At 41.4% G+C, this 124,864-nt stretch overlaps 1 protein-coding gene and 1 non-coding gene across 3 annotated transcripts; both read right to left on the bottom strand.

Moving 5' to 3' along the window:
- Positions 1–25,137: 25,137 nt before the first annotated feature.
- AP4E1 (adaptor related protein complex 4 subunit epsilon 1) lies at positions 25,138–90,168 on the bottom strand. Of its 2 annotated transcripts, XM_040970234.1 has the most exons (21): positions 89,906–90,168; positions 85,201–85,272; positions 81,243–81,366; positions 78,447–78,520; positions 77,303–77,424; positions 74,675–74,834; positions 71,788–71,954; positions 67,435–67,508; positions 59,803–59,925; positions 59,591–59,700; positions 59,192–59,331; positions 58,329–58,441; positions 58,104–58,222; positions 55,575–55,877; positions 53,483–53,597; positions 43,444–43,567; positions 39,069–39,327; positions 35,442–35,996; positions 32,911–33,101; positions 29,170–29,327; positions 25,138–28,222 (listed from the first exon to the last, which is right to left on the bottom strand). In XM_040970234.1, the coding sequence occupies exons 1-21, from the start codon at positions 90,053–90,055 to the stop codon at positions 28,062–28,064; spliced, it is 3,414 nt and encodes a 1,137-aa protein (XP_040826168.1). In that variant the 5' UTR covers positions 90,056–90,168; the 3' UTR covers positions 25,138–28,061. The 2 variants fall into 2 exon arrangements, with proteins under 2 accessions (XP_040826168.1, XP_040826169.1); XM_040970235.1 differs by lacking the exon at positions 89,906–90,168 and having other exon boundaries at positions 78,447–78,454; positions 81,346–81,366; positions 85,201–85,365.
- LOC121149535 lies at positions 34,747–34,853 on the bottom strand. Its single transcript, XR_005882693.1, has one exon. It is a non-coding gene; the product is annotated as a U6 spliceosomal RNA (small nuclear RNA).
- Positions 90,169–124,864: the final 34,696 nt, after the last annotated feature.

Below are 124,864 nucleotides of genomic sequence, written 5' to 3'. Positions count from 1 at the left end.
CAGGTGAAACTGCCCTCCGTGTGAGATTATGAAAGTAGGATCCCAGCCAAAGACGCTGCAAGCCCTCCCCATTCCTCAGGCTGCAGCCCAGTCTGGGGTGGCAGGAGGGAGGCTGAGTTGGGCTCTCACAGTGGGCTCATCTCTAAAGAAACTGGTTCCTTTCTTCTCTGGTCTGGGAAGCTTCAGCCCCTTTACCAGCATGTCTCAGCGAGGGCCCTGGGTCAGTGTGGATGGCACTAAGGGAGCCAATGGGGCCTTTTGTACCCCTACAGAGTCAGCTGGTGGTACCTTAAGCTTATCAACACCAGCTGAAAGTATGCAACTAACCAGTAACATGTACACTTCAAATCTAGTATTGACATCAAAATGCAAATGATTCTTGAGCTTCATTAAACAGCTGGAAAGCCTACAACTCCAGTAGTTTACATAATAATATATTCATGAGCGAAAGAGTTTCATTTCACAGTCATATTGGTTTATCCTGAGGGCTCCAACCACACATCATTCAGCCCCAAATAACTGTTTTAGCTGAAATAGAAACTAGCAGGTACTTTCAAAACCCAAACTCTGTATTCGCCCGTATTTGTGGTCAACATGTCTGCACAAATTTTCCAATAGTGAAAAATCTATATTTAGGGGCTGACATGGTGCTGAGGGTTAAGCTGCTCCATGCAGAGTCAGCATCCACTATGGGGGTCCTGGTTCGAGGTTTGACTGCTTGCAATCCAGCTTATTGCTAATGTAGCTGAGAAGTTAGTGGAAAATGACCCAAATGTTTTGGCCTCTGCCACCCATGTAGGAGACTCAGAGTTCCAGGCTCTTGGCTTTGTCCTGGCCCCATATTGGCTGTTGGCAACCATTTTGGGAGTGACTCAACAGATGGAAGATCTCTCTAATTACCCAGTCACAAAGGGACAGGGATGGGATAGAAATATAACTCCCAAAGAAGCACCTGCTCCCCAATGCCTGCAGAGGACAGGAATCTGGAGTTCAATCCAGGTCTCTCATTTAGGTGGCCAAGTAGTTGAGCCATCATCTATCTGCTGCCTCCTAGAGTGTGTAACAGTGGAAGCTAAGTTGGAGGCACAGCAGCTGCAAGTCACACCAGGCACTTTCATTTGGGATGTAGGTGTCTGAGCTAAGACTTTAACTGCTATATCTCTCATCTCTATACATTTTTGTTTTAACATATTCATATGTTGAACTATTTACATTTTGTGTCTTAAGGAGATCTTTGATATATGAATATATATTTGCTAAAAATAAACTGACATTTTTGTCTTCCTATTTTAAAAAAAGAAGACACACCCCCAGTATAAAATCCTCCATCAACTAAGGCCCACCCAGACTTCACAGAGCAATGCTTGGAGAGACAGAAGGCCCTCTCTAAGGGTGGGGGCTGCAGCAGCTGCCTGTAGTAACCATCTGGAAATATCACTCAATCTTCAACATCCCTGAACATTCAGCTCTGGCCTCATGGGAAGATCCCAGGGGTTTGTGCTGAAATTCCCACCTCGTTCCTTGGTCCCTACACTTTGTTCTGTGTCTCCACCCTGCACAGCACATTGCCTGCTGACCAGCACCTGCCATCAGTCTGCTTAGCTCCTTCTTCCTGTGTTTGCATCTGTGAGTCTTGACACCCTCAGTAACTCCAGGTCTCTGCTCAGTATCAAATTAAAATGAAGAGACATTTCCATCTGTGCTTCTCCAAACTCTCATCTCCCCCATCTGCACATTTTTTTTTCAGAAGTAATTTAGTGTGTTAACTGTCTGCTCCAATGAACTTCTTGCATTCTTGTATGTAAAAGAAAGGTGTTCAAATCAGGCTTATTAATCCTCTGTTTCAAAATCTTTGGAGTTTCTTAAAATTTTTAATTCTACATGATCCCAGGGGTCAAGAATAAAATCAATCAATTAAAATTGTAAGCCAGCCAACCAGAGCTGTGTAAGCCTGGCATTAGCAGGAGCTGTTCAACAGTGGATCAGGGGCTCAACGACAGTCAAGGATCAGATCGCCATGGAGGAGACCCTAGCAAGGCCTTCTTGATTCAGAGTCATGTGGTCAAATGGATTTTCTTCGTTTACGCTGCCTCTGCCACGTAAGCCATGACCCAAGCTGGGCCCAGCCTTGTGCTCTCTCTGTATCTGGAGAACTTCCTTGTTTGGGAGAAAATACTCTACTACAAGTAAATAGCATCTATGAATCGAAAAGTTATGTTGTCGGGGCTATGGAAGAAGTGAAGTCCAGCAGCATTTTTAACTTTTTGTGTCATTCTAACAACTTTTTTTTTTTAAAGATTTATTTATTTTTATTACAAAGTCAGATATACAGAGGAGGAGAGATAGGGAGGAAGATCTTCTGATTATTCAATCCTCAAGTGATCGCAACAAGCCGGTGCTGTGCAGAACCGGAGCCAGGAGCCAGAAACTTCCTCCAGGTTTCCCACATGGGTACAGGGTCCCAAAGCTTTGGGTCATCCTTGACTACTTTCCCAGGCCACAAACAGGGAGCTGGATGGGAAGCAGAGCTGCCGGGATTAGAACCGGCGCCCATATGGGATCCCAGCGCACTCAAGGCAAGGACCTTAGCCACTAGGCCATGCCGCCGGGCTCCTGACAACTTTTTCTAAAGATAAATTAAATCATGACTGTGTTCTAAATCCTGTGGGAATGACCATATAGCCAAGGGGTGCCACTGGTTTCAGAAGCTGATTTATCTAGGTAGTAACAATGCCATTCAAGCTGCTTGAGCATCCCAAGTGAAAGGAAAGAACTGATCCCAATGTGGTTCTTTTTTTTCCAGACTAGGTCTGGAATCCCTGAGGGGCCTGTAGGCATGACCAGGGCTTCTAGGAGTGCTCTGATTTGAATAACACGGCTTTGACATGAAAAATGCAAGCCAGCTGGCAAGGAGCAGAGATGTGGGACACACGGGTCTGCACTAGGCATGCAGGTGGGTTTGTGAGTAGCTTACCTGCCATTTGGAAGCTGGGCCAGGACAGCTGTTGCCTACAAACCACAACCAAGAATTGATTAGCAATTAACCGAACCGCAACCCCAATAACTAACCTCAAAAGCACCAGAGTGTCCATCGCTGGACAAAATGAGACTACTTCAAGAAAGGGAGTCAAGGAGAAGTCACCTACACATGCCCTCTCTGTTGCAGTTTCAGCCTCATGGACTGATACGCAGACAAAAGTCCCTGACCTCAAGCTAGCCTGTGTGGTTCTGGAATCCCCAGAGCTTATTCCTAAAGAATGAGGCACGTGGCACTCTGGTCCTGGCTGCATCAGATTCCCCCTCATTAGAGAGAAAACAGTGCTGAGCATGAACACACACACACACACACCCGTGTCCCTGCAGCACCTTCGTGCTGCCGTTTGCCTTGTCTTTCCCTCGTTTGTCTGTCTTCTGTTCAACCCACAGGTCTCCATGGAGGAGGGGTCCCGGCAGCCCACCCACACAGCTGCAGACTGAGCAGCCAGGCCTCCCAGGCTGTGATAGAGAGCTCCTCTTAGCGAAGGCCATTCTGGACTAGTTCCTGGGACAAGGGAGATTAGAGTTTGGCTCCAGCCTTGAGGAGGGGCTGGGTAGGAGCCAGAGGCTGGCGCAGACTGAGTGTGCAAGCCTAGGAGTGGGGAAATAGCAATTTGGTTATGTTGCGGAGAGAAGCACTTTTCCAGGCTGCGTCACTTAGGAAGGAAGGGTTTATGGGTTGGTCCCCAGAGAGTCATTTGGGCTCCTTTCCACCTCGGAGCAGCCAGTTTCCCTATCAGCACCATCGTTCCCTTCCGCAGTGGCCTGGGGTTGCCCCTACTTGGTGATCCAGAAAGTTACAGCTTAGTGTTAGATGTCTGGATTTGCCCTTGGGGAGACTAGGGAGACAGATGTTTGGGGTTTTGTTTTCTTACCTGCACAAAGTGTGGGATATGAAATGAACGCCGAGTGGGGAGGTTTCGTCTTGGCTTGCCTGCCGATTTCCAGCGCCTTCACCTCCCTGGGCCTCTGTGTCCTCAACTCTGGGGCCATTAGAGAGTTACACACAATCTGTAGGCATCCTTCCAGATCTGTAGTTCCATGTTCTGAATGAACATCATAGGAAACAAAAGCTGGGTGTGCCTGCACCTTACACTCGTTGAAAGGAAAACAAACATATTCAGCATTTAAATGTAGCGATGGTTTCCAGATAGACTGACAATGACTCCTTGGTGGCCCTCCTCAGGATATTTGAATGTAGCAAAGTAGAATCAAGACCCCCTGAAGATCAGACAACTGCACCGCGTGGAGTCTGGCTGTCAGCTGGCTTGACAAGAGCCCGGGGAGACACATTCCAAATGGCAAGTGTGTCAAACTCCACGGGGTCATACGCAAACTCATGACTATATCATTGCTGATTTGAGTCAAACACATTAAGACACTATGGCAATTATTTCCTATTTAATTAGCATATTAATATTGTTTACATATTAAGTGCATTCAAATATATTAATAAAGTCATTACCCAACAAATGATACATTTGATTTTGTGGAGTTCCTGGTTCAATTCCTAGCTATACCTCCTGACTGTATGTTAGTACAGATCCTGGGAGGCAGTTGTGATGATTCAAGTCATTGAGTTCCTGCCACCCCATGGGGGAGGCCTGGATTATGTTCTTGGCTCCAGACTCCAGCCCTAGCCCAGCCCCAGTCGTGCAGGCTTTTGGGAAGTGAACTAGTGAGATAGATGGTTGCATTCTCTCTCTCCCTTCTTTCTTCCCTCCCTAATAGGGCAGCTCACTGCTTGCAACACTCACATTCCATAACAGAGTGCCTGTTCAAGTCCTAGCTCCTCCACTTCCAATGTAGCTTCCTACTAATGTGTCTGAAAATGCAGCAGAAGTACTTGAGACACCTGCCATCCACATGGGAGACCTAGATGTAGTTCCAGGCCAGCCCCGGCTGTTGCAGCCCTCTGGGGGAAGTGAGCCAGTGGATACATGTGTTCTTTCTTTCTCTCTCCTACTCCATACCATCTACTTCTCAAATAAATAAAAATTTTCTTTCTTTTTTTTTAAGGAATAAAAAAAGCTGCATCATGATTTTAGATGCACCAAAGCTTTGCTGACCCCATTGCAGAGGGCTCAACCTGAAACCTTTGCATTTCAAGTTCCAAGGTCCTCAGAGAAGAAGATGCTCCCTATATTGTTTTTGTCCCCTGTCTTTTCCAGCTTTGAAAATGGGTATACCCCTTCTCCCCCTGTGACCAGAGACAGCTCCTGGGGGATTTGCTTACCCCTGCACTGTCCTTACTCTCAAATTTCCATCCCTGGCCCTGCCAGCAAGGCCCATCTGCACCAGCTGCCAGTACCTGGAAGCCAGCTGCCTTTCCTGCAGTGGATATGTTCGTTACCACCAAGGCAGAACAACTTGACAGCCACAGGAAAAATAGCACCCAGGGGACCTGCACTGTCATGTAGTTTCATGAAGTGCTTCTCTCCATTCCTTAACCCCCTTTTCTCAAATCACTATTATCTTCTAAAGTAATCAGATGGAATTTTTCACCTAAGGACAATGACCTGGGGTGCTGATCAGGAAAGACAATCTCCAGAGCTCTATTTGGTCAGTGTCCCCAAGGAGAGTGTTGAACAAAGGCCCATCCTCCAGTGACTGTGGTCTGCTCATCCTCTCTTCAGCCCTTTTCTTTCAAAGCCTCCTCCTCAGCCATGTAGGAGGCAGGCTCCTCCTGGAGCCTGGATGGAATGAGAAGCTGAAGGAGCCACTTGAGTCACATGACTTCCAGCTAACAGAGAAACAGATTCTTAGAAACTGAACCTGAACTCAGATCAGCCAGCCATAAGACTCCCAAACTAGAGGGAGCAGCAGAACCAGGGACACACAGACCTGGAGGAGACCCGCAGGTACATGTATACATGTGGTTCCATGGAGTTGCCGAAGAATTAGAGCTTCTTACACAAGCCATTTGAGCAGCAGAAATAGGCTTCCTCTCAGAAAGGGACTTTACAGCAGTGAAGAAAAGAAGAAAAAGAAGACAAAAAAAAAAAGAAGGCAAAGCAGGCTCTAAGCATGCTGTGAGGGTGATTGCTCCTTGGCTTCCCCAGGCACATCACCTTGCTGCTGCAGCTCCTGCTGATAAGCAAGGCTGCCCTCAGCCAGAGTTGAATAAGGGCTTCAAAAGACACGCCCTGCCTCAGAGTTTCTATCTCCAACCTGATGACAGACAGCTCACTTCTGGAGAGGCTGACCAGCTGCTGGTTCAGCTCACCAGATCCCAGGTCACTCCCTGCACGCCAGGGACCCATCTTTAGCAGACAGAGCACTCCTCTTTATTCCAAGTGTATAAAGGCCTCACCTTGGTCATTTATTCAGGAAGGGCAAGGCATCGACTGTGCTTCTGTCCTACTGCTCCACGCCAACAGGCCCCTTCACCCTCTGCTCTCCTGCTTGCTCTAGCCCTTTCAGGGCTGTGCGTGTGTGGCCTCCAGCTTTCCTGCTTCACGTGCTCTGGATGGCTTGATTGCAGGTGTGCCCTGAAGAGGTGAAATCCACTCAGTTAGGCAGATCAGTCACATTTCTTTCAACATCTCTAACTCCTGCTCTGGAATCCTTTGCAATTACAAACCTTTGCACTTTTTTTCCCCTAATTTTTCTACCAACATGCTGAAAATCCCAAGAAAAGGGAGAGGGACTTTCAGGCTTGTCTGTATGTGCTCAGGTATCTGGATATGCAAGCAACCAGTTTTCCAGTTCCCAGCACCACAACAAAATTCTTTTCCTTTTTAAGAAACTCACTTCAACAAATCTCTCCAATCTCTGAGTAAACTGAGCAGTGTGATTGTTTGAAAGACGTTTGGCTAAACATAACATTTACAAGAACTTGAACGTGGGGAACTGGCCCCTTAGCATACATGCCTGCTGTGTGGCAGCCTGGAGTGGATCCTCCAAAACACCACCGACAGAGGGAAAAGGTGATTACAGCTCACCAGCTACTGCTTCCCTTGCTGCCTCTCTCCCACTCCTTCTGGGTCTTCATAGCGTCGTTTGCGGGTCCGTCAATGCCAGGTTCATGTATTGAAGAGATAGTGCAGATACTGGGGGGAAAAATGACTCCTTTACCCATAAGACAAACTACAGCCTGGCTAGCTGCTGGACTTGGCCACCGTAGCACCAGGTTCCCTCCATCTCTCCTCCCCCATTCTGTAACTGACCAGGGAGAAAAGGCTCACAGGGGAGCAAGTGAGCCTCCCAGTTGTAGCTGGCCAATTCTTCTCTTGCCCATGAGTTCCCAGAGGAAATGCAAACAAATCAGAGACCACACTTGGCTGCTGGCCAATGGATCTTTGAACTTCTTCAATAAAAAAGTCTTGAAAACTTTGGTTCTGACCCAACTCTTTTGCTGCAGCATAAAAACTACAGGGCTTCAAGTCTCTCTGTTTTGAGTGTGTTTGCGGCATCTGAATAAGGGCATTTCTCTCAGCAATGACCGGGCCATATTGTGTAAGCTCTCTTCCCTCACCTTCAGTCCACGGACCTTCCTCAAGCTACCTCCACTCCCTGCAGTAGCTGTTGGGGACATTTATGTGGGAATGTTCCTAAGCCTTCTTCTTCCATTGTAAGCCCCTCATTGTGCCTTATGAAAGAGCCCAGAGGTCGCTGGGTTTCCACTGAAACCAGAATGGGAGAACAAGCTGTCAGGCTAGAGGCTTTTAAAAAGGCACTCTCTTTTACATGGTCCTGGAGCTACCAGTATTTTTTTCTCCATAATGAAACATTTAAGGAACTTGTGAGATAAGGGTATAGTTTTTTCTTTTGTACTGAATGCTACATTAGAGTCCTGGCATTCATTCCCTCTCTATAACTGCTGTACTTGCAAAGCAGATCACATACATGGGAGACCTCTGCTCTCCAGAGCCACAGCTCCCATTTTCCTAACCAGCTCCCAGGAAGAGCGAGCCAGGCTCTGTAGACCAAGGCATTCCCCTTCGCCCCTCGTCACCTCCACACCTTCCTGGCTGGAACTCGGACAGAGGCCACTGCGCACTTTGGAGAGGAAGTTGGAAGGAATCAGGGTAGTTGCCAGCAAACTACTCAATAGTTTCCCTTTTGAATCTTCCCCATCACCAATTTCCAAAAACAACAGGGGCATTCAGAACCTTCTTGAGTGTGTCTCCTGTTGAAAGTGGCTTGAATTTCCTCAGTCAAATCTGCCGCCTCTCAACCCACAATGCACGTGGAAACCAAAAGCAACGGAAAAGTTCCCTGGGGAGCCCCCGAGACACTGCAAAAGCAAACTGGGCACAGGGGAATATTCCAGACCCACACAAAGAAGAATCACAGGCCATACCCAAGGCATTCTTTTTCCCTCAAACACTGGAGTGAGCAATAACTTGTCAACCCCTTTCCATAACTGGCACTTAATTAACATCTTCATGGAATTCAAACAGTTCATTTTCACCTGAATGACTTTTAGTAACAATGAATGGGAACACTCACTCTTGTTTCAGAATTAATTTTCTTCTCTGGCACACTTCCAGATACGTCATGGGGTGTTCAGTGCTGTAAATTTTGTTGTTGTTGTTATTACTCTTAAAGTGCCAGTGTAAATGTATATGTACATAAATGTGCTAGACACAGCACTTTAGCAGACCACAAAATTATTTATAGAGAGGGACATTGCTAACTGCAGAAAAATCTTAAAGAGAGCCTATAGATGTCTGCTCTGTTCCCTATTTAGGCAACAACAGCAAATCATCATCTCCCTGACCACCACCTTTCTAAAGAAAGGTTTACTTTATCAACATATAAAAATGATTTCATATTCTATCATAATATTTGTGGATATTTGGCCTATTTTGTTCTGTTTTCATTTTTCCTGCCATTAGATTCATGTATTTACATGAAAATTTCTAAAATTGGCCAGGACCATGGTGGAGCAGACAAATTATGAGAGCAGATGAAATAACATGTTCCTGGAGATTTATGATGTGGTAAGTGTTAAGGCACTATGAAGTCAACATCTCACATGAATATTGCTGGTGTTGATATTTGTGGCAAATTATAGATGGACATGTCAGATGTCTATTTTGGGTTATGGCTGCTTTTAGGGTTTTGGAAGACTCTCTCACTGTGGTTCACTCTCCTTGACATTACTCCTTCCTCCAGGGAAAAGTCTAGATGGTGTTTTAAGAGGAGGCTGACGTTAAAGGGAAGCTGTCCATGAGGTCACGGTCACCTGCCCACATGAGGAGTGCTTTCCCTTCTCTTTCCTCTGCCTCTTCCCTTGTTGGAGCTCTCCCTACAGCTTGATTGCTTTGGAGCACAAACACAACCACCCACCTCATCACTTCTCCATCTGTGCATCTGTACACTGTCCTCAAGCATGAAGGTCAAACACTTCTTTCATCTTACATTTAAACCAGACTATTCTGTTCTGTTGATCAGCACATCTTGCTTGGAAGTCCATGCTCAGAGAAATAAATGCCAAGAAACCTTGTATTTTCTGCTTCTCAAATTCTGGTCAGTTTGAAAAAAAAACAGAATTCTCCCCACAGGAAAAAAAAAAGTAAATTTTATGTAAGCATGCTTGATGGAGTTTTTGGAACTCCTAGGAACAGCCTGTAATTTGAATACTGGAAAACACTTTGAGTAAAGCATCACGTGGTTATACATCCTCAGATGTTCCTGAGGAGGATGCTCATTAATACATTATCATACCCTAACACATTGGCACAAATGAGCATCCAAGCAGCTTACCGTTTTCTTGGGAAAACATGCAATGGGACACTGAAGTGGCAAGTTGATTTTTGTATCTTTTTAACATTTAATTATTTGAGAGACAGAGATGAAGAGAGGGAGAGAGAAAAAGTGAGGTAGAGAGAGCTTCCATTTATGATTCACTCCACAAATGCCCTTGACAGCTAGGGCTGGGCCAGGTTGAAGGCAGGAACCTGGATCTCCATCCAAGTCAACATGTGAGTACAGAGACCCAAGTGTCTGAGAAACCATCTGCTTCCTTCCAGGGTCTGCATTAGGAAGCTGCACTGAAAGTAGAGCCCTGTGATGTGGATGCAGGCACCCCAAGCAGAGAGTCTTTTGTTTATTTAAGATTTATTTTGTATTTATTTTAAAGGCAAAGAAAGAAAAAGAAGAGAAAAGAAAAGAAAGGAAAGGAAAGAGAGAGATATAGGAAGTTTTGGTAGGAACCACAGGATGAAGTATATAAAATGTAGAAAATCCAGGAAGGGATGGCTCAATCCCACTAAATAATTGTTTTGATGGGGCTAGGTAGTCAACACTAAGTGCACAAAGATTATGACAAAAAAGGAAAAAGGGGAGACTTGAATCTGTCAAGGTTCAATCAGGAAAGCAGAAAGCACACCCGAAGTTCCAAGCTGAGACCTGAATGCAGTGAATTGGTCACTACTGAAGTGACCAAACAGAGAATAGAGCAGCCAGACAGGGTATGGTAATGCACCCCCTAGCAAGGCTGAGTACTGCTACCAAGCCCTGCAACTGAAGGGACTCACAGCAGACAACATTCCTTGCTCTCAAGAGACAGAGCTGTCCAAACTGAATAAAAAAATTGAAGATTTTAAGCAAGTTTCCACCCCCACTGCTGTGTGACTTCCCTTTTAAAACTCAGATTGGGAGTAAAGATTGCTTTGAGAGTCATTTAGAACATGACCAAAAAAAATCATCGTATCCTATGAAATCCAGTCTAGATTCTATTAGGCATCAAAGAAATGTCTGGGTCCCTGTCTGCTCTATTAAGTGTAAAAGAGACACATGAATCTTACCAACCCTTGCCCTGCCCTGTGCTACCCCAGCTGGCTCTCTCCTCAAGACCATCAGACAGGGAGCCCACATACACTGATTTGCCAACAGCAACCCTAATATGCATCTTTTTTCTTGGCATCCCATCTCGCTTTGCCCTTGAATTTTATCATATAATAACATATTATTATTACTAACTAATTTTTAAAAGCTGAGATAGGTTTGGAAGACTTTCATCTTCTGCCATAGTTTCAGTCAGTGGTGTATGACTAATTGTAGTGAATGGCTTTCTCGATTTTTGCATTTCCAAGATAACCATCAGGGGCTGGCATTATGGCATAGACAGTACAGCCACACTTTTCTTTTTCTGGACCCAGGGGCTTCAGCAGCTGCAGGTTATGGTGTAGACACACACGGTCAAGTCCAAGGACTATACCACATACAACCAGTCCTGAAATTGACATAGAAATGTCATCAAGAAGTCATGATCACAAAGATACGAATCTCTTAAAGGGTTGGGCCCCAAGTTTCTGAAGAATACGTGGTTTACTAAGAAGCACAACAAGAAGAGTCTGAAGAAGATGAGGACCAACAACGCTAAGGCCATGAGTACACAGGCCAAGGATATCAAGGCCATGGTCAAACGCAAGAAAGTGAAGTCCACCATCCCTAAGGGAGTCAGCTGCAAGCTAAATCAACTCAGCTACATCACCCATCCCAAGCTCAGGAAGCATGCTCATGCCTGCGTGGCCAAGGGCCTCAAGCTGACCTAGGCAAAGGCCAAGGCCAAGCCTCAGGTCAAGGCTGTGGCCAAGGTTCAAGTCAAATCCAAAGCCAACACCTAAACCAAGCCTAAGGACCCAGCCCAGGCTGCACCCACAACACCAACTCCAGCTCAGCCCTCTCTCAAAGGTGCCCAGCCCTCTATTAACGTTCCATAGTGACAGCTTTTGCCAGCCACTGCAGGGACAGGACTTGTGTGACTCCTGGACTACTGTCCTTCAGTTCCATTTGTACAAATAAACCCAATATAGGAAAGAGAGAGAAAGAGAGAGAGAGAGAGAGAGGTAAAGCCACAGCCTGTGATACCAGCATTCCACATGGGCAATGGTAAATGTCCCAGCTGCTCCACTTTTGATCCAATTCAATGATCCGGGAAAAGCAGTAGATGGCCCAATTGTTTGGGCTCCTGCATCTGTGTGGGAAGCTCAAAGGAAGTTTCTGGCTCCCAGCTTCAGTTTGGCTCAGCTTTGCAGCCATCTAGGGAGTCAATCGATGGATGGAAGATCTCCCATTCTGTCTCTTTCTCTGTGTGTGTGTGTGTCTCACTCTCTCCCTGTATTTGCAAATAGATAAATAAATCTTAAAAATGACCCCACCCTTAATTCATATTTCCTTTCCCAATCCTTTTAGATAAAACATAACAAAAATGTTTGCATGGAGTTCACTGACAAACTAAATGTACTATTGAGCTAGCGATTAGGGCAGTTCACTTCTAGGCTTGTTTGGTGTGGGAGGATTTGTCACTCTTGCCAGCTTATTATGTCATGGCCAGCCCCATTTTTTCAATGCACAAAAGCATCCAGGCCACTAATTGTCAGGAAGAGTGAGAAGCTGTTAGAGACTGGATATACATGAATATGGGGAAAAAAAAACAGAGACAAGACACACGTTTTTTGGAGTGTTGTTTTTAAAATGTTTATTTTGATTATTTGAAAGGCAGAAATACAGAATGAGAGAAGAAGGGAAGAAAGGAGAGAGACAGAGAGAGAGAGAGAGAATATGAATATCTTCTACTCACTGGCTCACTATCTAAATGCCTCCAACAGATGGGGCTAGGTCATCCTAAGACAAGCTGAGTCTACTGCTAGATATCAGTGTCACTTTAGGCAAAGTCACTTAAGCTGAGAACCAGCTTCTGCATCAATAAACTGGAAAATAACATCTGTCCCAGAGGCTTGGGAAGCCCAAGATTAAACACACAGGGCCAGGCACCATGGTGTAAGTAAGCTAATCCTCCACCTGCAGTTTGGCAGCATTTTACCATAGGACACATTTGTGCCCCTGCTGCTCCACTTCTGATCCAGCTCCCTGCTAATGCACCTGAAATAGCAGCAAAAGATAGCTCAAGTGCTTGGACTCCTGACACCTATGAAGGCAACCCAATCAGAGTTCCAGGCTCCTGGCTTCAGCCAGCCCAACCCTGGCAATCGCAGCTAATCAGAGAGCAATAACCAATGGGTGAAAAATTTTTGTGTCTCCTTCTCATCTCTTCCTCTATCTGCATAATCCTTTCAAGCAAATAAAATTAACAGTTGTTAATTATGTACTGCTACTTAACACTGAAGACAAATAGGTTTCATTTCAAGTGGCAACCCAGATTAACAAGTAATGGGTGGCTGAAGGGCTGTGGTAGTAAGGATTCTGAAGCTGAGTCTTGAATATAGGAAGAAAAGAAATGTGATGGATGGCAATGTTTGCCATGATGGCACAAAAGGAAGTGATGACATGTGCCATTCTGGATCTTCTATGTGTTGCTTCCATGCAATGAGCTCTGTAGCCAAGTATACTCAAGAAAATGCAGGAAAGTGATAATACTTCTTAAGCCAAGAACAAGTACATTGAGAATCACTTCATTTAAAACAAAATGTGTCTAACAAAGAAAATCACCAGTACTGATCTTATCCACGACATTTCAGGGGCAAGTCTTAGGGGCATCCCTCTTTACCAACTTCCACCCTTGACACTAAAGCAAAGAGCAAGGAGGTGCTGCTGGAGCACCCCAGGCTGACAATCACTAATGCTAAGAAGTTTCAGCCTACCAAGGGAATTTTTAGTTAAGAAACATCAATGCTACAACTCCCTCCATAATGCCGGTCCTGCCCCCAAACCCTACTATTACATAAACAAAGAAGTAGTTGAGAGTCCAGAATATCCTCTCACAGAATATTCCCACATACTACTTACAATGCTGGTGAGAGTTCAGTTCCGACTGGTCTACCACAGAGTACTCCTGCAAAGGACTCCCTTGTGTATTTATGACAGCAAGTGTTCAGGGATCTCAGTCTGATGGGAAGACTAAAGGATTCCTCCCCTCTTTCACCCAGCTTTGTGAACTTGACTGTCACAATAAGGGGCTTGTCCTGCTGCAACACGCTCCTCCTTCGCCCCCAGCCCCACACAACTTAGTAACCTGGCCACATCCAAAGCAGAGGACTGCATCCACAGAGTGATACAAGTCTCTTTCTTCCAAATTCTACACTGAATGTGATCAAGTTCCTGAAGAATTAAGACAATAGGATAGAAATGTCCCCTTTGAGAAACTGAAACATCATTACAGTGTTAGTTTCTAATGGTCCAAAGTAACAGGGACCGGAGTTCTCCCTGGTCTTGAACAACTGGGACATTGGAAAGATAATATGAAATTGATGCTCAATATCTGAACATCAATTGAAAAATCACCAGAACAGGAATCTGATCTCTCTGAGAGAAGGGAAATGAAAACAAAGCAAATCTTATGATTGGTCCAGCCCGGACACAGCACAGGGAAGAGAAATCCTTCTAGAATTTGTGGTGAAAATAGTGTATGGCTCCACCAGCCAGAATGCCCTCCTGACACAGAAACATCTAATAGGGTTCTTAGAAGAATGTTGCCTTAGTGAGTCTGCATTAATTCTAGCTGAAATACCGCTCTGGATCCAGCTTCATAAACCTCAAGCAGTTCTTAAAATCACAAGTTAGCACTGGGTCATGAAATCAAATGGCTTGTAATTTATCTTTTTTCTTTTTAGTAGAACAGGAAATATCAAAGCATATGGTATTGAGTATTGACCCAGCATAGTTTTATGGGACTTCTGCTTCTTTTATATATACAATGTGAGATTCAGGTCATAAAGTACAATGTATATCTTGCTGCAGGATAGTCAAAAGACTAGACATCCTTGACACTGGTCAGACTGAATATTACACATAAGCACTATAAAATTATCAAGGATGTTGATAATTTTTTGTTGTTTTTTAAAGGGTTTATTTGAAAAACAGAGTGGCAGAGAATGAAAGGGATATATTCCATTTGTTCATTCATTCCCTAAATGACCATAAAGGCAGTTTGGGCCAGACTGAAGCCAGGAACTGGGAACTCCAGGTCTCCCACGTGGGTGGCAAGGACCAAGTGCGTGGGCTCATCTTCTGCTGCCTCCCATGCACTTCAGCAAGGAGCCGGGTCAGAACTGGAGCAGCCAGCACTCCCACTGTGCCGCAACACAGGTCCATCAAAGTATTCTTTAATTCAAGTGGATTCCTATCCTTTCTGATCACAAATTCCATCTTGCATCTCCTTCTCAATTCTGGTTTCAAATCATGGTACATTCTGTAATTCAATCCTGATTGCTGGGGTTCAATGAATCCAAGCGAGACTTCAAGGCGAGTGACATGATTTTAATTCCTAGTCCAAGGGGCAACCTCTTGCATTAGAAGCACCCTGAATGAAATAATCGTGGGTTTTTATAGTAAGAGAATCAAAAGCTATGTGAAGGTGAGCAAGTACATGATTAAGGGCTAACAGTGACACAAAACAAAAAGCATGCGACAGGAATTTACAATGTATAGATTGGGGGTCCTGATCATAACACTTCAATGCAAACAGTAATAAAACAGCATGCCTTGAAGGTAGCTTTCCCATAAATCCAAAGACTCCAAGATTCTCCCTATCTCCTTTCTGCCTCCTGGTGATTCAGGAAACAGGAGCTTTGTTCGTAGCAGGATGCAGGTGTCTCTTTGGAGATTCCAGGAGTGCAGTCACCTTTACAATTAACCCTTTCGCCAGAATTTTTTTTTTTTTTTTTTGGAGTGGGGACCCACATCATTTAAGTTTGTTGTAAATGCTGGAGCTAAATTAATCTATGGAGAAAAATGTATGAACTCATCAAGGAGACACATCCCATGATAAGGGATGTGTCCCATCAGCATTACAACTGCCTGCACTTTTTCCCCTGTTCTCTGCACACTTTGCATTTCAGGTCCCCAGTCTAAGTAACTGATAAATGCATTCTAGATGAATCAGATATAACACTGACCAAAAGAGCACAAGGATCCGGCACCTGGCCTATCAACTGACATTTGGATCACCACATTCCAGGTCAGAGTGCTTGAGTTAAAGCCCCAGCTCTGCTCCCAACCCCAACTTCCTGCTGAAGCAGACCCAGAGAGGCAGCAGATGATGGCATAAGTGGTTGGGCCACACCATAAGTGGTTTTGGCTCGGCCTAGCCCTGGCTGTTGCAAGCATTTGGGGAGTGAACCACTGGACGAGATTTCACTCTTTTTCAAGGAAACTACTTTTTAAAAAGCTAGGTAGAATACATTCTGAATTATTCCATTTATGGCAAGTTTATAAAAAACAAAACTAATGTATAGTAGAAAAAATTCAAAATAGGAGGTGCCTTTGATCAGGTTGATGACAGAACATAGAAACTGATGCCTGCGAAGGGACAAGGATTTCCTAAGGTGTTAGAAATGATTCAACAGTTAGATAAGCATGTGGATTACATAACTATATTTACTTGACAAAATGAAGTGATTACATCTGCACAATCTACTGTTGGCAAATAAAAGCCACCAAAGACTTACAAAATATGTTCTGGTGGAGAGAGCAGGCGGTGGGAGAGAGTAGCACTGACTGGTCTCTTCAATCTTTCAATCAGCAAGAATAGCAGAATGCCCACAGATGATGAAGCTGGGAGTGGTATATGGAAGCTCATTGTGTGCTGCTTATTTCATACATACTTGAAATTTCCTTAATGAAAAGGTTTAAAATTATTGGACTTTAGCTACATCTTTAAAAAAAACATATTTACTTTTATAATTTGAAAGGCAGAGTTACACAGAAGGAGAGAGACAGAGAGGTCTCCCATCTGCTAGTTCACTTCCCAACTGCTACAGCTGGAGCTGGGCTGGTCTGAAGTTGGGAGCCAGGAGCTCCCTCTGGGTCTCCCATAATGACTTGAGCCATCCTCTGCTGTTTTCCAGGTCATTACAGGAAGTTGGAGTAGAAGTGGAACAGTCAGGTCATGAACTGGCATCCACGGGGGATACAGACGTCACAGGAAGAAACTCAGCTACTATATCACAGTGCCAATCCCTGCAACATGGGCATTTCTGATTAGGCCACTTTTATTCACAGTGGCAGTGACCATCAGAAATACTCATACAAGTGATATTCAGTGTCCTAATCATCTTTCACAAAATCTAAATCCATTAAAAAAATTGCCTGAGACACTCATTATAAATGATGTTTTAACCAGAAAGACCCAGTTATTTTTGGATTCTAAGACTTCTCTAACATTTAGGTTTGAATCATTTTGTCTTTCCAACAACCCACAATATTTACCGTACTTAACTCTATCAATCATTAATAAGATGAAAAATTAATTCTTATTTCTTGATATCTATCACCACCAGAAGGGACCAGTTCCAGTCACTGATGTTTTATCTGTATCTTCATTAAATTATGTGGTAGGGGCCCGGCGCGGTGGCGCAAGTGGTTAAAGGTCCTCGCCTTGCACGCCCGGGATCCCATATGGGCGCCGGTTCTAATCCCGGCAGCCCCGCTTCCCTTCCAGCTCCCTGCCTGTGGCCTGGGAAAGCAGTCGAGGACGGCCCAAGGCTTTGGGACCCTGCACCCTCATGGGAGACCCAGAAGAGTCTCCTGGCTTCGGATCGGCATAGCATCGGCCATTGCGCTCACTTGGGGAGTGAATCATTGGATGGAAGATCTTCCTCTCTGTCTCTCCTCTCTGTATATCCGCCTTTCCAATAAAAACATAATAAAAATAAATCTTTAAAAAAATTATGTGGTAGTACTTTGGATCAAATGCCTTTCTCTAAGAATATAGGGCACTGCCTCACCTCCTTTTACTTGTCACCTAATACAAGGATCCGGAAGCTATGCAACTGCTAAGCATCTCTCAATGACTGAAACACCTATCATCTCTGGACTGTTTATCCTGACAGACTTCATCAGAGAAATACCTCCTAAGGTCAGCCACTGGCATCAACACTTTAATGCTATGGGAAGGAAAAGTACTCATCCACTTACGAAAACATTTCAAATAACTGAAGAAAATAGATTCCCTCCCTTAGGAAAAAAGCTCACCATCTACCTCTAACAGCTTACACAGACTATCTTTTCAGGATTAAAAATGCTCCAGATGTTCCTATTATCTGTGCTTTCCACAGTCTGGTCCATCTTCTCCATATGATCATGGTTCACTAGGATATCTTTTGTATATCAACATACCTACAGAAAAAAAGCTGCCTGTGTGATGCATTTCAAATATGATTCCTTTTAAATTAACTCCTTCCTGCTGCTGTATCTCCAGGGGTTAGGATCTTATTAATGCATAACTGGTCCTCCTGTTACATAAGTGATGGGACTAGGTTGGTAGTATAGCATGTTAAATCACCACCTGCAAAGCCAGCATCCCATATGGATGCCAGTTTGTGTCCTCCAGCTCCCTGTTGACGAGACTGGGAAAACAGTGGAATATGGCCCAAGTATTTGAATCCCTGCAAGCACATGGGAAAACTACATCAATCTCCTGGCTCCTAGTTCTGTCCAAGTCCATCTCTAGTCATTGTGGCCATTCAGGAACTGAACCAATAGATATAATCTCTCTGTCTCTCCATCTCTGCAATTTCTTCAAATAAGGTCTGCCTTCCTGCACTCATTAGGACCTGTCAACTAACCTAATCAAATGTGTACTACTTCTATCCAAGAACAAGTTGTTTTAGATCAGTAAAAATCTATGAATCTACCATGATCCAGAACAATCCTACTCCCTCAAATCACAGTTTCTATCTATAATCACATTGTATTTGCTGAAAGATCTTGTAAATTATGTTTTATAAGAAAGCCTGCAAGTTAGTCAGGATTTCATCAAGCAGTCATACTTCCTCTTTCCCACCTTGTACAAACTGGCACTAAGGTATTTTTATTGGAACCGTTTCCACTGACTTTTATCTATAAACCAAATCAGATCACTTTACTTCTGGAAGAGCCACAGGATTATCTGTGGCTGGTGAAATAATATCCCTGGATATTATATGGTTCTCGATTACTCACTCTGAAGAGTCTCTTCAATCATTCAATAAATAACACTTACTGTTGAATATCTATTGTGTACCAGCATAAAGGCCTGTAGCAGTAACACATGACTAAGAAAAATAGAAAACACAAATTACTAATATCAGAAAAGGGGGGACATCACTACAGACCTCATAGACATTTAAGACATAAAAGGAATACTACGAAAAATTCTATGCCCAAATATGACAACTTAGACAAAATGAACCAATTGCTTAGAAGACACAATCTGCCAAAACTCCCATAAAAAGAAGTGATATAAATAGACTTGTATCAAAAGAGATTGAATCAGCACTCAATACACTTCCAAAGCAGAAAGCATCATGCTCAGATGGGTGTCCAGATGGGTTCACAGATGAATGCTGCCAAACATTAAGAAAGATATCACAGTTCTCTGAAGTCTCTTCCATAAGCTAAAGAGCAGAGGGAAGGGAAGGCTTCTTAATTCCTTCTATGGGCCAATCATGATAACAAAGTCCAAGAAAGACATTACAAGAAAAGAAAACTACACACTAATAAACACATAAGGAGTCTTCAAGAAGCTTAAGGAATACATGCATAAAATATACATATAATAATAACATGTATTATTAAAAGCCTGTCCATACATTTCAAAACTTATTGTGTACCACAATAGATGTTTTTAGTTCTATTTTCTACAAACTTTTTGAACTACCCTCACAGATGCAAAACACCCAAACAATGCTAGCAAATCAAATCCAACAATTAAAAAAAATACACACTCTGACTAAGTAGGATCTATCCCAAATATGGAAGGCTGGCTCAAACACTCAAACTCAATTATTTTAGTCAATCACACCAATAGGCTGAAGAAGGCAAATCACATGATTCTATGAACAGATGCAACAACAACAACAAAGGCATGTGATAAAATTCAGTACTCATCTGAGATAAAAACTCTCAATAAAATGGGAATATAGGTGAATTTCCTTCAGTTGGTAGAAAAAAAAGCTAGAAGTTCTCACATGAAGATCAGGAACAAGAATGTTCCTTGTTGCCAATGCTTCACTACAGATCCATGGATATTAAAAGAATAATAAATACCATGAATAACTCTACCTAAAATGCACTGAAAGAAAAAAAAAAGGGAAAACAAAACATAAACTGACTGGGCTGGTTATATAAAACTCTGGAGAAAACCTGATTTATGTAGAAAATTTAAGAATAAACAAAAAATTTCTGAACTAGTAAGTAATTAGAGCACTTTTGTAGAGAAATGTACCAACACCATCTTTCCTATGTACCAGTGATGAACAAGTAGAATTTGAAATTTAAAACAACAGCATTTAAATTAGCTCTCCAAAAGAGAAAACACAGACATACATTTAACAACATGCACATAAGTTCTATTTGAAGAAAATTAACTGATAAGAGAAATAAAAGAATAAGTAAATGGGCAGATATGTTCTTATATTAGGGTGATTCAATATCATTGAGGTCTCTTCTTCCCAATTTGATCTTTATGGTTCAGGAAATTCTACTCAAAATCCCAATAAATCATTTTTTTTTTGCCCAAGATTCATTTGTTTTTATTGGTAAGGTATATTTCCAGAGAGAAAGGGAGACAAAGAGAAAGATCTTCTGTTCACTGGTTCATTCACCAAGTGGCTTCAATGGCTGTAGCTGAGTCAATCTGAAGTCAGGAGCCAGGAGCTTCTTCCAGGACTCCCAAGCAGATGAGAGCCCCAACGCTTTGGGTTATCCTCTTCTGCTTTCTGAAGCGACAATTAGGGAGTTGGATGGGAAGAAGAGCAGCCAAGACATGCACTGGCTCCCATATAGGATCCTGGTGCATGCAAGGTAAGGACTTGGCCGCTAGGCTTTCACACTAGGCACCCCCCCATCCAAGAAATTATTTTATGGATATCAGCAAACCAATTCCAAAATTTATATGGAATGAGAAAAGATGTGATAATCAACATTACACTGAAGAACAACACTAGAGGACTAACACTATCTGACATCAAGATTCTATCAATCCATAGCAATCAAGACAGTGTGATTTGAGCAAAAGAATAGACAGACATAGAAGATCATGACAGAACAGACAGTAGTACAGAAATAAGCCCACAGAAACAATCAACTGATTTTTGACAAAGAAACAGAAATGAAAGGGAAAAGGACAGCCCTGACAACATAGTACTGAATAACTGGACATCCACATTCGAAAAAATGTTCGTAGCTATAGACCACAGAAACTTCACAAAAAGTGACAGAAAGTGTAAGAACCCAATTACCTTTCCCATCCCCACTGGCTCCCAGGGTGTGTATTAACAGGAGGCTGCAGTCAGGAGCAGGCGCCACAAATCAAATCCAGATCATTCAATACAGAATGGTGGTATCTTAACAGCCTAAACGCCCAGTTCTTACAGCAGCTTTTTTTTTTTTTCCAATAATTGCCAAAACTTGGAAGCAAAGGAAAATGTCTTTAAGTAAATGATTGAAAACAACAACAAAAAAGTGATAATTGGGAGGGGAAAAAATGATTAGCCAATTGAGTCATTGTGCTGAATCAAAAATCCTATTTTATATATTGCATACATGATTTCTAAGTTTAAAAGTTCAAGTCTTCCATTATGCATACAAAGCAATCTACACTTCTTTTTTTAAAAATTTTTTTTACATTTTATTATTATTTTATGATACAGTCCCATAGGCTCCTGGTATTTTCCTTATCCCAGCCCCAATTCCTCCCCCCCCCATCTAGTTCCTCTATATCATTACTAACAGATAGTTCTTCATACAGTCATATGTCCACCATTGCGGGCATGGACAACGGCAGAGAGTCCAGCATCCTATTGTCAAGATACAGTAAACAGTTTCATTGTAAGTCCATCTTTGTCTGGAAGTAGAAATGCATACTACACTGCATCCTCACATCTGGATGTTAGTCTCTGTTTCATAGCTGCTGTACATCCCCTTAAATGAAAAGTCATGATACAAAATCAACAATAGAAAGAAAAATAGAAATTTACAATGCCAAGAAGTTAAATAACATGTTACTAGGTATGACAATCTCTATTACACAGCTACTATACATCCCCTTAAATGAAGAGCCACCAAACAAAATCAACATCCGAGAGAAAAAGAAATTAACAATACAAAGAAGTTAAATAACATGGTACTAAATGACTAATGTGTAGCTGAAGAAATGAAAATCAAGAACCTTCTTGAAGAAAATGATGCCACTGCATTATCTACGAGTCATTGATTTAATCAGAAGAAGTATTTTGAGGAGATGAAACGAACCGAAAACATCAAATCCCATGAGATATAGTATCCGCTGATTTTTGTTGGTGAAGTGTGTCTCTTCTAGACAACAGATTGGTTTTGTTTTTAAATCCAGTCTACTAATCTATGATGGTTGATTGAGCTTAAGCCATTTACATTCAGGGTTAAAATGTATGGGTGGGGGCCCGGTGGCGTGGCCTAGTGGCTAAAGTCCTCGCTTTGAACACACTGGGATCCCATATGGGCGCCGGTTCTAATCCCGGCAGCTCCACTTCCCATCCAGCTCCCTGCTTGTGGCCTGGGAAAGCAGTTGAGGACAGCCCAAAGCTGTGGGACCCTGCACCCGTGGGGGAGACCCGGAAGAAGTTCCTGGATCCTGGCTTAGGATCAGCATAGCATCGGCCGTTGCACTCACTTGGGGAGTGAATCATCGGACGGAAGATCTTCCTCTCTGTCTCTCCTACTCTCTGTATATCTGACTTTCCAATAAATAAATAAATCTTTAAAAAAATGTATGGGTAGTATTTTGGTCCTGTCATTTTAGCAGTGGGTTGTTCATTGGTTTAGTCTTCTGTTGTCATTTGACTGGGATGTTCTTCCTGTTTGCCTTTAGTTTTGTTTGGTGCTATTCCTCTCCTCTGTCAAGAGAACATCGTGAAGTAGCATTTGAAGGACAGGTTTGAAAGAGGCAAATTCTTTTAACTTTTCTTTACTATGGAAGAATTTTATTTCATTTTCAAAGACAAAAGAAAGCTTTGCTGGATATGTTATCCTAGGCAGACAATTTTTTCTTTTAGAATCTAGAATATGTTGCTCCATTCTCTTCTGGCCTATAGAGTTCCCTGTGAGAGATCTCCTGCGAGTTTAATTGGCATTCCTTTATACGTCAGTGGATTTTTTTCACGTGCACATTTAAGGATCTTTTCCTTATGTTCAATTGAAGAGAGCTTGATGATCAGGTGTCTTGGTGAAGATCTCCTTTGGTCAAGCCTGTTGGGAGTTCTGTGCCCCTCCTGGATCTTGTTTCCCAATTCTTTCTCCAGATTAGGGAAATTTACCTTTACTATTTCATTAAATATATTTGTAGAATCAGCTTCTCTTTCTTCACCTTCTGAGACTCCCATGACTCTTATATCTGGCCTCTGAAGGGTCTCTTTCAATTCTTGAATACTTTTTTGGCCTGATCCAGCTCTGCTTCCAACTTTTTGTTTGCTTCTCCCTAATGACAGGAAATATCTTCTAATTTCAAGATTCTTTCTTCTGCTTGCTTCATTCTATTTTGGAGACTCTCCACTGTACTTGTAATTTGCTCTACTGTGCTCTTAATTTCTGATATACCAGCCTTGATTTGACACATTGCTTCCTTAAATTCCTTGAACTCCTGTATGTACGTCTCATTGTTGCTCAGAAGCTTTAAAATGAGTTTTCTGAATTCTGTGTCCCCCATTTACTTGATATCTTCCTCAGTTAACTCTGAGGTTGGCAGAGGGTTTTGCTTCTTTGCAGGAGAGTTTTCAGTAATATTCATTGTCCCTTTGACTCTTCTTTTGCTCTTAATCATTATAATTCTGGTTAGCAGAGTCTTCTCCTTGTAGTAGGTTTCTAAGCTCTGTCACTCACAGGTCTACAGTTTGATTTTACTTATTGCAGTTGGTGCACAACTCTTTGCTTGCAGCCAATTATGCCTCTCCCTCCAGCGAGTTCCAGGTCTGGGTTCTTGTGTCAGATTTCCACCGTGGTCTCCATAGCCCCAATTCCTGACTCACCACTCTCCTCCTGCTGTGATACCGTGCTGAGGTTGCACCGTTGTCTCTGCAACCTTTCTCCCACTTCCAGTTGGAGCAGGTCCCAGGATTAGGGAGACACCAGGTGTCCTATATAGCTAGGGTGTTGGTGATGCTGATCTTGCAGGAATTTGTTGAACGTTAGGTCAGGGTGCCACATGGACCTATTTTGACCCGTACGATTGCCACAGTTGACATTATTTTCCTGTGGGACCAGTGCAATCCACTGAACTCATTGAGTTCTCGCAAGCTCAGCACATGCGCAGTTCACTGTTATCCCTTGCAGTCCTAAAGCATTTGCCACAGTGTACAAAATGGCACCTGACATACCACTACTAGAACTCTTGATCTGCTGGCCATCAGATTTGAGGGTTACCCAGACCTGTCTTTGGTGGAACCTGTAGAATGCCACGTTGATTTAGTTACTGGGTCAGAAATGAGCTCACTCCCAGCTCAGCGTATGCTCAGTCCTTTCCCTTGCCTTTGCCCCCTTACACAAAATGGTGCCCAATTCGGCTCTAGGGGGTTGACTGGGCTATGAAATTCACTCTGTTCTCGCACTGCCTGAGATTTGCTGCACTGTCTCTGCTCCTGGTCAAATAAAACAGACCAGCAGGACGGATGGTTCTTTGTCTTGGTTCACCTCCCAAGCTCCCAGTGAAAGTCCCTTCCCACCTGGTTGCTGGTGGAGTTCGGCTGCTGGTGGAGTTCAGATTGCCGTCAGCTGAATGCCGTTGGATTATCAGTCACCACAACATCACACCGTTGTGTCTGTTGCCTTCCTGTGTCTGTCAGTCTCCAGGTACCCCTCTCCTGTTGTTCTGTCCTCTCCTATTTCTCGGAATGTGTCCTCTCTGCTTCATCCTGATTAAATGTTTCTCCATCTCGTTTAAATATGTCCTTACCCTATGCCACCATCTTGATTCTCCCACAATCTACAATTCTTAACTCTGATCTACCTTGATGCAAGTCCCTCTCCCTGCAACACTTCTTTTCATTTCAATGATTACAGTACATGTGATTAATTTCAATCTCCTTTTCCATCCTATCTTTGAGGTCATATGAATAAATTATTTTCATCCCATCCCACCTGCTTCCACCTGTCTTAGCTAATACCTGAATAAATTACTGGTGAAGTGCTGTTATTTTTCTGTGTTGCAGATAATAAATGACAGAGACGAAAGAAAAGTATCGATCACTTTGTATTTATTACAAGTTCAACAACTGAACTTATTCAAGTTACAGAATTCAACCTCCAATGTAGGCAATAAATGCCTATTCAATTGTTATTCATCTCATTTTTCTCCTACAACTTCAACACAGCAAAATATATTAAAGACACATGAACAGATTCAAAGCACTTTTAGTGGTTCACCATCATGAGACAAAGTACACATTTATCCATAAAAATATAAGACAGATAGCTCATATTTTAAAATATTAGTTACATGAAATAAAGAAAAAAAATAAAATACTGCACTTTCACTACAATTAAGCTTTTGGTGGACAATAATAGATTATTTTTTAAAATAATGCTCCTCTGCAGAGCATATGCTGTGCTTGGCACATGAGCACTCAGCAATTGCTTGGCTTCTATCAGTGTTTCCTCTAGCAGGACCCCAACTTGGGGCTGCTGTGCCAACTCTCAGCCTCTGATCTGCCTTCTCCATAGGAGCTATTCTGGCAGGAGCTGGTCCCGTCTTCTTTTATCTGTTCTTAAGGCTCTCCCATTTTCCCTTATTCTCCCTTAGGTCAACACTTGTTGTCAACTCACCCCTCAGCAAGATACCTGGCACAAAACTCAGAATGGCGCATCCTTCCTGCAGTTTCCATACCCTAGAAGTTGTCCCTTCACTGACTAAAACACAACACTAAAGTAAACAGAGCGAATCTCTCCACTGCAGTCATTCTCCACTTCATAGCCACCACCTCCAACAATATAACAACAAGGTGGCGATGCCTGATTTAGAACTTAAAACATTCAAAAAGTTTAGGCAAAATAGACACCACTGCTCTGAAGTTTTTTAAAATCTATTACTTTTAAAATCATAAAAATGTAAAAAAGTGTAAACATTCTACTAAACATTTCAATAGAAATCCTGTTACGACTTAAGCAGGTTCATAGAGAACAAAAGTGACACCACGTTCCCTTTGGAAGTTCCAAAATCACGCTCCCAGTCTTAAACCTGTCAACATACATTTCCTATCACCAGACAGCTACGTAGATCCAACACTACTCTTGATGACAACTACTGCTGCTATTCATGAACACACCATCAACAAAGCAGAAGAAGGCTCACTGTTATCTCTGCCCACATGCTTGCTAGGCATCCTATCCCATTGCGCCAACTCAGCCAGCCTCGGTGACCAGGCAAACACAAGGAAATAAGGCCACAAAAAACTGGAGCACCTCCTTCACCAAACATTGCAAAGCGACATCAGAATAACAGCGGGAATCATTGAGCAGTGGGGAATGCTGCTGACAAGAGATAGGAATAGAGGGCTAGATGCTAGTGTCCACGATTCCAGACCACCCTCCCATCACCAAGTTAGCATATTCCCTTCACTATGACACTGCTGGCAGTCTGAGAAGTCTGATCATCTGTTCAAAAGGAGGAGCCCATTAGGCAGGTAATTCCAGTCATTTATTGCTCTGGCAGCAAAGTTTCAATGTTCTTAAAAGAATTAAACTAACAAGATGTTTCATTTTTCAAAAAAAAAAAAAAATGAGTAACTTAAAAAATAACCAAGAAAAACATACTGTTTAAAAATGAATTCTCCTAGACACAAAAAATCAATGAAATGACATTGATCAGCTCTGGGGAATTTCTTTAACATCTTTAGCAGTCATGACGAAAGTACAACCTGAAGCCAGAACTCCTGACATGGGCAATAAACAATACCAATTAACCAGAGTATTAACTGCAATGACTTAAAATGGCATTACCTGAATCATCTCCATGGCTAAGTGTCAGAAAAAAGTGAAATAAAAAATATTTTCAACAGCACCATAAAGTTTTATAAAACACTATTTTAGTTAATCTACAACCTCAACATTTTGGTCCATCATTCATATCAGGCACAACCTCACAACCTCTTCTTTTACTGAGAATAACTCTTGACATGCCGTATAGGTAGAATCATAACAAGAAAATGATTTCATTTTGATATCACTCAAAAACCAGTACACTCAGTATACTTACTCACCTTTTCAGCTATACCTGTTAAGTACTAGAGGACTCAAAAAGCCAGGAAAGATAGTTTTAGCATTTACATTCTAATCACAAATTTTAAAAAGGACTTATATCCTAACCAAATTAAGATAACTGTCATAATGAAAAAGTTCTTTTGTTCCTGTTTGCTCTCATATAATATGCTCTCCTGGGTTTTGTTTCTATACAATAATATTTTATAAACTGCTCCGAGTTTTTAAAATTAAGCGTATTTTAAATTTTGAAATAAAGCAAGTGAAAAACAGACCAATTTTATAGCCAAATTATCTGGAATTATGCATAACAAGTGACCTATAAAAAGAAGCACATCACAGATTGGGATCTCCTCAATATCCAGCATGCTCATGGATCTCCTATAACTGTTAGCACATAATATGCTAACTCAATTCATTGATCTAAGGAAAACACATTTGGAAGTACTGACTTAGCTACAAAAACCATACTGTATTCCCAAAACCAAAAACAAATTAGGTTTAAAAGTATCAATTTCATGTCTCCCCTCGATTAATGCTGAGAACTGAAACTTGGCATTACTACAAATTAGCTAGTGTTAGAGCAAACTTGCTATAAAATTATTTATAACAAAATAAATATTTTCAGTCCTTCTACACTAAATAGTACATAAATCATTAGCAGTTTATAACATAAGCTTAGGTCACTTTTTTTGGGACCCAAACATACTGTACAATCCTGAGTAAAAGGTTAGAGATACAGTTTCTTGGGGATCTCTCTTGACCAAGAATCAAAAAAGAAAACCATAAACCATAATCTGTAATAATCCCCATTTGCATTACAAGTACCATGAATCATTTTTACTTTGGTAAGTAAGTTTATCTATGTAAACCATTTGTCTTGATAAAGTAAAATTATGCAGCTTCTGCTAGGATCCTTCTATCACCTTCTGACACTGATAGAGTAAATAGTCCGGAAGACTAGGGCAGGAAGATCTGAACCACAGGGCTAACACATCAGCATACAACCGGCAATGCACTAGGCAGGGGGTGGATGGGAGCAGCTGACAGGCCAATAGCCCTTCATTGCCTGCAATCAAACAGAAATGAAAAATTAACATAAAACAACTTCAATACACATACCTCCAAAGAAAGATACAGATGCCCGATAAAGACATGAAAAGTTACTCAATATCACTAATCACTATGGACATGTAAAAAAAAAATGCAAGTGTTGATGTAGATGTGAAAAAACTGGAATGCCTTTCTGGATTTCTAGTGGGAACAAAAACAGGTGTAGTTGCTATGAAAATGATATAACAGTTTCTCAAAAAATTAAACATAAAATTAACATGATCCAGCAATTCCACTTCAGGTATATTACCAAAAAAAAAAAGAAAAAACTGTGAAAACAGACACCTGAACAGATATTTCTATGCCTGTGTTCAAAGGAGCATCATGCACAGTAGCTAAAAGGTAGAAGTAACTTAATTGTCCAGTAACAAATGAATGAATAATCAAAATGTAGTATGTTCATAATCAGGCTTAAGAGGGAAGAAAAATACTACAATATGGAAACCATAAAGATGTTATGCTATGTGAAATAAGCCAGTCAGAAGAGGACTAATATTATAAGATATCAAAATCAAACATAAAAAGTGGAATGCTAGTTGCCAGGGGCTGGAGAGGAGGGGCGACTGGGGAGTTAGTGTTCAATAGGGAATAGAGTTCCAGATGGGAAGGATGAGAAAGTTCTGGAGGCAGATGACAGTGATGGCTGTATAGCAATGTGCATGTAGTTCATGCCACTGAACTACACAGTTAAAAATGGCTAGAAAGGTAAATTTCATGGTTTGTAAATTTCCCAATTAAAAATCCTATTTAATTAAGCACACTGGAAACCACATTCATCTGAAAGATATTCATAATAGGAAACACAGCTTTGGGAAAGCTACTACTAGGAACAGTTACTGATTTGTGTTCTGATTGTGTGACAGCTCCCACAGACACAGGGCTGCTTTTCATAACTCTACAAACCTATAATGTCAACAACATGAAGTCTTAGTTTCTGTTGCAGAGTTTTTAGGGTAGAAGGCAGACCAGCTTCAGAGTCTGTCATTTTCACGTTTTGCTTCACATCATTTGCGAAGGACAACCAGAGTTTGCCAAAGTCTTCAGTTGAGATTTTTAACGGTCTGAAAATAATTTTGAAAATTTGATTTATGTCAAAAAGAATGAAATTATTCTAAACAAATACACTTCAAATGACTCATGGAAACAAAACATAATCATTGTAAAACCAAGTCCCATAAAACTTGTGCTTTTCAGCCAAATACGATTGTAATACTTGAACTTAGTATCATCTTCCAACCTAAAAAAATACTGAAGGTAGGATAAAATACTAAATTGCAAATGTCTTTTCAATAAATCACTCAGTTTTCTTTTCCTGAGTATTAGTCATCCCAGTAAGATTTTATCAAGTAATCTCATAAATCATTCAAAGATAACACAAAACCCATGTATTCTCTGAATTAGGGAATAATGACGGACTTTACCATAGTCACTTAGAATACCACAAATATAAAAATATAGAAGCTGGAGTGGGAAAGTCAAGCTACCACCTGGGATGCGTGCATCCCATACTGGAGTGTGTCTGAATCCCAGCGACCCTGCTCCTGATGCAGCTGCCTGCTAATGTGCATGGGAAGCAGAGAATAATGGCTGAAATACTTTGAGTCCCTGCCACCTACATGGCATGTGTGGATGGAGTTCCTGGCTCCCAGCTTCAGCCTGGCCCAGTCCCAGCTATTGCAGCATATGGCCAGTGAGCCAGCAAATACAGGACCTTTCACTCTCTCTTAAATAAATACATTTTAAGAAAATAATAACATCTTAAATAAATTAGCCCAAGAGAAATTTTAACAAATATGGTTTTTAAGGAGTTCAAGAGGAGCGGATGTTTCTTCTAGCAGGTTAAGATGCCCACATCCTACACAAAAGTGCCTGGCTTCAATTTCTAGCCAGCTGCTGATGCCAGTTGCCTGGCACTGTAGACCATGGAGAAAGAGGTGATGGACCAGATAACTAAGCTTCTGTCACCCTGTGGGAGACCTTGCACTCCCAGCTTCAGCCTCTGCGCAGCCCCAGCTGTTGCAAACATTAGAGAACTAAAGCAGCAGATGGCAGTTCTATTTCTCTGATAATTTCTTAAAAGATTTATTATCACTATTATTATTTTTGAAAGGTAGAGTTACAAAGAGAAAGAGCTAAAAAGAGATCCTTGAGTTCACTCGCCAATGGCTGAAATGGATAGGACTGTGCTAGACTGAGGCAAGGAGCCCAGGGTTTCTTCTAGGTCTGCCACATGGGGTCAGGGGCCCAAGCACTTGGGACATCTTTCACTTCTCTCCCAAATACATCAGCAGGAAGTTGATTTGGAAGTGGAGCAGTCGGATCTCAAACTGGCACTCATAAATTGCTCACAAAATTACAAAGGTCAAATAGTTAACATCTGGCATATCAGGGCATGGTGTTTACATTTAAGTTATTCTATAGTATTTCAACTTTTACAATAAATATTGACTTACATAAGATACAATTTTATTAATGGACACAAAAATATATGTATAAATACATAGATAAAACTGTGTTGTACATATTACGCTACTTGAGGATTACACTCATGGGATATACCTTCATAGATACAGAATGTAAGTTTTCTGAGAGCTGTATCTTACATGGCACAGGAGACATTAACAACTCTAACAGACTGAGACACTTTTTCTTTTAAAGATTTATCTATTTAAATACCAGAATTACAAAGACAAGCAGAGAGAGAGAGAAAGAGTGAAAGACAGAGAGACAAAGAAAGAGATAGAGAGAGAGAGAGAGATCTTCCATATGCTAGTTCATTCGTTAAATGACTGCAACAGTCAGGGCTGCTGTCAGGTAGAAGCCAGGACCTAGGATGCTTTTTTTAAAAGATTAATTTACTTTTACTGCAACGCCATTTGAGAAGGGAACCAGTACATAGGAGTTCTTATTCTGTTGTAAGTCCCTTTCCATCTCTCTGATTCTCTAATAAAAAATACAAAGTTTAAATTTTTTTCAGTAAAAATAATTATATATACTATATACTATATAATATAGTATATAGTATATATATATAATGAGAGAGAGAGAGAGGAGAGGAAGGGGAGAGGCAGAGAGGAAGATCTTCCGTCCAATGATTCACTCCCCAAGTGATTACAATGACTGGTGCTGTGCTGATCTGAAGCCAGGAGCCAGGAACTTCCTCCAGGTCTTCCATGTGGGTGCAGGGTGCCAAGGCTTTGGGCCGTCCTTGACTGCTTTCCCAGACCACAAGCAGGGAGCTGGATGGGAAGCAGAGCTGGCTGGATTATAACCGGCATCCATATGGGATCGCTGCTTTGCCAGGTGTAACAGAAAATAACTGGATTGGAAGCAGAACAGCCAGGACCCAACTATGAGTCAGTAGTTTAACCCACTATGGCATAACATCGACCCCCCCAGTAAAGACACGGCAGAAATTATAGCAGTGTAATATAAATAACCAGGTGTACTGAGATTAAACCACAGGGTTGGCATTTGGCCTAACAGTTAAACCACAGTTGAGATGTCCATTCCCCATATGACAGTTCCTAGGTTCAATTCTGCCTCTGCTTCCTTCAGTTTTGAGCTAATATACATCCAGGGTGGCAGCAGATCATGGCTCAAGTGATCACATCCTCACATGGGAAATGTGGACTGAATTCTCAGCTCCTGGCTTATCTGATACAGCCACATTTGGCACAGCCATTTGAGAAGGGAACCAGTTCATAGGAATTCTTATTCTGTTGTCTCTTTCCATCTCTCTGATTCTCTAATAAGAAAAGTCTAAAATTTTCTCAATAAAAATAATTTATCAATATTCATTAGCATTCTGTATTCTTGATTCAAGCAGCTTTCATCAAAGAACATTTCAAATAGGGAATAGCACCGTGGCATAGCAAGTTAATCCTCCACCTGTGGCACCAGTATCCCATATGGGTTTTGTGATCTGGCTGCTCCACTTCTGATCCGGTTCCATGTTTATGCTGTGGGAAAGCAGTGGAGGATGGCTCAAGTCTTTCTATCCATGCATCCAGGTAGGGGACCCAGAAAAAGCTCCTGGCTCCTGCCTTCGTGTTTGGCCATTGCAACAATTTGGGGAATTAACCAACAAATGGAAGACCTTTCTCTCTCTTTCTCACTGTGTGAAATCTCTCAAATAAAAATAAATAAATTTTTTTTAAATGAGAGTTAAGGTATTATTTCAATGATTTTAGCAGCATTGTACAGTAGGTGGAATAATGCAAAACTTGCATGTTTAATAAAAGATTAATAATGACAGCAATTTTACTAGTTCTCTAAAGGATAAGATTTTATTAACAAATTAATCAAATAAATTATAAATGAAATTGAAACTCTTAAATAATTAGAGCTATGAATTTGTGAAGTTATTTTGACTTTAAAATCCCTTTCTCTCAGATTTTTCAGATGATTATTAATCAACCTCAACCTAAGTAAGTCTTCCATGATAATCTCTTATTGTACTGTTTATTTTCTCTTATGGCACAATCTGTAATTACATATGTATTTATGTGATTGTTTCATGCAAGTAGATACTCACTGAGTCTAGTTTTTTAATTGCTAGCTTCTTAGCACCTACCTACCAGTTAAACAGCCCAGAGAAACAGCCTAATGAATGTATAACTTAATATTCCAGAAACTATTTACCTAATGAAATCTAATAGTGATAAGTTCACAGAAAATTCCAACTGAACACAAACAGTGTCCATCATTTGATAATTTACAAAACCACAAAGATTTGCATCTGTGAAAGGTTTCTCCATTTGCACGTTGTATTGAAAGGTTGTGGTATTTTCTGCTTCTGTGGCAGGCAAACAGCTTCCAGGCTCTTCAGTGAGCTGTAGACAGAAGGATTAAAGAAGAGATCAATACAGTCTAGTATATGAATACTAATTTTCTATTTAACTTTATTAATGTATTAACTTGATGTAGTATAAGTTAGCAACAAGCTTCTCTATAACTTCATTTCAGAAAATTTTATAACATAGATAATTAAGAAATAATAGTACACAGGTCAAAATTATTTAACAACTGGTCATACATTTAAAACTTCTTGATTATTTTTCTTTTTAATCTGAATTTTTTTTTCTGTTTTTTTAAGAGTTTTTTTTGTTTATTGGAAAGGCAGGCTTACAGAGAGAATAGATGAAGAAATATCTCTCATCCACTGGTTTGCTCCCCAAAAGGCCACAATGGCCAGAGCTGAGCTGATCCGAAGCCAGGAACCCAGAGCTTCTTTCGGGTCTTCCATGCAAGTGCAGGATTCCAAAGCTTTGGGCCATCCTCCACTGCTGTTCCAGGTCATAGGCAAGGTACTAGATGGGAAGTGAAGAAGCCAGGACATGAACCAGGGTCCGTACAGGATCCCAGTGCTTGCAAGGTTAGGATTTAGCCATTGAACCATCGTGCTGGGTCCTTAAAACTTCTGTATGTATTTTTTAAATGATGATTAAACTCTAGCTAGTGACTCTCAAGCCTGGATGGCAACAGATTTTTGGAGCCAGAAGAGTTTTAATGACAAATGGTATCTTCTATTTGCATTCTTTACTTTTTACTCAAGTTACAGGGCTCAAGTTGAGGCAATCAGATTAGGCTTGGTTTCATTCCACTTTTTAAGTTTCAAAAGTGATTCTAAAGCATATCGGATCAAACTCCTGCCCCAATCAGTGAGCCAAACAATAATTAACACATTCTAGCTCACAGAAGAAACTGGATCAGTTTTGTGGAAGACAGGTATACTGGTAAATCTCATTATCTCCACCAAGGACATGATGATGGAATTAAACATATGCCCAGAATCACAACAGCAGTCTCTTGCAGCAAAGGGAAAAACAGAGTGGATGCCTAAGCAAGCATTAATTGGCTAGAGGAAAAAGCAGACCATCCATACATCTATCTTTCAATAGCCTGTTTTTGGTTTTTTTTTTTTTTTTGGTGCCCACTCGCAACAGCTCAAGAAGCTGTCCTGGAGCCAGTGCAATAGCATAGTGGCTAAAGTCCTCACCTTGCATGTGCCAGGATCCCATATGGATGCCGGTTCTAATCCCGGCAGTCCCACTGCCCATCCAGCTCCCTGCTTATGGCCTGGGAAAGCAGTCAAGGACGGCCCAAAGCCTTGGGACCCTGTACCCACGTGGAAGACCTGGAGGAAGTTCCTGGCTCCTGGCTTCAGATCAGCACAGCACCAGTCATTGCGCTCACTTGGGGAGTGAATCATCAGACAAAAGATCTTCCTCTCTGTCTCTTCTCTCTATATATCTGACTTTGCAATAAAAATAAATAATTTTTTTTAAAAAAAAGAAGCTGTCCTTTTTTATTTCCTCAGACACATCACAAGCTTCTACACAAACAACTAACTGTTCTATTTTTGCTTCAAGACTAAGGGGACATGCACAGACATTTGATCATTCTGTCTGTACTTCAGGGCTAAGCAGGTGCCTCTAAAGGTAATTCTGCAAAAATACTGTATTCATATTAGATAAAAAAAATATGGAATGCTTCACGAATTTGCGTGTCATCCTTGTGCAGGGGCCATGCTAATCTTGTCTGTATCACTTCAATTTTAGTATATGTGCTGCCGAGGCAAGCTCACTTTCAATAGTCTTAACTCCTCAGTGTTCCACTTCGTTCTGCTAAATAACGTGAGAACTTCGTTTCACTATTCATAACAAGAGTAAATGAGAAATTTAAGAGTATAGGAAAAAAAGATCACAAAACGCACACTGAACATAATACAGTAACATTCATAAACTGCTATAAGCTTATTATAGATATTAACTAAATTATGCCTTACAGTAACAGGTCCCTACTATTAACATTCTCATTTTGAATACGAAGAAACTGAGGCACAAAGCTAAAAGTTAAAGAATCTGACCATATAACACAGTAACTTGAAGAAACACAAACCAAAGGCAGGAAATATGAGTAAAAATGGATACGCTTTACTGCACTTTATAAAAACTCACTTTATATCTAGTCTTCTCCAACAAATCTTTATTATGTTCCCTTCTGGTTTTTTTAAAAACAAACAAACAAAAAATCTGTCACACTTTTCATTTGTTTTTATTATAGAAATAAGGAGAAAATGAAAGCAACTTATAAAATCTCAAAAGAATCAGCAACAGAAATGTTAAGAAAATCCATTTAAGGCAGAAATGACAAACCATTCACTGGCTTACCTTGAAATTTTCTGCTGGAAAAATTTCTAAATTAGCACTTTTCAATTCTGAATCACTCTTATTAGTGACTAACCAGACCATCAATAGACAGTCATCTTTCCAAATTTTGCTAGAAGACACTGATACGATTTCATTATTACAGATCTCCGTAGGATCTGAATGCAAGCATTCTGCAGTTTCCCTCAGCAAAGATGCCTCCAAAGAGATTTCCTTGGCAAATGAGGCTGTGGTAGATGGAGAAGGCTGGAAGACTTCCATGTCACTATCAGCAAACAAAGAAGGGGCAGACAGGCTACAATCTGAAAGTTTCTCAACCAAGGGCAGCTCTGTCAGTGACTCAGAAGCCAGAAGTTCTGAGCCAAGAGCAAGCTTCTCTAATTCTTTGTCTCCTCCATCCTGCAAAGTAGTCACATAATCTTCTTCATACATGGCATTTGGCAAAGGACTAAAGGAAGAACAGGTCACATTATGCGCACTGCTTGCTTCTTCACTTTTGGTTTCCTTGACTTTTGATTTCCTTCTGAACTTGTGAGAGACAGTGTCTGCTCTTCCCAACTACAAAAATAAAACACAATGATAGCATAAAAAGAAACAATCCCACTATTCATGATTCTTAAACACTCTTCTTTAATTTCAAATGAGCAACTTACTTGTTAAGGTTCTATCTATCAAGAGCAGAGCAAAATGAATAAAACGTTAAGCCCTGAAATTCTGACAGCCATATTAAGTTTGAACTATTAGCTAACTCTTACTAAAAACACATAAAATCAGGGAAAGAAACAAGGTTAAAAAGTCACTTGTGAAAACTCTAAAAACTTGATAGGTTTTAGAATATTAAAATGCATTAAAAACAGTGAGAAGTCTAGCCATTTTTTTGAGCTTCCAGTTGTGTCCTATAGATATTTAGATTATCCTCAAATACAACCATGCCCCAAACTGTTTCAGCTATCTACAACAGTTTTATTTCATGGTCTATGAATTAATAAGTAGGGAAGAAAAACTGGTTTTACTTCAAAAATTAATCAGCACAAGCTGATGGAATGTGCAGCAGGAAAGAATGCATGACTGGTAATTGTTGTCACAGACTCGGGAGACAAGAAGAGCACATTTGTGACCCTTGATCTAAATTTCTAAGAATTATCTGTGTGTCGTGTTAGAGTAGTGGCACAAGAGATCGCTTTTCCACCAAAAAATCACAAATCAAAGAATCAAGAATTACTGCACCAAATGGCACTCCCCTCGGCCCATGTCTCCATGTGCTCGGGCAACACTGCATGGCCATCCTTCACTTGACTCGACCTAACCAGAATTCTAGTTCCCTTTTCATATCCAGAATTCTAGTTCCTGTTTCACTCCCTCATGCCCACAAAACCTTCGAAAATGTAAGTTTGTTTCTTAACTACCAATTCAGAAGTCATCTAACAAGAACTAACATGTCATGAACCCAAAAACAAAAATAAGGGAAAGGCAGAGAGGAATGGATAAAGAGTTTTCTTTTTTCTGTTTTTCCAGTAGTTACAAGACTGAAATTAGGTAAGTATTAGATTACTTGATACTGTTACTCAGATGATAACTGCTTTGTTTGGGTTTTGTTTTGTTCTATTTTTGTCTTTTCTTTCTCTTTCATTTTGGATAGCTTCTTCTACTTTCTCATCAAGTTTAATAATAATCTCTTCTTTCTTTAAAATTTATTTGTAAGGCAAAGCTATAGAGAAAGAGGGACAGTTTGAGAACAGGATATTCCATCTAAGAGCTCACTCCTCAAACACCTGTAATGACTATGGCTGGGCAAGACTGAAGTCAGGAGCCAGGAACTCTATCCAGGGCTCCCATATAGGTGGTAGGTACCCAAGCAATTAAGCCATCATCCATTGCTTTGCCAGGTGCATTAGCAAGGAGCTACATCAGAAATGAAGCAGTCAGGATTCAAATTGAAGCCCATATAGGATTCTGATATCACAGGTGGTGATTTAAGCCACTTTAGCACAATAAGCTCCAACAATCTTTTCTTCTGCGCTGGCAATCTGCTGTTAACTACAAACTACACAGGCCAAAAGATGTTGCAGTGACAACACTGTTGAAATACAATAAAAGGGAAACATTTAGCCTAATACTTAGGATGCCCACATTTCACCATCATGCCTGGGTTCAAGTCCTGGCTCCAGTGACTGACTTTAGTTTCCTATTAATGCAGACCCTGGAAGGCAGTGATGCTGGCTCAAGTGACTGGATTCCTGCCTCTCTTGCAGCAGACTTCCCAGTCTTGCAGCACTGCATTCCCAGATCCTGGCTCTAAGTCTGGCACAGTCCCAGCCATTGTAGCATCTGAAGAGTGAACCAGTGGATGGGAGCACTTGTGCTCATTCATTCTCCCTCCACCCCAACCTCCTGCCCTCAAAAATAAACAACTAAAGAGCCCGGTGCGATAGCGTAGTGGTTAAGGTCCTTGCCTTAAATGTGCCAGGATCCCATTTGGGCGCCAGTTTTAATCCAGCCAGCCCTGCTTCCCATCCAGCTCCCTGCTTGTGGCCGGGGAAAGCAGTTGAGGACTGTCCCAAGTCTTTGAATCCTGCACCCACATGGGAGAACCGAAAGAAGCTCCTGGCTCCTAGTTTTGGATTGGCTCAGCTCCGGCATTGCGGCCCCTTGGGGAGATCATCGGTCGGAAGATCTTTCTGTCTCTCCTCCTCTGTGTATATCTGACTTTTCAATAAAACTAAATAAGTCTTTAAAAATAAATAAATAAATAAATAAAAAGAAACAGCCTAGCACTTCACCTAGAAAGAATACCTTTGGAAAATGAAGATGAAATATAAAGGTGGAAGATAGGGCTAGTGTTGTGGCAGGGCACATTAAGCAGCCACTAATGACAGCAGCACCCATATCACAGGACCATTTTGAGTCCCAGCTGCACAGATTCAGCTTCTTGCTAATTCACCTGGGAAGGAAGGAGAAGATGGCTCAAGAGATTGGGCCCCTCCCACTCACATGGTACACCAGGAAGGTGCTCCTGGTTCCAGGCTCTAGGCTGACCCAGACCTGATTGTTCCAGGTACTTGGTGAGTGAACCAGCAGATAGAAAATTGCTTTGTCTTTCATTCTTTGTCATTTTGCCTTTCAAAAAAAAAAAAAAAAAAAAAGAGCTAAAGGTGAGAAAAAAACTTAACTTTTACAGTGAATGATATTGCCTACAAGATTGCCTCAAATTGATCAGGGATCTAAAAGTAAAAGCTGGTTAAAATAAAATATCTCAATACAGCCTTGATTTCTGTAGCTGAGAACCTTAAACTTTAAAAATTGACAGGGCACTGAAGTGCTGGAGAAGAAAGGTCCACTGCCCAAGAAGGTGATAGCAGTCATGAACACACAGTAACTTGATCTGAACACCTTGCCCCAGTCAACTAGAACAAAGAGAACATTCTTGTTCCAAGTTGCTTGGAACTTTTTTCTAGTTCAGGAAAATAGTAAGTGTGTCATTCACTAATGTCCTGGAGCTAAGAGATGATAGAAAGTGAAAGCTGGGAAGCCATTTCTCATCAAGTAAATAGATGACAGCTAGGAGCTTTCACTCAATTTTCTGTATAAACAGTAAGAAAAATTATCAGAAGAATTAAACTGATTACTTACCAAGTTGACTGCACTTTCCGATCCTAGTCCAACAAACAAGGATGATGCTAACAGCTGCTTTTCTTTCTCCTCTTTAGACTGGGTAAGGACCTGAGAGTGATCCTTTGTCGTTAGAGTTTGATCTATAGTTTCCATTCCCATGTTCTCTTGAGGAGCAGGTGAAACTTCAGTTTCATCACCAGTTTTATGGTCCTTTTTGGGAAGGTAGCCCTCCTTTCCCCACAATTTCTTTACACCCTCCAGCTTCAAGCCATTTGTTCTAGGAGATTAATGATGAAATCAAGTCAATTTAAACAACTGCTACTTGGCCACTGTGTTGAGGCATTTTTCTAAAATACATCATTATCCTTGGCCTTTTAGAAAAGGGTTTCATGTTAAACTCTGTGTGACAGAAGTAAAGCCGACATCACTAGATTTTATTTTAGTTAAACCAAAGGAGTTAAAGGTAGCAGTTCTCCAGACTTGGGTAAAATTTTCAGGTCATTCATTTTCACTAATTGCTTAAATAGGCTGGACAAAAATAAATCAGTTACTTTCCCTTTTGGTTTTCAAAAATTCCTATCTTTAGTGCTGATGGATTAATGATCAGAAACAACTCAAGTTTTTTAGATACATGAAAAAATTATAACCTTAAACAAATCCACTAAGTAAAATCCTGCTGAAGGCAAAACATGACTCAAGCATATTATGTGTAAATAAGTTTTAATAAGTTTATATGTATATCTTACACAGAGTGAAGAATTTTGAAAAGGGGGGAAAGTTACCTAATAAACCTCTTAGAAGAAAATAGGTTGTTCCTGCTATGGGTAGATCTCAACGTAGTCATGGGTATTACTAAAAGAGCCCCTAGCATCTTTACGATGTTCTAAAGTAGTACTTATAAGGAACTTGTGAAATTCACACTAGAATTACAATGTATGTGTACTCCCTTCAAATCAAAAGTTTCATTAGTTGTAAGTCTCCAAGTTTAATTAATAAATGATTCAAATGCTAGTTTAACAAAAACAGCAATTCTGATGGACTGAGTTGCCCCACCCAGAACCCCCTAACTGAAGGACCACCCCTTTGTTGGGAATGCTGCCAGTCTAAGTCTCTGTATCCAAGCAGTCTACACCCAATGACTGATGAGTACCAAGATCCCGGTCACCTGTCGTGGCCTAACTCAGGGTAACTCCAGAGCTCCCTGTGAGGTCAGCAGAGGTTTCTTGTCGGTACTGCACTGCCTCATCTTCTTCCTCTTGGCTTGGATCCTAAGGATACCCCTTAATATTCTGTTCATTAAAGCCATTACGGAATGTACTTCCCAAGGAACTAATCTTCAACAACAAAAAATGCGGAGAAGGGAGACAGAAGGAAGCTAAAAGTAGCCTCAAACTTTCAAAATACTTCTTTCACTCTTACTGCATCTTCATATACACCTATCATCAACTGTATTATCTCCCCTGAACCATACATGTTTGGAAAAGTGGGAGAAGACATAAAAGAACAGCATAAACCCATTTCATCTCAAAATCTGTCTCTTCATAATAAACATACTGTAATTTTTTAAAAACATGATTCATATCTGGCTTTTGACAGCACTGTTATATAACACATGGTTTTATATGGTATGTCTTTGTACTATTTTTAATAAGGTCATTCAAACACAAACAAATTCTGGCAAAGTAACATTTAAAAAATGAGGAGTGCTCTTGGGGCCTGGCACAATGGGTCAGTGGCTAAATTCTTGCCTTACACACTGGAATCCCATATGGGTGCAAGGTCATGTACTGGATGCTCTACTTCTCATCCAGTTCCCTGCTTGTTGCCTGGGAAAGCACTGGTGGATGGCCCAAAGCCTTCGGACCATTCACCCATGTGGGAGACCTGAAGAAACTCCTGGCTTCAGATTGGTTCAGCTCTGGCCACATTGGCCACTTGGGGAAAGAACCAGTGGATGGAAGATATTTCTCTTTGTAAATCTGCCTTTCCAATAAAAATAAATAAATAAATAAATCTTAAAAAAAATTAGGAGTGTTTTTTAATTTACCTCTAAGAATTCCCATTTGAGGTAGAATGCTGCTCAGTAATAGAGTTTATAGGTAAGAAATCCTATATCGCACATACAACTCCTCCTTAATCCACCAGAAACTTCCTAAATTAGTTCACCTTGCCAAATGCCACAGATTGTTAATGTAAAATGATGTATGAGTTGTGGTCCTTTCTGGAAAGACATTTAAGATGTCTTCCTCACATTCCATTTTACAATACCACAGTATCTGGAATCCCTTGCATGTTGCCAAATGCCTTTTCTGAGGGTGGCACAGGATTTACTCAGTCCTGTCACATCCCCTGGATCTTAATTCAGTACTAACATAGCAGATACTGCCATCAATTGTGCAAATAAAAGGAGCAGCATAAGTTTCTCCTCAGGTTGGGAGGCTCTATCTACCCTTCCCTTGCCACTCTGTGCCCTATTTAGGGCACTTAGTTGCTGTCACTTCCACAATCACAAACCCACAAACCTATATATGCTTCCTATGCTTTCAGGAACAAAACTGAAAGTCAGGGAAATAAAACAAGAGTGTTAACAGAACACACACACAAAAGGATTTTAAAAATTGCAATTTAGGCCTTTTCATTCAGCATATCATTCCACATCGAACACAATCTGTACATGCCATTCTTGTGATAATTTCTATGATCACACCTTACTGGAAAAATGACAAATGATAAACATAAAATAGTGATAACTTCTTAATACATGAGAACTCCAAATACAAACACCAGACGTCAAAGTTGTGACCTCTGAGATTTCATGTGCTAATTCTAATAATGCTGCCATTACTTGAAACATTTTAAAGCTTTTATATAAAGCTCCTTCACAAACAAGAAGGCCTTTTTGTTTTTTAACTTTATTGTCACATTAGTACATTGACCAAAAATATTCAGGTTGATCACTAATGTCATCTGTTAAGCATAACTTTTGGATGAGGGTTGGGAGATTTTTTCCTCAAAGGGCCATTTGGGTATTTGTAACATCAACTGCCAGCTATACAAATTTGTCGACTTAGAAATTAGCCTGCTAAAGCTTAGTTGAATTTTCAGTTCCACATGTGGTTGCCTTGGTAGTGCCCAACCAAATGATTTCAAGAGCCTTATATAGCCCACAGGCCAAAGGTTCCCCATCGTTATAGATGATAATAAACGATGGCAAGGACAGCTGTTAATTATTAGCAGCTACTATTTCATAATCATTTACTATGCATTGAATTGTAATTTGCACTTGTTGTCCTTTTCTAAAATTTAATCATGCTTCTAAAATTTAATCCTGTTTCTAAAATAAAAATCAACCTTAACAAGAAATGTGGCTCCGAGAAAGATACTTAAACAAATGTACTGCTGATTTTCAAACTGGAAAGAAAAAAACTCTGAAAAAATTTTGAGCAAACTGTATATTTTCTTCAGCTGAATATATAGCCTCTTCAAGAGACCCTAAGTTTTCTCAGGTGAAGTCATTCAACTTACATTATGCTCATCTCTATCCGAAAAATCTTCCAATGAAATCATTGTAAGAAGTCTTAATAAAAAATTAATTAATAATTAATCACCACAAATACATTATGAGGAATGTATAATGCTATATCGAATTAAGTTATTTTTTAAATATATATATAGTTACTTGTTTGCTTAATAACGCAATGGAGAGAAAGAGGAAGGACAGACAAATAAATCTTCCATCCCTGATTCACTGCCCAGTGGCTACAATAGCCAGGTTTGTGCCAGGGTGAAGTCAGGAGCTTGGGAACTCCATCCATATCTCTTATATGGACGGGAGAGACCCAAGTATTTGGACCATGGTCAGCTGCCTTCTCAGGCACATTAGCAGGAAGTTAGATCAGAAATGCAGCATCTGGAACTTGAACTGGTGCTTCAAAATGGGATGTTGCTGTCCCAGATGGCAGCTTAACATACTATGCCACAACCCCAGGTCCATATCAAACATAAATTGATATGTGTCCTTAAAAGGCACACCACGCAGCAATAAAACACATATACTAATGTATGCAAGACTTGTACACCTCTTATGATGTCTTGGAAGACAGAATATAAAGAAACACTGTACAGTTTCAATGGAAAGCAATAAATAGAAACTAAAAAACAATGCATACATAACTCAGCTTTTTGAAATCCTTATGAATTATTAAACTAAAAAGTATTGCCACAAATGTTTCTAGGCCTTTGAATTATATGAAGACTACGAAACGATAAATTTCTTGCAAGCTACCCTAAGACAATCAAATAAAGATTATGCTGGTAAAAAGCAGAAGGTAAATGCGATGCTTAAAGATATTTAAATACTCGTGTATTTCCTCAACATTAAAAAGAAACTTACTCTTTCAGCCCTGTCTCAGCACTATTTGCAGACGCATCCGAACCAAGTGAAATGCCAGCAGGAGACTGTCGTCCAGTGAAACCAGATGAGGAAAATGAGAGTCCGTAGGGTTCAAAATTGAGACCTAGAATGTGAAACCAATCGCAGAGGTTCATATTCTCAAAAAGCAGGAACTATCAGTTACCCTTCCCTCCTGAAATAATCCAAGCCAGGAATCCAGGGAGGCACTTTCAGTGGTGATCTAATCCATCAGGACGATAATTTCTTATTTGTTGAAGGTCTACTGTAAGTCTTTATATTACTAGGTTATCAAAGACAAATTTTTTGAAAGATTTATTCATTTTTATGGGAAAGGCAGATTTACAGAGAGAAGAAGAGACAGAGAAAGAAAGATCTTCCAACCGCTGGTTCAGTCCTCAACTCCCCAAGTGGCCACAACAGCCAGAGCTGAGCTGATCTAAAGCCAGGAGCCAGAAGCCTCCTCTAGGTCTCCCAGGTAGGTTCAGGGTCCCAACTCTTTGGGCCACCCCTCCCAGGCCACAAGCAAGGAGCTGATGGGCAGTAGAGCAGCTGGAACATGAACTAGCCAGGTGGATTAGCCAGATAAACTAATGAGGTTGAGGATTAGCCAGCTGAGTCATCATACCAGCCCCCAAAACTTTTGTCATTTTATTCCCTTAGATGCTACTAAAAAGTTACTATTCTTACATATATAAGAACATTTAATGAGCTAGCAAAGAAATGACACAGCTTTTTATCTGTCTTAAAAAAAAGTATTTGGAAGTCACAGCTACAGAGAAGGAAAGCCAGAGTGATATTCTAGCCTATGGCTCACTTCCTAAATGGCCTCAATAGTCAGAGCTGGGCAGAACTGAGCCAGGAGTTTCTTCTGGGTCTTACATGGGTGACAGAAGCTCAAGCATTTGTACTCATGTAGAATGCTGGAGTCCCAGGAAGCGCTTAACCTAATTTGCCACAATACTGCCCCTATCCTTTCCTTTTAACTAATGCAACATTTAAGTCTTAGCTAGGTATAGGCCAGCCAGAAGAGACATTTCTTTTCTTTTTAAAAAGATTTATTTATTTTTATTGAAAAGTCAGATATACAGAGAGGAGAGACAGAGAGGAAGATCTTCTGTCCATTGATTCACTCCCCAAGTGACTGAAACAGCCAGAGATGTGCCAATCCAAAGCCAGGAGCCCGGAGCTTCCTCCAGGTCTCCCACGTGGGTGCAGGGTCCCAAAGCTTTCGGTCATTCTCAACTGCTTTCCTAGGCCACAAGCAGGGAGCTGGATGGGAGGCAGGCTGGCTGGATTAAAACTGGTGCCCATATGGGATCCCAGTGTGTGCAAGGAGAGGACTTTAGCCACTAGGCTACCATGCCGGGCCCCAGAAGAGATATTTCTAGACTTCTTTGCCACATGACCTAGATTGGGAGCTGGAAATAACGCACTATTCTATATGTGACTTCTGGAAGTGGTCCTCCTGCAGATAAGCAATCTATCTTCCTCGTCCTGCTGACTAGCTGGCACCATGATTGTTGGAATATAAGCAGCCATCTAGGTCAAGTGGAATGTCATACATGCCAGGGAGGTGAAGCATGGGCTCTTTATAAGTATGAATCTATCACCAACCTTGGGACCTTGGGCTGCCTGTATGCAGATCCCTTTAATGAGAGAGAGCAATAATGCCATTTAATTTGCAAGAGGCCCTACTTTGTTTATTTTAATATGCTAATTAGCTAAACCTAATCCTAATGGGCAGATTGATCTTGGATTGTCAAGCTTTTAACAAAAAGGACCTTCTTAAATCATATTCACACCTTGGAAAATATAAATGTTGGAGCTGGGACCATAACATGTAGGCTGAACTTCTGCCTGTGGCACCAGCGTGCTATATGAGCACATGAACACCAGTTCAAGTCCTGGATGCTCCATTTCCGAATCATCTCTCTGCTTACAGCCTGCGGAGCAAGATGGCCAAAGTGCTTGGCCCTCTGCACCCACATGGGGACCTAGACGAAGCCCGGGCACTGCAAGGCACCTGTGGAGTGAACCAGCAGATGGAAGATCTATGTCTCTCCTTTTCTCTTTAAAAAAAAAAAAAAATCTCAAAAAAATAAAAAAGGAAAAATAAAACACATATGCTAACTTTCACAATTATCCACATTTTACAAATGAGGAAGAGTTTGCCATAGGGGTCAGCACTACAGCATCACAGGTAAGCCATCACTTGAGACACTGGTGTCCTATATGGGTGCCAGTTCACGTATCCATGCTCCATTTTCACTCTAGCTCCCTGCTAATGGCCTGGGAAAAGCAGCAGAGATGGATCAAGTAGTTGAGCCACTGCCATTCACATAGGGGACCTGGATGAAGCTCCGGGTTTTGGTTTGGCTCATCCAGGGCCATTGTGACCACCTGAAGTGTGAAATAACAAATGGAAGATCTCTGTCTCTCCCTTTTTTTATATAATTCTTTCAAATAAACAATCTTAAAAATAGAAAAGGTATGTGACAAATTTACAGATTACAAATACAGGAAATGAAAGAGCCAAATACAAACTCACATATCCATCTCTTGCTAGAAATACTAGGGTATGGGTAACTAGATACAAACTCAGGAAAGTAAAATTTACTTCTGCAGAGGGGGTGGAGTGGACCACCACAAAGAGGTCTGGCAGGCAAGCACATTGGGCAGGTGGTCCACTCCGGCTTTATTCCTAACACAGCTTAACTCTTCCACCCTACACCACAGGCTCCTTGGAAGCTGGGGAGGGCTACAGCTGTGTTGGGTTGCCTAGGGCACTATACACATTATGACCGGGAGACCAAGGACAAAGGGAGATGTTTAGTTACAACATAAGCATCAGGGTCTGCATTCCTGTCCGTATATTTTTTGGTGCGTACTTTGCGGTTCAAAACAGCTGTACTTTTAGTACGTGGTTTTAAATCCAAAATGGTTTCCTCCTGATCTTGGGACATCATAAAATTTAAATCCTGGATTTCAGGGAAGATATTTTTGTCACCTATTGGAAAACTCAGATTACTGGTTTAATTTTGCCAAAAAAGAGAACATGAATCTTATATTCAAGAATTATACTCCCAACAAATGCATTCTACTGCCTCCTCCAAAGAAAACAGCGTCAAGACTATTACACAAATGCTCCTTAGCTAAACGAATGACACGACACATCAGTATGCAGAAAAAAATACTACTACTAATAATAATTATCAGGAGGATTGAGTTGTAGCCATTTATTTCTTTGCCTGCAAAATGAAAAGTTCAGGCAAGATCAACAGTTTCTAAGTGCTGACCTATCAAGATTAGGCGGACTGAATAGATTTTCCCAAAACTCTTTTCACAAGTACAAGCAAGTTCTCCGAGATTTAGATACAAAGGTAAGGGTTCAAAATTGGATCCTTTAAAAAAAAAAAAAAAAAAACACCATGATTCTAATTCACTAATAATTTGGAAGCCACATGTCTAATCTATCTCATTCTAGCTTTTCCATCTAGTTTAATCTATTCAATATTATCCTATTTTTAACAGAATCTATTATATGTACCATGTACTGTACTTCTGATGTATTATTGAAGAGCAGGAAGAAGTTCAAAATTAGATATACAGAGTTTTGAGAATACTGAGAACAAAACTAGACACAAAAGGAGCTATTTGGAGAGCAAAAAAAATTTCATTCTGAGATGAATGAAAAATCAATACTCAAGTTTGAGAATGAAGTTCAAACCATATTATTCATTCTTTAGAGAAAATTTCCCAGGGTCCACAATAATGAATGACTAAATGAGTCAAAGGCTGTGAGGTAGTAACTAGATGTGCAAGAGCTTAACTGCATGTAAAAAGAGACAGGAAAAGGGAGCTCAATTCCAAGTGAATTAATGTGTAGAAGCTAACCTGATGAAGAGTGAGGACAAAGGGTAACTCATGCCAAAGAGAAAGCCATGAGCTGGAAGTGGAAAGAATTCTTTCAGGTGAAAGTCACTGAATTAATGCAAGATGCTGAACTATAAACTTTTTATACCTTTTGTTACCTATAGAGGCCTGAACTATATATACATTCCTTTATTCTAACACAGCAATTCTTTTATATAATGGTCATTTGTCTTTACCTCTCTAACCATCTTTAGTGGTTATCATTAAATTTCTATTATTTTAATTGCAGTTTTTGAGAGATTAACAACCTCAACATGACATGGCTTTCTACAAAGCATAATTCTGCAGGCAGATTAGGCTGCTTTCTCCCTTACTACTTCCGTTGTTATTCAACATGAGTGCTAAAATACCAGAGTAATGATTTAGTACATAATCCACGCTGATTGTTAAATGTTTTTTCAGGTGGGAGCTGGTAATACAGCTCATTCCCATTACTCTGTCTTTGCCAACTGTGTATTTTATAGTACATTCCTCAAGTTTATTATTCTATTTTTCTACCCAAAAAAACTAAGTATCAATTATTAAAGTAACATTTAACCACTAATCTCTGAAAATGAAAAAACCTTAAATAACACCAGTATCAGACTGATTGATACTGAAGGCTTCCAGAATTAACAATTCTTTATAAAAAAAAAAAAAATTCTTTATGGAGAAAATGCCACATACACTCTATTTTTGTCTTACAGCTAGTTCAGCTCTGAAATGTAATTTTATACATTTTCCGCAAGTATTTATTAAATACCTGCTATGTTCTATCTCATGGTCAATTTTCTTTTCTATGACAGTCTAAGCACATGAAATTTCAGTTTTGCTTTAAAGAATTTTTGAAAAATAGATTTGAAAGGAGAGAGAAAGAGCCTAATTTGGGAACTTAATCCATTTATAATAATGGTCCTATCAGGAAAAATTGTACTTGGCAGAACACTGCATTAGCATGGGGAATTCAGAGCTATTATATTTGCATCTGCCATTTTAACTTATTTTAAGAAAGAAAACAGGCATTGTCAAGAATCAGGCACCCTATGCAACCACTCCTTTCTTCCTCCACTCCTTTCTGGCAACTGCTGGTCCCTAGATATTTGAAAATAAGGAAATTGGCAGTTGGACCATATCTCCCAGTGTGGAATTCCATGAGACTGTCACTCCATACCCTGGATGTCCAAGACTTTTATATGAAGCATAGGGACAGGAAGTTGTAATTCAAAACTTTACTTTTCTCTCTCAACATATTCTATCAATATATAATGTTAATGGAAAGAAAACTGATTAATCCTTCAAAAGAGATCTGAATTTTCAAGGTCACTAGGTATGACTATGCTAACAAATCATCCAAAGCTTTACAAGATGAGAATCATAATGAATCTGTAAGTTGCTTTGGGACGTATGGACATCTGAACAGTATGAGCCTTCCAATTCATGAACAAGGGATGTCTCTCCATTTATTTATTTGTCTCACTTGATTTCTTTCACCAGTGTTTTGTTGTTTTCAGTATATAAGTTTATTTTCTTAATTTATTTCTAAGTGTCTTCTCTTTTTGATGCTACTGTAATCAAGACTGTTTTCCTAATTTCCTCTTCCAATAGTTCACTGTTAGTGTATAGAAACACAATTTTTGTATGTTGATTTTTATATCCATAAATGACTGAATTTTTATTAGTTCTTAAGAGACTTCTACAGGTAGTATCATGCTGACTGCAAGCCAGGCCACCTTGCTTCTACTCAGGATGCTTATTCTTTGTTCTTGCTGAAATGCTCTGGCTAGCACTCACAGAATGACACATGCCTTAATTTCTGACCTGAGAAGAAAAGCTTCCAGTCCTTTACTCTGACCATTCTTATGTTAAGGTCCAAGTTTATTAAGAGTTTCCATCATGGAAAGATAAATTTTGTCAAATGCTTTTTGTGCATCAACTTAGAAACTCCAATGGTTTTATACTTTATAATGTGAATACATACGTTATTTTTCATATGCTGAATCAGCACCATATCCTAAGGATAAATCCTACATGATATAGGAGCCTTTTAATGTGCTGTTGAATTCAACTGGCTAGTATTTTGTTGAAGACTGTTGTACCTGTGTTGGCTGGAAATATTAATCTGTAGTTTTTTTTTTTTTTTAAGTGTAATCTTCTGACTTTTTAGCAAACACCAACGCTGCTCTCATAAGGTAATCTTGGAAGGCCTCTCTCCAGATTTTCCTAAGTTTAAGAAAGACTACTATTAATGCTTCTTCAAAAATTTGACAGATGTGTTCTACCTAAGAGTGACAGAGTTTGATTCTCAGCTCCACGTTCTGCTTAATACAGAGTGTGGTAGGCAATGGTGATGGTTCAAGTAACTGGTTCCTGCCATGCCTGTGGAATTCCTGGATTATAGTCTCAGTTCCTCGTTCGAGGGCCCCACTTCAGCCATGAGAGTCAATTAGTGAGTGAATCAGTCATTGGGTTCATTCATGTTCTCTCTCCTCCCTCCATCACCCCTCGTGTTCATGTGTGTGTGTGTGTCTGTGTGTATGTCTGTTTCTCTCTCAAATACATTAAAAAACAGTATTTAAAATTCCCAAGATATTTAAGACCTACTTATAAGAAATTTATAATCTAATTAAGACCTAATGCTTAGAATTTATGCTAAGGGGCCCGGCACAATAGTGTAGTGGTTGAAGTCCTCGCCTTGCATGCGCAGGGATCCCATATGGGCACTGGTTTTAATCCTGATAGCCCCGCTTCCCATCCAGCTCCCTGCTTGTGGCCTGGGAAAGCAGTCAAGGACAGCCCAAAGCCTTAGGACCCTGCACCCATGTGGGAGACCTGGAAGAGCTCTGGGCTTCTGGCTTTGGATTGGCTCAGCTCCAGCCATTGTGGCCACATGGAAAGTGAATCATCGGATGGAAGATCTTCCTCTCTCTTCCTCTCTGTATATATACCTTTCCAATAAAAATAAACAAATCTTTAAAAAAGAGAATTTATGCTAAGAACCAATGCTAAGAGCTTAAACTTTTCTCCAAAGACATACAAATGCTCAATATGACTAATCAATAAGGAAATGCAAATCAAAACCACAACGACATTACCAACTTACAACTGTCAGGACAACTGCTATCAAAAAAAAGCAATGGACAGTAAGTGTTGGCAAATATGTGAAGAATCCTTATGCATTGCTAATGGAAATGCAAATGGTACAGTCACTACAGAAAACAGTATGGAAGTTCCCCCCCAAAACAGAAATACAATATGGGGGCCAGGAGTATGGTACGGAGGCTAAGCCACCACCTGCGATGCTGCCATCCCACATGGGTGTTAGTTTGAACAATATCTACTCTCTGCTAAAGCAGAGGAAAATGGTCCAAGCCCTTGCACTTCCCACACCCACGTGGGAGACCTAAATGAAGCTTCTAGCTCCTGGCATGGCTGAGCATTAGCCTTGTGGGTATTTGAGAAGTAACCAGCAAAAGGAAGATCTCTCTCTGTCTCTCTTTCGCTCTCTTTCTCTCTCCCCTTCTAATTCTGCCTCTCAAACAAATAAGTAGATCTTTAAAAAGAGAGAGAGAAAGAAATATCACATTATTCAGCAATCCCACTTTCAGGCATTTACCAAAAAATGCTGAAATCAGGAGTACAGATTTATCAGCCCACCTTTTTTCCTTGCAGCACTATTCACACTAGCCAAGATGAACAAACAACTATCAAACAACTGATGAATGAACACTGAGCCTTAAAAAGAAATTCTGCAGTCAGTATGTGACTATATGGATGAATGTGGGGCTACCATGCTGAAATGAGCCGATCAGAGAAAGACAAACACTTCATGATTCCACTGTCATGGGACATCTAAAACTTGTCAAATTCATAGAAGCAAAGAGTGGAATGGTGGTTTACAAATTCTAAAGTCAGAGAGAAGTGAGTAAATAATCAGCAAGCACAGATTTACAATTAAAAAAAAGAAGAACAAGCATTAAAAATGTGCTGTATAGGGCCCAGCAGCGTGGCCTAAAGGCTAAAGTCCTCGCCTTGAACACGCCAGGATCCCACATGGGCGCCGGTTCTAATCCCAGCAGCTCCACTTCCCATCCAGCTCCCTGCTTGTGGCCTGAGAATGCAGTCAAGGACAGCCCAAAGCTTTGGGACCCTGCACCTGTGTGGGAGACCCGGAAGAAGTTCCTGGATCCTGGCCTCGGATCGGTACAGCACCGGCCATTGCGCGCACTTGAGGAGTGAATCATCATTGGACAGAAGATCTTCCTCTATATATCTGACTTTCCAATAAATAAATAAATCTTTAAAAAAAATGTGCTGTATAACACTGTAAATATAAATATATACAGTAAACATATTGCAACTAAGACAAAACATAAAAAAATTAAAAATAAAACCTATTTACTTCCACAAAATGATTAATATCAAACCTATTACTAGTGTTTTTTTTTTTTTTTTACCTTTTTGGTAATCATTTTTGGAACAACTGCCTAGTTGTACTCATAAATATGTCTAGCACATAGCCTAGAAAATACTAAGTGCATGGGCAGGTGTCTGGCATGCAGTGGAGACACTGCCTGGGCTGCCTGCACCTCCTATCTCAGCACCAGGGTCCGAGACTGACCTCCAGCTTCTGATCCCAAGCGAATCTGGATCCTGGGAAGCAGCAATGATGGCCCAAGCAATTGGGTTCTTGCCTCCCTTGTGGGAGACCCGGATGCAGGGGCCACTGCAGGTGTTTGAATATTGAACCCATGGATAGGACTGCTTTGTTTCTCTGCCTCTCTCAAAAAAAAATTAAAAAAAAAAGACCACTCAACAAAATCATTAAATGTCAAATCTTAAAAAGATCATTAGCATCTTACCTGTCAGCATAAACATTCTGTCCCCTTTATTCACGTGTATTTCCCTGACACTATCTGATTAATTCAGTGTTTTTAACCCTTACCAAGATCAAAAGATGTCCCTCCCTGACAAGCTAGTTTTTAAGTTATTATTTCTTAACTTCACTGATCAGATATGAAGGAAGCATCCTAATACACTTAAAAAATACAAGACTGCACAAAACAAAAATGAAATTCACTAGTTCAGAGTCATCAGGGATTTTTCCAGGAAATGTTCCACAGATATGCTCACAGGGGTAATGTCAGCCTTCCAACAGTGATCAGCATGATAATTCCACCTTCCAGTTCTTTTAAAACTCCAGGATCAGGTGGCAAGTGGTGCAGCATAGAGGATGAAGCTGCTGTCTATAACACCAGTATCCCTTATGGCCAGTTCCAGTCCTGGCCACTCCTCTTCTGATTCAGCTCCCTGCTAACAGCCTTGGAAAAGCAGTGGAAGATGGCCCAAGTGTCTGAACCCCAGCCATCAACATGTGAAATCCAGAAGAAGCTCATGACTTAGGCGTGGCCCAACATTAGCCTTGCAATCATCTGAGGTGTAAACCAGGGAACAAAAGATTCTCTCTCTCAAATAAATGAATCCTTAAAAAAAAAAAAAAAGCGCGGGTGGGGGTTGATGTGCCACAGCATAGTAGACTAAGTTTCTTTCTGCAAGCATCAGCACACCATATGGGTGCTGGTTAGAATCCCTTCTACTGCACTTGCAATCCAGTTCCCTGCTTATGGCCTGGAAAAGCAGCAAAGGATGGCTTAAGTCCTCTGGCTGCTGCATCCATGTGGCAGATCCAGAGGAGACTCCTGACTCCTGGCTTTGGGCTGGTTCAGCTCCAGTCATTGCAACCACTTGGGAAGTGAACCGATGGATGGAAAAATCTCTCTCTCTTTCCTCACTCTTTCTATTCATCTCTGCAACTCTGTCCTTCAAGAAACAACCAACAACCAACCAAAAAACAAAACTCCAGAATGGCTATCATAGCTAAAGTACCCGTGTTCCTAGAGCCTATGGCTTTAATCCTACCTCTAGGAGAGATATGCTTTCCGAGTACCTGAAAACCTAGTCATGCTCAATAAATCACAAGTAAATTTAAATAAGGGTAATAAAAAAAAAAACTTCAGCTTTTTACTTACATGACTATAAAGTCAATTGTATAAAAAAATTATGTCCCTACAATCTAGCTCACTATGAATCATTTGAAAAAAAAAATTACCTTTCTCTTGAGAAAGCTTTTCCTCCTGGCGTTGATGATGAGGTTTGTAAGGTGCTGCTCCCTGACTGAGTCCTTCAGCCACAAAACCATCCAGGAAAGATAAAGAAGCATCTACCTATATTAAAATCAAGCAATAGTCATTTATTATCAATATTCTCAATAGTAAATAGTAAATTCACACAAATAATTTCAACTCAAATGCTCTACATAATTTTTTGAGGGGAAAAACAGTAACTTCAACCCTGAAAAAGCAAAATATTATGCAACTCTGTAGCTTTCTGAAGTATCTATAGTCAGATCATTGAACTAAGAATGTAAGAATGTAACAGTAAGTTCCTGAATTATTACATACAGATAGAAATTATCAATAAATATAAACATAAATCTCTTTATAATTCACAGAGACTCTTCTGTTCATGCCTACGGAAAATCAGTACTGAATGGAAGTTCTCACTTCATTGCAGAACACATTTTGGAACATCTAATGTTAGGGTATCATATCAGCTTGTTATGATTGAGACAAAGGAAGACACAGTTCCCACCTTCAGGAATCTATGACCTACCAGAAGAAAAAGACATGTTCTATGCACCAGTTTTCTGTTGCTGGTGGCTAAAACCAAAGTGTTAGTAGAGAAAGTTTTGTTTCAGCTTCTATGACTGCTTCCTTTGTTTGTGGCCACACCATTCCAATCTCCAATGCCTCTCCTCTGTTCTCCTATCTCACTCTCACAAGAATGTTTATCATTGTCATGATGATCTAGTCAGCTAGGATAATCTCCCTCATGAAATATTTAACTTTAACCCACCTACAAAGTTCCTTATCAAAAAAAACATATGCACAGATTCCAGGGCTCGAGATGTGGACATTTCTGAGGGTTCCCAGAATGAGTTCAATCATCTTATTTCCTTCTATCTAAAAAAATTGGATAAGAAGTTGCTTAACTTCACCAGAAACGGAAATGTGTAAGATAATGCTTATGTGAAAAAAATTCTAAAGATGTAGAAAAAGTAAAGGGAAAAGGAGAAGAGAAAAATGACAATACATATGAGGATACAGCGGTCATGACCTCAGAAATCTCCTGACTTAGTCAAGCATTTGCAAACTGCTCAGATAACTTAAAACACCAGGAAATTCTCAAACACATCCTGAATTTGTAAAGGTTTTGCTTCAGTAAGATTCTTTTTGTTTTTTTCAATAAGAATTTTAAGATGGAGATAGTTCACTATTATCTTTTACTGGCTGCACAGGAAAGGGAAGCACAGTCACTCCCTAATGAAATACGGCGTATAGCAAGTGTCCTCGTTATTTCCATGAATATTTCTAAAATGCCTAGAAACACTAAAGAAAGACCACTACCTTTCAGGAGCTATTAAAAGAACTAAGAAACAAATGTTCAAAATGAATACTACACATAAAAACCTGAGTCAAACTAAAGAGGAATACTTCCATGCTCCTTTCATAGTTATGTGACATCTACCAAATAAAAATCACAACACGCCTGTCTTGTCTTCAGAAGTCTGCTCATCTATACCAACCTAAGGGAGAGGGTGATATGAATTAAGAGGATGAGTGGTAACAGAACTCCTGCTTGAAAGGATGGTGCTTAAACACAGATGGGAAAAGGAAAACTAGGAGATCAGGTTCCAAAGTATCCCTGCTTATGGCCTGGGAAATAGCAGAGGAATGCTTCAAACCCTGTACCTGTGGGAGACCTGAAAGAAAACCCTGGCTCCCAGCTTCAGTACAGCTCAGCTTTGGCCATTTAGGGAGTAAAGCAGCAGAAATAAGACCTCACTTTGCCTCTGTAAAAATTTTCAAATTAAAAGCTATTGCATCCTGAAAGAGATTGTCACCAGCTTTGTTCACAGCACTTCCCAGAGAAGACTCTTCCACTTCCGCCTGTTGAGAATCAGTACTGATATGAAGTTCTCAAATTCTCTCTTTCTCATTAGGTGAGAAAAGCTCCAACTCTTCTCCTAAATGCCACAGAAACTACATACATTTTGTGTGTAAACTAACACATCACAAATGCAAGAATTACTATGTTTAAAGACAATACAACTTTAAAAAGATGGAGCACAGATGTCTCACCATCATGTCTTCACAACTCTTATCAACTGGAAGCAGGCTCTTCATGAGTTCCATGTTCTTATGTAAATATTTTAACTCAAATGCATGTTGTCTCATACAGGTATCCAAAGATGTGGTAAATTCTTGGATTAATTTCTCAACTATATTTGAAGAATGTATCTGGGAAGTCAATTTAGTTACAGCAGCAATTAACCAGGCTTTTGTTTCCGAAGAAATGGAGTCATTCATAAGTAATTTGTAGAGTTTGGTTATAACTTCCTCCACCATTTCCTTATCTAAGAGGTAGGAATACTCGCCTAACACCTATTAGAAAAAAGGAAAGATGTTCACACACCAAATACCAAGCTATACAATAAAGTGCACTCAAAAATGCCTACTTCAAAAGTGAACTTAATCTATATCAAACATATTTTCATGTATAAGAAATTACCCATTATACACTTATATCTTAAATTGTCAAAATTATACCAAGAATATTCAATACAAAAAACAAAACTGAATACAAAAAGGTTTTCCTTACCTTGTCAGTAATAACATATAAAACAGCACACACGAATAAGCTAGTTTTCTTCTGATTTTCTAAAGGTAGTTTGTGTTATTTAAAATCTTTACAATTTGTATTAACATATTTGTACACATATATGACTACATTTTATATTCAATACATTGCACACAGCATAAGCCAATCAAGCCAGGTAACTTTTTATTTCTTTATCTTTTCTATGTGTTTGGAGTCTATACCTCCTCACTTCCAGTTCTATAGAACATTCAATTCAGTCACCCCATCATATTATGGAACATGGAGTCTGCTACTTCTAACTGCTCTGGTTCCCATTATTCTGTTTCCCTCTATTCTCCTATCCTTTATTCTTCCCAGTCTCTAGAAATCACTATTCAAAATCCAGATCTATTCTGTTTTAACTTTCACAGGTCAACACATTCCAATTCTAATATTCCACTGTGTGTGTGTGTGTGTGTGTGTGTATACCTTGGTATTCATTCATCCATTGACAGGTATATGGGCTAATTGCTTACCTTGGCTGTGGTGACATGCTGTGCTCTAAGCACAGATATCTCTTTGATAGGCTGATTTTCTTTCTCTTGGATATATCCAGAAGCAGAACTTCCGATTCATACAAGAGATCTGACTCCACATTGTTCTCCATAAAGGCTATCCTGCCTTCCATTCTCACCAACAGCACAGAAAAATTCCCTTTTGTCAACAGCTCATTGATATTTGTTACTTTTTTGATAACGATAATTCTGTTATCTATTATCATTTCTAACTGGAGATGATATTTTTCTGTGGTTTGGTTTGCACTTCTCTTTTGACTAATGATTTTTTTTTTTTGTTAGTCAACTATATTTCCTTTTTTTGAAAAATGGGTCGTTAGACCTTTTGTCAGTTTCTTCACTAAATTGTTTCCTGTGGTTTTTGAGTTGAGTTCCTCATATATTTTGGATACTTCTATGTTAGATGAATAGTTCGCAAATAGTTTCTCCCATTTTGTAAGCTGTCTCTTCACTTGACTGTTTCCTCTGTTGGGCAGAAGCTTTTTGGATTTAATCCCAGTTATCCATTTTTAGTTTTGTTGCGTATACTTTGAGGGTTTTGTCCAAAAACTATTCCTGTACATCTCTTAAAGAGTTTCCCCTGTTTTCTTTCTTTCTTTTTTTTTTTTTTTGTTTATTCTTTATTTATTTTTAACTTACTCATTGAAAGGGTAAAGAGGAAGAGAAGCAAAGTATGGGGATGGGGTCTCCCATCCACTGGTTCACTCCCTAAATGGTCTTAAATGGCCAGAGCTGAGCCAGGCTAAAGCCAGAAACTCCATCTTGGTCTCCCACATGGTGACAGAAATCCCAAGACTTGGCCATCTTCCTCTGCTTTGTCAGCAACATTAACAGGAAGATGAATCCAAAGCAGAAAAGCCAGGGCTGGGCCTACACCTGCAAGTGCCAGCATCCCATGTGGTCATCGGTCCAGTGCAAAGACCAAATTGGTTAATCCTCTGCCTGCCGATACCAGGATCTCATATAGATGCCAGTTCATGTTCTGGTTGCTCCACTTCCCATCCAGCTCCTCATTTATGGCCTGGGAAAGCAGAGAGGAGGGACCAAAGCCTTGGGACCTTTTACCCACATGGGAGACCTGGAAGAAGCTCCCAGCTTTAGATCAGCTCAGCTCAGCTCTGGCTGTTGTGGCCATTTGGGGAGTGAAACAACGGGTGGAAGATTTTTTGTTCTTCTTCACTCTGTAAATCTGCCTTTTCAATAAAAATAAAATAAAAAAAAAAAACCCTATAAATGCCAACAGATAACCAGAAGATAATCAGATGACTTTCCATACTTAAAAGGTAAGATGGCAGTGACAAAGAAAACATGTAATAGAAGGATCCACTGGGGAAGAAAATTGGTAGCTGGAGGGATTAGCCAAAAACAACTGAATGACTCCTAAAGAAAACATGTTGACACGTGGCTTTTAAAACAAAAAGAATGTTACGAAAATTTATGACCGAATATACTCACCCAGCTCATAACTTGAAGAAATCTCTGTGGGTAGAATACATTTTCTACATCTAGCAAAGTGAGGTAAGATTGAACTGCATAGAGTCTTAGCTGTTGATCTTCTGCTTCATCATCAAAACCTAAAAAGAAATTGATACATTCTATCAATTTCTACCAAACTGTCTAAGGCCTCTAAAATGAAACATTTAATCTTAACACCTTTTAAAAACATAATGGCACACTAACCTTCAGCTAACAGTCTCAGGAAGTTATTGGATATATCAGGATGCATTACGTCTCCTCCCACTGAAAATACAGCATTCATTGTCTGAATAAACCACGCATTATCAGGAGCATATGTGTCCATAGCGTTAAGAAGCAGTACACCTCCAAATGCCACTCCTAAAATTACATAAACTTCAGAGAAGCTAAACATTGTCTGTGCTCATTAGAGTAAGTTGTTCTAACGTCTTTCCTAACTTGTCCTGCATCAGTTCTAAAATTCTGTCATTCTCTTAACCAAAGATATCGCTACTCTCAGATAAAACTACATTTAGACAGTTTCCAAAATAATCTGAGCAATATTATTTACATATTCTTTCTTTGAATTAAAGAAACACCTTAGAAAGAACAGATGGAGCAGGTGTGGTAGTGCAACAGTAAAGTTCTAGTCCCTGCTACTCCACCTTCAACCCAACTCCCTTGCTAAAGCGCCTGGGAAAGTAATGAAAGGTGGCCCAAGACCTTGGGCATTCACATGCGAGACGCGGAAGCTCCTGACTCCTGGCCATTTGGCAAGTGAACCAGCAGACGGAAAATCTGTTTCTTTCTGTAATACTGACTTTCAAAAATGGATTTAAAAAAAAAAAAAAAACCTGATGAGAGCGGAGCCAATGGAATTTTCAGCATCTTCCAGCTCAAAACACTAACCAACTACATTATAGAAAACAACAAGAGCCATCCACTAAGAACTCCACACAACAACAGGCTTGAAAATCAAATTATTGCAGGTCTTCTAAAATCAATCTGCTAATGACCATGTCACCAATAATTTTAAAGTAATTTTATAAATAATGTATTTTATTAATCATAGTCCAAATAAAGGATATTTCTCAGCCAGTTCAGCTATTTTGCCAACCAAATTAACAATGATGTATTCTTCTTTGCTCTGATGTAAATACTCAAGCATTTTCTGAACAATAACTGTAACATTCTGTGCATTGGTAATTCTGTAAAGAAGTTCCAGAGTCTATTTGAAGAAAAAGAAATAAAAACAGCATTATAAAAACTACTCATGAAAACACCAATAAATAGAATTATACAAGTTCATAACATAGTCAACATTCCTACTTCTCTTGTTAATCAACTGGGCAGTTAAGAGGTAACAAGAAATACAAATTTTAATGAAAATAAAGCTTAAAAAAGGCTTATTGTCAAAAACTGAATAATGATCAATAAATTGTTTAAAAATGTTAATGCTTCCCACACTATTCACACTCTCAATTTACCTCTCTTTTAATAATGGGATCAGGATGGTCTAAGCATTCAATTATTGTCATCTGGTGTTGAAGAGCCAGAGTAGGATCCTGTTGGATAACATAGGTAAGAGCCTTCAGTCCTAGAAACAAAGACTACATTACACAAAGTGACTGGAGTCAAACACCCAACAAATTTCAAAAATTCTCTTCACAATTTCCATCAAAAGTATCAATCACCTTACCTAAATATTTGAGATTTATTTTAGGCGACAGAACAAATTTTCCAATGCACTTGGCAGCCTTCTCAAGTAATTCCGTCTTAGGATAAATAGAATAGACTGTCTGCACACATTCAAACAGAATAGCTAGTGAAAGAAAACGTTAAAATGGTGGACATCATTTAAGGCACAACAAAACAATTTATCTGTATACAGCTTATAACGAAACTTATAATGGAAGGTCAGCTTATAAACGGAGGTCAGTTTTATTCAAAAATCTTATGGAAATTTTTCACAGATACAAAATTCACTGTTTTCAAGCTTCTAGAGTTGTTATTATCTGGTTACTAGAGTACCATTTAAAAAGAAATACGTTTACTTATGGATAAAATCGGTGGATTAGTTCTAGAAAGTATTTACTGACCACCTCCTATGTGCCAGGCATGATTTCAGTACTATGGATACAGCAGTGAACAAAACAGAACAAAAAACCCTGTCCTGATGCAGCTTATATTCATCTGCACAAACAAAGAAGACATTGTTCCTATTGATATTTCTAACAATCCTTGAATATCTTCAGATAGTTCATTCTTAAGGAGTTCCTACCATTTACACAGGGGTATCGTATATGGTTTACATAATCCTTTTGGGATGACACTGCATTTATTTAAAAGATAGTACCAATATTCAAAAATCCTCTGGTTATTTCTTTAAAATTACCTTCGAATGCAAATTTCATTTTCTGATCTAATCAAAAGTCTATCTGATAACAAAATGACCAAAGTAGTCATTAAAATTTTTTCTCAATTTGTTTTAGAAAGCAAAATTTGAGGAGCTAGAGCTTTACCATGGGGAATAGAAACCCGAGACCCCAAGCAGTTCTGTGTGGCCTAGGAAATCACTGTTACCAAAAGTGAGAAAATGTGAGGCACTGACTCATCAGACCAAAGAGTTCCATCTCAAGCTGAAACACATCAATGGTCCTCAATAAAATCACTCCTTCTCTATTTCCAAATACTCAAAAGCTAACGATAAGACACATTTTTAACAAACAAGGTATAAAACTGGATATCTAATTTTTTTAAGATTTATTTTTATTGGAAAGGCAGACACACAGAGAGCAGGAGGAGAGACAAAGAGGAAGATCTTCCATCCAATGATTCACTCCCCAAGTGACCGCCAACAGCCGGTGCTGCGCCGATCCAAAGCCAGGAGCCAGGAACCTCCTCCAGGTCTCCCATGCGGGTGCAGGGTCCCAAGGCTTTGAGCTGTCCTCGACTGCCTTCCCAAGCAACAAGCAGGGAGCTGGATGGGAAGTGGAGCTGCTGGGATCAGAACCGGCGCACACATGGGATCCTGGCATACTCAAGGCAAGGACTTCAGCTGCTGGGTCACGGCGCCGGGCCCTAAATATCTAATTTCATCTGTTGCCTACCAATTAAAAAGTAATTTCAAAGAAAAAGCTTTAAGTGAGCCTCTTCCAATAGAGAAAGACAAGGGCCTGACAATGGCTCAATTACCTAATCTTCCCTTGCAAGCACTAGGATCCCATATGGACACGTTGGTTCGTGTCCCAACAGCTCCACTTCCCATTCAGCTCCCCGATTGTGGCCTGGGAAAGCAGCAGAGGACGGCCCAAAGCCTTGGGACTTTTGCACCCACGTGGGAGACCTGGAAGAAGCTCCTGGTTGATGGCTTTGGATTGGCTTAGCTCCAGCTGTTGTGGCCACTAGAGGAGTCAATCAACAGATGGAAGATCTTTATTTGCTGCTTCTCTTTGTAAATCTGCCTTTCCAATAAAAATAGATAAATCTTTAAAAAGAGAGGCAGATAAAAACAAGAAACTCAAAAACAAAATATCTGCTTAAGAGAACTGACTTTAAAGGAAAAACTGCAGAGAATGTTAATTATACTGAAAAATACTCTGTATGTTCCTATGTCCTGCTATGAAATGTCTTAATTGGTGTGCTGGCAAAAAGGCTGGCTTTTTTATTTCATTAACTAAACAAAATAAATACAGAGGATCTTGTTTAACTACGGCAAACAGACACTAAATACAGCTTTCAGTGTGTTTTCATTACCTAAGAATGGGCTTTACATTTTTTAAAGTTCATTTTAAAAAGGAAAACAAACAAAAAGCTACAAAGCCTAGAACATTTACTATCTGGCCCCCTTCACGCTAACTGTTGGGACACTTCCAATGAGGCAGCTTTGTGCGGAGCACAAGTGCCCAAGCATGCAGGGACCGGATCACAGCTGGTGCAGGGGACACACTGTCCACCCTTCGCTCCCATGAGGCTGTGAGGTACGGAGGTGGATTCATGCATTCTGATGTAGAACGGCTGTCAGGAATTTGTCTTCTGGACTCCTTGCCCTCTTGGAGAGAGCCTCCCAAGAGCATTTAAAAATGTTTTATTTTCCAACAACTCAATCGACATATTTTCATTATGGCTTCCTGCCATGCAGAATTCTCCTGCTACAAAATTTTTTTAACAAAAGCTTCTCCTTACACACTTAAAAACTAAACTTCATTATTTAGATGCTCATATAATTTCTGGGACATTAGCATAGGAAAATTAGTAGTTTCAAAATTGTATTATTCATCTCTTGATAATAATGCCCAAAACCAATTTAGCGGATTGTTAGATCTTTTCCCACCTAGAGTTAAGTCCTTTGTTCTCCAACTGTACAACAATCAGTGTCAGACCAAACAGTCTGCTGTTTCCTCTCTGCACTGATTAAGATACAAATATATCTGAGTATTTCCAAACTTCAAACTATGACATGAAAGGCTGCTTATTCATCAGCAACAGTCCAGTCCCTAGTCAAGACCACCAAGTAAAAATTACTAAATTAAAAATACAAGCAGCGGGCCTGGCACGATGGCATAGTAGTTAAAGTCCTTGCCTTACACACACAGGAATCCCATATGGGCGCCAGTTCTAGTCCCGTTGGTTCCACTTCCCATCCAGCTCCTTGCTTGTGGCCTGGGAAAGCAGCTGAGGCCAAAGCCCTGGGACCCTGTACCTGCGTGGGAGACCCGGAAGAAGCTCCTGGATCCTGGCTTCAGATAGGCTCAGCTCCAGCCCTTACACTCACTTGGGAAGTGAATCATCAGACAGAAGATCTTCCTCTCTGTCTCTCCTCCTCTCTGTATATTTGCCTTTCCAATAAAATAAATAAATAAATAAATACATCTCTCTTTAAAAAAAAAACACAAGCAGCTCCAACCCAGTGGAAATACAAGTCCTGCTGGTTAGCTTAAGAGTTGGGGTGGTGATGGGCTAAGCTAGGAACAACAATGAAACCCACAAACACTCACAGGTGCTGGAAACAGGCTGGGTAGGTACAGGCTGCAGCAGCCATACGTGCATCCTACCACCAGATGTGAGGCAGGACGGGCCGCAACATCTTCCAGCTCATACAAAGGTCAAGGTGGAATGGCAGGCTATGCTGAGCAAGGACCCAGCATCTGCTGCAACATGTGAGCTCTGGGTCAGGGAGTGGTCTGGGAACTTGGGGAACTTATTGGAGGTCACACTCCCTCTGGGAAGCATGCATTTCAGGCCTGGGTGTTGGGCAGCCTGAGCAGGGTGATTCCAACTGTTGGTAAGGATGAAAACCAGGACTGGGGCAGATGTGGATGGACAGAACAGCACCCACCAGCATGTGTGTGGGCTGGATAGTGAGGCCTGGTTGGGTCCTAACACATCAATAAATCCTGATTTGTGCCCTCAGGCCCAAAGCAATCTCTACCATCTTCAGACTCCTCTAATATTAATTTACTATAATATCCCCTCACATGCTATCTTACATTGGTATTATGATTCCATAAATAAGTCCTCTTTTCCACTATTTGTAAATTCCTTCAACAGAAATATCACATCCTTGGGCCCGGCACGGTGGCTCAGTGGTTAAGGTCCTCGCCTTGCATGCCCGGGATCCCATATGGGCGCCGGTTCTAATTACAGAGGCCCCGCTTCCCTTCCAGCTCCCTGCCTGTGGCCCGGGAAAGCAGTCGAGGATGTTCCAAGGCTTTGGGACCCTGCACCCGTGTGGGAGACCCGGAAGAGGCTCCTAGCTTCGGATCGGCATAGCATTGGCCGTTGCGCTCACTTGGGGAGTAAATCATCGGACGGAAGATCTTCCTCTCTGTCTCTCCTCTCTGTATATCTGCCTTTCCAATAAAAAAATAATAAAAATAAATCTTAAAAAAAAAAAAGAAATATCACATCCTGTATTTCTTCATATCCTCTATACCACTTTATACAATGCCTGGCACAGAGTAGATAGTCAATAAATGTTTTTGTTATAACTTATTTGCTAACTTGACACTAAGATAAGTGACAATCATGGAATGTTCATTAAAATATGAACTGGAAAGTACTAAGACAAACTCAGAAAACTGATAAAAGCAAAATAATAATCTCTGATTATTATAATAATCACTGATTAACCCAATGTTAGCAACTGGATACACAGGTCAGCAAGACGTAGTCCCTGCCCTTATGAAGCTTGTATTTAAAAAATGACATTCTTAGGTAATCAACTATTTTTATTAGGATTGTCAAAAAAAACTCTGAAATGTCAATTATACCACTGACATAACCAATGTAGTTATCATCTGTATCAATACAAATATGGGGGGAAGCACAATAATTAAAAGCTATATAGAGGAAATAAAACAGAAACTATAAGGTTTTCTATAGCAAGGCGAGACACTGGACCAATAGTCATTAAAGAAACAAACTGTTGGTGTTGGCTCAAACAATCCTTCATACAGAAGTTCTAGCTCAAAATATTGAAAAATATTTCTTCAGGTATAGAGCATTCTCTAAATCAAAAGGAAAAAGATAACAATAGTTATCTCTAAGCAGGGGAACTAGGTGGTAGGTGAAAAGGGTGAAAGGCAGACTTACTGTTCATTGTATACCCTTTTGTACCTTTTGAATTTTGAACCATGTGCATATATTTCCTATTCAAAAAAATAAAAAAATTAAAGCTGAAATGTCATTGATATTAAAATTTTTTGTCAGAAAAAAAAAGCAGATTTTTATCTGGTTTTTAAAAAAGAATGCCTTGAGAGCCTTTAAAACCTTTATCCTACACAAAAAGTATATCATAAACAAAACATTTGAATTTATGTTAGCAGCTGGAAGACTTTGATACTCCTCTGGATCTTCTCACAGCTCCACACTAAACCACCTGCCCCAGAACGGGTCATCCTCCTTTGTGGCCCTTCATTCTCTGGATCACAGGAACCTAGATAATACCGTTCGTTACAGCATACACTCATAAGGGCAGGGCCTGTGTCTACCTTATTCTCTATTCATTCCCATACTTTACAGAATAATACGTAAGCCTGTCAACTCATTCTTCTATCTCTTCTAAAACCAATACCAAGTTTTTGTTTCAGACATCCAATCCACACTGGATGCACAAATGAATAAAGGTTTAGCTTACTACTGCCTAGCTATCATTTACACATGCAAAACATACCTATCAATCTATTTACAACCACACATATTATTTTCCCTCTACTAGTTTCATGTACGCAATCCTTTCTCTTCATTTCTACTGTTTCTTTATCAAGCACTTTGTATTTTCAGTTAAACATTCAATTTCTACCCTCAGGTATACCCTATGCTTATGCAGCCAATGATTTAAAAAATCTAGGTTGCTATTGTCTAAAAACACAAATAATACTCTTTACACATGCGCACACACACACCTCTACATCCTGGTATCTACCAGATCTCACACACACACACACACACACACACACACACACACACATACACACACACCCTCTACATCCTGGTATCTACCAGATCTCACACACACACACACACACACACACCTCTACTTCCTGGTATCTACCAGATCTCACACACACTCACACACACACACCTCTACATCCTGGTATCTACCAGATCTCACACACACTCACACACACACACACACACACACCGCTATATCCTGGTATCTACCAGATCTCACACACACTCACACACACACACACACACACACACACACACCCTCTACTTCCTGGTATCTACCAGATCTCACACACACTCACACACACACACACACACACACACACACACACACCCTCTACATCCTGGTATCTACCAGATCTCACACACACACACACACACACACACACACACACACACACACACACCTCTATATCCTGGTATCTACCAGATCTCCCACACACACACACAACACACACACACACACACACCTCTACTTCCTGGTATCTACCAGATCTCACACACACACACACACACACACCTCTACATCCTGGTATCTACCAGATCTCACACACACTCACACACACACACACACACACACACCCTCTACTTCCTGGTATCTACCAGATCTCACACACACACACACACACACACACACACACACACACACACCTCTACATCCTGGTATCTACCAGATCACACACACTCACACACACACACACACACACACACACACACACACACACACACCTCTACATCCTGGTATCTACCAGATTTCACACACACACCCACACACACCCTCTACTTCCTGGTATCTACCAGATCTCACACACACTCACACACACACACACACACACACACACACACACACACCCCTCTATATCCTGGTATCTACCAGATTACACACACACACACACACACACACACACCCTCTACTTCCTGGTATCTACCAGATCTCACACACACTCACACACACACACACACACACACACACACACACACACACCCCTCTATATCCTGGTATCTACCAGATCTCACACACACACACACACACACACACACACCCTCTACATCCTGGTATCTACCAGATTAAGAAAACACTTCTCATTTGGGCTACATCTTTCAGTATCTCTTGTTTTCTCGCAAATAATTCAAAATTCAAAGTGCTTGATTTTCTGCTTTTAAATAGTTTCACAAAATTTCCAATTCTTCTCTGAGCTTTCAAAGATTTATCTAACAAGAATAAATCCTCTCTCTGGCTGCAGTTTTTTTGTTACTTTCTTGATGGTTATCCCCTCCTCTAACTTACCTTTGTCTATCACTGAGTTACTCTGAAAATTTATACATATTGTAATTTACTATCTTCACAAAATAGTGTGTTAATATCTTATATCAATTTATTATCTATAACCTACTCATTTTTTAAATGGCTTCTTAAAAGATAATACTTTTTTCAGGAAACTTTCCTTCTTCCCCTCCCCACCCCACAACTAAGACTATCTGCTACATTTTACCACATTTTGTAATGTCTGCAAAAAATCTATTCTATTCCACTTATTTACTCTGTAGGCACCATTAAAATACTGTTTTATTCACAGCTGTATTCCAAGTACCTTGCACAGGGCCCAAAAGAAATTTGGTAAAAAAAAAAAAAATTTTTTTTTGGTAAATACTTTTCCATCTTCTGACTTAGTCAAGAATTGTTTTCAAATATAGACCTTTACAAAATAGGCAATAAGTTGTCTAAGTTATAGTCACAGTCAATAATAAACTTGACAAATGCTTTCAATAGAGAGACAACTATAATAAAGATTTAGGTCAACAATTAAAAAGGTGCTATTATTTCAGAGTACTGCTATCTACTGATTATTCAATGCTCACACTGAAATATAACACTTACCATATGTGACATTGTGGTTTAATTCAGCTCTTCGTAAGGATTCATCAAGAACATCATACATTAATTCACTTGTCCTGTTTAAAAGATATTTTATTTGCAGAAGAATTACAGTATTCTAACCCAATAAAACACAGTTTTTCAAACTTCTCTCTCTTTAAAACTGAGGATCTACAGAAGAGAAGTGAAAGAAATTTATTTTATAGTGATATTGTACAAATTTCACTTCTAAAAGATTTTATTTGTTCTTTTTACAAGATTAACTTCCTGTTCTAAAAGTAGACTGGTCAGCCAGGGTCAATGAGGATATATACACAAATCCATCATTTCTTGTCTCACCTATTTCCAGTTTACAAACCAGGATGTCTGATTGAACTTTTTTTTTTTGATTGAACATATTTTTACAATTTTCTTCACAACAAAACATTTATCTAAGTTACTGCAGTAATATCGCAAATATACAGATTATTCTAAACAGTATATTATGTATATTTCTTTGTTTGGTTTTGAAAACTTACTTATTTTCATTCAAAAGTCAGGATTACAAAGAGAAAAGGAGAAGACAGAAAGATCTTCCATCTGCTGCTTCACTCCCCAAGTGGCCAAAATGGCTGGAGCTGAGCTTATCTGAAGCCAGGAGCCAGGAGCTTCTTCCAGGACTCCCACACAGGTGCAGGGTCCCAAGACCCTGGGGTCACAGGCAGGGACCTATATGGGAAGTGGAGCAGCCAGGATACGAACCAGCTTCCATGTGTGATCTCGGGTGTACAAGGCAGGGACTTTAACCATGAGGCTACCATGCCAGGCCCTATTTTATTGCTTTTATTTATTTGTTTGCAAGAGTTACAGAGGGAGACAGTGAGACAAAGAGAGATTCTCCATCTGCTGCTTTACTCCCTAGATGGCCACATGACCTGGGCTGGGCCAGGAGACAAGAGCTTTTTCTGGGACTCTCTCATGGGTGGCAAGGGCTCAAGCATCCAGTTCATCCACTCAGGTCATTAGCAGAAGCTGAATTGGTAGATCAGCTAAGATATGATCCAGTGTCCATACGGAATGCTGGCATTACAGGTGGTAGCTTCTCCCACTATGCTGTGACACTGACTCTACTAGAGTTTTTGGTTTTTTTTTTTTAATTTTTAATTCAAATATTAATCTTTTACTGAACAACCAGGTCCTTTGGTAAGAAAATTTTACCACATTAAAAACAAGTAAGAGGGGCCTGGCGTGGTGGCGCAAGTGGTTAAGGTCCTCGCCTTGCATGCCCAGGATCCCATATGGGTGGCGGCTGGGAGCCTAGGTTAGCCTGAATAAACTGCCTTTATGTGTTTGCATTGACTTCAGACTCCTGATGATTTTCTGGGGGTCGCAAAATCTGGGCACAACATTATACCTTTCAAAAAATTTTTTTCAAATAAAAAGCTAGAAAATTCATTATAAAGTACACATATTTTCATTCTGTCTTGGCTGTTCTTTCCAATTGATGGCTATTGATGGCATAAAATCTTACTACAACAACTCCTAATGCATTAGTATGATTAGTATGAAATGAATGATTTTAAAAACAGAAGTCGAGTGAACTTAAACTAGAACTTCATGTTAGCACTATGATATAAAACAGAAGGCTATTAGGATAAACATTTCCAATGTGTGTATCTGTTCCATCACCTCCAAATTTTCAGAGATCCATAAATCCAGAGTTCATGGTACCAAGAGTGATATATCTAGTTAGCACTGATCAGGAGTTTCCAGGCAGAGGGGCTTAACATGAAGCTGAAGAAGTGTGCCTTGACCAATAGCCCAAATGCCACCCCTTGTAAAGTTAGACTGAAAACAGTATCAAGCTACCATACTACACTCACAACATTAAGCAGTAGTGGGCAGGCACTAAGCCTCCCCTAGCAACACCAGCATCGCATATGAATACCAGTTGAAGTCCTAGCTACTTCATTTCCAATCCAAATCTCTGCAAACGTGATAGAAAAACAGCAAGAGACAGCCCAAGTATTTATGCCCCTGACACCCAAGTTGAAGAACAAGATGGAGTTCCAGGCTCCTGGCACTAGCATAGTCCAGTCCAGCTGTTGCGGCAATTTGGGGAATAAACCAGCAGGTGGTAGCTCTCTCTGTCTCTCTCTAAATGAGTGGATGAAGATAATTATATAAATCTCTGTCTGCCATTTAAATAAATTAATTGGTTTTTAAAATACATTAAATAAATTCTTTAGAAACATCAGAGACTCAAACCAGGGTCCCTGCTATTAAAAAAACTAAAATCTAGGCAGACTTGCACTTGAACAAGTCAGAAATATTTTTGGAAACAAAAATAGGGGTACCAGTTCAAGTCTTGGCTGCTCCACTTCTGATCCAGTTCCCTACTGTTTCTGAGAAAGATCAAGTACTTGGCCCCTGCACCCACATGGAAGACTCAGAAAAAGCTTCTGGCTCAGGACCAGTCCAGCTCTGGCCTTTGCGGCATTTATGAGGAATAAGCCAGTGGATGAAAGATCTCTCCCTTCCTCTGTTCATAAATATACCTTTCAAATAAAAATAAATAAATATTAAATAATAATAATAATATATGGGGCGTGGTGCTATAGCATAGCAGATAGGGCCACCACCTGTGAAGCCAGTATTCCATGGATTTGTGTCCCAGCTGCTTGGGTCCCTACACCCACATGTGAGAACCACATGAAGCTCCTGGCTTCTGACTTCAACTAAGCTGAGCCATGGCTATTGTAGCCTTCTGGTGATTTCACCCACAGGCTAAAGATCTCTCTCCCTCTTTCTCCAAAACTCAAATAAATAAGTCTTCAAAAATAATAATCCTAAGCATGTACATGTGCACACAGAGAGACAACGGCAAAGCATCTGATAACTCCAGATACTAGCGGTTACGGATTTTCTTTATACAAACTACAGCAAGTACTATCTTAGAACTTTGAAAGCTTACGGCTTAAAAGAGTATAGCAGGGCCTGGCGCCGTGGCCTAGCAGATAAAGTCCTCGCCTTGAACGCCCCGGGATCCCATATGGGTGCCAGTTCTAATCCTGGCAGCCCACTTCCCATCCAGTTCCTTGCTTGTGGCCTGGGAAAGCAGTCGAGGACAGCCCAAAGCTTTGGGACCCTGCACCCGCATGGGAGACCTGGAAGAGGTTCCTGGTTCCCGGCTTCAGACTGGCACAGCACCAGCCATTGTGGCCCCTTGGGGAGTGAATCATCGGACGGAAGATCTTCTTCTCTGTCTCTCCTCCTCTCTGTATATCTGACTTTGTAATAAAATAAATAAATCTTTTTTAAAAAAGAGTATAGCAAAATATAAAGTTACAAAAAACACATACGCGCAATAGCACGCACAGGGATCCCATATGGGCGCCGGTTCTAATTACAGAGGCCCCGCTTCCCATCCAGCTCCCTGCTTGTGGCCTGGGAAAGCAGTAAAGGATGGCCCAAGTCTTGGGACCCCGCACCCGTGTGGGAGACCCAGAAGAGCTCCGGACTCCTGGCTCAGACCGGCTCAGCTCCAACCGTTGCAGCCACTTGGGGAGTGAACCATCAGATGGAAGATCTTCCTCTCTGTCTCACCTCCTCTCTGAATATCCGCCTTTCCAGTAGAAATAAATATTTTTAAAAAACACATACAGTTGGGAAAATAGTTTACAATAAATGTAAAAATGTAAAAGATTAATTTAAGTTATTGGCTAAAAGAATACTCCAAAAAAATGAGTGAAGAAGCTGAAGCACCTGCATCCAAGCAGACTTAACTGCCGGCAAACTACAGCCCATAGGCCTAATCTGACCAGTTCCTGTTTTAGTACAACTGGAAAGCTAACAATTGTTTTTATATTTTTAAATGGTTAGAAAAAACATTAAACATTTCATGATTATTATTATCATAACAAAACTCAAGTCTGAAAGTTGGTAAAAAGCTTCTTTGCAGCATTTCAGCTTCTTCATTTTTGGATTGCCCATGCCTGCTCTCATACTATAACAGCAGACATGAACAACTGTTAAGAGACAACCCTGGGCTTGCAAAGCCAAAAACACTTACCTGGTCCTTGGCAGAAAAACTTTGCTAATCGCTCGGCACACTTACCCCTCACCCCAGCTAACGGACTCAGAAACAGAGGAGATGGCCCTTCAAAACACCTTTCTCATTGGGTAGGATTTAGATAAGCAGAGAGCCAAGATTATCCCAGCAACCCAGGAAGGTTTATGTACTTCTTTCATTGATTTATTTAAGGCAAGTAAACAATAGGATAATCTATCTTATCTCAAAAGCTCAAGTGACAAAAAGCCTGAAAGCTGTATCACACAGGATGAGGCCATTCAGTAGACTTACTTAGAATAGTTTACCTTTGATCATCTTTTCCTAGAAGTCCAAGAATTCTCAAGAGCTGAATTTGTAACCATGGTGCTGGCACACTGTGGTAATTGAAATCTACTGGGAGCTTTCCTCCCACCACTTGCTTCAAAATTGTTACAAAACTCCCAGTCAAGTCTTTATATCCAGATGAATTCTCCTACATTCTCCGGAAAAAACAACCTTCTGTTAATGTCTTATCAACCACATAATAGACCTTGCTGAAATGCACAGAGAGCCTAACTTAATTAAATATGTCTATGTTTACATTTAATCAAACAGTGCTCTAATACACATAATATCTTCCATGACGAAATTCCTTTGGCTACCTAATGCTAATGTGAATCATCTCCAGAAAAACTTCGACCACTCCCTACTTTTCTCCCAACACAGTTTAATCACATTTTTTAATTTTTAGAAACACATCTTAGAATCGTTAATGGCCAATACCAGAAATTAAGACAAAATGTAGAAACTGGCATGCAAAAAAGGGACAATAAAATCACTGCTTTGGATAAAAACCAAGGTCTGTTCACAATCTCTGAACTGTATCCAGTAATTTCTCATAAATGTGTTACACCTGTTGTAGGTAGAAAGGCAAAGACAACACTACTTATACATTCAAAACCCCCAAAACTCAGTGGGTTTGTCAATTAAAAATTAATTAACATACAGAATTTAAACATATTTCTGGTTCTAGGTAAGTGTGCCTTGATTCTCTAATTATGTAACAAATTTCTTGTATTGGGAAATTAAATATATGCTTCTCAAAATGAACATCAGCTTCTTCAATGCAATTTTCACTACGTATCAAGGTTAAATTTTCAGGAGGGACATTATAGGTCTTTCAAATTTTGGCAGATACTAGAGGAAAAATCATTTTCGGTATCAAATATCTTTACCATACTATTTTGGACATAATGTGTTAAGTGAAAGGATTGCTTCTAAATTGTAAAATGAATTCAACAGTCCACTATTTATTTTAGCAAATACTGAAAAAATCTGTCACCTCAGGGACTCACTGCTGGGCTGCTGCTTCTACTGGTAAGTGTGACAGTAGGGACTGGGAGTGAGCTGGTCTGGGGGCAGACCAGGTTAGGCTACGTCATAGCACACCCACTGGCAAGTGCCAGGACTAGATGTAGATCCTGTCAGGCCAGACCACAGGACCCCCTGGCAAGTGCGAGATCCGGGGATGGATGCCAGCCTGGTAGGAAACTGGGCACTTCACTGCTAGGCTGCAGCTCCTGGTGGTGAGCACAAGAGCCAGGGCTGGTGGCAAACCAGGCTGGACAGGTTGGCGGAACTCACTGGCATACATGCGGGCCAGGTTTGAGGGGTGAATCAGGCTGAGCTAGGCTGAAGCACCCATGGGTGAACATGAAAATCAGCTGGGCTGCAGTACAGACCAGGCTAGGCTATAGCACATACAAACATTGGGGTTGGGGGGTGGACCTGATGGGGGCTAGTTAGGGTTGATCCTACTAAGCCAAGCCCCCTGCTACGGTCTTCAACATGCCTGTAGCAGGCTGGGCTGGGCTGCAGCACCCATTAGGTAACATGAGAGATAGCACTGGGGGCAGAACTGATCAGGCAGCAGCATCCAAATGGTGCAGATGACAGACTGAACCTGGCCCTGCACTGGCTATCACACACAAGGAGTCAGGTCTGAGGCCACCCCAGGTAAGGTTTCTTAGGGAACTCACCAACTAAACTGCTAGACTCAAACTCTGGCCACGGGAAAACCCTCAATATATGCGCTCCAACCTTGGAGTGCATGTTCTGGGACTGGATCTCCTCAGTTGCTGATGCCTGTGCAGTGGATAGCATGCACATATGTGCACAAGGGATAGCCAGCTCATCTAAACCAGCAGAGGATGTCATGTGCCTCATCAAACGATGGAAAGCAAAACACATCGGACCGCTCTCCAGGCCAACCTTTGTAACATGTTCCTGGGTCTGTAGATGCACTAAGGTGGACTTGATCAGCCAATGGACCTTGGAAAGATTTTCTCAACCCTGGAGCAAAGAAGCCAAGGACACCTCAAAACTATCAAAACCACTCAAGTGACAGCCTCAAAACACTCTTCCCCACATTGGATCAGGTCTCTAAGGCATCATCATCCTCATCCCCTAGTGCTGATGTAGTTTGACAGCAAAGAGTGGTCCCCTCCCCTCCCCTACCCTGCAGACTCAGGTGAAAAAAAAAATTAAAACATGTATCCCACCCCCCTTCCTCCACACCTCAATGTTCCCCACCCTAACCAGACATTCACATGGTGAGCATCCCTCTCAACTATGTAATCAACGCTAAAAATAATTTTTTTAAAAAAAGCAAAAGAAATCTCACATTTATAATCCAAAAAAAGAAAAAAAAAATTTGATGATGTAGGAAAATCAAACATAGTAGTAAATAATCTAAAATACTAAGAATTGGATTAAGACCACAACTTTGTTTTTTAAATATAAAGTTGCATAGAGAAAAAGTTTTAATGTGTATTCCTAAATAATAAAAAATATGCACAATATGCACATTTTAATCACCTTTCATAACTACCATTTTACCACACCTCTTTCTCTTTCTCTCTCTCTCTCTCTCTCTCTCACACACACACACACACACACAAATTTAGGCACAAAAATACCAATTCTGACATAATTAAAAAGCCAGCACCAAAGCATAAAATGTTAATTAAACATTTTAATGCAACATCTGAGTTTTCCTTTAATTCCGTAACTATATTTTTCTGAGAGAGCTTCCTCAAGTACTTGGATGGCTCCCATACATTTATTCTAGCCTCCTATAGATTCAGCCTGGCTCAGCCTTTCAAATAAAATTTAAAAAATAAACATACACACTACCTGAAATTTCTAACTCACCTTAATCATCCTAAAGTATATGTGCAAGGAAGCAGCCATGACCCCAACATCTCTGTCACAAAGTGCTTTCCGAAACTTCACGTGGATATGCTGTACTTGATTAGGGGCAATGAGATGGAATTTGTATAATGCTAGAACAGCTTTTTTTCGTATAATCTCCCTGAGGATTAAAAACAAAAACAAAAACAAAATCTAAACAAGAAAATCTGAATTATTAGACATTTATTTAGAAAAAAATATGGGACAGATGACTTCAAAATACTAGCTATTTCTTTCATCTAAAAAGAATGATATATTTGGTATTAACTTTATTCTAACAAATCAAAGCATAAAAAGTGGTTGTCTTTAGAAGATAAACTTCCACAGACTTTGACTATTTTACACAATTCTCTAGTTACTAAATTTTGTAATGAGAATATGCCACTTCCGAATTCAGAAAAATAAAACTGATAATTACTGATTCCCTAATTCTATTTTTTTTAAATTTTATTTATTTGAAAGGTAGGATGGCAGAAAAAAGGGAGAAAGAGAAAGACTTTAGAAGAGAGGGATTTGCCATCTGCTGCTTCACTTCCCAAACAGCCTCAACCACTGAGGCGAAGGCAAGTGGAAACCAGGACCTAGAACTCCGTCTGGGTGTCCCACATGGGTAGAAGACTCCAGTACTTGGGTCATCTTCCACTGCTTTCCCAGCCATATTGGCAGGGAGCTGCGTGGAAGCAGAGCAGCTGGGACTCAAACCAGTAATTGATCATTTCAGCTAATAATATGTAAATTTCTTTATTAATATTTAATTCTCTAAATTTAATATTCTCTAAAGTATTTCAATGTTTCTTTTTTCATACCATGGGCAAACATATTCCAAATACTTGGGGAACACACATAAAGATGCTATTCCTCTCCCAGTTCATCTGTTTCAAAAGCCTCACGATAATAAAGAGAAATATATACATATTAGTTTTGGATTTCATTTATAGCAGATAACTGAAGCAAAAATAAAAATACCACCTTATATTCATGATACAGTTTTCAAAGAAGTATGTTTTTGTCATTCTGTCTCATGCCTATTTCCAAATACATCTAATTTAAGACTATGCTGATAGTACTCAAACAACACAGGAATGAAATATTTACTTGGACTACAAAAACCAGTGACTGGAGAAAATGTATATTACTTATACTCAAAAGTGAAGTTTTAGAATTCCTTACTATCAATTTATGTCAAATATGAGATGACAGAGCAGTGCAAGGTTGATCAGAAAGCTACAGATTCACAAGCACTACCAAAAACAAAGCTACCTGCAATCTGTTTTGGTTCTAAGGAATAGAATTTAGCTTCAAAAACTGAGGCTAATTTCATAGGAAGAATCTAAATAACTGACTATGCTAAAGAAATTGCCAACTTAGTCACAGAATCTCAACATTCAGACCTAATGCATCCTTTTGTGTTCTATTCAGTATCACTTTTATAAGATTCCTAACAACTGGTCATCCAGCTAATGCTAATTCCATTTAAAAAAAACAGTTCAATATCTTTCTAAGCAAACTAGCAAATAATGAGAAATTGTTCTCACATTAAAAAAAAATACAGACTTGGGCTGCTCCATGGTGTGTAGGTTAAGCTACCACCTATGGTGCCAGCATTTCATACAGATCCTAGTTCAAGACCCAGCTGGTTCACTTCTGAGCCATCTCCCTGCCAATGCTCCCAGGAAAGCAACAAAAGATTGCCCAAGTGCTTGGACCCCTATACCCACACTGCAGACACAGAAGCTTCAGGGTCCTGGCTTGCCCTGGCCAGCTCTAGCCATGTGGCCATCTGGGGAGTGAACCAACAAATAGAAGGTCTCTCCCTCCCTCTCTAACACCGCCTTTCAAATAAATAAAATAAATATATATTAAAAAACATTGATTTAAGGAAGCATATGTGATAAAATGTTGTATGAGTAATTTAAAAAAACACTTTACCTAGAATGTCTGTATAATCAATCGATTATAATCACAAAGGAAAAGTGACTGCAAACTTTTTCTTAACTTTAAAGATTACGAATCTAAGGAGCTTACCAAAGACAAAATAATTTCTAACGTGGTAAAAACGTAAGTGAAGCTAATAAGGAGATAATTAACGAATCTTACAAGAAAAAGGTTGCAAAATACTACAAGTTATTGCTTATTTGGATATATTCTGCTATAAATCAGAATTTGAATGCTATGACTTTGATATAAAAAGAATCCTGCCAATACACAGAAGCTTTTCATGCAGAACATCTGAGCTGTTTTCAAATGTTTTCCAATATTTCATTTTATCCTCAAAACAACTTTGTGAGAATTAAGGAGCTTTACCCAAGCCCACATAGCCAAGGAAAAAAACAGAACCATTGCCTATTAGTGGTGGAATTGGGAAGAAAGTCAAGGATTCCTGATTCTAAGCTTTACTGTCTGTGAGTATAATATTAGAAAGCTGCCTGAAATTTTCCTAAACCCATATAAAAGTAGGATGATTGTCCTAGGGAGTTCTGTATTACGTCAAAGAACATTTTCTACCCTGGTAGCATTAAGTAAAAGTTATGACAAAACTTTGCTATGAAATATACCACACAAGCATCGATCTGAAAAGAATTTACTTACTTAGAATGTTGAAGTTTATCTTCGATTAACGGAAGAACAGCTGGAATCATTTCTCGAGGGAAAATCTGGCTGACAATAGTGAGCGCCATGCATACTTCTAACAGGTTGGTACTCTGCAGGTCCTAGCACAATCACCAAGCAAAGAAAAAAAAACATTGAGTGGAACTTGGGAAAGCAGGGATGGCAAATCCAGTATTGTAATGACCCAACATACTAGTCATTTTCTCCCAACTTCATATTAATTTGAACATTCAGATTTATATTTTAAAGAAATATCACTATGTGTTTCACTGCCAAAACAAAGCTAATAGACAAACATAGCATCAAAACAACAGGTATAAAAGGAAATTATATTTCTATTCTGACATTGGCCAAAATAGTCTTCTTTATTTTCTAAACTAATAACAAAACAACTCAAGGAACTTTTTTTTAATTGATCAACAGTAGTAACAAGAGTGAAAGTTTTTTAAAAATTGTATATAAAACACATATATACATACGTAATTTATAAATTAACAGAGTTTTAACACATGTTTTTGGAAAGTCTAGAAAATATTTAAGTTACTAATAACTTTAACAGTTAATGACTTAAAATTCAGGAAATACAACATACACTCTCGCATATCAAATTCCTAAGTGAAAAATGGAAAAGCTCATCAATTCACCTGTATCTTTCATTTTAATTAAAATTTAACAGGAGAAAACCTCATGAGTGTGGATTATGCTTTTATCACCTATTCAGTTATCCAACTACATTTTCCTATTAAATGTTATTTTAGATTTTTAAGATTTTAATTTTTTGGTCTATATCTATATTCTTTCAGAATATAGAGGAAAAAGCAGCATGAAAAGTGTCCTTAAGAACTTACAGATCTGTGTCATAATCTAACTGTGAACTTCAAAATGAAATAACAACAAAAGCACTAAGTTACTACTTCACGTGGCTTTTTAGTTAGCCCTCAACACTCTGAAAATTCTATTTTATATCCCTACTGTAAAAATACAGAAACTGATCTAAGAGATTTTTCTAAGCCTATTTTATAAACCCATCCCCTTCCAAAATTATCTAACTCAGTATGACTGATGACCATGTCAGATGAGAGCCGGAATAATTTAAGACTTCATATTAATCAGCAGACAATACCTTTACAACTGTATTCACAAGAAGCAGCAGCAGCTCATGACTTTCATGTAGAAATAAAGAAACAGCCAAGTAACCTTTAAAAGATGGGTGGAAAAAAGTCTCATTACTACTTACCAAAAATAAATGTTCCCCAATAAGTTTAACAAAACAATAATATATTTCTTAACTTCTTAGGTCAAAATCACCAGTTACACACAAGCATAAAAATTATTACAGCTAACAGTGAGTTAGTGACTATTTGTATTACTTGAGTAAGCCAGCACCAACCCACACGATACAAATCATATACTAAGGCACACACACTCTTACTTTCCTCAATCTGAAAACACTACTAAATGAGCAACAGTTACTGAGGAAAAAAGCACTCTACCACATTAAATGTACTCATTGGCTTAAACAAGCATTTTTACTTAGATAATATTTACACTTTTTAGAAGTACAGAGGAGTGAGGAAACCCATGACTACACAGCAAACGCCACGCAGCTGTAATCTAGATGTTCCATGCCTCTCTCCGTCAGTCCTCACATTGTCAACTAGCATTTGTTAGACAGTGACTATGGTCAAGTACATTACAAGCTTTACCTCACCTAAACTCACAAAAACTCTAGGAAGTAAATACTATCCTTTTCATAAAGTAATGATGAGGCCCGCAGTCAACAGCTAACACATAGTAGAATCATGACTCAAACCCAGGCAAGCCACATCTTAAAATCCTTTGCTATACAGCTTCTTTACATAATCTTTCTTTAGTACTGAAGTTGCCTGACTTCTACACTTGTTGGTTTCTCAATTCTTCTGGCCGTTTTATTAGCAATTCCAATACTAACTATCATCATTACCCACACTATATGCATTTATCGTCCAACATGGGAAAACAGAGAGTTTTGATTCTCACAACTAAGCAGCAGCAGCCTGTCTGACAGAATTCTCTTCAGGGAAAGCCTGAGGAGCAGCATTATTACTTACACAATCAGGAAAGAGATGAAAAAGAAAATCCGACCAGAACTAAGAAGGGGATAAGGAGAATCCCAGAGAACACTCAAGGCATGGATTAAATCTTAGAAGACTGCTGACAAATCACCTGTCCAATGATGGTATCACCTTCACTCAACTTACCAATAATATCTGTATCAGCAAATTAATCCAAAGATATCTGTTAAACAAATCCTATTTTGACAATAGACAGGAAGAGTGTGACTCAAAAAACTTCTCAGGTAAACAAACAAACAAATAAAAACCCATTTATGATTATACAGTAGATTTGATATGACTAAGTGGAACATAGGATAAATGTTTAGACTAACAGAAATTCAATTTTACAGGCTAGCTACACCATTTATTAGCTCTATGACCTTGGACAAACAACAAGACTTTTCTATTTTCTCACCTTTAAAATAAAGACAAATACTATCTCATTAAATAAGACACTTTACAAAACGGGTACTAATCCAGCCACTGACTTAACGGGGCCTGAAATTTATTTATTCAGTAAGATTTATACAGAAAATAAGGTGGCATTCTCTACCAGGGAAAGCACCAAAGGTGAGCCTTAGACCTCTCAGAGGAGTAGAGTGTGAACAGGAGTCGAGGGAAGACACAGAGAAGGTTGAAACGTTATCTTTCAAAAACTTGCTTTCACTCCATAGCAGAGACTAAGAATATCTGATACCTAAAAGGTTATACTTAGAATGTCTTTATTTTCTTTCTTTAGAGTAAAGTTCAAAAAAGCAACTTTGGACCACTGTTGCATATTTTGGGAAAAGGGAAAAGCTTTTCAGTTGTGAACAGAAGCATGTTAGTTGTGACCCATTTGGAAATACCCCAAAAATCACCCATGAGAAGACACAGTGGTGACAGACTCAAGGCAACAGCCTGCTATTTCTTCGCCTACTACTCAACATTTCTGCTCATTTCCCTGATTTCTCCACTGCTGGGCCTATTTTTATCTTCTCTAATGTTTCCCTTCACTTTTGAGCCATTTTTTAAAATTCCCTTATATATTAGCATAGAATGAGAAAACAGTGCTACCTCTCTTGAGGTCTCTGGAAGATATACTCAAAGAAATTAAACTCTAATAGTGAAATTTCAGCTCAAGTAGGAAAGACACTTATGAGCTGAAACTATAAAATGTATTGGGGTACAGGTATTGTGGCATGGTGAGATAGCTGCCATTGGAATGCCTGTATCCCTACAGGAGTGCCTGAGATTGAGTCCTCTGTCCACTTCCAATGCAGCTTCCTGCTCTTGTGTTGGGAGACAGCTCAGGGGGCCAGGCAGTGCCACAGTAGGCTAATCCCATATAGGCAATTCAAGCCCTAGCTTTTCCACTTCCAAATCAGCTCCTAGCTGATGGCCTGGAAAGCCACAGAGGATGGCATGAGAGCTGTCTGGGTTGGCTCAGCTCTGTCGGCCACTGATGCAATTTGGGGAGTGAGCCAATGGATGGAAGACACCTCTCCCTCTCTTTCGGTAAATCTGCCTTTCAAATAAAAATAAATGAATTAAAAAAAAAAAAACTTACTGAAGTTTAATTCACATACAAGAAAATTAACCAGTGTAGGCATCTAAGTACCATAACAAGCCCAAACAATTTTTACTCTTTTCTACAACTATAGGTGGTATAGGTCATGAAATTGACTTCATTTATAGACTGACTTTCTGAAGTGTTTGCTCTTTTAAATCTTCGGAAATTATGATGCAGTGCTCTAAAAACATTCCATTTACCTGTCATCTTTTACTTTCTATAATTGTGAGAACAACATTACAATATGAAAGTTTTTTTAACACATACATACCCACTCTTTTTTCTAGTAAGTTTCCTTGTTGGGCCAATTTGATTGCGTGTATGTAGCCAAAGGAAGCATCATATCCAAGCATTTCACAATATATAAGTCTTACCATGCATTCTTTCATCATTTCCTGGAAAGCAAGAAAATCAGTAACTATATAAATAAACAGAATGTCTTGATTTTTTAAAATTATGTTATAATCATTTAACAGAGGCATACCTCAAGCCTGACACTGTTACAGAGATATAACATGTATACTATAAATTAATCACCCAATATCAGACTGCATAAATAAAAGTTGTTCCCAGAGTTAATTACCAAAGTATCGATTTTAGCAAAATTACTGCGAACATTTTATTAATGACAACACTATAAAATAGACAAACTCTGTTTCTAAATCTATGGGTTCCTATTGTAAAATTTAGCTTTAATATGACATATGTGATGCTCAGACAAACTCTTATCCATGGTAACTAGATTTGGCTTCCGAAATGCAGGATATCATTTTACCATACTTTGTCAAATGAAAACATTTATAAAATTCCTACATATGATAAAAAATTTCTTTTAAATTTTTTTCACATTTAAAATCAGATTGTACCTAGACTTTTTTCATAAATATTCTACTATATGTAATATTTTGTTTCATAGGTACTTTTTGATAATTCACAATTACTATTTGAAGGGTGTGACTCCATTAGTAATTACATATTACTAATAACCTTTCCAAGAATTAATTTTTAATAGGATTTTCCAATATTTGCAGTATAATTTAAAAATTCTTCAAAGAGCCTTTAAGTTTATTTATAATACAATTTTTGCATCATATAGCTGCGTGCTGTGACATACGGGGTAAAGCTGTTGCCTGCAGCTCCAGGATCCCATACAGACATTGGTTCATGTCCTGGATGCTCCACTTCCCATTCAGCTGCTTACTTGAGGTTTGGGAAAGCAGTGGAAGATGGCCTTGTGTCCTTGGGTACCTGTACCCACATGAGAGACCTGAAGAAGTTCCTGGCTCCTGGCTTCTAACCTCTGACTGTTGCAGCCATTTGGGGAATTAACCAATGGACGGAATATCTTTGCCTCTCCTTCTTTCTCTCTCTGTAATTCTGCCTTTTCAATAAATAAATCTGTTTAAAAATTTTTTAGCAATATTTGCATCCTCAATATTTATAGCAAATTTTAATCAGAAATAAAAATACAAGTGTGCTTCAAAAAAGTCACAAACTATTTTAATATCTAAAATTGACTAAAGTTTGCACATTACATCACAAGATTATTAAGTGACAAAATGCTTACAAAAAAGTAAAATAAAATGAAGTCAGTAAAATGTTTGCAACTTTTTATGTGGGAATATGTGTGTGTCTGTGAATAAGAAGGGCTTAAAGTAAACCATCAGAAAATTTTAGGGGAGCAAGATTTAATTTGGGCCAGTAGTGCTAACAGCAATAAGATTAACTCATTAAGATGTTAATTAAGACTATTAAATACTGAGAAACCAAAACACTGGGAGTTCTTCATCAAAAATTTTTACATCAATTAGCAGTGAAAATGTCATTAAATGTCAACTCTGGATTTGTAGCATTTTACTTCAGGTTTTCAAAAATCATTATGAACTTAATTTAAGCAAAACTGTACAGCCTACACTATTATTTTCTTATTGTAAGAGTAGAAATTGTATTCCCCAATCACGAATCCTCTTTACAAATTCTCTGTTAACTATTATCCAACTTCTACATCAGAGGTGCGGAACGCTTCTTCTGTCAAGGGTCATTTGGATATTTATAAGATCATTCATGGTCCATATAAATGATCAACTTAGGGGCTGCAATGATGGCTCAATTGTCTGCAAGCACTGGCATTCCCTATGGGCACCAGTCCATGTCCTATTTGCTCCACTTCCCATCCAGCTCCCTGCTTGTGGCCTGGGAAAGCAGCATAGGATGGGCCAAAGCCTTGGGACCCTGCACTCGTGTGTGCGGGAGACCTGGAAGAGGCTCTTACCTCCTGGCTCTGGATTGGCTCAGTTGTAGCCATTGCAGCCCCTTGGGGAGTAAATGAGAGAATGGAAAATCTTTCTCCTCTTTGTAAACCTGCCTTCCCAATAAAAATAAAGATTAATCTTAAAAAAAAAATTTACCAACTTAAAAATCAGCCTGCTACTGATGCAATGAATTTCAAGTCCCTCCTGTGGCTTTCTCAGAAGAGCCAGATGAAATGAATCTGGGTTTTACATGGCCTGAAGTATAGAAGATCCCCATCCTTGCTCTATGTGATTAGCTCAGCAACAGACTATTTAGTAAGTTGTGTCCATGTTCGATGGATCTACCAGCTATCTTAATTCTGCCCAGCACCAGGTTTATTCCCTGTAGCAAGGCAAAGAGTGATGCCAATCACTCTACACATCAGATTAACAAGGCTTTGAGCTTTATTTGTCCACACATTATCACAGCCATAAAACACAGTGTATACATTCCCTCGGAATTTACAACTGCTATTCACATTCATGATCATGTACTCATCATGCAAAGCGATCGCCCACACATTTCCAAGGGGGCAAAAAGGGAAAACATATAAACACAAAACATCTGCTGAACAAATGTTGCTTGGAAACATTCTCATTTAAAAACAAAAACAAAAACAAAAAACACCTCGGGACAGACATTTAGCCTGGCAGTTAAGGTACCATGTGGGAAGCTCGCATCCCATATGAGAATCTTCAGCTTTAAGCGCCAGCTCTGCTTGCAATCCTGCTTCCTGGTAGCCGCAGGTGGAGACCCACACAGAATGCCTGACTCCAAACTTTCATCTACCCCAGCCTTCGCATGTACAGGTACTCAGGCAGTGACCCAGCAGATGGAAGAGACCTTTGTCTCTTTGAAATAAATTGAAACAAATAAAACAAAACTAGATTTTCATCTGCACTGGGACAACCCCACCATGATCTGCACGAGTCTACTCACTAAATACTCACAAGCAGGGAGTTGCTGGGGTGGTCATTCAGTCAAATGATTAAGTCTCTGGTTAGTATACCTACCTACATACCCAGAGGGCCTAGATTCAACTTCTGCTAGTGCAGACCCTGTGAGCCAGCAAGGATGTTCATGTACCTGGGTTCTTGCCACTCACCTGGGAGACATGGATTGAATTCCTGGCTCTCAGCTTTGTCCTGGGCCAGAGCCAGTCAAAGGCACTTGGGAGTGAACCAAGATATTGGCATTCTTTGTTTTTTTTTTTTTTTAGATTTATTTTTACTTTAATTGCAAAGTCAGATATACAGAGAAGAGGAGAGAAAGAGAGGAAGATCTTCTGTATATTGATTCACTCCCAAGTGGCCACAATAGCTGGAGCTGCAATGATCCGAAGCCAGGAGTGGGAGCCTTCTCGGGGTCTCCCATGCGGGTGCAGGGTCACAAAGCTTTGGGCCGTCCTCTACTGCTTTCCCAGGCCACAGGCAGGGAGCTGGATAGGAAGCGGGGCAGCCACGACACGAACCAGCGCCCATATGGGATTCCAGTATGTTCAAGGCGAAGACTCCAGGCAACAGGCTACCGCGCTGGGCACATAGGTATTATTTGTCTCTCTCCCTTTCAGATAATTTTTCTTCTAAGTTATTCCAAAAAATCAAATTATACACAGCCAAGTTTAAAAACTGGGTCTTTGTCTAGCTGTGTGCAGTAAACTGAGTTCCACAGTTAAAAAAAATAAAAACCTACCTTGTTAGCAAACCCATGCCCCAAAACACGTAACAGTAAAATTATAGATGAATATTTGTATATTCAACCCAGGTCACAAAATACAATTTTAAATAATACAGCCTAACTTTTCAAGTATACCATCCATAACTGACTTCAACTATGATAAAATAAATCTTAGCAACTGAGAAGTTGGACATCCCTATTAAAGTCCACAGTGGAACAATTTCAAACTCAAGTACATAGAAATGACTACATAAACTTACCAGTGTTGTAGAAGGAGCAGAAACAGTTGCTTTCAAACTATTTAATTCCTGCTGGATTAATTTCTCTTCTTCCTGAAACAATATTTAAACGTTTGAATATCTACTATTTTCAATATTAATTTTATTTTTTAATTTCTGAAATATTCATTTTATTTTTATTTGCAAGGCAGAGCTACAGAGAGGAGAGACAGAGAGAAAGATTTTTTATCCACTGGTTCACTCCATAAGGGCCACAATGGCCAAAGCTGAGCTGATCCAAAACCAGAAGCCAGGAGCCTCTTCTGAGTCTCCTATGTGGGTGCAGTGGCCCAAAGACCTGAGCCATTTCCCACTGCTTTCCCAGGCCATAAACAGAGAGCTGGATGGCAAGCGGAACAACTGAGACATGAACCAGTTCCAATATGGGATGTCACTGTGCCAAGTGCAGGCTTGACCTACTATGCCCTGATGCCAGCCCCCAGCAATACTTTTATTTTTAAAGAGAAAAATTAATTTTTATTGTTTCATAAAAAACTAATTTTACATACCTTCAACTAAAAATAAACATTTTTTTTAGATTTATTTTTATTGGAAAGTCAGATATACAAAGAGGAGAAGAGACAGAAAGATCTTCTGTCTGATGATTCACTCCCCAAGTGAGCACAATGGCCAATGCTATGCCGGTCAAAAGCCAGGATCCAGGAACTTCTTCCAGGTCTCCCACACAGGTGCAGGGTCCCAAGGCTTTGGGCTGTCCTCAACTGCTTTCCCAAGCCACAAGCAGGGACCTGGATGGGAAGTAAAACTGTCGGGATTAGAACCGGCGCCCAAATGGGATCCCGGCGCATTCAAGGCGAGGACTTTAGCCGCTAGGCCATCACGCTGGGCCCATAAACATTATATTTAAAGAAGAGATACAAATATAACATTGCTAAGATCTGCCTGAAGGCTTTGGCCAGCCTTTAGCATCATCCCTGGAAAGCAATCACCTCTAAACTACCATTTCTCTTCACTCAGTTACTATCCCTTTAAGGGGTTGTTTAGGAAACAGTCTTTAAAAACTGAAGAGGGACTAGAGCTAGAATGTCCCATACAGGTGCTGGTTTGTGTCCTGGCTGCTGCACTTCCAATCCAGCACCCTGCTAAAGGCCAGGGAAAGCAGAGGAAGCTAGCCCAAAGGCCTGGGTCCCTGCCCCCCACATAGGAGCACTGTGGAACCTCCTGGCCGCTGGGCTCCTGGTTTTGACCTGGCTCAGCCCTAACCTGGATGGCCACTCAGAAAATAAACCAGTGGATGTATGTTCTCCCTCTAACTCTTTCAAATAAGTACGTAAATCTCCATTTAAAGTTGGAGAGAAATTCTCCATGTCCTGCTAGTTTCTGCCTTATTCCCGCACGCTTTTCCCCATTTCGCATCTCCCACTTACTCTCCTATGTTACACAATCCACGCTGTAATTTTACCTCCATAAGCACTTACAAATTGGCCTCATAAACGCAAAGGACAGGCATGAATGCAGTCGTTTGGACACTGCTTAAATGCCTGCATCCCATACCACAAAGCTTGGTTCAACTCCTGTCTTCCCCTCTGGATTCTTGCAATGTGCATCCTAAAAGGCAACAGGTAATGAAAGACTCAAAGTCTTGGATTCTCCCGAACCAAGGTATGACCTGGACTGAGTTCTAAGCTTCCAATTTCAACCTGGCACAGACCTGGCTACTGCCAGCAGTAGGGAAGTAAACAAACCAAGATGGATCTCCATTCATCTGTCTGTCTCCCCATCTTTCAAACAAAAATGAAAATTAAAAACTTAAAAAGAAATAGCAAACAAATTATACACTGAGTTAGCAGGTGTACCTTAGGTGGGTAAGCAAAAACAAACTAGCAAAGTTAGCACCGCATTTGGATACCATGCACAGTTTCAAATTGTGATTTGAGAGTAAAGATATTCAAGTTATTTTTAAAATATATTTAAAATTTTAATATTTAAATTTTTAAATTAATATTTAAAATTTTTATTTATTTATTTATTTATTTAGATTTATTTTTATTATTTTTTTTATTGGAAAGGCAGATATACAGAGAGGAGAGACAGAGAGGAAGATCTTCCATCTGATGATTCACTCCCCAAGTGAGCGCAACGGCCGATGCCATGCCGATCCGAAGCCAGGAGCCTCTTCCGTGTCTTCCACGCAGGTGCAGGTTCCCAAAGCTTTGGGCCGTCCTCGACTGCTTTCCTGGGCCACAGGCAGGGAGCTGGAAGGGAAGCGGGGCAGCCGGGATAGAACCGGCGCCCATATAGGATCCCGGGCATGCAAGGCGAGGACCTTAACCACTGAGCCACCGTGCCGGGCCCTAAAATTTTTATTTTTAAATATTTCATTTCTAAATTTAAAAGTGAAGTGCTTAAATTAAAAATAGTAAACATTTATTTTTGAAAATTTACTATTTTATAATATTTTTTAAATTTTTTAAGATTTATTTTATTTTCATTGCAAGTCAGATATACAGACAGGAAGAGAGACAGAGAGGAAGATCTTCTGTCCGATGATTCACTCCCCAAGTGACCACAACAGCCAGTGCTGCGCCGATCCAAAGCCAGGAGCCAGGAACCTCCCCAGGTCTCCCACTCAGGTGCAGGGTCCCAAGGCTTTGGGCCGTCCTCGACTGCTTTCCCAGGCCACAAGCAGGGAGCTAGATGAGAAGTGGAGCTACCGGGATCAGAACCAGTGCCCACATGGGATCCCAGCACACTCAAGGCAAGGACTTCAGCCACTAGGCCATGGCGCTGGGCCCTTAAATTATTTTTAAAAGTTTGGAGCCAGCATTTTAACACAGCTGATGCCTGCGGCACCCACATCCCATAGGAGCGGCCGCTCCACTTCCAACCCAGCTCCCTGCAAATAAGCCAGGGAAAACAACAGGCCCTGGCCACCCACCTCCGAGAGCCAGATAGTTTCAGACTCCCTCTTCAGCCTGGCCAAGCCAGGACCAATGCAGTTACTTAGTGAGTAAACCAACAGATGCAAGCTTGTACTCTCTGTCTTATGAAAAGGTAAAGAAGTGTTTATGATTTATTTGAAAGGTAGTTATACAGAGAAAGAGAGACACAGAAACCGATCCTCCATCTCCTGGCCCTCACTAAATGACCACAAGAGCTGAGCTGATCAGGAGCGAGGAGCCAATGGCCAGGAGCCTCTTCCGGATCGCCCATGTGGGTACAGGGGGCCCAAAGACTTGGGCGATCTTCTCGCTGCTTTCCCAGGACATAAACAGGGAGCTGGATAGGAAGCAGAGAAGCTGGGACTCAAACCAGCACCCACAGGGAATACAAGTGCTTGCAGGCAGAGGCTTAGCCCACTACACCTGATGCCAGCCCCATAAACAAATCTTTAAATTTATTTTTCATTTAGGGCCCGGCGCGATAGCATAGCGGCTAAAGTCCTCTCCTTGAACGCGCTTCGATCCCATGTGGGTGTTGGTTCTACTCCTAGCAGCCCCACTTCCCATCCAGCTCCCTGCTTGTGGCCTGGGAAAGCAGTCGAGGACGGCTCAAGGCCTTGGGACCCTGCACCCGTGTGGGAGACCTGGGGGAATAGCTCCTGGCTTTGGATTGGCTCTGCTTGGGCCTTTGTGGCTGCTTGGAGAGTGAACCATGGGCCGGAAGATCTTCCTCTCTGTCTCTCCTCCTCTCTGTATATCTGCCTTTCCAATAAAAATAAAATAAATCTTTCTTAAAAATTATTTTTCATTTCAAATCCCACAAAAATCAGTAAAAATCAGGAACATCAAGTAAACCAATATTGAATGGCATATTGATTATGGAAAATCTAAAGCAGAACGTCTTCAGCACAGCATGATTTTATTCCAGCTCCTCTCTCCCATCCTCCTTTCCCCACCTCCCAGAAAAAACTTCTTTTAACTTTCAGAGAAGTTCATTTTTCCTTTTTCCTCTCCTGGTAGTTACACAACATTGTTACCGTTATCACCACTCACGCACAAAAGGAATGGCCAAATCCTTGGAAGAAGGGAATGTGTCTCACTCCATTTTCTTCAAGAACTACTAGGTAAATAGTTGCTCAGTAAACACGTCTTGGGCAGTTCATGGCAGCATGCGTTCTCAACTCCCGAAGCCCTGAATCAGAATCTCACACAACCCGGGCAACTCCCCCCAAAACCTGTGGGACTTCACAAAGCTCGCCGGAGGCCGAGACTTACTCAGCAAATCTGACATTTACGGTCTAACTTGAGAACCCAAACATACTCCAACAGCCTGCTCAGGTGGCCGATTTGCCCGTGTACGGAGTGACAGCGAGCAGCTGACAGGCCTGGGGAAGACTGAGAACTCGGGCAATCAACTTGGCAACTTGGCGGAATCAGTGCCCGACAGCCCCGTCGCACCGGGACATCTCCCCTGATTAATCCTCAACCCTAGGGGAAGATGCGCCAGCACGCGACTCCTTCATCACTGAGAAAACACAAACGTTCGGAGGTTATAGAGACATTTGTGCCCCATCACCACGAGTCGGTATCGGAGCAAACTGAGCTGTCAGTGCGGACGGGAGAAGGAAGCTTCCCGGCAGACGACACAAAGGCAGCGCCTGCTGCGCCGCTCGGGAAGGTCTGCCGGGTTAGGTTTTGGGGTCTGGCAGCCTGGCTAGGGCCTCCCGGCATGGGGACGCCTGCACCCCGGCGCTCCGAACCTCCCGGACCCGCCGGCCACTTACGTGCTTAGAAGTGAGCGCGGTGATGCTGCGGACCAGGCCGCGCAGCCGCGACGAGAAGGACGCCTTGGCAGCCGCGGGCCCGCCGCCCGCCTGGCCCTGCAGAAACAGACCCGGCAGGGCCGTCAGCGTCTTCTCCACGATGTCGCTCATCGCCGCCGCCTCTCGCGTCGCCGTCCGACTTCATGCCAGGCGGCCGCCCCCACCGCCGCCGCCGCCGCCGCCGCCGCAGCCCTCGCCGTCCGGGCCTCCGTAGGCACTTCCTGTTGTTTGAAGAAGAAATCTTTATTCGCGTCCAGCGCGAACAGACACACAGCGGCGTTCTCCAGGGAGGCCGCGGGGCGGAGCCGCTGGCCCCGGCGAGCGAGGTGACGTGTTGGCCGAGTCGCGGCCGGGACGCTCCCGGTTTCCATAGCAGCCCAGGGACGCCTCCCACCCGGCAACTGTGAGTTCTCCTGAGGAAGTGGCTCGACCCTCGCTCTGCGTCCCCTCAGCGCTCGCGTCTTCGAAAGGGGCTCCTTGCGGGTCTCGCCTTCTCAGGGACGCCCCGACCTCAGCCACCCCGCACTGGGGACGCGGGCAGCCCTCCCGCTTCTCGGCGCTGCTGCGCCCCGAGAGGCCCCTGCACCTCGGGGAGCCCTGGCCGCGGCGGGGCCAGCTCCTCTAAGGGTGACGAACGGCTTTGGGAACTCGCAGTGCCCATTTCACGCCGTGCGATTTAAAGGTCACGTTCCTGGAGCTGCGTTGCCGGTCAGGCAGGCCAGGAGCGGTCTCCGGGTCCCCCATTTGTCCACGACACCTGCGCACTGGCCCCCACGTGCCACAACACTCGGTTCTGCCCACATGGCTACTACATGCAGACCTCCCAATGGCGAGCCTGTCTCACTCATAACCGTGTCTTAGCGCCTGCCTGGAACGCGGTCTAGTATTGTGCTTCTCAAAATGAGTTCCGGTGACTTGTTGGCATCCCTGGAATCCTTTCACGTGACCCACCGAGTCCGAATGCTGTTCCTCATGTTGTTCAGTGGTATTTGCTTTTCTCGCTCTCATTTTCCCAGGGGTGTGCAGGGTTTTCTGGAGGCAGATAACCTGTGATGACCCTGCTAACTGGTGAGATGTGTGCTTGCAATTTCTTGTGTTTTAGTAAAAAACATACTTTGGTTTAAAAAAAATAAAGAAAATCAATTAAGAGAACTAATGCACTATAAAGTCACTTCAAGTCCTGCTGGTGGTAGATAAAATACTGAAAGTGCTCAGTAACTACAGGCTCGCGCTACTTGTGTTTTTAAAATATTTGTTTCATTGGCATGTAAAAGTTGTTTGTATTTAGGAGGTGTTTTGTTTTGATGCCACCCATGATGTTCAAAGCAGGGTAAACATCTTTCTCTTCACACACCTAACTAGGTGAAAACACTCAAAATCACTTTTTTCTGGATTTTTAAAGACAAGTATGTAGTATACGGTATGTCATTACCTGTAGCCCTCCCCCCACTGTGTACTAGAACCCCAGAACGGGTTCTCTTACCTATGACTGGTACCTGTTCATCAGTTTCCTCCCTCCCCAACTTTTAAGAATGGACATTCGACTCCCAATTTGCATGACATGCACCTTTTTTTTTTTTAATTCCACATATGAGTGAGATCATGCAGTCCTAGTTGTTTAGTGCCGGCTTATTTCATTTCACATGATGACGCCCCCCAGTTCCAGTCATGCTGTTGCAGCTCACAAGATCCCATCCTTTTCTATGGCTCAAGAGCATGCTATTGTGGGTTTGTACCACACTTTTCTCTGTTTGTTAATGGACATTGAGGTGGTTTGAATGTCTTGGCTGTTAAGAACAATGTTGCAGTAAGCTCGCCGGTGGCGCCTGGGCAGGCTGATTTAATGTGGTTTGGACAGATACTCTGTAGTGACTCATATTGGTGGTTCTGCTTTTAATTGGTTGAGGAACCTTTCTGTTGTTTTCCAGTGAGACTCCTGTTAACATTTCCACAAGCAGCATACATACTTGCCAGCACTTATTCTCATTTGTCTTTTTTTTTAAATGATAGCCCATCTAACTGAGATGATATGATAGCTCACTCTGATTTTGATTTGTATTCCCAGGATGAGTATCAGCTGATGAGCGTTTTCCGTGTATCTGCTGGTCCTTTTAAGGTCTTGCGTTGTTTAAACCTACTGTCCCTGTTGAAGTTGGACTATTGGAAGATTTTTGTCATTGAGTTGTTTGCCTTGCTTATGGATTTTGGTTACCAGCTCATTGTCAGCTGCGTCATTTGCAAATGTTTTCCCCTATTCTAGACTGACTCCACGGTGATGGTTGTTTCCTTTCCTGTGGAGAAGAATTTTATTTTCATGAAATTCCAGTTGTCTGTTTTTGTGTTTGTTTCTTGTGTTTTGGGATCTGCTCAAAAATTAAAAAAAAAAAAAAAAACTAAAACTCTTGCACATTTTTTAAAGGCAGACTTACAGAGAGAGTGAAAGAGAAACAAAAGATACAGGTCTTCCATCCAATAATTCACTCCCAAAATGGCCACAGCTGCCAGGGTGGGGGCTGGCTTCCAGCCCAAAGCCAAGGGCAGGAGTTTTCTCTGGATCTCACATGGGCACAGAAGCCCAATGCCTTTGGCCATTCACTGCTTTCCCAGGTGCATTAGCAGGGAGCTGTATTGGAAGTGGGGCAGCTGGGACTTGAATCAGCACCCACATGGAATGTTTGTCTGCAGGCTGCAAGTTAACCCACAGAGCCAACCCCGATGCATGCCCATTCTAATATCCTAAAGCATGCCCTGTATGCTTTCTCTAGTAATTGTCTTTATTGTTAGAGGTTCCAGGCATGAGACAGAGTAGGGGCTGCTGGATGACTCGGCAAACATGTTGCCAACATGGGTGCAGTAGAGATACTTATGCACAAAACTGACAGAAGTGGTAAGCAAAATAGGAAGATTTACTGGGGTAGGACATCTAAAATGATTGGCATGTCTCTGGACAGAATGTGAGAGAGTGCCCAGCCTCTCAGACTGGAATAAGCAAGGTTGCATAGTTAAATACAAAGAATACACCTGACAGGCCGGGCAGGCATCTCCACACTGAGAGCTGAAGACCGAAGACTGACATTCCTCTCTGGAGTAGGCAGGCAGCTCAGGAAAGAGCTGAGTGTGCTGTCTGTGGGTAGACGGGGGCTTACAAGGGAATGGGGTCCAGTTCTTTGTGCCGTCTGTCCTCCCCATTGCCTGCTTATCCTGGACCAAAAGTTTGCTGCTTGTAAAGTAGGTAAAATTCCACCCACGGTTTTGTTACCCAGCATTCTCAGTAGTAGCCCACTGGCCCTGGGCAGAGAGATGCCTTTCTTGAGGGCACTGCTGGGACCACATCTAAAGTTGTTGAGAGCTAGGCAGGGCTTTGTAGTCTGAAATTCTAGGCTGCTTCAAAGGACTGCTGCTGAAGCTGCTTTGTTTGCCTTAGGCCCCTCTCACACACAGAGGCTGCTTTCTAACTTCCTACCTAACAAGATGTTCTTGCATTTGTTTCATCAGTGTTTTTGCATTTTCATTGTAGAGATCTTTTATGCTTTAAATTTATTGTCGGAAATTTTATCTTTTTGTAGTTATTGGAAATGAGTTTACCCTATTTCTTTTTTCAGAGCATTCACTATGAATACGTAACAACGAAACTGAAATGACTTTCTCTCCTGCAACTTTGCTGAATTCGTATGTTAGATTTTTTTTGTTTGTTTGTTTTTAAAGATTTATTTTATTTTTATTGGAAAGGCAGATATACAGAGAGGAGAGACAGAGAGGAAGATCTTCCATCTGATGTTTTACTCCCCAAGTGCGCGCAATGGCCGGTGCTGTGCTGATCCGAAGCCAGGAGCCTCTTCCAGGTCTCCCACGTGGGTGCAGGGTCCCAAAGCTTTGGGCCATCCTCGACTGCTTTCCCGGGCCACAGGCAGGGAGCTGGGTGAAAGTGGAGCTGCCGGGATTAGAACCGGCGTCCATATGGGATCCCAGGGCATTCAAGGCGAGGACTTTAGCTGTTAGGCCACGCTGCCGGGCCCTAAAAATGTTTTTAACAGGATGGTGACATCAGGAGCTGAGAATTTGAGGACTCAGAGAAAGGGAGAAATGTGGGTGAAACTGCGAGGAAGAAAGGAAGCCGCGACAAAGGTCTCTTCCCTTCCCTTGTTTATAGAGATGTTCATTGTTTACCTCACTGCATCTCATTCAGCACAACATTTTCAGATACCATTACAGTGTCACTTCAGTTGAGGCATCATTTTGCGAACAGTCATGATTTAAAGGAGGGGAGAATTTAATATTTTAAAGATAAACCTGATCAGCTTTTTTTTTTAAAAGCCAAAGCTATTTTTTTTAACAATTTCCTATGTAGAAATGAAAAAACCCACTGAAAATTTTTATTGCAGGTGAGTTAAATTACTGTTATTACTTTGCCTGGAGGAGGTCATGAAATAGCTAAAAAAACTAATAAGCCATTGTACATGGCTGAACAAATACCTACTAAATGAAAAATCAGCAAAAGGGTCTGGTGCAGTAGCCTAGTGGCTAAAGTCCTACACTCACACATGCTGGGATGCCATATGGGTGCTGGTTCCAATCCTGGCAGCTCCACTTCCCATCCAGCTCCCCGATATGGCCTGGGAAGGCAGTCGAAGACAGCTCAAAGCCTTGGGACCTTGCACCCACGTGGGAGACTTGGAAGAGGTTCCTGGTTCCTGGCTTCGGATCGGTGCAGCACCAGCTGTTGCATTCACTTGGGGAGTGAATCATCAGACAAAAGATCTTCCTCTCTGTCTCTCCTCCTTTCTGTATATCTGATGTTGCAATAAAACAAACAAATAAATCTTTTTTAAAAATGCAATGGCTCACTAAAATTTACTATAAATCTACAGTAGCCAAGCAATGTAGTATTGATATAAAGATAGACATATAGTATATTCTAGTGAAACAGAATTGAAACTCTGAACTCTTACATTTATGAATTTTTAAAAATGCAGACAGAAAGAGCTTGCAAACATTAATTCATTCCCTAGTACCCACGACAGCTAGGGCTGGGCCAGAGGCCGAGAAAAAGCTGGGCATGCAATCCAGGTCACCTGTGTGCGAAGCAGAAACTCAACGAAACATCACTGTTGGCTCCCAGGGATGCACTGGCAGAAAGTCAGCAGGAGTCTGAGCCCAGAAAATGAGTTCAGGACTGTCATGTGGGACACGGGTGTCTGAACCACCAGACAGAGTAAACATCCACTCGTGGCCAGTTGGTTTTTGAAGTAGCCAAGAGACTTCAGCGAAGAAAGGGCCTTCTTTTCAACTATTAGTCATCAGATATATGCGCAGAAATAGAAGGATCTCTAATGGCATGGCCAGAGAAAAGCGGCAGGGATAACAAGAAGGTGGTCAGGGCAGTGTCCAGGCTAAGCAAGGCTGGAAAAAGGAGACACTCTTGGTGGGGTTTCTGGGAACTGCCCTGGTGGGGACTGAAGAGTACAGTTCCACTCTCAAGCACAAGGGGGCGCCGGAGCAGCACACCCCGATTGTGGTTGCAGAAGACCTAGTTCCCGACAGAGGTCCCTGTCCTGGGTTTATTCAGAATCTGACTGGGTTCCTTCAGAAACCAACACTCCCTCCACTTCCTTTTATTTTCTTTCTCAAGAGGGGAGAGAAACCAGTCTGTATGTGGCTTCCTTTTAAGTCTGAAAATGAAGCAGGAAGAAGCAAGTGAGGCCCTTGTAAGCCCTCTCGGGGGAGAGACAGACGAAGCAAGAAGCTGCCTGGAAGAGGAGCTGTTTCAGAGTGACACAGGCTATTTTCTCCCTGTCCCCTAGTGACTCAGACTTACATTTCACACAGACCTTTGCCTGTGTTTGCTTTCCTCCACCTTGACTGCTAGCCAGCGGATTGCATCCACAGTGCTTCCCCACTCCTGCTCCCCAGACTGAATCAGCCTGCTAAAAACATTAGGCGGAAGAGAGATGTGTTTACCAGCTAAGTTCCCCTACAACAAATCCCTTTGCAGTAAAAATCTGTATTTAGCCGAAAGTCCTTATGGTCCAGCTTATGGCTAACCGACTTCAAGCTGTAGTCGATGAGACAAAATTCTGATCCCACGCAGTCAGTCCGGAAGAGCTGCTTGTGAAGAGATCTGACCTTGTAGCTCGCTTCGCCTCAAGCAGCCTAAGCAACACGGAGACCACTCTCCTCACGTGGAGCGTTTTCCCATAGGCACTCGTTTTTAAAACTCCAGTTCCCAGGAGTTTATAAAGACCTTTCCCAGTAGTCTACCAGATCCAGGACAAGAAAAGGAGACAGGCTCCAGACTTGGCTAAGAAGGAAACAGTGGGAACTAAATTCTCAAGCAGGCTCTGAGCCAGAGGATTGCCAAGAAGTAACGGAGACATCAGAAATGAATTAAAGTCAGAGAAACAGAAATAACCCTCCAAAGAGACGGGGCGCTGTGGATGTCAGAGGCTGGCTCGGTGTCGGGTCAACACCGAAAACTTGGGTGCATTGAAAACTTGGGACTTAGTAGATTAATATATTAATGAGAAGCATGTCTTTAAAGGTATTAGTACTGTAGTAAGCAGTTACTCTAGTACTGGGTTCAATTCCCATCTCCAGCTCCCAAGTCAAGCTTCCTGCCAATGCAGACCCCAGGAAGCAGCTCAGGTAACTGGGTTCCTGTCATCTGGGGAATGAAGCAGAAAATGCAAGGTGTCTCTCTGTGTCTCCTCTGTCTCTGTGACTCAGCTTTTCAAATAAATAACTAAATCTTTAAACAACAAAAGTTTTAAAATGAATGAATGATGCAAAGAAATGATTCTAGCACGGGGCTTAATTCACTTAGGCAAGGGTTGAGCTCCTCTGTCAAGGGAGAGGATACATGTGGGGTAGTGTCCAAGGGGGAGACAGCTCCAGGGGACCCAGAATCACTTCCAGATGCCCTGATAGCTCACGTGCGAAGTGGTGGCAAATGATCCACACGGGATCCCAGAAAAACTCTGTGTCTGTGCACAGCCTTTACCATTTTGAGCCTCAGTTTCCCTACTTGTGTATGAGCGTTCCACCTACCCTGTAGGGTTTGTATGACAATCATTGTATAGCGTATGTGAATGTTCATGCACATTAGTGATGATCGAAATATACGGTAATACAGAAAAGAAATGGTGAGGAGAAAGTGCTTACAGAGGGGTAGACATGCTGGTCATTTCTCACTTGTTCCTCCAAATCTACTCTCCTTTTGATCTGCATCAGAAAGACTGAAATGTTGACCAGTGTCGTGGGGCTCCTGTGCCTTTAGCCTGCTGGTTGACTTCAATCAAGCAACAGGCAGCAGCAGGAGACTGGCCCCGGGAGACTCGGCTGATGGGGTTAGGCTGCCTGGCCCCTTCCCTGCTGGGTCTGCCTGTTTTGGCCGTATCTCTCCTCAGCTTCTGCATATCAACATCATTGCCATCAGCAAGGAATTTGTGGAAAATACAAGTGCTCCAGTCCTACCCTAGACCAAGTAACGCAGGAATCCCAAAGTAGGACCCAGCAGTCCGTGCGTCAGTAAGTCCTCCGGGTGAGGCGTTGAGGACCTCTCCAGCAGGTTCCCTGTGCCCTTAGTGACGCCACCGGGCTGCTGCCGGGTCCCAGGTTGCTCCCCCAGACGCTGTCTCCCTCTGTGACTGCTCCTCAGATGAGTCCTGAGTGCACCACCACTTCCTGCAGGACTCTGATGTTTACCCGAGGGCCCCCTTGGCATCTCAGAAGGACAAGTCACTGCTTTGCCCTCCACCTATGGAAAGAACAGGCCCACGGAAAGGAAAAGTCTGAAATTCCAGACTAGGAGATCCAGTAAGACATCCTCGTGGCTTGCAAAGTCTCTACCTGTTTTAGGCAAAAGCTCACAGGGAGTGTTTCAGGAAGTGCCTCCCTTTGGTAAACTAAGAAATGACACAACATCCCTCACAGACACATGACTAAAAGCTGAGGTTTTTGTGTGGTTTTGGACTGTAATGTTGATTTCTACCAAAGACTTTCATCTGAAGGAGGAAACTACTAGAAGAAGGGGCTAATTAAAAAAGGAAGCTTCTAGTATCTCCCTCCTTTGGCTAAGGAGTAAGTTATAGCAAGCTAAATCACAGCCCTTCTGTTTGCCAGCCAGTGTGAAACCGTTGAGCATTCAGTCAGGAGAACAAGCAAGTTCGAAGGGTCAGTCTACCTGATATAATGGGGGTGTAATACCCAACACAAAGGAGCGTTTTCTAGGTGCTTCCTCAGCTCTGTTCTAGGGATTCTCCTTTTTTCTTGTTCCTTGTGTACATTCGAGGCCAATATTCAGCAGACAGCAAGAAGAGAGCCTAGAGTGCAATTGGACCTGCTATGGGTCAGTTCCTTAGACAATGCAAGGCTTACGAAGTATAGACTCAGGATGGAAGGAAACTTTGGGGGAAATTTAGGCCAAAGCACCAATCAGGTTTTTTCACCTTTGTGAATTAAATGCATTGTGCCTCCCTAAAATGAAGAAACGGATTTTTTAAAAAGATGGATTTATTTTTTAAAAGATTTATTTATTTTTATTGTAAAAGTCAAATATACAGAGAGCAGGAGAGACAGAGAGGAAGATCTTCCATTTGATGATTCACTCCCCATGTTGCCGCAACGGCCGGTGCTATGCTGATCCAAAGCCAGGAGCCAGCAACTTCTTTCAGGTATTCCACGTGGGTGCAGGGTCCCAAGGCTCTGGGCCGTCCTCGACTGCTTTCCCAGGCCACAGGCAGGGAGCTGGATGGGAAGTGGGGCTGCTGGGATTAGAATTAGCGCCCATATGGGATCCTGGCACGTTCAAGGAAAGGACTTAAGCCGCTAGGCTGTCACACTGGGCTCCCAAAGAAACTGATTTTTCAAAGTAACATCTCTCTCTCTTTTTTTTTTAGGTCTGTGATTTGTTACTTTAACCCATAAGAGATGGAGGCTAAAAACTGATTCTGCAGACCAACCTTGTCTTCAAATGTTTCCTTTATCCACTTTTTAAAATATATATATATTTAAAAGGCAGAGAGACAGACAGACCTTTTTTCCATGCACTGATTCACTCCCCAGATGGCTGCACTGGCAGGTGTTGGGCCAGGCTAAAGTCAGAACTCAAGCTCCATTTCCTGAGGGGCGGGGTATCCATGCACTTGGACCATCTTGCACTGCTTTTCCAGGCACATTACTAGGGAGCAGAGCAGCTGTGACTCCAGCCAGCACTCATGTGGGATACGGGTGCACAGAAGGCACCTTAACCTAATGCACCACAACACCAGCTCCCTTGATTCTGGTTTTAAAACCTTTCCTCACTCTTGGAGCTGGCATTGTGGCAAAGCAGGTAAAGCAGCTGCCTACAATACTGGCACCTCATGTGGATGCCAGTTTGAGTCTTAGTTGCTCCACTTCTTTCCAGCTCCCTGATAATGTACCTGGGAAAGCCGTGGAGAATAGCCCGTGTGCTTGGGTTCCTGCACCCATATAGGAGACCTGGGTGAAACTCCTGGCTCCTGGCTTTTGCATGGCCCAGCCCTGGCCATTGTGGCTATTTGGGGAGTAAATCAGCAAATCTCTATCTCTGTCTTTCAAAGAAATAAAATAAACCTAAAAAAAACAAAGCACTCCTCCCCTCTTCAACATAGGCGCCTATTAGCCTCAAGCCTTTCCACTGGCCATCACTTGATTTTCCCCTCTTTGAAGCTCTCCACTCAGAATTGAAACTTCCAGGGTCCTGTCACTGCCGTGAATAATGTTGACCTATAACCCTAATGGGCAATGACTGTTGTTAGAAGCATCTTTGCCTAAAGCAAACCCATTAGAATGGAGCTATCTCGGGAACAGATGGCCATGACACTATAGTTGTGTGAAGTTGGAAAGTTAATATAAAATATGTAGTATGTATATTCACAACGTAAATTCTTATGTATATACATTATTGTGTGTATATAAAATATATATAATATGCACACACTATAAATTGTTGTTGTTGAAAAAGACAAATGCTTGAACACCTCACTGCTGTGTGATTCATCTTCTATTTCATTTCAAGATTTATTTACTTGAAAGTTAGACTTACACAAAGCAAGAGAAGGAGAGATAGAGAGATCTTTCATCCACGGGTTCACTCCCAGTTGGCCACCACAGCTGGGACTGGGCAAGGCCAAAGTCCAGTGCCAGGAATTTCTTCCAGCTCTCCCACGTGGGTGCAGAGCCCCAAATAGTTAGGCCATAATCCTCTGCTGCCTTTTCAGGTGTGTTAACAGGGAGCTGGATCCGAAGTAAAGGGCCTGAGCCGCGAACCAGCACCCACATATGATGCTGGCATTGCAGCTGATGGCGTAACTTATTATGGCACAATGCCAACCCTTCATTTTCTCCTGAAAACAATTTCTATCACTTATTTATTCATACCTGGGCATGTTGTATGCCTTACTACTAATCCTGAAAGTAACTCTGTGAGAGAGGACAAACCTATTTGACCAGGGTAGGACCTGAGACACAATATGGTGACGTAATTTGTCCAAATAAGTCCATCTGCTGGTTCACTTCTCAAATGGCCACAATGACCAGAGCTGAACCAATCTGATTCAGGAGCTTCTGGGTCTCTCATACAAATACAGGGTCCCAAGGCTTTGGGCCATCCTCTACTGCTTTCCCAGGCCATAGGCAGGGAACTTGATGGGCATTGGAGCAGCCGGGATGCAAACTGGTGGCCGTATGGGATCCCGGCCAATGCAAAGTGAGGTGTTAGCCACTAGACTATCATGCCAGGCCCTCATCTACAAAGATTTAACATTCTCTAACTATTCTAATGATTTCCCTTCAGGTTGTCTGTGTCTCGTGAAAAGGAAACAAAACCTGACACTTCATATACATACAGAAAACCACAAAAATTATAAATGCACAGGAAAATTTTCACCAAGTAAGCACTCCTTGACCAAGAAGCAGGGACATGACCAGAACCTAGAAGCCAGCTCATGCCACCTTTCCATCTCTGCCTCCCTGATTCTCAGCACCTGGATTAAGTAAGTGGCATTCCACAGTGCACACCCTTTTGTGTCTGGCTTCTTGTACTCAACCTTGTAAGAAGTGTGTTGTGTGTAACTGTTCTCATTGCTTTCTGTGTACTTCTTTTTTAAATTTTGGGAGGAGGGCCCAGCGCAGTGACCTAGTAGCTAAAGTACTTGCTTTGAATGCCCTGGGATCCCATATGAGCGCCAGTTCTAATCCCAGTGGCCCTGCTTCTCATGGAGCTCCCTGCTTGTGGCCTGGGAAAGCAGTCAAGGATGGCCCAAAGCCTTAGGACCCTGCACTCACATGGGAGACCCAGAGGAAGCTCCAGGCTCCTGGCTTCGGATTGGCTCAGCACCGGCTGTGACCGGTTGCAGTCACTTGGGGAGTGAATCATTGCACAAAAGATCTTCCTCTCTGTCTGTCCTCCTCCTCTCTGTATATCTGACTTTGCAATAAAAAATAAAATAAGTCTTAAAAAATTTTGGGAGGAAATAGACATAGCAAACATTCACTACCTTGACCATTTTAAAGTGTGCCATTCAAGGGTGTTATGCATAATCAACATGTTGTATCACCAACACCATCATTCATTTCCAGGATTCACTCATTCTCTTCAACTGGAAATTAGTACTTTACTCAATAACTTCCCATTTGTCTCTCCTCCTGGCACCTGCAAGCCACGTTCTACTTTCTTTTTCTGTGAGTTTGATTCCTAGGTACCTCCAGTTAGTGGAACCATGTGATGTTTTCCCTGCAGTGTGCTGGCTAGTTTAGCTTAGCCTACTATTCCCAAGGTTCACCCATATTGAAGCACATGCCAGACTTCCTCTGCAGAGCTGAATAATAGTCTGTTTTCCAGGTTTACCATGGTTTATTTGTTTAATGTCCTTTTTAGAGATTGTTGCCTTAAAGATGAGCCAGTAACCCCCACGTCTGGCCTGAGCAAGCCATTGGCACAGACCACGACTGTCCTGCCATTCTGTTTGTAGGTTGCGTCTGACCCTGGCTCCCCTCTGGGCAGCAAGCTTCCTTATCTATCTCTGCTTCCTCAGCACAAGATTCTGAAGAGAAACCCCATGAACAACACTTGCTAATAAACGAATGAATGAAACTATAAGTTCTTGGAGCTCCTCATTAGGCCTCTGTTTCTTCCTTGTTCAAATAAATCTTGGAGGTCAGTGCAGTGGTGCGTCAGACGAATCCTCTGCTCGGTGGTGCCAGCATCCCGTGTGGGTGCCACTTAGTGTGCGAGCTGGCTCACTTCCAATCCAGCTCTCTGCCAGTGACCTGAGAAGGCAGTAGAGAATGGCCCAAGTCCATGGGAACTTACACCCACATAGAAGACCTGGAGAGGCTTCTGGCTCCTAGCTTTAGATTAGCTCAGCTCTGGCTCTTGCAGCCGTTTGGGGAGTGAATGGATGGAAGACCTGTCTATTTCTCCTCTCTCTGTGTAAAAACTGCCCTTCATGTAAAAATAAACTTATGAAACTATAGATTTTTTTTAATGATTTGTCTGAGAAACAACAGCAGTGTCAATTTTTAAAGAACATGTGTGTTCTGGGTAATGTAGTTTCTTCTTGACCTTTTGGGAGCTGTGAGAATTCATGACCATACAGCAGGTTAAAGTTCTTGCCCAAGGAAACAGAAGACAAGTCTGCAAAGTGAGCTGTTAAGGTGGTCTCCGTTAGAGGGAGGTTTTGCCAAGCTGATTTCTCACATTTCAGATCTGAATTGACAGGGTGTGAACTGACACAAGGTCTATCAACAGACTTCTCCCAGCTCTGGAAAGAAACTGCAAGCCTCCATCCAGCCACTAGATGGCAACATAACTGCATCCCGGGCAGTTACAAGAGGAAACAACTGTGTTTTATTTTATTCTATCCTGCCCCTTCTCCATCACCCATCAAGCTGCAAGCCAAAATTTTGATGGGTCCATGATTGAAACACACTAACTTAAAATGTCAAGGGCCTATCAGTGGCTTAACAGCTGGAATTTTTAAAGGAAACTGAGCTTAATACCTTATGGAAATAAACACACGTATTTCAAGAACATTTGGAAATTTCTACAGCAGATCAGTTCAAAATCTGTACAAACATTTATTCTGTCCTCAAGAATTTGCTGCTCTTACACTGTAGTGATGTCTTGCCTCCAGAGTTTTCCCCATGTGTACATGAGCATATATTATTTCTTTGCAAAAAGGAAAACTAACATTTAAAACATAATCTTTAAATTTTTATTACAAAAAGGACAATTGATTAAACTGTGTTACCTAAATATTAACCTTACTCTGTCTGTTCCTTCTTTGAATATTTATAGAATCATGTACAGCTATTTCTCATGTTATTTGTTTTAAGATTTTATTTATTATTTTGACTTCCAAGGCAGATTTAAAGAAAGGAGAGAAAGAGAGAAGTCTTCCATCCACTGATTCACTCCCCATGGGCCAAAATGGCCAGAGCTGAGGCGATCCAAAGACAAGACTCAAGAGCTTCTTCCAGGTCTCCCACGTGGGTGCAGGGTCCCAAGGCTTAGAGCCGTCCTCGCCACTTTCCCAGGTGATTAACCGGGAACCAGATCAGAAGTGGAGCAGCCAGGACACGAACTGGCACCCTTATGGGCTACCACTGCTGCAGGCAGAGTTACAGCGACACCAACCACATCAGCCCCCTCTCGTGGTTTGTTTTATTTGAAGAATTGGTGCTAGTTTACTTAGGCTTCAATCTGAGTCTGTAAGCGATGCTGGCACTTCTACTGCGAAGGTATTCTCACCAGTCACTACCAACTTTATCTTATACCTTGGAGTTGGATATTTAATTACTGGACTTAGGTTATATCTTTGTGATTGGATTGTCGTTTTTGGAACACCCTCCTGTATTTTATTGCCATTATTTATATTTATTTCAAAGCCTACTAACCCTAGACATTTTCATGTCTTTACTTTTTAAAAGAGATTTTATTTATTTTAAAGGAAGAATGACAGGGAAAGAATGAGAGAAAGAAGAAGAGAGACAGAGAGACCTGCTAGCCTCTGCTTCATTCTCCTAACAGCAGGGCTGAGCCAGTCCTTGGGGCATCTTCATTGCTTTCCCATACCCATTAGCAAGGAGCTGGGTTGGAAACAGAGCAGCCAGAACTTATGCCAGTTTCCTGTTTTTGGTCCTCTGTCCCTGCAGGTGGTGGCATAACACTGTGCCACAATACCCAGCCTTTTCATGTCTTCACTATACTATCCTCATGGCATTTCTGTGGCCTCCCAATGTGTCCATCCTTTAGCATTTATAATGCCTTGATAAGATAAAAGTAGAGAATACATACATATACAAATAAATAAATACTGTTTGGGAAACACAAAGAACAATTTCAGTTCTGTTGACACTATATACAGAAAAAGTGAACAGTCACTGTAACCGCACTTTAGAAAATGTAAAAGCGTGTCATGCAGATATAAATGGATGATATTTGGCTTGATTTCAAGTCAAAACCAAGAACGGAGAAATGATGTACTAGGATTCACTGAATGCCTGGGGTTAAATATCTGAGGAAAGAACATGGAGACTCAGACTAACTTTATTTCTTAAACTAGTTGAATGCTGTTTGCTTATAATTGTTCTGGCTAATAATGGGACTTTTAACACATCCTAGTAACTGAGCAATGAGAAAATACATTTTACGGTAACCCAAAGATTCCAACGCCCAAGTTACATAAGTTAGAACAAAGTCTTGAAAGTGTCTGGTTTGGGGTCATAGGTCAAGCTGTTGCCGATGATATCAGCATCCCTTATTGGTAATCTTGTTTTGATCCTGGCTGTTCAGATCCAGCTCCCTGCTGTTGCACCTGGAAGAGCACCAGAACACGGTCCATGTGCTGGCTTCTTTCCACCCACATGGACCTGGCCCAGCTCTGGCTGTTATGGCTGTTTCAGCCAGCAAATGGAAAAAATCCCTTTCACTCTCTGCCTTCTCTTTCTGTTGCTCTGCCTTTCATATAAATAAATAATAAATGTTTAAGGGGAGAAAAAGTGGCTGATTTGACAGGACGGAGCCAGTGTGATGTGGCTTTTCTATTAGCTTGGCAATAAAGTTGGCTATTAACTTAGTCCCTAATTGGATCCTCCTCAGTGGAACCATAACACCACTCAGTCCTGCAGGCTAGGGAACATGTTGTACCTGTTGAATAGTGTTCAAGGTACTTTAAAAGTCTGGTTGTAATTAAATAATGACTAAACACACCTTTATTTTGCCAGATGTTCCAATGGTAGCAGTCACGCTGTCTCCCTGCACAGAACCGTGTCTGAATAGCCGAGTCTGAACTCCTGGCTCTACCATGTCCAAACTGTGACTTTAGGTATATAATTGAGCCTTTATTAGCTTCAGTCTCTTCATCCATGTTTTGACGTTAACCGTGTCTGTCCTTACTGCATAGAATTAGAAGGATTAAATCACATCACACACAGGAAGGAGCTGAGGAGAAATAAGCACTTGCATAAGTATTAGTTACAACTCCAAACGTGTCTATCTTGCTCTATAGCTGAGGAAACTAGAGCCTGGCGAAGCTGGCTGATTTAGCTGAGGAGTTGTTGTGGCCAAGGCAGATCTAGAACACAGATTACCAAGGCCTCTTTTCTTCCAAGTTTGTCAGTCAGTACTGTTTTTGTTTTTTTTTGATATTTTGTACAAACTAAGGTCTCCATCCAAGTTATTTACATACAGTGTAATACCCTGACATAAAAAGCCATCAAAATTTAACTGTAAATTTGTTAGAAGCTGAGTTTAATTACCATGGATCTATAGGTGCATTAGTGAACTTTCAAATATAGTTCAGCTAGTCACTGAAGGAAACAATTTCTGGCATTTTGCATATCAATGCTTGGCTAAAACTTTTGCTTTTGTACAAGTCACATGAGATTACCTAAACCCTACAGCGAATTACTGAGAAGCATCTACCAAACAGATTCAAACCTTGTGTGAAAGCCAGAACCTCCACTGTACTTGTACACTCACTCTTCTTTAACTTTTTAAATCTTGATTCCATCATGTATTTTAAACTGTAACTTTTACATAAAAGGAACCAGTTATGACCTCAAATAAATCTTTTTTTTTTAAGATTCATTTATTTTTATTGGAAAGGCAGATGTACAGAGAGAAGGAGAGACAGAGAGGAAGATCTTCCGTCCGATGATTCACTCCCCAAGTGAGCGCAAAGGCCAATGCTATGCTGATCAGCAACTTCTTTCTGGGTCTCCCACGCGGGTGCAGGGTCCCAAGGCTCTGGGCTGTCCACGACTGCTTTCCCAGGCCACAAGCAGGGAGCTGGATGAGAAGTGGAGCAGCCAGGAATGCTGACACTTGCAGGTAGATAATTAGCCAACTGAGCCATCACATTGGCCCCAGCATTATATTATATATCTTACTAGGCTTATTTCTAGTAATATTTCTGGAAAAAGGCATTTTATCTAAAAACACTTTTTGAAAAAGCTTTTTAAGTAAAATAATTATTTTCTTTATTTGAAAGAGTAATAGGAGGCTGGTGCCGTGGCATAGCAAGCTAATCCTCTACCTGTGGTGCCAGTATCCCATATGGGCACTGATTTGTGTCCTGGCTGCTCTACACCTGACCCAGCTCCCTTTTTATGGCCTGGGAAGGCAGCAGAGGACAGCCCAGGTCTTTGGGATCCTGTACCCACACAGGAAACTCAGAAGAAGCTCCTGGCTCCTAACCTGAGATAGGCTTAGCTCTGGTGGTTGTGGCCATTTGGAGAATGAACCCATAATGGAAGACATCTCTTTCTGTCTTTCCTTATTTCTCTGTAAAAATTTGCCTTTCAAATACAAATAAAATAAATCTTTTAAAAAGAGCTTCTCTTTTAAAAAGAGATATAGGGAAAGACAAATATCTTCCATTTGATGGTTCACTCACCAAATGTCTCCTCTGGCCCATGGCTGGGCCAGGCCAGAGGCCAGAGCCTGCAACTCCACCTGCATCTTACACATAAACGGCAGTGGCCCAAGTCCTTGGACCATCTGCCATCACTGGATGGAAAGTGAAGCAGCAAGAACTCAAAGCAACACTTCAATGTCAGATACCCGCTTAACTTGCTGTGCCACAACATCATCCCCTCAATTAAAAAAAAAAAAAAAGTAATGTATATGAGTAAGGTTGACACCTTGAAATTTGATTTAAGATTTATTTATTTTTATTGGAAAGTCAGAGCTACATAGAGAAGGAGAATTAGAGAGAAAGGTCTTCCATCCACTGGTTCACTCCCCAAGTAGCTGCAATGGCCAGAGCTGAGCCGATCCAAAGCCAGGAGCTAGGAGTTTCCTCCTGGTCTGCTTTCCCAGGCCACAAGCAGGGAGCTGGAAGGGAAATGGAACAGCTTGGATACAATCCTGTGCCCACAGGGGATCCTGGCTCATGAAAGGTGAGTACTTTAGCCACTAGGCTACCATGCAGGGTCCTAAATTTGATTTTTATAGTCCTTATCTATAAACTTGTAGAACAATGGTCTTTTTACTTTCTGCTTGTTGAATTCTTGATTTTGTGAGCCTTGACTCACTAAATGTTATTACTAAAATTGAACAACAAAAAAAAAAAAAAAAGAAGGAGGATAAGAATTGATAGGGCTTGAAATGTATACATGAAATACATGTGTGCTGTCCTCTCTATATAAATAAAAAAGTAAAGCTATTTTGGTTTTCCTGCATAATTTTTATTGAGTAATATCTAAAATTTTCTTCTAATTCCAAGTTTTTCTAAGTCCAAATTCTATGCACCAAAAAATTATAATTATAGGAAGAAACTAGATCAATATTTATCTTTTCAATAAGTATAGTTGCATGGATATTTAAGACTAGTTGCTTTGCCATGGGGTGGCGTGGGGCTGGGGCAAAGCACAGAGGAACATGTCCACCTTTTAGATTAAAGGAACACCTTCCAAGGCCTTCATGAGCTCATATGGTTCAATTTTACAATGTTGCACAATGGAGAACACACAAAATTTGTATCCAAATATTTGGTTCATGAGCTGGCTGATTTTAAGCCTATCTAAATCTCAGTTTTTGTTTCTTTTTGTGGGCGTTTAAAAGATGTGTTTGTTTGTTTGTAAGGCAGAGTTTCCTAGAGAGAGGGACAGATCTTCCATCTACTGCTTCACTATATAGATGGACACAGTGGCCAGATCTGGGCAAAGTTAGAGTCAGAAACCACGAGTTTCTTTCAGGTTTTCCACACAGGTGGCAAGGGCCCAAACTCTTGGGCTGTTATTCACTGCTTTCCAAGGCCATTAGCAGAGAGGTGGATGGAAGTGCAGCAGCCAGGACACATATCAAAGCACAAATGGGATGTTGCATTGTAGGCAGCGGCTTTATGTGCTGTGCCACAGCACCAGCTCCTAAGTCTCAGTTTTGTAATTATTTTACGGGGCTGTTTCAACAGACTGTCCACACTGTCCTTCCAAAAAAAAAAAAAGTAAAATAGATCTTTAAAAAGAAAAAAGAGAGAGGGAATGTCCATATTGAACCAATAAAATAAAGGGGAAGAGTGTGGGAGGGTCAGGGACTGAAATAATCTTGGAAAGCTATTGTTCTGTAGCCAGAGAGTTCACTGTAGTCATCTTTGTGGGAAATGTTCCAACTGGACTCTACAGAAACGAAATTTGTGTCATGGAGAGAACTTTGAGAAAATTCAGTGTGGATATTTTCAGTGGAGAAGTTAGCTGGGTATTCCCATTGATAACACTATTACTGTGGCATTCCAAGGGTATATGTTATTATCTGCTCCGTCTCTTCTTTCCATATGAATCAAAATGAATTGGGAAACCTGTTGCTTGTACAAGACGGTCCCTTCCAGAAATCTTGCTGAGGCCCAGGAGTTGTTAGGGTGTGCAGGGCTGATCCTCACTTGACACTGAATGACAGCCCACCCTCTGGTTGTTCTGTTTGCAGTACTTGCACTTATGTCTTCAGGAACATACAGCCTTCATGCCCTTCCTCCTCTTTGTAGAAGCAGCACAACCTGAAAAGATCAACAAAGCTAACAACCAGCAGATCTTCATACTAGCAATTTTCCCACAAAGTGGTTCCCATAGAGATATTGAACTATCTCCATACCACAACATTCTTGTTTCCCAACACATCACTTTAAAGCTCCTACACTTAAGTTTTTCCACCTTTCTTCATTCTCACTAGTTCTGTGAAAGTAAGGAAGATATACTTGTGAGAGAGGAAGGAGATATCCAGCATGTGCACTTGGAATGAGGAAGGCTTATCAGGCCCTTCCACACGTGAGACAGGGTGGTGCCTGCAGTGCGCTTGACTGACAAAACATCCCCAGCAGTGTCTGACTTGCCTCCAATACTATCTCCATTTGGGTTATGTTCAGGGAGTGTTCTTGTGGAATCTGTCTGACTCCTGTTTTACTTCTTGCCTCAGTCTGGGCTGCTACCACAGCTTACCACAGATGGAAGAGTTTGTACAGCAAACGTTCATTTCTCACAGTTCAGAAGCAGGCAAGTCCCAAATCATGATGCTGGAAGATTCAGTGTCAGTGTGTGCTTCCTGGTACATAGGTGGGCATTTCGCTGTTTCCTAGCTTGGCATAGAGAAGGCTAGAGAATTTTCCAGTTTGTTCTCTATAAAGCAATTAATTCCATTTATGAAAGTGCTGTCTTCATAACCTAATCACACAGAAAGACTCCTACATCCTGATACAGGAATCTTCAAAAAGTTCATGGAAAATATATCTATGAAAAAATACACATGAATTCCAAGACTTTTTGCACCAGCATAAACTTATCTTTTAATTACACTTTATCTTTGAAGTAACCTCATACGGCTGCACTGGGGATTAAGATTGCAACATATAAGGCCCATGTTTCAACATATAAAATCAATATTTGTTGCACAGTGGTACCCACTATTCTACTCCAGGCATCTGCCTCTACTCCAGATCTTTGCTAATGCATCTGGGAAAGCAGCAGGAGATGACCTAGTACTTGGACTCCGGCCACCTACCTGGGAGACCTGACGGGATTTCTAGCTCTTAGGTTCAGCCTGGCACAGTCCTGTTTTGCCTATCTAGGGAGTGATTCTCTGAATAGAAGATTCTCTCTCTCTCTGTCTCCCTCTCTCTCTCTTCCTATCCCCAACACCTCACCTCCATCACTCTGCCTTTCAAATAATCAAAGATTTAAAAGTTAGCATCTCAACACATGTAGATTACTATGGAGTGAGGGGACACAAATATTTAGTCCACAACACTTCTAATCCCTTTCTTCCAGGGCCAATTTGTATTAAAGGAACAGAACCTTACTCCCACACGCTTAGAAAGTATGCTTTACTGGGAACGCAAAAGCTGAAATATTTTAGACTATACCAGATGTGTTTATAACATAGAAGCCTATATGCATAGAACACTTAAAATAATTTCAGTCCTTTCCTTTTATGGGCTTACTATGTTAAGAAAAAGCAAACTTGTATATTCATCCAACAAATAGTTGAGAGCATATTACTTTTTAAAAAGGATTTAGTTATTTAAAGGCAGAATTACAGAGAGAAAGGGAAAGAGAAAGATCTTCTGTCCCATGGTTCAGTCCCCAAATGGCTGCAACAGGACTAGGCCAGGAGCTTCTTCCTAGTCTCTCATGTGGGCATATGGGCCCAAGTATTTGGACCATCATGTTCTACTTCTAAGCACATTAGTAGGGAATTGTATGAGAAGTAAAGCAGCCAGGACTTGAACCGGCACCCATATGGGATGCCACATTACAGATGGTGGCTTTGCATGCTATGCCACAGCTCCAGTCCTATATTACTACTCCAGATACTATTGAGAGACTATCTTAAATAGACTATTTCAGACTATTTCAGATACCAGAAATAGATTAAGGCATGAAACAAAATCTCCGACTTCCCTGAGTTAACATACAGTGATGACAAGCAAACAGCAACAAATAGTGGAACACATCATATAGCATGTGGTACAGAGGGTAAGGGATGCAAATATAGCTAGGCAAGGAGGGTTTGGAGCATATTATGTGTGGGCAAAGGGGTGCAGCTAGCATTGACTTATGTTCCTGCTATCTGCTGCTGGACAATGAAATACTCTAAGCACTTCCTGGCATCCCATGTGGACAACAGTTTAAGTCCCACCTGCCTGACTTCTGATCTAGCTCCCTGCTAATGTGCCTGGAAAATCAGCAAAATATGGTCCAAGTGCTTGGGCCCCTGTCACCCAAGTGGGAAACTTGGGAAGAAGCTCCAGGCTCCGGGCTTCGGCCTGGCCCAACCCTGGCCATTGCATTCATTTGATAAGTGAACCAGTGAATGGAAAAGTTTCTCTTTCTCTCTCTTTTTCTCTCTCTCTCTCTGCTCCCCCCCCCCTTTCTCTCTGCCCCTCCCTGCCTCTCGCTCTCTCTTTCTGTAACTGTGCCATTCAAATAAAATGATTCTTCCACTGAGTGTGATGATTTTATAGGTTGACTCTCATTTGGGGAACTTTACACTGCCCCCACCTGAGGTTGGAATTATCTGAAGAACTGAATAGGCTAAACATTTTGAATGGTTTCTTAATTCATATTGTGGAGCCTCAGCTGGAAAATTGGAGCCACTGGGCTCTGGTCAGTGTCACCCTGTTTTGACATGACCTTTCCAGTGGCTTTCTAGACTTTCTGGCAAAGTAGCAGGATTGAGTAGTCAAGCTTCTATCAGCTGGTGGCTTCCTGTGTACCAAGAAATCTATGTAGAAACTGCAAAGGCTCTTTATGGCCCATCCTTGGAAGTAATACAAGTGTCACCTCCACCCTATTCTGCTTATCACAGCAAGTGATCGAGCTCACTGAATTAAAGGGGAGAAGACTGTACAAGACTGTGAATACTGGGAGTTGTGATTCACTGGGCAGCCATATTTGGACACCAGTTGCCACAGTTACTATAGGGATGAACACATTGTTAAAGTAATATTTGAGCTGAGTTTTAAGGAAAGTGAGGAAACAAGTTTTATGGGTATCTAGAAGATATCTCAAGCATAGTGAATAGTAAGTCCAAAGTCCTGAGGCAGAAGTAGTCATAACAGATTTGGGGAAAACAAGACCGGTGTGACTAGAGTGAGATTAGTGGACAAGAAGTAGGAAATAGTTCTAGAAGGGAGGGAAGGATCAGGTGACATATGGCTTTATAAGTCATAATAAGGACTTTGGATTTTATTTTGAGTGATATGATCCAGTCAGCAATATAGAGCAGAAGAATGACAGGACTTGACTTCAGTTTCAAAGGCCACCTCTGGGTTATAATATTGAGTAAATGTTAGGAGTGAGGGAGGGACATAGAAGGAGGAAGTGGTCAAAATATTGCAGTTTACCCAGGCCGACAGAAAAATGAAACTTATAACAGAGTAGCAGCAGCAGTAAGAAATAGAATCTTATATATGTTAAAGGTAGAGTGTGCACACTTTCTGATGTTCCATAACAGAAACATAGTTAAAGATGGTACCAAGTTGTTTTTGTTTTTGCTGGACTGGTTAGAATAGAATTGCCACTTAGAAATATGGTAAAGACCATATAAGCAATAGTTGGGGTGAATGCTCCCATAGAATGTGGCTTGTATATATATTTTAATTTTAAGATGTTCTTTACATATGAAAATAGATATTAAGTTTAATTTATTAGGTCATATTCATGCCCTGATTTTCCATAATTTCTTTTATTACAATAAACATTGTGACACTTGAGTAAAGAAAACAGATTGAAGTAGTTTATAGCTTTCTGGAAAGCTACAAACTCAGGTTCAGGGCCTTCAGCAATCTCCAGGCCATAATTTGGGCATAACTGAATAAGCAGTAGTGTCATGAAAAGACCACTTTTAAAATTTTTTAATATTTACATAATTAAGAGGGAGTCACACTCATATGGGTCTCTGGTTAGGGTGGGGAGTGTCGAGTTTTGGAGGAAGGTAGATGGAGGAATATTTCAATTTTTTTCCTCCTGTGTCCACACTGAGGGAAGAGGAGAGCTACTCCTTGCTGTTAAACTACATAAGCACTTGGGTATGGGGAACAGTCATAGGATGATCCCTTAGAACTTGGCCAGGAGAGTGGTCCAACCTGTTCTGCTTTGCATCCTCTGACAAGGCACTTGACATACTCTGTTCGCCTAGATGATCTGACTGTCAGATGCTCTATGCACATCTGAGCTGCTGTCCACTGCACAAGCATCAGCGGTTGAGTCGGCCCAGTCCCAGTACATGCATGCAAGGTTGGAGCACATGTATTGTAGTTTTCCCAGTGTGTGGGGTTTGAGTCCAGTGGTTCAGTAGGGGAATCTTCCAATACTTCACCTGGGGTGACCCAAGAACTGACTCTCGTGTGCATCAGCTAATGTGGAATCTAGTTTGGTCCTTCACCTGCACCAGCCAGTGCACATATTTTGGATGCAGCTGCTTGGTCAGTCCTGCCCTCAGCCCCATCTCTCACACTGACAGGTGCTGTGGCCTATCCCAGCTCACCATAGGCCTGACCTTCACAAACACCAATGAGTGCTATGTCCCCCAATAACCCTCACTGGCCCAGTCCTAGCCCTGGTTGTTGTGTGTGCCAGCATGTGCTGCAGCTTAGCCAGGTATGTCCTGTATCCCATCTGGCTCTTGTGAACACCCATGGGTGCTGCAGCTTAGCTCAACCCAACCCACCCCCACCCCCAGCACACACATTTGCCAACAGGTGCTGTTTCCTTGACCAGCCTGATCTGCCACCAGCCCTGACTCTCACGTTTACCAGTGGTAGCAGCAGCCAAACAGGGAGTGCCCACAGTTCTCTTACTAGGCCCAATCCCATACCTGAATTCTACACCTGCCAGGGGATATTGCAGTCCAGTCTGATATGACTCACACCCAGTCCAGGCACTTGCCCAACAAATGCTACAGCTTTGCCCAGCCTTGTTTACCTATAGCCCAGCTCTCACATTCACCAATGGGAGCTGCAGCCTAGCAGCGGAATCCCCATTGTTCTTTTTCCAATCCGCTTCCAGCCCCAGATCTTTCAAGTGCTGGTGGGTGCTTCAAACCAGCCTGATCTGGCCCATGCACAGTCTCAGCTCTCACTGGCAGGTGTTGCAACTTATCCAGCTAGGCATGGCTCACATTTGGTCCTGGCTCTCAAGGCATGCCAGCGGGTGCTGCGGCTTGATCCAGCCTTACCTGTCCCCAGACTTGGCCCACAAAAAAATGCTCACTAGTGCTGCAGCCTTGCCTTACTAGCCTTGCTTCAGCCCTGGCTCTTGTGCTCCCCAAAGGGAGCTATAGCCTAGCAGGGAAGTTCCCCAAGTTCCCCTATTAGGCCTGCTCCCAGACCTGATTTCTTACACATACTAGCAGATGCTACAACTATGCTTGGCATGGTCTACCCTCAGTCATGGCCTCTGCATGTACTGGCAGGTACAGTAGCTTGGCCATCCAAGGCCTCTTCAGAGCCAGCTCCCACGAGTGTTAGGTAAGTTCTGCAGTTCAGACTGGCTCAGCCTGTCACCACCTCCAGCTGTCTGTGCATAACAACAGATAAATCCCACAGAGGCAATCCCACAAATTCCCTACAGAATCTGCCCCAGATCCAGTTCTGTTGTGGACCAGCATGACATAGCCCACTCCCTACTCTAACACTTGCAGGTGGGTATGTGGTCTATCCCAGCCAGGCACTACCCCCAGCCACAGCTTTTGCATGTACAACTGGTCCAAAGGCAATGCCATTTAGCCCAACCCAGGTTTCCCTCATGGGCCGGTGCATTGATGTAACCCAGACATGTCCTCCAATCTCCCCCTTCTGGAGCAACTGATCTCAACTCCCTCACATATCTGCAAGTGCATTGGCCCAGACTGTAGAGGACTTCCCTGGGAAATCCCCCTCCCCCAGCCATCAAGGTCCAGGGTGTTGTGTCCTGTCCCTGCATTCCCCACATATGTTTTAAAAAATATATAAGAAGAACAGATCTCTATGATGGCATACTGGTATAGTTAACACAGGCCCAGAATGCCTAGTAACTTTTGGCTGCTTTTTTCCTAGCAATGTAACAGTTGCCTATAGCTAATTTTTTAAAATCAGGCTCAGTAGCAGAGAGCTAAGTGCAAAATAGAGCAACCAACCAGGTCTTGAACTGGTACCCACTTGGGATGCCAGCATCTCAGGCTATGGCTTAACCCATTACACCCCAGTACTAGCTCCAGAACACAGGTTTTGAACTAAGTCAGTCTTAGATCTGAATGCAAGCCCCGCCCTTTACTAGTTATGAGACTTCATATTATGTAATCTAAGCCTCAGTATTCTTATCTATAGGTAAATTAAGGATAATAAAATTCACCTTGGAATGCAGTTGTAGAAGTTAAGCCAGATAATGCATGTAAGTTATCTGGGAGATAGCAGATATTTGATAAGTGATCATTCTTTTTTTAAAAAATGATTCATTTGCATTTAATGGAAAGGCAGATACACAGGGAAGAAAAAGATTTTCCATCCGCTGGTCCACTTTCCAAATGGCTGCAATAGCCAGAGCTGAGCTGATCCAAAACCCGAAGCCAGGAGCTTCTTCCAGGCCTCCATATGGGTACAGGGTGTAAAGGCTTTGGGCCATCTTCTACAGTTTTCCCAAGCCATGTACAGGGAGCTGGGTGAGAAGTGGAGCAGCCACGACGTGAACTGGCACTTACATGGGATTGTGGCATATGCAAGGTGAGGATTCAGCCATTGAGCCATCATGCTGGGTCCGATAAATGAGAATTCTTACTAGTATATCCAAAATTACTTTCCTCTTTCCTTCCATGACCTCTTTTTTCAGCAGATGCCAGGGGAGATGGCTGAAGGCACAGCAGTATAGGTTGAGCAGGCCCATATACATGCTGTGTCTAGGCTCCTGACTTTGACCTGGTCTAACTCCAGCCACTGAAGCCATTTAGGGAATAAGCCAATGGAGATCTTTCTTCATCCTCTCTCTCTCTTTGCCTTTCAATTAAGTAAGTAAGTCTTAGGAGAACGAGAATGACAGAAAGAGAGAGTAACACGTTTCCTTACTATCTACTTTTTCTTACATATTTTCACATATTTTTTTTTCCTTTATTTTTCTGTGGTAAGTCTGGGAGGCAGATTCTTGCTACCTGCTTTGCTCCCTTTCAATGCAAGCTGCTGTTAATTCTTGCAAAGAAAGAGTTAAATGGTTATTTGGAAGTGCTTTAACATTTTTCAGATTTTGCCTCGAGATAGCATTATGCTGCTAAACTGTATTCTTCTTAACTTACAAAGAGCTCTTATCCTGGACATTCCAGTGCATTGTTGGAATTTTCTATTTAATGTGGCCTGTTACAGAGCAATTTAGGGGGCAAAGTGATGCAACCTCATCTCTAACCTGGAAACAAGAGCCTAGCAAAATAGAACCCTCATGACTAGAGCCTCCTGCTCAGGTTCCTAACCAGGAACTCCCTGCTCACCAAAATGGCTGCAGATCAGATAGCAAAGGCTGCTGTGTTTGTTGGTTGTGCTGGGCTTTGACCTGCCTGAAACTTATCTTTAAAAGCAGTTCCTTTCCAAGTGCAATGACATAGCAGAATGTTTTCCAGAGACCTCAAGTTCTATAAATTCCTTGATCACATGTTTGCCTTAGTGATTCTGGCTTGCAGGAACCTTAAGTACAACAGGCAGTTCACAGATGCAGCAAGGATGGAAGACAATAGACTGTAAATTTTTGAGATCACAAAAAGCGAAAATTATCCACTGTTACATTTATCACCAATGCCTGGCTGGTTCCTTCTTCACTTTGCTGTCCAGAGACAGGATTGCAGAAAAAACTATTTCAGAAAAATGCCTGCCCTTTCGGGAATTGGGTCTAATACCCTGCCAAGACCTTGGGAATTTTTTAAAGTTATATTTATTTTTAGGTATATTTACCTTCTACACATTTTCTCATTCTTTTATTGTCTACAAGGAATATTCTCAGTTTAGAAAATAATTCACTGCTTCTTGCTACAACAAATAAACTAATTTTAAAAATTATTCTATTACCATAAGGTAAATGAGTCATGACAACCTAGGTGCTAAGTCTTGATTTTGGGATTTTCTGGGTTTTGTGAAAAGCATACTTGTTTTTTGAAAGTCAGACATACAGAGAGGACGAGAGACAGAGAAGAAGATCTTCTGTCTGTTGACTCACCTCAGGCAGCCACAATAGTTGGAACTGCACCAGTTTGAAGCCAGGAGCCATGAACCTCTTCCAGGTCTCCCACGTGGGTACAGGGTCCCAAGGCTTGGGCTGTAGTTGACTGCTTTCCCAGGCCACAAGCAGGGAGCTGGATGGGAAGTGGGACAGCTGGGATTAGAACCGGAGCCAATGTGGGATCCCGGGAGTGCAGCGTGAGGACTTTAGCCATTAGGCTGCCACGTCAGACCCAAAGCATAGCTTTATAAAAGGCAACTCAGATTCCCCCTGAATTCCATTCATTTCCCTCTCATGGCATTGTGCAATGGAAAGAAGAAAAACAGTAAGTTTGAAGACTCAGTTCTGCTTTTCGAAGCCACATAATCACAACTGAGGTTACAATTAATCGATAGCCCCAATGTCTTCATCTGCAAAACACAAGGAACTTCACTTGTGCTACGTGCATATCAGGGAAGAAATGTAAAACACTTTGCAAAATATTACAAGAGTGTGTTTATCAGTAAAGGTTCCTCCCAGTGTCTCCGTGTTAGCTTGTTCAGGGCCCTCTGCTCTTTACCCAGCCCCTCACTCCTTTCTCCAGTGTCCAGTTTTCCTCCACAGAATGGCATGGTAGCAGAACTCTCAGAGACCACACAGAAGCTAAAAATATGACTAAAGAAGAAATTAATATCAATAAACGTATTTCTTAGACTTCATATAAAATGGGGCAAAGGAGGAGCCAGAGGGAATTTCAAACTAGAGACAGAGGCAACAAATGAGATCTGGCAAAGAAAGAGTTAAGGAGCATTTAGGAAAGGAATGGAGAGATCAGCACAATGCCAATGAACCACGAATGTGTATAAAACAGCTCGTACAGAACAAATCAAAGTCAGCACAAGAGAATGTAATTCTCTCCAGCAAGGTAGACATCACACAGTCACCATGATAAGCTAAAGTTATAACACAGTGTGAAATGCTGGAAGAGTATAGTGAGAGTGATTCCTACAGCCAGTTATCAGAAGAAAAGTGTAATAATGAAGATGCCTACAAATACAATCAGCTGATCTGTAACAAAGAAAGAAAGACAATAAGAAGGCTCAAAGAATCAATTAAGAAAATTTTTTAATTGTCAGATATACAGAGAGGAGAGACAGAGAGGAAGTTCTTCGTCTGATGATTCACTCCTCAAGTGACTGCAATGGCCGAAGATGCACCAATCTGAACCCAGAAGCCAAGGGCTTCTTCCAGGTCTCCCATGTGGGTTCAGGGTCCCAAGGCTTTAGGCCATCCTCCACTGCTTTCCCAGACCAGAAGCAGGGAGCTGGATGGGAAGTAGGGCTGCCGGGATTAGAACCGGCACCTATATGGTATCCCAGCGCATTCAAGGCAAGGACTTTAGCCACTAGGCCGTCGCACCTTGTCCTCAAAGAATCTTTTCAACAAATAATGTAGCAACAACTGGACATCCACTTAAAGAAAGAAGGATGTGGATAAAGATCTTACAGCCTCCACAAGAATTAATTCAAGATAGATGTTAGACCAAAGTGTAAAATGCAAAACTATACAATGATTAGCAGATAACATAGGATGAACCCTTGTGACCTTGGAAACGATGACTTTCAAATATAATGCCAAAGACATAATTGTTTAAAGAAATAACTTTTGGGCACAGTGTGATGGTCTAGCGGCTAAAATCCTCGCCTTGAACGCACCAGGATCCCATATGGGTGCCAGTTCTAATCGCTGCTGCTCCACTTCCCATCCAGTTCCTGGCCTGTGGCCTGGGAAAGCAGTCGAGAACGGCCCAAAGCCTTGGGATCCTACACCCGCGTGGGAGACCTGGAAGCAATTCCTGACTCTGGATTGGCGCAGCACTGGCCATTGCAGCCACTTGAGGAGTGAAACATCAGATGGAAGATTTTCCTCTCCGTCTCTCCTCCTCCTCTGTGTATATTTGACTTTGTAATAAAAATAAAATAAATTTTTCTAAAAAACGAAGTAATTTGTAAAAAAATTAATAATTTGTAAACTGGACTGCATTAAAATTTTTACATATATAATATGTGAAAAGAAAGGTCAAGAAAACAAGAATGCAAGCCACAGAATGGGAAAAAATACTTGCAAAAGATAAATATATAAAGAGCTCTTGGGACTGGGCGCAGCAGCTCAGTCCCCATCCTTTGCATTCCAGCACCAGTATTCCCTATGGGTGCTGGTTCATGCTACAAATGCACCACTTCCAAGCCAGCTCCCTGCCGTGGCTTCAGAAGGCAGTGAAAGATGGCTCAGATCCTTGGACCCCTGCACCTGTGTGGGATGCCCATAAGACGCTCTGGCTCCTGCTTTTAGATTGGTTCAGTTCTGGCGGTTGTGACCATTTTGGGAGTGAACCAGCGAATGGATGAGCTTTCTCTTTGTCTCCCTAACTCTCTGTAAATCTGCTTTTCCAATAAAAAAAATTTTTTTAAAGATTTATTTTTATTATTTTTTTCATTGGAAAGGCAGATATACAGAGAGGAGAGACAGAGAGGAAGATCTTCCGTCCGATGATTCACTCCCCAAGTGAGCGCAACGGGCCGATACTATGCCGATCCAAAGCCAGGAGCCTCTTCCGGGTCTCCCACGCGGGTGCAGGTTCCCAAAGCTTTGGGCCGTCCTAGACTGCTTTCCCGGGCCACAGGCAGGGAGCTGGAAGGGAAGCAGGGCTGCCGGGATTAGAACCAGCGCCCATATGGGATCCCGGGCGTGCAAGGCGAGGACCTTTAACCACTTGCGCCACCGCGCCGGGCCCTCCAATAAAAATTTTTTAAAAATCTTTTAAAAAAATCTCTTAAAACCCAACAATGAGATAAATAACCAATAGTAAAATAAAGTAAAAGATCTGAACAGTGCCTGATCAAACATGGTATACAGATGCAAAGTAAGTATATGAAGAGGTGTTCAACACCATGTCATTGGGATATTTATTTATTTACATATTATTTTATTTTGATAATCTTTACATAGTTGATTAGGGCACAAAGGGTCAAGGGCTACAGGAAAGTGAGTAAGACCATTGTTTCCACATTATTATTTTTTTGTAGATCTGGGGTAAGGGGAGAACAAAGGGAGAAGCTCCACCCAGCCTCCCACCCATCCCAGGTCCCTGATGTGGGGCATGCTCTGAGGGTCATGCTCAAATGGTTTTAATAGTCTAACAGTTCTGAATTGCTGCCAGTCTTGCCATTCCAAACATGATTAAATCTCTCCAGAATCTACTGGCTGACACAGTCTACCTTAGAGTCTCTGTTTGCCCAGATTTTCACTGCCAACACATGGCTGGAGTAGATATCGAGTTATTCTGACCTCCATTCTGTTGTGGTACCAGGCATCCTCTGCAAGTTTCAATAAAGACTGCCATATCCTCCATGTGCACTTGGATTTACTGTCTACTCTTCCATCTGACCCTGTAAGGAGGCTCGGCTTTGACACTTGCACTCCTGCGCTTTTCTTCATGGTTGGGGTTCTGAGATCAGCAATTCAACAACTATTTTGTTTTATTTTAATGTTGTTTACATAGTTGAAAAAGATGCATGCACATGTGGGCCACTGATTGGGGTGGGGAGGATTCAGGCATTGAGGAAGGAGAGTAGGACAGATGTTTCCAATTTTTGCTTTTTCTCCTGTATTCGCATGTGGGGGAGGAAGGAACGCATGAATGACCACTCTTGATCCACAACTACATCAACACTCAGGGATGGGGGACATTCATTTGATGATGCCTTACAGACCCCAATATGGGGAAGAATGTTCCAAGGGTGTTGTTTGAGTGGTTTTCATAATTCTAAGACATTGTTGGTTTTATTGCTCCAAGGTAGAAAAAATCTTCCCAAAGACTATTGGCTGACAAAGTCCACGTTAGTACATTCATACACCCAAACAGCTGCTACAAAGCTTGGCCAGGAGAATGGTCCAACCTGTTCTGCTTTGCATCCTCTGACAAGGTACTTGACATACTCTATTGGCCTAGATGATCTGGCTGTTAGATGCTCTATGCACATCTGAGCATGCTGTCCACTGCACAAGCATCAGCAGTTGAGTAGGCCCAGTCCCAGTACATGCATGCAAGATTGGAGCACATGTATTGTAGTTTTCCCAGTGTGTGGGGTATGAGTCCAGTGGTTTAGTAGGGGAGTCCTCCAACACCTCACCTGGGGTGACCCAAGAACTGACTCTCGTGTGCATCAGCTAATGTGGAATCTAGTTTGGTCCTTCACCTGCACCAGCCAGTGCACATATTTTGGATGCAGCTGCTTGGTCAGTCCTGCCCTCAGCCCCATCTCTCACACTGACAGGTGCTGTAGTCTAGCTAATCAAGCCTGCCACAAACCCAGCCCTAACGCACACCAGCAGACATTACAGCCTTCACAGATGCCAGCGAGTGCTGTGGCCAAGCTGAGGCTATCCCAGTAACTCTCACTGGCCCACTCCTAGCCCTCATTTCTGTGTGTGCCAGCATGTGCTACATCCTAGCTATGTATGTCCTGCATATCATCTGGCTCTTGTGAACACCCATGGGTGTTGCAGCTTAGCTCAGCCAGACCCAACCCAAGACCCAGCACATACATATGTCGATGGGTGCTGTCACCTTGTCCATCCCAGCCTGCAACCAGCCTTGGCTCTCATGTTTACCAACAGTAGCAGTAGCACAGCAGAGAAGTGCCCACAGTTTCCCTACTAGGCCCACTCCCAGATGTTGCATTTGCCAGTAAATGCTGCAGCAAAGCCAGACTGACCCACACTTATTCTTGCATGTGCCATCAGATGTGGTGGCCTAACCTAACCCAGTCTTCTTCAAAACCCAGTTGACATGCAGGCTTTGCCCAGCCAGGACTTCCCCCAGACCCAGCTCTCACACATACCAGTGGGAGCAGTGACCTAGCAGAGGAGTCTCTGAAGTACCCTTACCATGTTCTTCCCCACCCTAGGTCTTGTGCATGCCAGTGGGTGCTGCGGCCCAGTCTCACTTTACCCACCTCACCTCTGCATTCCCTGATGGGTGCTGTAGCCTAGCCTAGCCCAGCCCAGCCAGCCACCAGACCTGGCCCACGTTTTTGTCAGACAGGTACCGTAGCCTGGCCTGTGCTGTCTCTAGCCTTGGCTGTTATGCTAACCAGCTGGAGCTGCCATCCAATAGGGAAGTTCCCCAAGTTTCCTTATTGGATAGCTCCCAACCCAGGATCTTGCACTTGCTAGTGGATATTTGCCCAGCCTGACATGGCCCATCTCCAGTCCCAGCATTCACCTGTGGGTACTATGGCCTTGCAGTATAATGTATAAAATATAAGGTAGCAAATAATTGTCCAAATGTTTGGGTTCCACTCACCCATGAGGAAGACCTCAACTGAGTCCTAGGATTCTGGCTTTGGTCTGATCTGACCTTAGCTGTTGTAGACATTTGGGGAGTGAACCAGTAGTTGAAAAATCTGTATCTCTCTTTGTCTGCCTTTCAAATTAATGAAAAGATCTTATGAGAAACTGTTTTTGAAAGAGGGAAAGAAAATAGTTACTTTTAAGAAAGAAATCACTAAAGGGAACGCTTAGAAGTAACGCGTGCTGATATTCTCACCTCCAGAACACCCCTTATATGTAGGGAGCTCCATTCATCACGCATCATCATTGGTGATTTATGCAATTTGATCATTTTTTTCCAGCAGATGGCAGTAAAGTACTCTTGAGGAGTAAGGTCCTGTCTGTAATTCACAGAATGTCAAAAGGGCTAAGAACTCAACTCCTTTTATATTTTCTCTTCTAAACCCATGTAACCAAAACTACAGAGTTCTAAGAGAAGCTTAATAGATGTTTGTTGATAGATTGCCTACAAGGCAGAAGGAATGTTGGCTGAGTTACAGAAACTCTTGGGCTGGCCTTAAGCTCCTTAGGATCAGAGCAGGGCCTGGGAGTGCTGGGAGAAGATAAGGGTCTCAGGAGTTTTGGGCCAGATGTTTGCTCTTTAAACGGAGAAGTTTGAAAGCAGGAGACTGTGTAGAGCTACCATGATGACGGGATAAGGAAAGAGGAGGCGGAGATGGTTGTGCTGCACTCTACCACTTGGCAAGGCAACACTGAGAGAACTCCTTGGACCACATGAACATGCCAGCTATAGGTGCCAGGCATGAGCTGTCCAAAAGAAATCTGTTCAAGGCAACTGACAGTTTGCCCTCCCTTTTTTCCTCCAAAAGTGTCCAACTGAAGGATGGACAGTCACTCTGGAGAGAGGATCCACTTTGGCAGGGAAAGGTGTGGGGAAATTTCACACAGGGTTGTCACCCCATAAATGTGCCACCCAAATGAAAGACACAGGACCATATACCAATTTAGAGGGTATTTTACAATCAAGAGAAAACTGCAAATGGCACCAGCCTTTGCCATTTAATTGTCATCCACTTACCCCATCAGATACTGGAGGAGACAAAAGCTACAAAAGTGTAGAAATAAGAAAAGTAAATAAGAAAAGTAAATAAACATTACTCCAACTCGCTTTCCTTAGAGTGGATTCTCAAGCCACCAATCAAAATTACTTTTCGCTGTGTACTGGTTATTCTGTATGAAGAGAACCTAGATTAGCTCCTGTAGGAAGCTCATGCGCAGTAGGGGAAGCTGAATACCCTATCATCAGTATCAGCCCACTCTCCACCGTTGTAGCAGCAGATCCTATACTCTGAAAACTATAAAACATGGTTAAAGGATATTCTAAAAGACTAAATAAATGAAAAAAATGTTTACAAAAAAGAAGACAAGATTATTAAGAGTTATTTGGCAGGTATTGACAGGATGATGTTTAAATTCATTTGGAAAATATGAAAATATTTCCATATTTCGAAATTGAGGTGAAAAAGAACAAAGTTTCTGGATTCACACTCCAATTTTAAAACCTTACAAAGATACAGTGAGCAAGATAGTGTGATATTGGTATAAGGATAAAGTTATAGATTAATGGGGTAGATGCTCATTGCTAATTTGCTGGTTGTTTGCACTCCAGCAGCAATGGACTTGGTGCATGGAGCCAGACAATCATACAGGTGGATTACTGACTGATGGTCAATAGTCAAAGTTTATTAACAGCATCAGACTTGTAAAGATTGAGGGTCCTGGGCCCAGCGGCGTGGCCTAGCGGCTAAAGTCCTCACCTTGAACGCCCGGGATCCCATATGGGCGCCAGTTCTAATCCCGGCAGCTCCACTTCCCATCCAGCTCCCCCCTTGTGGCCTGGGAAAGCAGTCGTAGACAGCCCAAAGCTTGGGACCCTGCACCTGTGTGGGGTACCTGGAAGAAGTTCCTGGATTCTGGCTTCGGATCGGCACAGCACCGGCCGTTGCGCATGCACTTGGGGAATGAATCATCGGAAGGAAGATCTTCCTCTCTGTCTCTCCTCTCTGTATATCTGCCTTTCCAATAAATAAATAAATCTTTAAAAAAAAAGAAAGATTGAGGGTCCTGTAGGCATAAGGGAGAAGGGTTTGAGGAATTTGCATATCAAGAGAGAGATGGTTGACTTGAGGCTGCATAGTTCCCGCACACCCTACCTGGAGGGGCCTGTTTCTGTTTTGTAAACTACACCTAAGAATTAGGGAGTTCCTGGCCTGTGCATTTCCATTATCAGCTGCTCCCAGAGCATATTGCTGCTGGCTATGGCTCTACATCTGCAAAGCTTCCCAATGTCCTCTCTCTCTTTTTAAAAAATATTTTATTTATTTTTTTTATTGGAAAGTC

The sequence above is a fragment of the Ochotona curzoniae genome, unplaced genomic scaffold (assembly GCF_017591425.1).
Source record: "Ochotona curzoniae isolate NIBS_2020 unplaced genomic scaffold, NIBS_Ocur_1.0 scaffold_4701, whole genome shotgun sequence".
In the NCBI taxonomy this organism is placed as follows: Eukaryota; Metazoa; Chordata; class Mammalia; order Lagomorpha; family Ochotonidae; genus Ochotona; species Ochotona curzoniae.
Note: the sequence above shows the minus strand (reverse complement) of the source record. Positions and strands in the feature narration are given on the sequence as shown.

Excerpts from the sequence above, each read along its gene's own strand:
- AP4E1 (XM_040970234.1), bottom strand. The coding sequence starts at position 90,055 with ATGAGCGACATCGTGGAGAAGACGCTGACGGCCCTGCCGGGTCTGTTT. Across the intron at positions 71,955-74,674 it reads TATACTTTAGGATGATTAAG|GAGAATTCATCTGGATATAA; the intron begins GTGAGTTAGAAA and ends CGGAGAATGTAG. Across the intron at positions 28,223-29,169 it reads TCATGTTGTTGACATTATAG|GCAATGAAGGGCTATTGGCC; the intron begins GTTTGTAGAGTT and ends GTTTGATTGCAG.